Source organism: Ixodes scapularis, unplaced genomic scaffold (genome assembly GCF_016920785.2).
Source record: "Ixodes scapularis isolate PalLabHiFi unplaced genomic scaffold, ASM1692078v2 PGA_scaffold3__209_contigs__length_174095766, whole genome shotgun sequence".
NCBI lineage: Eukaryota > Metazoa > Arthropoda > Arachnida > Ixodida > Ixodidae > Ixodes > Ixodes scapularis.
In genome coordinates this window covers 7658825-7777478 of record NW_024609868.1, presented here as the reverse complement: position 1 = coordinate 7777478, position 118654 = coordinate 7658825, and the positions used below count along the sequence as shown (strand labels likewise).

At 45.6% G+C, this 118654-nt stretch overlaps 3 protein-coding genes across 3 annotated transcripts; all 3 read right to left on the bottom strand.

Annotated features, from left to right (window-relative positions):
* Window positions 1–2586: 2586 nt before the first annotated feature.
* On the bottom strand, window positions 2587–33279 carry LOC8031744 (arylsulfatase B-like). Its single transcript, XM_029982559.4, has 9 exons — window positions 33133–33279; window positions 30836–30995; window positions 28004–28116; window positions 27816–27935; window positions 26536–26661; window positions 22834–22960; window positions 16729–17025; window positions 9020–9462; window positions 2587–2724 (listed from the first exon to the last, which is right to left on the bottom strand). Exons 1-9 carry the CDS (start codon window positions 33277–33279, stop codon window positions 2587–2589), a joined length of 1671 nt encoding a protein of 556 aa, XP_029838419.4.
* A 1925-nt stretch (window positions 33280–35204) lies between these two features.
* LOC115322210 (arylsulfatase B) lies at window positions 35205–79579 on the bottom strand. Its single transcript, XM_042292535.1, has 10 exons — window positions 79433–79579; window positions 77136–77295; window positions 71259–71371; window positions 71067–71190; window positions 69318–69323; window positions 69033–69145; window positions 55685–55811; window positions 53113–53409; window positions 40044–40486; window positions 35205–35360 (listed from the first exon to the last, which is right to left on the bottom strand). The coding sequence occupies exons 1-10, from the start codon at window positions 79577–79579 to the stop codon at window positions 35205–35207; spliced, it is 1686 nt and encodes a 561-aa protein (XP_042148469.1).
* A 13891-nt stretch (window positions 79580–93470) lies between these two features.
* On the bottom strand, window positions 93471–117737 carry LOC8031743 (arylsulfatase B-like). The gene is made up of 9 exons (XM_042292520.1): window positions 117591–117737; window positions 116564–116723; window positions 112385–112497; window positions 112197–112316; window positions 110967–111092; window positions 106904–107030; window positions 104382–104678; window positions 100439–100881; window positions 93471–93608 (listed from the first exon to the last, which is right to left on the bottom strand). The coding sequence occupies exons 1-9, from the start codon at window positions 117735–117737 to the stop codon at window positions 93471–93473; spliced, it is 1671 nt and encodes a 556-aa protein (XP_042148454.1).
* Window positions 117738–118654: the final 917 nt, after the last annotated feature.

Below are 118654 nucleotides of genomic sequence, written 5' to 3'. Positions count from 1 at the left end.
GAAATTTTTGAGACTGTATTTTTACACAAAACTGTACATGGAACATTAAGTTGTACTCAACTTGTGTCTCTCCTTACTTTATCGGTTTCACGTGCGAGCAATCGCAACCCCAACACGTTTAATGTGCAAAACCTAAACTCGCTCCCCCCCCCCCCCCTTCTTGCGTGTCCAAAGTATATATATTTAGTGCACTTAGCGTGGAGGTCAATATCTTCGATAGCGAACGCTTATGTAAAAATGCCCTGACTATTCACTCCATTGAAGTCAGTGGGTATATCTGTTGTTGCGAGGTTCTTTGGGGTTAATAATTGACAAGATACAATGTCCTTCGTTTTTCATAAAAACTTGTATTTACAAAAAAAATCAAAGAGTTCATATGCTTATACAAAAAAAAAGAAAACTTAGTTAAAGAAATGAAAGAAAGGAAAACGCATCAGTCACCATGTCTTTGAGTCCCTGTGCAGCAGTGCGTCTTGTGCTGTCGTTGTCGGCCCACGGTTGTGGCTGGAAGTCAGGAGCGGGAGCGGTTGGCTTCCGTCGGCGGCCCCAGAGTTACCGCACCAAGCGCTCGCGCTGTAGGAAGCCGGGGGCAGCGTAGGTCTCTATTCGCTGCCCTCGCTGGAACAGGCTGCTGGTCAGACAGTAGGAGGCCGCCGATTGCCCTGGTCGATGGTGTCGTTCCACCCTCCGCACGTTCTCTTCGGTCAGTCCTTTTCACGCTCTCCGAGCACGCCCTCCAAAATCCCTCTTCTTCGTCATCTTCCTTTCTCCCTCTCGGCCAATCCATCGGTTGACTTGCACTTCTTTTCCACATTCAGCCACATCATCACATCTGTGTACCAGCATTTAGGCTTCGGCTCTTGCAGGACACATGAATGAAAGAATAAAAAATGAAAGACGTTTACAACACCCTGTAACGCGGAATTAGAGCGCAGCTCTTGAGGAGGAGGAGGGAAAAGTATCGAGAGGAAGATATGCCCCTCCTCCTTATACGTACCCTCCCGTCCTCCTATCCTGCTCCCCTCCCATTTTTAAAAGATTTGGGCTAAATTTCCCGCTAAATTTAACGGAATGAATTCCCCACAAAATTTAGCGAGAAATGTTTGCGTTATATATAGCGGGGAATTGTTTATGCTGAATTTAGCGGGAAAATTTTCCGCTAAAGTTTGCCGGAAATTTTTTCCGCCCATTTTAGCGGGGAAATTTTCCCGTTACAGCAAGGGAACATTTTTCCGCTAAATTTAGCGGGAAGTTTTTTTTGCTAAGATTAGCTGTGATTTCTTTCCGACAAATTTAGCCGGGAATTGTTTTCTCGCTAAATCTAACGGGGAAATTTTTCCGCTAAGTTTAGTGGGGAATTTTTTCAGCTCAATTTAGAGGGGAATTTTTTCCGCTAAATTTAGCAGCAAAATCTTTCTACTAAATTTTAGCGGGAAATTTTCCGCTAAATTTAGCGCGTAATTTTTTCCGCTCAATTTAGCGGGGAATTTTCCGCCTTAATTTAGCGGGAAAACTTTTCCGCTGAATTTAGGGGGGAATTCTTTTCGCTAGATACAGCGGGACAAATTTTTCCGCTAAATTTAGAGTGGAAATTTATTCATAATGCAACGCCCGGTGATGTCACCAGTGACGTCACTCGTGATCCTCGTGATGTGACACGTGTCGTAACCTGGAACGTCATTATGGAAACCGTCCCATAACGCAAATGGCGATTACGCCGACGCCGACGGCGACGCCGCTCAAGCTGGAAACGGGCGCCTATAAGAGCTATTGCTGCGCTCTAAAATGTTCCATTCAGCTGGGGACTCTATCCATTGGGAACAGATACGCTTTTCAGAGCGGCCGAAAAGCGTCGGAAGTTCGTGAAACTTCTCCTCTAGATTGATTATATTAACAATATGCAGAAGTAGGCGTAGCCGGTGTGTGGTGGCGACTCCCACGACAACGCACCTTGGGACCGCGATGTCGGCAAGAGAACGTTATCTTCGATGATCTCTGGATGTTGTTGACGATGAAGGAGTCGTTTCTGGGTGTCGCTCGTTGGAGGGCCTTCGGGCGTACAGCGATTCTACTCGAAGCTGCGACTTCACTGGCATTCTACCAAACTACTCAGACGTTCGTGAAAAATAGACAATTTAATAAAATAAAAATGAATGCTTTCAGTGATGGAGGTCACAGAGTAATAAATTTGACGGTATTGGAGCACTTGTTGCCGGAGCGTGCTTAGGAGAGTGTTATTGGGAAGTCCATTTCCCTCCTCTCCCAAATCCATACTGAAGAATTCACACATGTAGCATTCACAGCAGGAAAAAAAAAACCTCCAGGATTGCTCGTAAAAAGCCTCGGTCCGGTACGCTGAGGCTTTTTTTCTTTTTTATTGGATAGAAAACACCGGATTAAACGCAATCTGCCATTCAATGTTTTTTATATAAGAGTTTAATTCGACCAATAGTTTGTTGTTTTTGTTTCATGTGTGGCTACACACGTCATTCAACATAAAGCAATAAACTAAGAACAAAGACATGCGTTTTTTGCGTTATTTATTTCTGAAAGATATTAGCCATACTTTTATATATTTTTATATTGTCACGTAGAGACATCGCCCCATGTAGACCACGCGTTGTTGTGTAGCGCCGGGTCGGCCTGTGGATCTGAAGGCAGATTTCCAGGGGGCACTGAAGTTTCCCGGTATCCATCCAGTTTCCGTAGAAGCCTCTGCAGCACCTGTCAGGAAATATATTTTATTTTGACTGCGATTATTGGAGGATGTTCCTCCTCAACATGTAGGTAATGCGTGGACTAAGAGCCTGCTGGGACACGTCTCGAAGTTTTGGAGACTCTAAACTCTAAATAAAAATATATAGATTCGTTTTTTTTTTTTTTTTTTTCTTTCAGAGCATGCCGGAGGTATATTACTACGATCTGCAGAGCGCACCCGTTGATTGATAGACTAAAAACTGTTCTTGAAAACGATATCCGAACAAGGAAAGTGAGCAGGCGAAACGCGGTGTCTGTTACATCATAATCGAAACCCTAAATCCTGAGTAGCTGATATAAGACAAGTGTGGTGTTGTCCGCTACTTTATTTCTTCTTCTTGTTTCGGGGTTGAGATTAGCATTTCACCTAAATAACTCACTCTCTCATGTCCTTAATTATTTTCGTTAGTGCGCAACCTAAAATACCAGAGCAAATCTTTTTTTTTTTAGCTTATATTTTTTAACTTCTTTTTGATGATGACAATAATTCAAAGCTGTATGCTGGGCTAGTTGGTATTGGTCTTGGGTTGCCAAAGGCATTGTAGCGCTTTTTTGGGCGAGGACAAAAGAAAGAAAGACAAGACAGACACGAGCCCTGACTGCAACTATTTAATCAACATGGAAATGAGGCATATATACACGCTTCGATCCTATCAATCAACCAACTCCAGGCCTGGGGTTGGTTGATTGATAGGCAACCCAAGACAATAATTATTTTGCTTCGAAATGGACTATGGTCACTGCAAACCTAAAAAAAGGCAAAGAGTGGTGAGGCATCTCATCGTCGCCCCGGAGCCAATGAAGAGGCAGCATTAGCTAATAAGAACACCGAGGAACGAATCACGCAGCGAGAAGCGTCAACGTAATTAAAGTCACTGGATCCCGGGAAAGAGCGCCATTGCCTCGCTTGCCTGCTGCCGCATCCGTCGCCCTCCCGGCCTCCGAGCATTGCGGTGACGACTCGGACCCGTTCATCCGCCTGCGTACTATTCCACCTCCCCCTGTTCACTTGGACTCCGACGCTTCGTCGAACGCCGGAGTTTCCGACAGCCAAGCTTCAGGCGTTCCATTGAACGCGGACGCTTTCCCTGGCAAGGAAGTCTCCCACGTTCTATCGAACGCGGCCGCCCCTCCCGACGGCCAAACCTAGAATATTTTACAGAATTCGGCCGCCATTCCCGGCAGCGAAGCCTCGTTCGACCTAATTGGACGAGGCCGCTACTCCCGACAGCCAAACCTCGGACGCTTCGTCGAACGCGGCCCTCGGATCTCGCGGCGCTGACGACGACGAACTGAGTAATGATTCCGACCGCCTTTCCACCGTTGAGGAAGGCGACGTGATTCCAGGCCAGGGACATCCCCCCTCTACGCCAGACGCTTCGACGACAACGACGTCACCTGAGTCGTCCGCAGAGTGAGCGTCTCCTGAAGACGCCGAGATGCAAGACGACCGCCCAGACGCCAAGCGTGGTATCTCGCCTGCTGGCGGCGGCTCAAACGGTGCCGTCAGTCAAAAAGAAGCGTCTTGGCCCGGACAATTTTGAATATGCGGAGTCACTGGAATTCTAACCGACTGTCTCCCATGTTTTGCTTTTCTTTCTTTTTCGTGGGCCTAAACATATTGACGTTAAATGTGCAGGGTCTTCGGAACCCGAACAAACAACGTAAGGTGATTCATTTTGTCCAGTCTAATCACTGCGATCTGCTCTTTTTGCAAGAAACCAATATTTTTTGCTGCCCGGGACTTGACAGAATTCAAGGCCCAGTTTTCAATTCCTTGATATTTTTCTCTCTCAACGTCTTGCGCGCATGGTGTTGAAGTTTTAATATTCCGCACTTCGTTTCTGCAAGGTGCTTTTACCACTGTGCGACCCGGAGGGTAGCATCCTTGCGTACAATTTTTAATTTTTTTTTTTTTACTGGTAATGCCAAGTTTTGAGTGAAAATTGTCTACGCTCTAGTTCGTTGCGGCCACACGCCGGCTGGAGATTTTTTTAGAAGCCTTCTGCAGCAAGTGCCCGCGGACGGTTTTTTCTTCCTCTGCGAGTACATCAACTGTGTAACAGACTCCTCCCCTAGTGAAAAAGCCATTTGTACGAGAAATTTCTTGTGTCCAATAAACGCATATGAATCATACAAGATATATAAGCACAGATACTGAAAACTGAACAAACTGAAAAATCTAATTTTTATGAGAAACGTCTGTTTCCAATAAACACACATGAATCGTACAAGGTGTATAAGAACGCATAAGAACCATATCAGAACTATATAATATATATAAGCACATATAAGAACCATATAAGAAACTTATAAGAAACTTCTCACAAGTTTTAATATGGTTCTTATATGTTCTTATATATCTTATGTAGTTCTTTTATGGTTCTTATGCGTTCTTATACACCTTGTACGATTCATGTGTGTTTATTGGACACAGAAATTTCTTATACAAATGAGATTTTTCAGTATGTTGACGAGACGTTCGCGGACCTGGTTGTGGGCGGAATACTTCTGACGCCGAGAGGCTGGTTCGTCTTCTTGAACTTCAAGACCTACGAGACGTCTGGGTTGAACTACACGGAATTGCGTACGATTCCAAGTGGTCGCGGGGCGTGTCGTCGAGCCGGCTGGACCAGGTCTATGTCTAGCAATATTTTGCATCGCGTCTCATCAGCTGGTGGCTATGTTTCTGATCACCGCCTGGTTTCAGAGGTTTTTGATGTGCCGTCTTTTCTGTGACCCCGCGGTGACACATGGTGTCTAGACATTTCGATACTGCGGAATGAACTATCCCTTTCCATTTTACGACAATCGATTCGGGAGTCGGTGCCGGTCGTTTTTTTGGCCCCCACCCAGTGGGACGCGATAAAGTCTGATTCCCGGCTTTCCGCGACGGCGGCTTGGAAGTCACCTTGGCGTCGGGCAACGGAGGCCTGCAATGAGGTTGTCCGCCGCATTCATAATGTGCAACGTGGCGGTGTGCTCACCTATTTGATGTCTGAGTACCTCGCGGTTCTTCGGGATCGACACCAACGTCTGCAAGGCGTGTTCGCTCAAAGTGCTGTGGCGCAACAGCTGCCTGATTAGCCGGTGGACTACCCGGAAGTGCTCCGTTACATCCGTGCCACATCTGTCGTTGGGGACGGACCGTCTTACGTACCCAATGTATGTCTCGCGGACGGTATACTTTCGGAGGACCCCGTGAAATCGGCGCAGTGTTCCGAAATTTCTTTTCGTCTCTCTTTTGCTTGGACCCCACCGTGAACACCTTTTCTGCGGGGATCTCACGACCTGCTTTCTGTTTCGTCTTACAGCCGTTGAGGAACTCGAGGACGTCCTTCGGGCCATGAAGGTTGGGTCTGCCCCAGGGCCCGATGCCTTAGCAGCCGAAATATACGTCACTTCTTGGGATGCCCTTGTGAACACCTTACTCCAGCAAGTGAACGGCTTTCTGGAGACAACCGAAGTTCCACCATCCTTCAGACGGGTTCGCGTCATCCTCTTCCCGTAGGAGGTGGCTCTCCATTGGATCCTGCGACTTGGCGACTTATCACTTTGCTAAACACAGGCTATAAGATGGTAGCGTGACTGCTCGTCTCGCGCCTCCGTACGGTCATGCCCCATGGGGTGTGCTCGATTCAGACGTGTTCGGTGCCTGGAAGGAACATTCTTTCGTCCCTGTCTCTCACACGAGACCTCTTTTCCTAAGCGAATTTTACCCATATATCTGGGGCCTGTGTCACTCTCGATCAAGCGAAGGCGTTTTATAAGGTTGAGCATCGTTATCTGTTCGAGGTCTTGAGAGCCTTTCACTTCTCCGAGACTTCCATTTCGTTCCTTCTGTCCCAATACCGCGGATTGACTAGCCATTTGCAAGTCAACGGCTGTCTTTTTCCGCCTTTTCAGTAAGCAGGGGAATGCGACAGGGCTGCCCGTTGTCTACCTTACGCTACGTTCTTAGCCCCGATCCGCTTCTCCGACGTCTTGCATCCAGCTCCCGGATTTGTGGCTCTCCCCTGCCCGGCTGGGACACGGTGGGGGTTAGCGCCTACGCAGATGACGTCAGTTGTTTTTTTTGTCCATAACTTTGACAGGTTCGAGGCTGCTGGACAGGGGTTCTCACAGTATGGCGCTTTCTCTGGATCATGTTTAAACGCGGCTAAGAGTCAGGCTTTGGAGTTTGGAGGTTCCCCTCTCGCTCTACCTGCGGACATCCAGGTCGTGAACGAGCTCCGAGTTCTCGGTGTGCTTTCCGACTCTCGAGGAGTGGGACCCCGAACGTGGGAGTTTGTGACCTCCGTGCTTGAACGTCAGGTTGCTGTTCCGGGTACCTTTACGTTCTCCCTCCGCGACAGAGCTTACCTAGGGACGTTTTCTGTGGGCAACTTTTCTATGTTGCTCACGTTGCACTTCCCCCTCTTCGGTTCACCCGGCGAGTCACATCCGGTTTTACTGGAGGAGGGGCACTGAGCTAGTGACAAGGGTGGTGCTCCGCCTTCCCACGCCCCTGGACGGCATACCCTTCGTCGACAGGGTGTGGCACCTGCTCTCCCCCCGCACTCTCCAGGGGTGTGAAATGACACCCACCGCCCGTCGCGGTCTCTGGCTCTTTTTTTTTCCTAGGGCCCTTGTGCCGAGTGCTTGATCCTCGCGCGTCGGGCAACCATTACCCGAGCGCACAAGCAACGCCACCTTTTTACCAAGTGGTGGTGGCTTGCCATGAGGAGTTGAGACAGGCGTTTTACCAGACCTCGGAAGTGCGCGAAGTGTTACCAGGTCGTGTCGTCGAAGAGCTCTGCGTGACCCGGATCACCCTTAAGCAGAGGGATCGGGCGAACGCCTTTCTTTGTTCTTCGAACAAGACGACGACTCCAAAGCTGGAGAGTTGTACCCGACCCTTAGTCTCCCAACGGCAGGCAGGTGGAGACAAACGCACGTTTTTTAGAGCGCAGCTCTTAGGCGCCTGTTTCCGGCTTGAGCGGCGTCGCCTTCGGCGTCGGCGAAACCGCGCGTTGCATTGCGGGAAGCTTGCCATAATGACGTCACGAGGACTACCCTCGTCAGGGTCACGAGGGTTACGAGGGTTACTCTCACGAGGTTTACGAGGGTTACCCTCCCGAGGATCGCGAGGGTAACCTTTGCGAGGGTCACGAGCGTTACCCTCACGAGGGTTGCGAGGGTTAGTTACGCTTAAAAGGGTTACCCTCACGAGGGTCACGAGGTTTACCCTCACGAGGGTCACGAGGGTTATGAAAGTTACCCTCATGTCACCCCCCCTCCTTTCCCCGAGGAAACGTGACCTCAGGGAGTCACTTATCCCTCAATACCCTTCCATCCTCCTCCTCAAGAGCTGCGCTTTAATCCGGCGTTACAGGGAGTTGTAAACGGCTTTCAATTCTGTTTTTCAATTTTTCTGCTGCGCACTCATTTTGGCGCTTGGCGCACCGTGGCGTCCACGGTATGAGCATCTGTATTTTTGTGTCGGGCGGTGTACGCGCCCCCACGGCGACATCGACGAGAACCAGTCGGCCAACTGGTTCTCTGGCAGAATCGTTGTGCGGCAATTGGCCAGCAACGACGGTCTCGTACAATGTTGCCTGTGCTATCTCGATTGGTGGGATACACGGCTCCGCTACCTAGACTCCAAGCTATTTTGGTTGGGCGAGGAAGAGTTCCTCAGGCGCTAGTCTTGCCGCTACGTAAGGCTGGTCGGTGGTCGCATTTGCTACGTCTGGCGGCTCGATGGCCACATTCACGCGCCGCAATCTCTTTGGTTTTGGAGCGAGAATAAGATTATCTGGGCTCGCCACGCCCTGCGCTTCTTAAATTATCAGGATCGCAATGGTGGCTTTAACAACGGGAGGTCATTTGACCTGATATGCAACGTCTCATTGCCACGGTGGTGTAGAAACATTCAGCCATTTTGTTAAGAGCTGTTACACGTATCTTCTGTTCTTCCGAAGACTATTTCACATGTGCCTTTTTATAGTTGTGTTTGCAGATCTGCGTGAACGACGCGGCACACGCGTCTACTCTCAAAAATCGCTCTATTCGGGAACGTCCTCAACATGGTCAATTATAGGGGACCTACGCGCCTGAGTTTAAGACTACTGGGTTAAATTTTGCGAGCGGTTCCTTGCCTTATATAAATATTATTTCAGGTTGCATTTGTTTTGTTTGTTTGTTTGCTTTTCCCGTCCAGGACTTGTTATTACACTATACTAATGATTAAAAAAAAGGTCATTTTTGTCTTTAGACGTACCTCGTTGTGTTGCTCTGCAATGTTGTTGTACTCGCAGGGATCCTTGGACAGGTCGAACAGACAAGGCGCCACAGTTGGTGCACACGGCTTGCTCGGATCTCTCTTGCCACATTTAATCGGGGTCGGATAGGACCCGTCCCCGGACCCACAGGCAACATCGTGACCGGCGTTCCTCAGCACCCGAGCCACAAGGGATGTCTCGCACTCTTGGCGAGCTCTGTTGTAGTCCCACGTGATGTTCCCGGGAACCTGAAACCACTCGTCAAGCACGCCTCCTTTGACGACACCGCTCACAAGTTTGAAATGACCCTCAATGATAGCGGAGGCATTTTCGATGGGATCTATGTTGATGAGAAGTTCCTTCCTTGGCGTCTCCGACTGGCGACTTAGTGAATCTAGATGACTGATCCCGTCGATGTCGCCCAGATCCGACGGGTTACCGCCTGCAACAAATGCAATTGTATTATTAAATCTTCCATTTAACACAAGCCTATAAATCACTAAAATAATGCCATCTTCTAATCATTTAAATCAAACAATCAAGCGCACTCAAACAGATCATGGGGCGTACCTATACGACCTTAGCGCAACACACTGATCGCGAACGCGGCAATTAAATATTTTTCATGTTTTAATTTTTTGAAAAGTAAGTACTGAGGATTTCCGAGATGTACAGGTACAATTTCGGCACAAAAAGAATAGACTGCATGGCGCTAGTTGGTATAACCATAATTTGTCTAACATAAAACTTAAAAAGAGATCTAAACGACTCTATCCAAACTGCGCTAAACTCTGCAGTGTATGTGCTACACTTATACTTCATGCCCATGACTGCTATACTTCGCTCGATGCCTCCAGAAAACGATCCAATCAGTGTCTTGACAGTCGAAACTCGCCGCCACGTTGTGCTTTGAGTAAATATTCAATGGTGACAAAGTGTTCCTATAAAACACTATTCCGAAGCTTGTGCAAAGTTGTATAGCGTCAACATGGGGATACGCGATAAATTATTGCGCCCCCAAGGCACGGCCGGTCAATATTTGGTTTGCCTTCTTTCCGACGTTATACGAAGAAGCCTGAAAGCGCACTAAAAACAGCCCACATTATTGTTTTTATTGCAGCCGACGGAACGCAATGAGTCGTTGAGCTCGCCCAAATGTGAGGTGGAGTTTTTACTTCCTATGCCCAAAGTATATTTTTCTTTTTGCTGCGGACACTTTATTTTCACTGGAAGCGAAGTTGATATTACCTGTACTTTCCTCTCCTAACGTGCTGAGAGAAACGCAGAGTGAGTGAATATTAAAACAATATTCAGCTAGAAAAAAAAAAAGGAAAACGTATAGTGACGGACCCGTCACTATATGATTCAGTTCGTTCTTGTGGAGGTAGGTTCAAATTTGTGAGAATGCGGCTGGGTGCCCCCCCCCCCCTCCCCCCCCCCCCCCTGCCAATAATTTTTCAGTATAAAACATTTATCTCACAGGTGCTTTAATCTAATATCGAGTTCCAATGTACAGCGAAATAAAGACTAGACGAATGTCTTCGACTAGGGACGCTCTTCATTCGCGATACAGGGGACGGGTTCACCAGTCAACGCTGCACGTTTTCGTGCTTGTCATTCCCTTCACGTTACTGACAGTAAGCCAAAGATTTCTGTCCAAGCAGTACAAAGACAATAGACTTTTCGCCTCTGGCCCCAGTCGACTCTGTGAGCTTCAGTGAAATAGATGGATAACACAAATGTGGCCACAGGGTGGCACTTTTTTTGCAGTCGTCTTTAGAGCATAGAATACGTACATCACGGAGTTTCCAAGCGAAACATGGACCGCCAGTATGAACTTATTTGTGATAAAGTGTTACCTGCATTGGCTCTTATAAGCTATTCGCTCACTTGTTCAAGTCAACAGGTCAAGTTTGAATCATTTTTGTATGTACCGCTGAGTGTGTTACATGGCGGCATCTAGCAGTTTCCGCAACCGCGCTCCTGTTACAGAAGAGCATCACACGCGTTCCACGTCAATGTTTGGATTCAGCTCATGTCCCCGCAGATTAAGCATGAGTCCCAAAAGTATGCTGATGTTGCACTCGTGTCGCCACCTATCGAACACCAGTATTAGTTAAACGCTGACGCAACCCTGGTGTCCGATATGTGAGTTTGGTGGATGCTTGAACTCGCTGCATTCTTAAACCAATAACGTCAAAGTTGAGAGTCCGACGCAACTTCTATTTCCGTCCAATGAAGAAAAAAATAATCCCAATATCAGACTGCCAGCCTTGGAGCTGTTGGTGCAAAAAGGCGATGACTTCAAACTTCCACCCTGCTTTTTATACACAACATCGAACTTGCCGTTCGACGCTATGTTATTTTCACGTCGGAAAAGTGGGACACTCCATAGGTCTCAATGGACTGACGTCTCAGTGGGATTGGCAAACATTCGTGAGGCGGCGCACGTGACCTCGAACCGTGATGACCTCTGCTCCTTTCTGTGCAGCAAGCCTTTTATTATTTTTTTTTTTTGCGAATGTACCGTAATTTGTTGTTGTATGCTTAGGCAACGGAATATTAAGCGACCCCAACAGGTGCCTTGTGGTGCTTCTAATTTGGACAAGAAATTTAGCACACCGGTACGATGCTTATCCAGATCGAAATGGTCGGCGGTGTGATCCGAGTCGACGATGCCTGGTTTCTGCGGCGAAATTTGTCCCTCCGCGTTATCCTCCTCGCGTGTTTAGGTTTGAAGCCAAGTGCGCTAATGAACAAGCGCTTGCCTCGTTTAGCAGTTGGAAGAACCATGGCAGGGCTAGAGTGAACAAGCGCAGTCTCTTAGGGCTTTTGCACGGGGAGTAATTGCTCCCTGCGGCCGCAGCTCGAAGAGGTCGCTGTAACTGTATCCTTCCTATAGCTCTTTAATTCCATGTGAGAGGCACGTCTACCTCACCATGTTGGCCCCTTTGCTCCGGGGTTGCTTTCGAGAAGTTTCTGGAGTAATTAGACACGCAGGTTATGAGGCCGCCTGCCTGCAGGGACTTCTGCTGCACACCTCTTCCTCTTCATCTCCTTAAGAGACAAGTTTCTATAGACAAGATTTAATTATCTTAAGCTGCAACGTAATTCAATCGCCCCACTAAAGTACTTTACGGTACGCATATTGACGCACATTTTCAATTGCAGTGATCGGGGAACGGTTGTTCAAGATGGCTCAGGCAGTGTTGGGGAAGGTGGTGTGGTCGCGCCCAACGCAGCTAAAACTTTTCCGTTGCTACTAGGCGAAAAAGTCAGCAAGGAAAGCCGCTTTCTAACCCGGGCATAAAAAAAAAAAATTGGCAGGTGAGCACTGATCGTCTCACTTAATTTTATTTCGCAACACTAATTACTTACTTACTATTTGCTCTTTACTGGCGCAAGGGCTACCTATGGGCCAAAGAGCGCCAGTCTATGGTGAAGGCTGTGTTAAATCTCAAAGTTAGTCACTGCTACTATATTGGCTTTAAAGCAATGATGTCAGACCAGAGCAACACTAATTGTGGGCAGTTGCAAGAACGAAAGAGAAGAGCGAGGAAACCCCACGAGCTGTGATCCTGGCTGCTTATCATTAGTTGCCAAGGAAACGAGCCATGGTGGGTGTAAAAAGGACAATGGAAGCTTGGAGTCGTCGCATTATTAAACTAACACAGTCTAAGTTGATAGTCTGACATTATTCTCATTTAAATAAATGCAACGAAAATTAATCAAAAGAAAGGCCATTTAAGGAGGGTTTAGCCCATCGTGCCACGCTTTTGGACACGCACGTCACGAGTTAGAGTTTTATCATATCCTTTTCCAGGGCGTCATGTTTGAGTCGAAACAACTAGCTTTCGCTTAAGTGAGGTAACCGAAAATCAAATGTTGCGTTACATGAGGTAACAGAAAGGGAGATGCCCAGTCGCTAAAATCAGTAATAACGAATTAACCCTAAGATGACCTTTTGGACATAACGCTATTGTGTATCGAGCTGAATAACCTGTCTCGCGACCATAAGAATGAAGTGAAGAGTACCAAATGAGAGGTATAAAAAGTGCAGTTCAGTCATGGCCGCGCCCATGCACATCTGCTTAAAAGCGTCTATACCTCAAAGATAAAATCGGCGCCACTTAGAAATTCTCCTGAGCAAGTGTTGTTTCTTTTTTTCTTTTTTTTTCTCATTTTGGTCACAACTCAATGGATGACACAATGGTCCATAAGAACTCAAAAAAAACCTGCTATCATGTTTTTTTCTGAATTTAGACCAAATTTAGCAACGTTTACCGAAATCAGAAGCTGCCAAATTTATACGCGAGGAGAGTCTATCCCGTTTACGTTAACATTATATTTCAAGCAGTAAAACATATATTAGAATTATCGCTTTGTGTCAAAGGGAGGTGTATATTTCACTGCAGTTCAACTTTTTTTTTCAGAAACATTAAACGCAAAATTTGAAAAAGAGCCACGATATGCAAACGAGCCTATATTTAGGTTTGTCTGCCGGACGTTCGGATACCTTGAGTTGAAAACTAGCGGCGGTGAATTTGCCCTATGAAACAATGTTTGCCTTTTTTTTTACATTTTTATTTATTTTCTCGCGCGAGTCTTACAACAAACATTGGCTTTAACTTCTAAAGACATTTGGCACATATTTTGAGGCTACACCAATTTATAACTGTCACAAGTTTCAGACGTAAAAATGGACTCTGTTGTCGTGGAAATTGATCGCGAATTTACTCCCGTGAAACCTATCGTTAAAAAAAAAAACTAAATCTGAATATAAAATTAAAATAAAACTTGGGCCCCCACAATATGCAACGCAAGCACCCTTTATCTACACCTCTTAAACGTCTGAACCAATTCGCTTCGATTTTATCTCTGCCCATTTGATGTTCTCAGCAAGTAGAATTTTCAACATACTCAGATACTTTTTATATCAAGATAAACCCTCTTTCCTATGGTATAAATCCACATGTAAAAATGCACAGGGTCTCTCTCACATGTTGTCCCTAAGACGACTTGAAGGCGAAAGCCGAAGCGCCGATACACTAAAGATGATTTACTTAATTCACTTTGATCCTCTTAATTCGCTTTGTCGTCCTTCTTAATTTCGTTGCCTCTAATTCGCCTGAGTGGTGTCGTAAACGTGATAACAAACCTCCGAAGACAGCGCGCTCTCTGACCACGCACATGTGGCATTGTCAGAGAGCGGGGGGAAAGAGAGCAAGCACTTTCTCTGGAGGAAATAAATAGTCGGTCGAAAACTAGCAGGTCAAAGCTGCGGTCTACAGTCGCATGAAGCGCAAACTTTTTCTTAAGCCCCCACTGGAGCGCTAGATAGAGCAGGGATTGACTTCAAAGACTCTGACAATAGGAACTATTCACTGGCTGCCATAGCTGTGTGCGCGACTGCTGAGCGCGTGCTGACGGCGAGCCTCCACAGTTCTTTTGCAACGTGCATTCCGCACCATCAAGATTGCCGGTCTTAGCAACCTATTATTGTGAGCTCGTTCTGAGCATGCGCCCTAAACAGCACCCACAAATATGGCGTCCAATGAATACTCCTTATATAAGCGAACTATATACTGTAGGCAAAATAACTAAAAACAACACTCATATACACTTCACCCGTGACACCAGCGATTGCGGCCTTCGCGCGTAGAACCTGGTCAGCTTTTGGCTGAGGGCGCTTGACTGTGTTCGAAAAGGAAGAAGACGAGAAAAAAGAAAATTCTCGGCGGCGCGAAAAGCGAGAAAGAAAGAGAAGTGGAAGCTCGTGATCGTGAATGGAACGAGCGGAACGCGAGACGCGCAAGACAGGAGACAGCGAGACAGATCGAACGAGGAGCATCAAACGAGACGAACGCCATGAACTAACGGAGAATCTTCAACAGTTCATATTTATGCGTCTATTTTATCAGTGTAAATACAGTTCTTGTTTTCCTGAATGTGCGGGCGTAAGTTGAATCGCGAGCAACTTCTGCAACAATGGCAACACGCAAGACGACGTTCGCGTCATCGAGGCATTGCATTCGTATTAAGTCCCTTATACAACATTGCCGCCATGCGACAAACACTACATTCTAGGCTGCCATTGCCTTTGCCACGATAGTGTGGACAAGAGAATATATTCTTTTCATTTAGCAGCTCACTTTTTGCTCGTAGGCTGGCTATTTGCAGACATGTACAAATTACTCAAAAAAGGTAGTTAAGTTAAGTTACTGAGTATCGACGCCAAAAGTAATTGGAGTAGAGTAGAAATTACGCATTCGTAATAGTAATTGAGTAAACTACTAACTACTGTAAAAAGTAGCGAGTTACTTTGAAGTTACTTTCGAAGTTACTTTTTTATATTTTTGTGGTAGCAAAATGAACAGCAGTTTTGATCAATGAAAAACCCTGCGAGCCTAAAATAAATGCAGTCTATTTATGGCTTGCGTTTTCGCCAAAATAGTTTATTCGCTCGCAGAAGCAATTGACTTTCAAAGTTCTTGATAGGAGAGTTTTCCTCTTTTTCTTGTAAAGACGTCCCCAGCCAAGCTAAATAGACGTTCCACCGACGGGCTGGATGGAACGGCAGCGTTGAATTTGAGAAACAGGCTGTGCAGGGTCGGGTAAGCGAGTGTCGGCATCTTAGGTGTCCATGACAAAACATGTGAGGTTTGCCTCGGTAGAGGGTCTTTTATAACAAACTTTTTTTCTTTTTTCTTCGTCAAGTTGAGATTGTTATGACTGGCCCCTCTTTATTCCGACGTCGTTCTGAGAGTACGCTGAGTGAGTGCACCAGACCGTCAAGGGTTCAAGTCTCGCGCCACGACGATGATATCATCCGGACGACTGCGCGTCCCGTTGTAGTGCTAGTGCTACGCTACTGAAAAAAAAAAGTTTTGGTTTAACACAAGATGAACCGAAGTATACTTTGCCGCTGACGCCCGGTCCAACAAAAGGATCTCCCAAGGGTAACTCGCAATCCTCGCCGGCGACTACAATATTCTGACGCGCCTGAATCGTTTTTAACAAAGAGGCGGACTCCCAGGCATGGATAGTCGGAATGACTCGAAGGCTGGAAGCGGGAACGTGCTCCCATGAACGGATTATCCGTACCATGGTTTGTGCGCGGGGGAGTGCGGCTTTGCAAAGGCGTATGTGCTGACGACAAGGCGCCCAGCTGCGAGGTCATTCCAGTGGCGCCTCCAGTGGAACCTACCGCTTGAGTCAGAACTCACTAAAGACAGACAACACGAAAACAACAACTCTCAGAGTGTCCCCGTTGCAGCTGGAAACGCGGCGCCTGCGTGCATTACCGGATTAGTTCAATACCCGACCAAGGCTTGTTAAGCATCTCTTCCTGCGTTCGTGCGTGCTGGTGTTATGTTTTGGCTGCTCGTCGCCACCTTCGCCCAAGGACGCCTTCCCGAACAAGGGGGCCTCTTGTTCGGGAATGCCACTTCATCTGCCGGCGTCTTATTCATTTCTGCGCTCAAACTTTCGTGATGGGCAAAATTAGCACTATATAATTTCGAAAGCAGTTAGTAATTTGAGTAGAAGTTACCTGAGAAAAGTAGTTAAATTGAACTACTAATTACCCAAATCAAGTTGTAATTGAAAGTTACCAAGTTACTCGAAAAAGTAGTTAAACTACAGTAGTTTGAGTAGAGTAGTTGAACTACGTCCAAGTCTGGCTATTTGTTTCCGACGTACCACTCACCAGCAAGTTGGTATAAGGTGGGCAACCAGTCGCTGACGTGAAAAATATGAGTGTAGTCGATGCCCCGCATTCCGCTGAACAACGGGCTCCAGATGATGCCGGGAACATGGACACCTCCTTCCCAGGGCGTCATTTTCTGCCCCTTGAAGGGCCAGGAAGAGGCGTAGTTTGCATTTTCGCTGTTTGTGTCGGCACCGTTGTCCGACGAGAACACCAAAACAGTGTCGTTCAACATTCCTCGTTTCCCGAGGGCTTCAACAACGGCGCCTACTGACTCGTCGAGGGCGGACACCATGCCTGCACAACGTAGAAAAGAAGAAATGTGTTAGTCTAAGGTATTCGCAGCTTTCAAGACCTGTAGGGGGCGCACTGCTGCCTGTCGAAGTGGCTGTCATCTGGATGGTCGTCGTCGAACAGCAGTACGAGGCTGAGTCTGCGACGCGTACGTAATTATGAACATGATCGTAAACCTGAGAGTGGGGCAGAAAAGAGAACACAGCAGAAGGTAGAAAAAGAGGAAACAACGTCTCAATTGAGACGTTGCCTCCTTTTTTTCTGCCTCTGTTGTGTTCTCTTTTCTGCCCCAGTCTCAGGTTTACAATCATGTTCAACTTACACCAGCTTGCCTGCACTCTGACTATTTTTTCGTTACATAAGCATAGTTTTGCTATATGCGAGCAGTATTAGTGCCTTACTTTATTTTTTCACAAAAAAAAGGTGTAAGCGACCACTTTCGTTCTGAAGCTCATCATCCAGGAGCTAGGGTGCCCGATTCTCACACCGCGGTGCTACTATCGCTGAAAGTTGCGAACACAAAACTACACTGCTTTTTTTTTTTTTTTTTCAACCAGAGCACAGGTTGGAGTCGCTTATATTGTAGATATTTGATACGAACATCAACACCCCAATCGAAAGGAGATGCACCGAATTGCGCCTTATTCATAAGTTGGCGCCCTTCGGAACGAATGTATTCGATGGTAACCAAGAACCATTGAAATGGCATACCTGGTTTAATAAATGTTGTTTCAATAACTTAAAGGGTCATAACTCAATTCACCCTGTCTAAAATTTATCGTTTGGTCGCAGATTCGCCAAGTTTTATTTCTGATTATTTTTAAGTCTTTCGATCATTTTCAATTCACAACTTACAAACCTACATCCCAATTTCGTAATTTTTTTTTCTTATTTTTTTTTCTCTCTTTCTCTAACAATGCCTACTTTTTCGAAACACAAAAAGCTCCAGCCTGCACTCAGTACTGTGGGTTAACCGCCGAATTCAGAAACCTCCCTCAAACTACACTCAAACTGAAGGGCCCCTCCACTTCCTGGAGGATGGCGCGAGGGCCGGCGCCGGCCAATCGCGAGGACGGATCCGCCGTCGCGATTGGCCAGTGCCGGCCCTTGAGCCTTCCTCGAGGAAGTGGAGGGGCCCTTCAGTTGGAGTGTATTTTGAGTGAGGTTTCTGAATTCGGCGGTTAGAATGTATGTTCTAGACAAGCTCAACTGAGCCTTAAATAGCCCCTAAAAAGAAACAAAAAAAAAATTTTTTTTAACAGTTTTGTTGGGACACGCGTGTAAAAATAAAATACGTGAAAAAGAAAAAAAAAAAAGAAGAAGAAGCTTTAGAGCAATATCGACGGCGAGAGGTTTATTTGAGATCCTGCGCGCCAAGTCCATGATGTCACGGAATCTCTCCACCTCAACGTGAAGGCGAAGCCGATCCACCTCTCCTCCACGCTCCCGAAATGCCGAAAGGGAAAACCAGCGGATAGGAGATGACTACCAACTAAATCGCGTCTCGCGCCGTCAAAATTGCTCTAAAAAAAGAAAATAACATTTTCCGCGTAATATTAATTTTCTAACAGGCGAGCCCCGCCCAAACTGTAAAAAAAACCGCTTTCCGCTAAACAAATCAGCTGTTTTCTGATTTGTTTAGCGGAAAGTATTCTGTTTTGTGGTCGGCGCTATTTTTAGCGGTTTTCGAGTCACGTTAGCGTTTTCTCTGCAGGTCTAAAATGTTCTCCAGTTTACATTTATTAATCGTAAATGGCATAATTTTTGTGGTATGTGGAGACGCTATTTCTGCTTAGACTCAATAAAATTGCTGTCAATAAAAATAAATTTCGCGACGCCATTGAAGTATCGCCGAGGCAAACATTGAAACACGCCTTGAACTGATTTGCCGACAACAAGAACCCAGCGAACTATGCGCAATTAAAAAACATGGGTGCTATGGGCTTCTAAACCTTGCGACTGGTAACTAGAAGTTTTATGAGACGGCAAAGCCGTCAGATACCTCTACTGAAAATAGAAGTTCTTGAAATATGATCACTGAAGCTTTAAAGTGCCACAAGATATTGTAACATTTATGAGAACTATACGTATCAAGATCTACGTCGGCAAGTACGGCTAGACAACACATCTAACTCCCGGTGATAGCAATATCGTACAGGAACCGTCGTTCTGTGCATGAAAGCACTGTGGGGCAAAATGGGAGCTTCCTTTTAAGAATTATTTTATTTAATGTGCCGTTGTTAGCCAAACTAGAGGAGTAACGACAGTAAAAAGGCCACTCTTACACTTCGCCTTAAATTTAGCCGTTCTTCAAAAGTCCTCTAGCGATGCTTGGGAGAAGAGCGTGTTGCTTCAAGTCATGGATCAAGAAGAAAGAGCGTGTTGTGAAAGATGTGGTTGTGCTGTCTCAGTTTTAATTGTTTTATTTTTTCTTCATTCCTTACTCTAGCTACTTTTTTTAGTGTGTTTGAGGAATTTTTTTTCCCCTCTTAAAGGGGCCCTCCAACAGTATTTGAGCGTCGACTTTTTTTTGCGGTTTCTACACGCTAGTGGTCCCGGAAACCCAGTGGACAACGAAAGAGTTCGAAAATATTAGCGCATCATATTTTAATTTGACAACTCGGAAACACCTCCTCCGATGGTGGCGCCGCGAGGTGCCGAATGCGCGCGCATAACGGCGCTCCCTTTCACTATACGTCACATTCTCTGGGTTTCGTGATTGGCGAGAGCCGTCCCAGGAATTTTGAAGCGAAATAAAGTATATCACACGTTAACCGTCATTATTTCTCTAACAAGTCATTTTTATAGAGCTAATAAAGTTGCAAAGTAAAGTATAAAAAGGGCGAAAACAACACCTTGTCGCTCATGCGCGCCTCCCAGCGGCGTCCGCGACGTACCATCGCGAGCAGACGACAAGTGATCCGTGTAGTCAACGCGCATCGTATTTTCACATGTGCGCCCCCGGTCCCGGTCAACTAAAAGCAGTAAGAGGAGCCAGGGGAACCCTTATTTTCTTTTAATGCTGTGACAGACTTTTCAATGTTCGAGTGAAGGGCGGCGACGGGATCCAGCTTTTGCCCAACGGGACCGCTCACCAGCTTGTAGCTCCTACTCGCCGAGGTGGCTCCGGTGGCGCAGTTGCGGGAGTCTAGTCTTCCGAGGCAGTCGAAGCGGACTGAGGCAGAGACGCGTCGCGGCGCATGCGTGGAGTGTCCTCGTACGGCGCGACACCCAGCTCCGCACTCAAAATCCGATAAGCCCGGTAAATTCATCAATGATGGCAACCCGATCCCAAAGCTACGATGGTTGCAGCTAGGCCTCATGGCCGACGAGCCGACCGGGCCGGCGCTTTGCTCCAATCATAGAGTTATTATAATGTACGCTAGAGGTTCAACTGGCGCTAGTGTCTATGCGACTTCCGTGACGCAAATTGAAGCAGACAGCAACCAGTCTACTTTTGCGGTGCTCCTGTGCATTCCTACGGGAAAACGCGCGTGCATTTTGTCTCTTCGCCGGAAAATAACATGAAACACTTTGGTTATTTCGGTCGCACCAAATAGTATGTGTCTTAATTAACATTGTAAAAGTGTAATTGCTTTAGTTAGCGCATTTTTCTTCATCAGTGAGCGATGTTTAACTTCGCTGCATTTCAGTCCCAAACCTGTGTTCCGCAGCAGGTGTGTAAAAACAAGCGACGATTCAAAGCAAAATTACGATCGAAACAAATATAGAGTGTGTTCAAGGCTCGCCAGGATTACGGTGACGCTTGTATATTGATAATATGCCAGTCCTGTCACCATATGAAAATGATCCCATCGCGCATGAGCGGATAAAAACCTTCAACGTAGAGAATAAAGTCCGTGAGATATGAAAGGTGTCTCTTCGTATTGTTTTCTCTGCCGGGCAGCTTTTATCGCGCACTTGTTCTCAAAGATGTCTAGCGCGGGGGTGATATTTTGAACGTAGAACACGCAGCTTCGCTCAGGACAGAAAGGATAAAGCGGTGCTCACTTATTTAAAATCGGAATAGATTACGTGGCCTTCAATTTATTTTGATCGTACATGCACTGCGAGTTACTGATCCGGTGTTGCTGCGTAGTTCTTGCCGCCGCTCTTGATTTTCCAGATGTCCTTCGTTCGTTTGGCATGTATATCCCCCATGCTGGAAATCGCCGACGCCGCGTTCGCGGTAACAGTGAACAGTGTCCGACAGTGCACATAAATACACGTACGAAGCCGTTTTAGCACCGTTTTTAGTGCGATGAATTCGAGAGAAAGACGCCGTAACTGACCAATTCTTTCGTCGGTCTGACAGAGAAATATTCCAAACTACCTAGCACGTACGAATTATTCGGGATATTTGCTCTTATGATCAAGCGCAGGGAGAAAATGCACTCACTTTTTCCCATAGAAATGCATTACCGGAAGTCAATTTTCGACTGGTTGCTGTCTGCTTCAATTTGCGTCAGCACACTAGCGCCACTTGAACCTCTAGCGTACATTATAACTCTATGGCTCCAATCGCCCGGGCCAATGCTTTGCTCCCATTGGCCAACCGCTTTGCTCCAATCGCTAAACTGTTTCATTTTACGTCATGAAGCGCAATGTTTTGCTTATTTAAAGTTGTTTTCTGCAATATTTAGTTTTCTAATAACTCACAAAATATTGCGAATTTCTGTAATATTTTTTTTCCTCGGTGATCCTGCTTTCTTGGAGCTCCGTTTCAGCGTCAACTTCAAACCGGTCAAAAAAGTGTTGGTGGGCCCCTTTAATGCTTACGGTGAGAGTAGAATTCCTGTATAGGCTGCCTACGGGAGCGAGCTTTGCGCGCTCATCCTTGGTGGGTGGCCGTGGCGCCGGCTTTCCTGCACGCCTGTGGATTCTTTGCTCGTCACGTGACTGAATTCAGCGAATGGTAGCGCCGTGCGCCGCCGCGCATGGAAAACAGGAAAGGAGCAGAGGGAGGCAAAAGGCAGGGGAGCATATGCCGCGGCGCGTGCAACGTCGGCGAAGTGACCGTATCGGTGGCTTTCCTGCACTGCGCAGGATTCTTTGCTGTTTACATGAGCCTCTGGATCTTGTAGGAAGCCACAACTGTATGCGAGACAACAAACTAGCGCCATCTATCCTAGTTGGTTGCAAGATGTTTCCACCGAACGCGCTGCTCCGTTGAAAAACGCAGGTATTCATCTGGACATGACTAAGGGTACTGCGAAGGTTACGGACGTGTTGACGCAATAATAGGGCCTCTTAAATCATTCCCGCTTTAGAATGTCAATCCTCGTGCTGCTACGACTCCTTCAGTCACATAACAATAGTCTGGATCACCTTCTACGTAATGTGGGCCGAAACGTAGCGCACCATACAACTGTCGTAGAAAGTAGTGCATAGGCAAAAGTGCGTCAAGAACAGCGCATGTATTATCCGAGGTCAATACTGAGCAAGTTGAGTTAGCCTGCCGAAATGTCACTTCATATACCGCAAAAAATGGCAGTTGGTCAGTGGTCCACAACTGGTAGATTTCAACATTTAATGCGGACCCTGCGCTAATGATTGCATGAAAGTTGGCTGCAACTTCACTGGCTGACGTCATTACTGCTGAATGGTATATATATATATATATATATATATATATATATATATATATATATATATATATATATATATATATATATCAGTCGGCTTCACGACTTTAGCCGCCCATCATACTTGGTCCTACGGCGGGCTTAGTTCCGAATTGTTGGTGGTGTTAAAAAGGTTAGAAGCAAACGAGACACACAAGAGATAGGACGAATTACCCAAGAGACATACCCGCGTACATAGTTCTGTTCCAGTGGCCTATGTCGTGATACTTGTCGCTGTATTTCTTCGGGACCTGCAGAGGATCATGCCGGTTTGCACCATGTGGTGCTAGATGCGCCAGATACAAAAAGAGTGGCTACAAAAGAAAAAAACAAATGCATGTCATTCATAAAAAAAAAATTTAGAACTCGCAAATTATGGATTTGTAGAGGCGACATTATAACAAGAGCGCAAAACAACAACACACACACATAGGACACACACCAGAGAGACACGCAGCGCTGATTTACAGGTCAAATGTTTTTTTTTTTACTTTTTTATTTTTATTTTTTATGCGCGAGGAACGAGAAGGATAGCAAAACTGCTTCGTGTGCTTCGTCTTCGCTAGACGTTTAACGATATTCTAGCGAAGACGAAGAATACGAAGCAGTTTTACTATCCTTCATGTTCCTCGCGCATAAGAACCATGAAATACATTTGAGTTGTAAGTCAGCGCTGTGCGTCTCTTGGGTGTGTCTCCTGTGTGTCTGTTGTCGTCTCGCGCTGTTGTTGTTATGATGCTTTACCCACTCACTATAATCCTTACCAGCTTCATTTGGAGAGGCGAATTTTACCTACTTAAAAAAGACAAAGACAAGTAAAGTTGCACCGTTATAACTTTCAGAAATGGGTCACATAAGTTATTAAACGCACTCTGCAATAAAAATTTACTAGAGGTAAATATAAAAAAAAATTCATCCACCGTGATCAAGCTGTCTTTACTTAAAGGGGGCAATGCAACGATTTTTGTACTTTGCGCAAATACCACTCAGGACGAAGCCCTGACGAACTATGCGACACGCGATCGTTTTTCACCACGCGCAGTATCAGTCGCAGAAAAAATTATTGAAAAACGAGCAGCGTTCACCTCCTCAACTCGCAGCCAGAACGAGCGGCCACCTGATCTGGAGCCGATTATATGCCGCCAATGTTAATCGTAGCCACGCGCTGGGGTTGGCAAGCCTCAGCACACGCGCTGAGTTCCAGACATTGTATGCCTCGGCTATTGTCGTCAGCGCAGTGATTGAAAACGGGCCACTGCCCGAATGCTTCTCGAACTATCAATTATCACGAGCCCAAATCGAGTGCTCACGCAATGCATCGGGTCCAATATATGAGCCGCATTCAAATATCGTCCCTGGAGGATGCTGCTACCACCAGTGTACGTCATCAAAATTTGCGAAGGAGAGATTGAAAGAAAACGCTCGCTTTTCTCCTTGAAATTACACTGCAACAAAGAGGTTTCTTCGTCAGTGGCGTTGCGTGCGAGTGTACTTGGGTCCCACTAGTGCCAGTAAGCTCATACAAAAAGAAAAACGCTCAAAACGAATATCGTTGCACCGCCCCTTGAAAGGCCGACGACCAGACTCGAGATTCTGCGAGGCAGAAGATCCTCCTCGCCATGGGGGAGGAGGAAACAGGCAACGGTTGACAGGGTAGGAGGGGGGAGAGGAGGAAGCGGGGGAAAAGTGGAAAGCGCGAACTGGTCGTCGGTCGAGGCATATAGGCTTGCGTTTCCGGCATTACCCAGTCATGTACTGATTTTCATGTCGTACTTCAGCTCTAGTCAATTGTTTACATTGGCATCGTGTGCCCATATCAGTGATGTGTATATATTGTGTATTCTTATTTGCCTCTTTAGGCAGCTGCAGAGTGTTTCAGGCTCACATAATAGTTGAACTTAATGCATCATTTGTAAGTATAGGCGCCCTGGTTGGTGACTTTTAATAAAATTATGTGCAACTCCCACGTGCATATGTAACATAGACCCTAGCCTCCTCTATACTGACAAAGCCTGGCAGATCGTCACAAGACGCGGCCGCCGAAAGTGAAAAGGTAGACCAACAGACAAGAGTCATGTAACGGGCGCCCCGCCGCGGCGAGACGCCGAATCACACTTGTCCCGAGCGATAAAATGTCCGCTCGTGCTTCTCACGTTCCCCGGGCTACCGCTTCTTTTCTCGTCGAGTTTGAAAACCATGTTTCGGGTCCTCATTGCTGCAAAACTGTGCGCTGAATACCTGACTCTCCGAGAATTGCTCTGTGCTACCAGATTCTCACGCTCCAAATCTGCGACCGGGCACTCTACGGCTCCGTCATCGAACTGCCAGGCTTTGTGAGTATAGAGGAGGCAATCGCACGCGTTTGCCCACATAAGAGAGACAGCGCACGAGAGTAACACGCGGTTTACACTCTTGTATAAAACACACGAAGTGCAATAGGAACACCAACTCTGCATTATGCACCCAGCGAGGTTGATGAAAGCCAAGCGTCCATAGTCTGCTCCCTTTTCTTTGCCACACCCTACCGTACAGTTGCCGATAGTTTAAGAAACGCAGGGCATGGTGAGCACGGGCATTTTACTACCGCCTTCCAGCCAATAAGGTTGGGGTATTAGCCGATATGTGGGCCGTAGAACGAATTGTGAATTGCAAGATGGCAGAGAGTAATGAGCTACTCCCTTCTCTGTAAAGGCTCCCAGTGACTCTTCAAGTGTCAGTGCACCTACTTTTACACAGGGCAGAGAAATAACCAACCACTGCAATCTAAGGGCGCAGCTTGGAGATGGATGATTTGAACAAGGAAACGTTATGAATTCTGGAATACCTGACATCAGCATCTTAATTATTTTTTCTACCTTGTCGTTTGCGAAGCTCCTGCCCTGTGTCTAGGGTCCTTCGTTTTCGAGTTCTATATTTTTCAAAGATCGGGTAGTAACAATCAGGCGCTTGATTGCAAGCTGGTAATCAGGAAGAAATCTAGGTTTTCAATTCATTATTCTGGAATTCTAGTTGTGTTTATAAATATATAAGTATAATTATCAATAACAAACATTTACTGCTTTCAATAAGAGATTTTTTTTTCAATAATATTTTTATTGCGAAAAACACAGGACAAGAAGTATACAGGTAGCGCTTGTCCTGTATACTTCCTGTCCTCTTTTTTGCGCTATTTTATGTTTAATCCAAGCACACAATATAGCAGGGGGACGGCTGGCATGATATAAATATAGTACGAAAGCTGTCTGTTTTTCCTTTTAGTACAAAGAATTGGCAATAATTTCGCACCCTTCTTTCTTGTTTTCGTTTTCTTTTTTCTTTCTTTTCCGCTGGTTGAAACGGAAATAAAAGAAGGGCGAAAAAAACTAAAAGCGGCATTTCGGTACTCGGTCTATGTCACTGCAGTTCACTGAAGACAACAAAAAATCTAGGTTTGTTTCCGAGATCTGGAGCCAGCACACGTGTTCAGCAGTTACAAAATAGTTTCGAAGCTGAGTAATTAAAAAAAAAAACATATTTATTAAATTCAATTCCCGAACTTATGGGAAAATCAGGCTTAACTCAATTTCCGAGAAACATAATAGATGTTTCAAATAACGGGAAATGTCTCTTTTTGTCCGAAAACAAAGGTCCTTACGTAAATCGCTGTGACGGACTATTCGAGTACAATGTGGCAATGTAAACGCGGGGAACATATCACATTGTAGGGACAACTGTGTACCGAACAGACCTTGCAGTTCCGCATCACGGCTGCACGGAGGTTGGTCGCACATATTACGGTCATTGGGATTTTTCGAACTTTTGACCCGCACCACTTTCCGCTAAGTTTGCATTCAGTCATTTGAAAATAAGCAGGTCGAAAATAATGAAGCTACAAATCACGTTTAGACACCTTGTCCAGGGGGTGGTTTTCGATGACCCTGGTAGCCTCTTCTGCCATGAGCTCGGTGTAATACTTGCCATCAAATTCACGGGCCTCTGATAGACCTTGTCTGAAATCGTGTCCCGAGTGGCTACACTGCAAGAACAAGAAAATTCGAATGAAAAAACTATATCATGCGTTAATTATTTTTTATTTATACTTTTATTCCACTCCTCTTCTCATAATAATTTTTATAAAAGCCTATTGGCAGAACGGAAGCTTTATGAACAGATATAAAATATATAATCTAGCACTGCAGCCAAATAAAAAAGAAAAAAACACAAACTTCTCTTTGAGTTTGGATACCTTTGTAGTTAACAGGTCTTGACTTAAAAAAAATTTGAGCCATGAAACCAAATTGGTAGGCCTACCTCACTCAAGTTCTTAGGATCTCTTGAGCGTTCCAGGAATAATATTTATATCCGAGAGTCGACCTTGATTGCTTTGCATGCGCTCCTCAAGGTCCCCATGAGCATAATATTTGATTGCCGAAACATGAGGTTGCATATTTGTGCAAAGAATGCTTGCTATGAAGTTCGTAGCAGTTTGGCTAATTAAGGCCACAGTTGTCGTAAAATGCTTCCGAACTCGTTCTGTGCGAACAAACGATCAGTTTTTATAGGCCGCCATCTTCCTCAAAGTGGCAAACTCCGCAGGTAATACAACGGTCACACTGAGTATGTCATTGTTGGAATGCCTTCTGAGCGCCCTCTTTCAGGCTCTTCGGGACAATTCTGGACGCTTTTTTAACCTCTTCGACTGTGCTGCACCTCCACCCCTTGAGATTCATCTTCATTTTAAGGAATATTGAAAATTCATAACTGGTCAAATAGGAGGATAGGGCAGCGACAACCAGACTTCTCCGGACCAGAAACTGCTGCACTGTAATCTGGTTGTGACTGAAGCCTCGTCATAGTTAACAATCTGGTTGCCACCAACCCACACCTCTGGTTACTTGAGCCTCGCGCTATTCCGCAGACGTTTCTGCCCACACCTCTGGTTAGTCGAGTCTCACTCTATCCCGCAGACGTTCAGCACACCATTACATACAATGGTGTGCTGAAACGTCTGAAACGCCTTTATGAAATAAGCGCAAACTACCATAGTAGTCTGAGTTGATTTCATGAAGAACAAGCTCCTTGTGTCGCAATGCGGTACTGCGTTTTACTATCATATTCAGTGTCGCCAGTTCAGAAACGTTTTAAAGCCAGCTCGAAGGTAGCTGCTAGCAATCATACGGAAATACGTACCCCTATTTTAGTAATTCTTATGTGAGAATAGTAGTCTACAAAGCCGCCCCAGGAGCCAATGTGCTTCTGGAAGCCTCTCATTGTCGGGGTGTATTCCTTCTTGTAGAATCCCAGATGCCACTGCAAATATTCGATCATTGTGGCTAATGTCCAAAGGACTTCAGACATCGCAGATGAAAATCGCCTACCTTTCCTAGCATCTGAGAGACGTATCCCAGATCGCCAAGCCATTGAGGAAAAAGCTTAAACTTCAAGGGCAGCCCACGGGGTTCATTCTGAATGATGACCAAGTGTTGCATACCTGAATTCCATTCGGCAAAACAAATATTGATTAGTTTCATCAAATAAAATATAAGAACTAATAAAAACACAATGTTTCATATTAGTTCGAACATTGCTTTTACATATGTTTGCAGCAAACAATTTACTTCGCAAGAAGAAAAAAACATTGAATTGCTTCCAAAGTGTTGCGATTATTCATCAAGCAGATAAAATTGAATATAAACTCACACCAAAGAAGTTCAGGATACTAAGGAACGGCCTCCAAATTATTTAAAATTAATGTCTTCTTTTAAGATTAAAGCGCTATATTATAGTGGGTATTTATATTAACGGCGTTTTTATTAACTAGTCATCCCTGTAGCAGGAAATAAAAGTCCTGCTGGAGATACTAAAACCATTTTAGAGCTTAAGGCAGTATGGACACCAACGAAACAATATTCCAGATACAACATAATTATGAAGTATCTTGACGTCTAGTGTCATGAATTCCCGTTAGCTAAAATCCCCCCCCCCCCCCCCCCCCCCGGCAGCACAATCACAACCTCGCAATTGCAGAGCAATTGCGAAGTTGCAATTGAAAGACGCTCATTAACAAAATGAATGCCTTCGCAATTACGAAAGTTACAACTTGTGTGTCGGCTTGTTCACGTCAATCTAGCCCCTGAAGTGTAATATCTTGAAGTTCGAAGAATGTATCTGTAAGTCAAAAGCATTGGTATGCGGAGAGCAAATCGTCTGCTTCTTTCGCAGGTGTTGCGGTGACGTCCGAACGACGCTGAACACTTATTAACTGATGGGAAAAAAAATAGTGCGTAGTCTTTAAGGCATCTATCATTGAGTCTACCTACTGTCCTTTCAATCATAGCCAATCATAGCTCGGCGTCGTTCTTACGTCATGGCGACTCCTGCGCAAGAAGCAGATGACTTGCTCTCCGCGTAGGGCAAATCTTATTGGACATGGTCGCCAAAACAACCTCCCCTAATCCTGTTCGAATTGGACGTAAAGTCGCTTACTCCCTTTTCAGCGGCAATATATTTTTCCACACACGTATTGCACCGTTCAAAAATAATGGATGTTTCTAGGAAACGGACTTCATTTTCCAAATAAAAGCGCGTATTACTAGACATAAGGGTTCTTAAAGTGTGTAGCCATGGGTTTGCGCTCAAACGAGTCTAGAGGGCCTACTTTCCAGCAGACCACGTGAGAGGGTCAATAACTGCAACCTACGGATAGAGTTTGGCAAATGACGAGACGAGATATATATTTAGACCTAAAAATGACAGGAGCACACTTAAGACTGCTTACCTGTTGGAATGCGAAAGCAGCCCTGCACTACAGCGCATTCCTACAAGCAACGCGCCCCGCTGTCCTACACGGCGCGGAGGGCAGCGCGCAGGGCACATGTACTGCACAGGGAGAGGAAGCGGGAATTTCCCGCTCCCCCTTCCGGGTCTCCGGCCGCGCCTGAGCAACACCACCTGGACAGGAGGCCTCCACACGCGTCATCATAGTCAGATCGATCGAGGCGAGAGATTGGGCACGAGTGCAGTGTTAGTGTTCGGCTGCGTCTCGTGGCCAATCAGCGCGTCGAAAGTCGGGCTCGGGCCCAATAGCCGACCGAGCGCGATCCGACTGTGATGACGTTTCATAGAGGGAGAGAAGACCATGCGGAGGCCTTCTGTCTAGGTGGTGTTGGCCTGAGCCGTAACTCGAGAGAAAGGAGACAAGGGCGGCCGCGCGCGCGCCACACGCACCCTTGCATCGCAGCGCTATGGCGATGGCTTCTCTGTGGAGTGGCGTTTTTCGAAACTACGACGCGTCGCAGACACTGGCTATCTAGGTCGCGTTTCGCTCAGCCAATGGGAAAATGGAAATTTAGGTCGCGTTTTTCGCGGTTACGGACACCACCGGCTGCGCTCTATGGGACCAGTTAATGCTTTCGCATTAAAAAAATATAGTTTGATTTATGGCCTCGAGCAAGGTGAAACGTTATACGCTCAATGCCGCAGCACGGACTGCCTCCTTTTCTTAACTCTGGACATATAGCGTGTGTTTAATTTTGATTCAAACTAATTTATTAGAAACAAAATACGTGAAAGATACACTAATGCGGTTTCTACAGGTGAGTTATACGGCCAGGGGGAGAATATATAGAGTTCTAATCTTTGCGTTAATTCCGATAATTAACTAAAAGTAATTCACTTTTCAACTAGTGAAAATAAACGTGGCTTCAGTTAGAAACTTGTTGAGCATAATCGAAAACCACTAAATCAATTTTAAGAAACGCGTGCACCAAAATTACCACTCGTACAGCAGGCGTGAAGCTACAATGGCGGGGAAAGGCGTACGATAATCGTATCATCTGCGTTTCCGCTCCGCTAGCTTTGCGCCTGTTGCACGACTGCTGACTTGGACGCAGCTCCGCGTTTCTCACGTGCTTCTTGTCCTTCTAAAATTAGCTGATATGGTGTTTTAGGTTATGCTGAGCAAGTTTCTAACTGAAACTATATGTTTACATTCACTAATTAAAAGGATAATTAAAGAGGAGTTTGAACTCCTTTTTTTATTTTGTTCCCATTAAAAATCATACCCTGTATGTAAACTGGCCGTTCCCCGAGCTTACTCCTAGATAGCAGCCATAGGCTCTCCCAAATGTTCTGCGGTAAACTGGACACTGAAGCTTTCCTATGCAGTGTAATGTTGCGTTAATTTTTTTTGCCTAAACCTCCGCACCGACCTGTGTGAATCGGATATCGTCCGGTCATGAGAGCCGCCCGCGAAGGCGTGCACAAGGGCTGCGTGTAGTAGCGCTGTAGGCGGATGCCGTTCCAGGCCAGCGCGTCGATGTTCGGGGTCCTGATCTGCGGGCAGCCGTTGTAACTCACGTCGTTCCATCCCTAGGTGAAAACAAAGAAACTATTATTGAAGGCTGAACACAAAGGTCTGTTTTTATTGTTTAAGAAACACAATCGACAACAAAAAAAAATGTAGGAACGGAAACAGGGTTGTATCGCATGATTGTTCGGCCTGTTTTCCTCGTCGTCCCAATAACTGCTTAAAATTCACTTAGGTTCTTTTTGTGTGTTTTAGCCATTCGAAGGCCACCAAAAACCCAAGGTTGCGTGCGCCCGTCCTTTGCCGTTCGTTAAATAAATTTAAGTGGAAAATAATATTTGAAGCATAATTATATGCGCCACTTCAATCCCCACTCACTATAGCGGTAAAAACCTTAACTGGTGTATAATCCCACCCCACGTCAATTTAATTTGGAAAGAATTGGAGATGAAAACCTTTGTCACGCGAATACCACCTATAGAATACAAGGCCTCTGTTTTTCCTCCCCAAATGTCTTCTCAATGCGAAGCACAAGCTCGTCTGCTACTTTTGCACGAGTTGTGGTGACGTCGGAATGCCAAGTTCTGTTTGGGTCTGATGAAGAATAGTGGGTGGACCTCAAAGTAAGCTGCCTTGAGGTCTACCCACTATCCTACCATCAGACCAATCAGAGCTCAGCGTTCTGACGTCACCCAAATCCCTGCAAAAGTAGCAGACGAACTTTCGCTCCGCCTAGGGGGTCCACCCAGCGCCGCCTAGCTTGCGTCAGCGCCGCTGCCAGCGCGTCTCGCAGAGTATCGCGGCACGCGCGACGATATCAAGCGGCGTCGTAAAGACGGACACGTCTGCCGCTTTACTGTCGTCGACCTTAGGCGAGTTCGCCGCTTCGGATGGGTCGGAAAATCACGAAAATGACGTAATTTGTTGGCCTAGTCCTCTAGGTTGTAGAGGCCATGTTTGGGCAGACCGGGAGCGCTGAGCTCGACGGCCGTTTGAAAAATTTCAAAGGATCCCAAATGCTATCGAAATACATATCCATTAGCAGCAGCTAAAAAAAAAAAAAAAAAAAAATTCCTTTCTTACCAATTAGATTTTATGACTGCTTGGACCATTCAAAGATTTATGAGACAACCTGTGATTTCTGGTCCGGGGTTTCTCAGAGCCTGAGAAACACAGGCTATGGCGAGTCTTCAGCCTCTTATTGCACGTGGTGGGGGATGCGATAAACGGCGCACTATAAAATTTTGATTAAGAATCAAGCTCAATGGGTGGTTGAGAACAGTTCAAAGACACTCACACTTACAAGATATTACTTCAGCTGCGCGAGGCAAAGTGGTTCGTTGATATTCTCCGACAAAAGCGGCCCCCTTTCATTGTTCGCAATAGGCTCTCTTGCGCTAAACGGTCACTCGCATGACGTCCAAGTGGCCAGGATAACTTCCGCACTTCTCTGGAGTACAAATCTTGCCTCTGGAGTTTTACTTTAGGTTAACATTTCACTTAAAAATTGCCCTTCACACAGGTGCTCTCGTCCACGTCTGCGTGGTGAACGCGTTTGATTTTTACTTTCATTTGGTACATCAAAACTTTACAGATTCACCGGTAAAAAAAAAAAAAAATTAAGGGCATTTAAAGCATTAGTTGCTTAATCGGTGGGTTAATCGACTAATTGCCCAGTTCTGCTCATTACCGTTTCTCAGCCAATAAGATTGCTACATTAGTCGGAAAGAACCGCGAATAACGAATCACGAAGAGTGATTTACAAAGTACGAATGATTTCAGTGCCTAAAAACGCAGTAAAACCCTAAATACGTCAATATTTTGATAGAGCCCCTGTCCCTGCACGAAAAAACAAAACGAGCTCGGGCTCTTTCTAGTGCTAAATATGGCTACATATGCTAATACGTTACCAGTTCCTTGCCGAGTTTTGTAAATGAACGGCGCCGACAGCCGAGACGTTGAACACTGCTTCACTCAGTTACTCTGCCGTCTTTAAATTTAGCGAGCTTACATTTAGCTAAATTCAGCAGACGGTGTTCATACGACACTATGACGGCACGTGACGCTATGACGTGATCTGACAATCTGACGTCTCGTGGCATCATGACCCCACGTGACACAAAATTCCCGCTAAATTTAGCACGAACAGTTTCCCGTAAAACCAGCAAAGTTTCACACCAAATCGCCAAATCTTCTCACCATATCGTCAGCAAGTATGAACACGATGTGGGGCTGTCGGAGGGGTGAACGTCTGGATGCCAGGAGCATAGCAGCCAAGGCAAAGCACAGGAGGATCGCCACTCCAATCGCAGCGATGTTCACCAGGCTGAAGCGCTGCGGAACCATGCCGTCCTCCTTGTCCGGACCAGTGGCCGCTGCCAGCGGCTTGTGGGAAGTTCGACGCCTAACCATCGCTTCCGACATCGGAGTACCAGGCTTGTATCTTGTCAACTACCAAGTGGTGAAGTTTCTACTCCGTATTTCTATGGCTAGACTGTCGAGCCATGTAGGACTTGGTGATCTGTATCATGTTTTTACACCACGTCTGCACGCAGCTGTACGATCGCCAGGTTACAGGATAAATCCGCAAAATAAAACCAAACGGCACAAAAAAAGAAGCATTTGCTAATAGTACACATCCTGTTCGCAGTAGTTTCGACACCACTGGGGACCGCTTGCGTTGCTCGCATCCGTATATCCGCTCTTCGAAGAATTGGTATATACACGGAAGAGGTACAAGGAGCGGCAGCAGATCTAATGAAAGTAGTTGAAATACGTAAATATTATAGATCGAACATTTTGTATTCAATTTGTGGCATTGATTTTCAAGACCATGCACATCAAGCTGGTAGGACCACTCACAGCTTAAAATTATTGTATAAAATAATGATATCGGCAGACCTCTCTGAAGTCAGAACATTACCTGGGCCCACGGTGTTTCACATCGAGTGCTCTGCAGGAAACAAAGTTGCACCATTTTAGAGAAACGATTTGACATTTTACGCTGAATACGCAGTGCGCTACTCACCAAATCGTCAGGAAGTATGAACACGATGTAGGGCTGCCGTCGGGAGGATGAATACCTTAACGCCAGAAGTAAAACAGCCAAGGTAATCGAAAAAAAATACAATCGCCAGCCGTCTGTGAAACCTTAGACACTTTACCATTGCTCGTGACATTGGAGTATCAGCCGGATGTTTATGTGGTTAAGTATGGTAACGTTTCTGCGTCACATTCCTGTGGATAGACTGTCCACTCTAGTAGCACTCATTTTTCTGTATCCTCTTTCAACCCCGTGTCATTGTGCACCTGTACGATTGCCAGCTTTCGGGAGGAGCCGGGAACATAGAACTGAATATAGCCGAACCGAAAGATATTAGCCATACTTTTATATATTACTTTTGTGGTAACTTTTACTTTTACAGATAGCGCATGCTGACCCAGTAAACACCATACAACTCGTTACTGTGTATATATATGGCTTACAAATACGCTTTTCAGCGCGGCCGAAATGCGTCGGAAGTGTGTCTAGATTGATTATAATACCTTTATGAAAAAGAAAAGCCGGAGTAGGTGTGCAATGACAGCGCACACGACTGCGGCCACCGTCACCGCGATGTCGGCAAGTAAAGGTTCTCTTCGATGTTCTTTGGATGTTGTTGACGATGAAGGAGTCGTTGCTGGGCGTCGCTTGTTGGGGAGTCTTCGGACGTCCAGCAATTCTGCTTGAACCTGTGACCTAGCTGACAGACTACCAAACTACTCAGGCATTCGTGAAGAATAGACAATTTAATAAAATCAAAATTAATACTTTTGATTACAAGAGGTCACAAAGTAATAAATGTCTGGATATTGTCCCAATTGTTGACGGAGCGTGCTTAGTAGAGTCAAGGCGTTGCCGGGAAGTCCATCTCTCTCCGCTCCCAAATCCATACTGACGGACTCCCCGGTGTAATCTTGTAAATATGAAAAAAAAAAAAAAGAACCTTCCCGGAATGCAGAAAGAAAGCCTCGGTCCGAAACGCGGAATTTTCTTTTTATTGGCCAGAAAACATGGGATTTAACACCGTGTTATATTTTTTTTACTCAAGGTTGATGGTGTTGTAGATAAAAGTTTAATTCTGCCAACAGTTTTGTTGCTTTGTTGTTTTTCTTCTTTTTTTTTTTAGTGCCACACTCGTCTTTTAACATTAAGCAAAAACTCAAGAAGAAAGTCATTCTTTTTGTTTTTTTCTGGAAAATATTAGAAAATTAAATTATAAGCATACTTTTTATAGTTTTTCGTACTGCCACGTAGGAACGTCGCCCCATGAAGACCACACATTGTTGTGCAGTGCCGCGTCGGCTTGTTCATCTGAAGGTAAATTCCCAGGGGGCACTGATGTTTTCCGGTATCCTTCTAGTTTCCCTAGAAGCCTCTGCAGCACCTGCGAAGAAATATATTTTTATGACTTCCTTTATTAGAGGATGCCGGTTCTTCCTCAACATGTCGTTAATGTGTGGCCTAAGAGCTCGCTGTGTTACGCCTTGTAGTTTTGTAGATTCTAAACTCTAAACGGGAAGCGATCCAGTTTCGATTTCTTCGCAGAGCATGCAAAAGGTCGATCACTACGATCTGCAGAGCGCACCCTGTGATTGACAAAGTCTAAAAACTGTTGTATCACTTAAAATCAATATTCGAACATTGAAAGTGAGCAGGCGAAACGTCGTATCTGTTACGTCATAATCTACACCCTTATACAAGAAGAAATAAAGTAACGAATAAAAGACAAGTCTGGTCTTGTCCGCTACTTTATTTCTTATTCTTTTGCCAGGTTGAGATTATCCAGTTGCCAAAATAACTCGCTCCCTCATTTCCTCTCCTTGAAATGTAATTATCTTCGCCACTGCGCAGCCTGAAATGTCATTGCGAATCTATTTTATTATTTGTCTCGTAGTTCTGTAGGCCTATTTTGTAGATGACACTAATTTAGTCTTTTCCGAATGGACTATGGTCACTCAGTGACCATAGTCCATTCCGAAGCAAGAAAATTATTATCATCCACAAAAACGGCCTAGAGAACTATAAGACGAAAAATGAAAGAGCACTGCCAACTTAAGAAAGGCCAGGAGGGGGGAGTAATCTCATCGTCGCTCCGGAGTCGTTGAGGTTGCGGCACTAGCAGATAAGAACGCCGAGGAACGAATCCCCCACTCACTGGATCCTAGGAAAGAGCGCCATCGCCATCCCTGCCTGCTGGTCGGACACAAACAAATACCAACATACGGACGCCAAACTTCGCAATGTTATTAGCTCATCGGTCTCGATTATTTACAATGCCTTCAAGCACCGACGACGCCATCACATGTGGCGTCTGTGCTTGGAAGCAATGATAAGTGATTTCCCTTTCCTAAAATACGCAAAAAGAGCAATATTATTGCAAGAGGTAAGTGACCTGGGGAGATAAGCACAAATGATAAGTGTATTCCATGCACAGTGCTAATGACGCTTTATACTGGCGAGGAACGCTTTAGAACAATGATGCTTCATAGCGACCTTGGTGCGACTGGTGGAAGGACCCTTTGTAAGCTCCGAAGCTTTGAATGGCCCAAACTTGTTACCGTCATGGCAACCGAGACCGATCAGCCAATCAGCTTGCGAGGTTTGTCGCCTGTATGTTGGTGTTTCTTTGTGTCCGGCTGGCAGACAGGGAACGCAATGGTACTGCTTTCCCAAGATCAGTGACTTCAAACATTATCATTGACGTTCAGCGTTTCTTTAACTAGTAGGAACTAATTTTAGTTTCGCATAACATTCACTAAACAGCGCTGCCATGTTAACACAAATCAGCGCGTTGCAAGGAAAAGCAGGACATGCACATATAGGCACAAAATGCCGCCCATGTGTTACTTAGTCTTGTCTCGGCGTCAATTAATGCTAACTTAGCATTGCCACATTGTTGATTGAATATCATATCAATCCTCTTTCCGCGAGATCTGCGAAGAAGTCGCACGAGGGGTACTTTATTTTATATTGGAACATAGGTCGGTGACCGTCGCGATTTTTCGGAGAATTTAAGGACGATTATGTATTTGGTAACATTCTTCTTATGAGTGCTAGCAAAACGTCAACAAAATAGCATAAGTACTGTACATAATATAAGCGCCTGGTAGACAACAAACTACAGCTCTCTGTGGTTTTACGCAATGCAAAGCGTCATGCTTGCATTGCGTAATGCCACAGCGAAGACTTAATTTTGAGGTCCAAACAGATGTTCCGCCTTCTCATTCACTGAGCTGATTTCGTAGATCGCAGAGATTGGCTCTTGGAGCGCTTGGCAGGTAAGTAGACGCGGAGACATTTCGTAAAGTGTACTTTGTTCTTTACATGTTGTTTAATTAAGGCTTTAAATATATTTTTAAATATAATGAAAGCTACAGTAACGCGGTCTAAGCAGGTGCACCTTATTGCGAGAGTGACATAATATTAGGGGCAAATTGTCACGATAAGTTAACTAATTAATTAAAAGTTCTAAATTCACTTTTAATACAGAGAAAATAAACACATGGTTTCAATTATAAAATTTTTGAGCGTCATCTGAAACCACGAAATAAGCCATATTTAAAAAAATATATAAGGCGCATGAGAAGCGCGGTGGTGCTCTAAAGTTACCGCTCATGCAGCGGGTGCAATGCTGGAAGTACGAACACGCTAAGGATGATAAAAGAAAGAAAAATCGCGCGGTCGTATTTTTCGCTCCACTCTTTCCACCTGTTACACGATTGGTAACTTTGGCGCTCCACCGAGCTTCCCACGCGCTCCAAATCTTTCTAAGATATACTTAGTGGTTTTCGATGATGCTCAGGAAGTTTCTTATGTTGACCAAACCTTTATATTCAATCATTTAAAATTTCGTTACCAAACTTTAGCTAATGAACCGCGTTAACGCGACAAATATTTCGTTATGCTATTTCCCCCTGGGTGCGTAGTTCACCTGCACAAACCACATCAGTGTAGCTTTAACGGTTTCTTCTAAACAAATCTGTAAAGCCTTAAGAAAAAAAGGCTTGAGGTACACCTAAGCAGTTCTTATGAGTTGTGAATGCGAAAGCATGCACGTCACTCTTCCGCTCTCTTATTTCGTCTGCGGCGTATTTGCGTCGACGGCAGAACGAGCCCTCTCCTCCCGCTCTCACCATGGACCAACGTTACTAAAACACTCAGTTGGGAAACTCGCCGTCGAAACCTGGGCCGCTGGCGTCCACCGAGACCGAGCTAAATGCGACCACAGCGCCACTCTTTATCATTTGTCTGTACTGTGGTCACCTTGAGCTTTTTGAAAGCCTGTTTTCGCGTAAAAACAAACAAAAATGACTCTTTTTGTATGAAATTTGTTGGAGTTTAGTACAAAAAGAGGGGCGCGTTATGTTTTTATGTTTTTAAAATCTTTAGTTTGCAGGGTTTTGCGGCACAATTAGTATTGTTTTTATACAACCATGCCTCAGCGGGCCTTTCAGGTAGCGCGTCCCGCCCTAGGTGCATTTTAACTTCGGTAGTTGAACGCTGCGCGTCCGCCGGGGAGACAAGGGTGGCATTCCTGTAACCTCTACCGCTGTATCTGTTCTTAAAGCCAAAATAGAAGTCACGTGCAGTTCCTCGAGTGGCCGCTGCGGGAGAAATGGTGGCGTTGTGTTCGTCATTAGCTCGGTGATCAGAGACAGAATGGGGCCACTCTTTCAAAGCTGCCTCTATGGGAGTTTCCCAACTGAGTGTTTTAGTAACGTTGCCATGGACGCTTCGTGTTACCACCGCGCTGGCGGACACGTAGCGCCATGGGGTGGCGGTCGTTGAAACTGACGAGCAGCGGCCAAAATACAGTTAAAGACAGGAGCGCAGGGTGTGGCGTGTCACGCTGACGCTTCTTGCTTCGCCATTCTTCCATCGCTACTCTTATCTGCGAGCACAGCATTTTCATCATTGCAATAATAGGATAATCGGGGCTGGCCAAGCTTTTGCGATTCTTAAACTCTTAGTGTTGTTATGGTGGCTTCAACAACGGGGGGCCAGCTGACCTGATATGCAGCGTCTCATTGCCACGCTGGAGAAGTAACATTAAATCATTTTGTTGCGAGCTGTGACAGCATCTTCTGTTGTTCCGAAGACCAGTTCGCATTGCGCCGCTTTTTTTAATTTTTTTTTATAGTTGTTTTTGAAGAAGTGTTTGTTGGTCGCCGCAAACGCGTCTACTCTCAAGAATCGCTGTAGTCCGTAATATGGTCAATTATACAAGACCTACGCGCTTGATCTTAAGCCTACAGGGGTCAAATATTGAGAACGGTTCCTTGCATTGTTTAAATTTTATTTCAGTGTGAATGCGTTTTACTGTTTTCCTTCTCATGTAGCACTCGTCATTTCACTGTACTAATAATGAGAAATCAGCCTTTTCTTGGAGCCCAGCTCTTAGGCGCCCATTTCTGGCTTGAGCGGCGTCGGCATTGGCGTGATCGCGCATTGCATTATGGGACGTTTCTTAAGGACGTCAGACGTGACGTCACGAGTGACGTCACCATGCATTGCATTATGGGTAAATTTCCCCGCTAGATTTCGCGAAAAAATGCTCCGCTAAATTTAGCAGAAAAACTTCCCCGCTAGATATAGCGGAAAAAAGTCCCCGGTACATTTAGCGGAAAAATTTCCCCTGTAAATTTACCGGAAAAAAATTTCCCGCAAAATTTAGCAGAAAGAACTGCCCCCTAAATATAGAGGGAAAAATTTCCCGCTAGATTTAGAGGAAAAACTTTTCCGCTAAACTTAGCGGAAAATTTTTCTCCCTATATTTAGCGGAAAAAGTCCCCGCTACATTTAGCGGAAAGATTTCCCGCTAAACTGAGCGGAAAAATTTCCCCGCTACTTTTAGCAAAAATTCCCGCGAAATGTAGCGGGGAATTCGGCAAACATTTCCCGCTAAATGGGAGGGGGGCAGGAGAGGATAAGGAAAGCGTTCGGTCGAGGAGAAGGGCATACAATCCTCTCCGGGCCTTCCGCTCCTCCTCCTCAAGAGCTGCGCTCCAATTCGGCTTTACAGGGGATTGGAAACGCCTTTCATTTTTATTTCTGTCTTCAGACGTACCTCGTTGTGTTGCTCTGCAATGTTGTTATATTCGCAGGGGTCCTTGGACAGGTCGAACAGACAAGGCGCCACAGTTGGTACGCACGGTTTGCTCGGATCTCTCTTGCCACATTTAATCGGCGTCGGGTAGGAACCGTTCCCGGACCCACAGGCGACATCGTGACCGGCGTTCCTCAACACCCGAGCCACAAGGGATGTTTCGCACTCTTGGCGAGCTTTGTTGTAGTCCCATGTGATGTTCCCTGGAACCTGGAACCACTCGTCTAGCACGCCTCCTCTGACGACACCGCTCACAAGTTTGAAATGACCCTCAATGATAGCGGAGACATTTTCGATCGGATCTATGTTGATGAGAAGCTCCTTCCTCGGCGTCTCCGACCGGCGACTTAGTGAATCTAGATGACTGATCCCGTCGATGTCGCCCAGATCCGACGGGTCACCGCCTGCAACAAATGCAATTGTATTATTAAATCGCCCATTCAGCACACGCTTAAGATTCACTAAAATATGCAATCTTTGTATCGTTTGAAACAACAGTCAAGCGCACTTAAACATATTATCTAGTGGGCTTACACGACGTGAGCGCAACACATTTAGTGTGAACGTGACAATTATACACTTTTTATCGTTTTTTTAGTTTTTAAAAGTACGTACTCGGGGTCCCGAGATTTACCGATGCGGTTGCTTCCCAGAAAGAGTGTACTGTATGGCACGTTATTATAGCCTTGATTTTGATTATGTAGAACATAGAAAAAGACCAGGGTGTCGAACCGGAACCGAACCGAACCGAAAACCGGAACCGAACCGGTATTTTTTCTGGAACTGAACCCGAACCCGAACCGTTATATTGTTATCGCGATGAACCCGAACCGGAACTGAACCGGAAAAAAAATAACGGTTACCGGCTCATGCCAAAACGGTTCGGCCACGCGCTGTTGACAATGAATGTGCTATCAATGCCATTTGTTTTTTAAGTGCCGTCAACTGACACACACAACTCGCTTACATATTTTTCTTCTCCACTCAGTCTTAGGAATATAAACGCTGCATCCATGAATCTTGACAAACGCTGCATCCATGAATCTTGACATAGGAACCAGTATTGCGCTGGTCGCGGCTTGCACGGAAGAAAGAGAATTGGAAGGCAAATGACAGCCTTCCAAAATTGGAAGGCTGTCATTTTCCTACAATCTCGTAAATCCTAAATGCTGCTGTGTGCTCATTTCATAACACGTTTCTAGAACGCGCGAGTTCTTGAAGCTTGCTTCCATCGGATTGAGAAAATAAAAGGTTGTGGAGTTTGATAATAATGCATCCGGTTTCGTATAGGCACTTAGAAGCTAACATATTTGTGAGACAGCGAACTCTTCTATTTTAATATTTATCCTATTACGTCCTTCTGGCGTCGCGTTCGGTGAAGTGTTTTTCATATTCCGCATCTTGTTTAATGAAAACTTCTTTAAGGGTCTAATTTGAGTTACTGAAGGCTAGTTCAAATAAAGAAAGCTGTATTTTCTCCCCACTGTTCCTTCAATTGCCTACACGCCGAGGTGGCGGAATAGTTATCGAGTTCTACTTGTAAGTGGGTTTGTAAGGAGGTCGCGGATTTTACATCTACTGCGTCGGACCCAATTAGATGAAGTCCGAATGCGTAAACGTCGGTGAGGTAACCTTTGAGTGCACATAAAGAAACCATTCCTGGTAGAAATCCCTGAGCCTTACACTACGATGTATCCCGTTTCGTATGTGCTGATTTCAGATGTTTTATTTGTAATTTATTTTGATGTTGCAATTTGTCATTTATAATTTCCGAACCGGTTCGCGAACCGGTTCAGCGCCCCGAACCGGTTCGCTAATCGGTTCGCGGATTGAATTAATCGAACCGGAACTGAACCGGAGCCAAATAAATTTACCTGAACCTGAACCGTAACCGAACCCGTATTTTTTTCGGTTCGACACACTGAAAAAGATAAACCAAGTTCATGCAAACTGCATCCCGCTCTGTATGCGCTACATTTATATGTCATGCCATGTGACTGCTATACTTCGCTCGCTGCCTCCACGAAACGGTCAACTCATTGTCTTGACACTCAAAAGTTATCGTCGAGTTGTGCTTTGAGTAAACGTGCAATACTTACGAATTGTCCCTAGAAAACCTCATCCTGAAGCTGGTGTAACGTTGTTTTGCGTAAGGCTCATCTGTTGCTAGTTTAGAGATGTTGTTGTGTTGTCCCAGTTTGAATTGTTTTATTCTTTCTTCAATCGCCACTTGAACCAACACGCTCTTCTCCCAAGCATATGGTTATACGCGATAAACTATCGATCCCCCAAGGCACAGGGCGTATACAAATATATGACTTGTCTTCTTTCCGAAGGTGTACGAGGAAGCTGCACAACGCACTAAGAAACAACATGCATATATTTTTTTCTTTATTGCAGCCAGACATACTGAATGAACCTTTGAGTTGGCGCAAGTGTGTGGTGGAGTTTCTGCTTCCTATCGCCAAAACATTTGTTTTAAGATGCAGCAACTTTATTTTAATTGGAAGCGAAATCGACATTACTTGTGCCTTCCTCTCCTAACAAACTCAGAGGATGGCAGAGTGAAGGAAGATTAAGACAACATTGAGCTAAAAAGAGAGTTAATTGCAACTTGCGGGTTAATTGCAACATCATCTTCAAGGACCCTTCACTGTCCGCTTTAGTGCGCTAAACTGAAGGTAGGTGCAAATTCGTGAGTATACAGCTGGGTTATTTCTTAGCCAATAATCTTTCGGTATAGAATATTTATCTCACATGTGCTTCAATCTAATATAGAGTTTCAATGTGCAGAGCAACGAAGGCTAGACGACTGCCTTCCGCTACTAACCCCTTTCTGCCGCGCTACACAGGAAGGGTTCACCAATCAACGCTGCACGTTCTCTTCCTTATCATTCGCTTCACTGTACTGACGCAGGCCAAAGGTTCCCATCTAAGCAGTACAAAGACAAGACTCTTTCTGCCTGCAGCCCAAGTCGACTGCGTGAGCTTCAGTTTGATGTGTGAATAACACAGATGTGCCCACAGGACGGTACTCTTTTTGCAGTCGTCTTTGACGCATTTTTACGTACGTCACCAAATTGTCAAGCGAAACATTTGCCGCCAGTGTGAACTTGTTTGTGTCTAAGTGTTACGCGCACTGGTTATTATATGCCATGCCTTCGCCTGTTCGAGTCTACAAGTAAACCTTGCATCCTCTTTGGATATAACTCTGAATGTGTTATACGTTGACATCTAGCAGTTTCCAGTTCCGCACTCCTGTTACGGAAGACCGACACACGCGTTCTGTGTCAGCCTTTGAATTGAACTTGTGTCGCCATATATTAAGCGCGACTCCCAGATGCACGCTGACGTTGAACTCGTGTTCCCACTTATTGAACACCAGTCCAAGCCAAACTCTGATGCAGCACTGGTGTCCAATCTGTGCCTAGGAGTCAACAAAGGTAAGTGACCTAAAGAAAGTCCGACACATCGGCTTTAAAGCAGCGTTTTACTATTTTACGTCGATCGCATTTAAATGCTTAGTCCAGTAGATCTAGACTTCTCCTGCGGGTCATATCACCGGTTAACAAAAATAGAGCGACGCAGGACGCCAGTTGGGTTTCGAGCGTCAATGTACATAAAGGACATTTACACATGAGCGAGACCGAGTAAAATTTGAAAGACGACTCAAGTGATTCGTCATCGAACTTCCGGCACTAATGTGCTGCGCATGCTTCGTGCCAAGCTTCACTTTAAATTCGTCATTAAGCTTCACGCGAAGTACGGGTGGCCCAGTCCGAAAAAAAGAATAGTAAAAGTGAAACGGTACTGCATTAATGGGTTTTTAGTGAAAGGAAGTTTTGCGCATTACTCGTGCGCTACGTGAAGTGCTTCTTTCAAGAGTTGTGGATTGTCGAAAAAAGAAGCGAAGCTTTTGGGTGTTTGAAACGAGTACACCTCTTGAACACTCGGAAGTCCACCTAAAGTTCACACACATATATCTTCATTCACTGTAGAGATGATTAAATCAGTAATGCTTCTTCAGAAGCCCAACTGTTTTACTTAGGTTCTTGAGGTGAATTTTAGTATATATATAGTACGTTGTTATCTACACCCCGTTTCATGCATAGTATATAACGCTGTCAATGTTATTGGCACGCAAGTTACTGGCGCGAGCGTGCGGTTTCATTTATGGATTCGTTTGCGCGAGAACGCGTGCAAACGGTCTGCAAGATCAAACCGCATACTCGCGCCAGCAACTTTGACAGCATTGTGCACTATAGGGAGTATTCACTGGCGGCCATATCCGTGTGCGCTGCTGCTGAGCGCGTGCTGACGGCGAGATTCCGCAGTCCTTTCGGAGCGTGTATATAGCACCATCAAGTTGCCGGTCTTAGCAGGCTATTAATGTGAGCTCGTTCTGAGCATGCGCTCTAAACATCGCCCTCAAATATGGCGTCCAGTGAATACCTCCTATACTGTGTTCACCCTTAGGCTACGACTGCAGCCAAACCTACAAGAGCGAGCTAGGCCGCGCTCCTGGCCTTGAGACGTTCATTTCAAGCGCGAGTGCTCGGTTTCCGGAAGAATGCTTCAAGGTAACGACATCAAGCTCTCGTGCTTTCGACATTGGCTGTGGTCTCAGTTGTTGTATGTTTGTTTATTATGACCTTTCGGGGGAAGGGGGAAACCAGAATATGTGTGGGCCCCAATGGGCAAGTCGCTACGTGGTTGTTGGGGAAAAGGATATAAAGAGGAAATATAAAAATTAAATACAAAAAGAAAAATAACAGTCCCTCCGTTATCTCTGTGCCACTAAGAAAGCGCAGAAGAGCCCAGAAGGCTTTCTCCTTTGTACCTCTGGTTCCTCCAGGGTTCAAAAGTTCCGTAACAGTTCTATATGGCAGACCAGATTGTATGTAGAGATGCAAAAAGAGTTCTCCTGGCTTCTTGATTTGTGGAACAAACCAGAAGGGCATGTTCTGTGTCCTCTGGGTCGCCGCAGGTGGGCAGTTAGAATCCGCTTTGCGACGCATCATGTGGAGCCGCATGGCAGTGTACGGGCAACCAGCCTGAAGCCTCTGCAGAAAGCTTGCCTCAGCCTTAGGGAGCTTGCGGGGGACAACGGGGGTTGGCCCACCTGAGTGCGAACCCAGGATGTGGATGCCGTTTTGTAAGGATCTCATGGGCGAATCGATGATCCTCGTTTAAGCATTTCAGCAAGAATGTTGGAACTGGATCGTTATGTGCCTTAGCAGCTAGCAGGTCAGCCCGTTCCTTGCCAGGAATTCCGACATGAGACAGGATCTATTGCAAAATAAGTCACAATGCCATGTCTTCAATGGCCGCTGCCTCAAACGCAACTCTCGCCAGAAGAGGGGTTGCATTATGAAGTCTCTGAAGCTGCTGAAAAGAACCTCTTGAATCTGTGAGTACAACGGCTTTTGTTTGTGACGAGGTTAATAGACTTAAGAGCAGCCCAGGTAGCAACGAGCTCTCCCGTGGTTCACGATGATATGAAATTGAGTCTGCCCGATATATCATAGTCCATTTCAAGAATACTGATCTCTACCGGTGCAGTCCGCTTGGTAAGGTTAGTCGAGGCGTCTGTATAAACATAAGTCCAACCTTTACACAAGTCATCCAGGCACTCAGAAGTGATTGAGCGAGCGACAAACATAGAGAAATTCATTCGCCTTCCACTGTGGATTCGGGAACGTCTCGTATAGCTCCGAGGGAGGACGCGTGGAATGTGGTGGTAGACGAAGGATAAGTTCACTAGGAGCTTCAACCTCGAAGTCGAATCGTCTCGCTTGGCACCCTAGGTGAGCGTTCGACCTGCTCATATGAGCGATGTTGCACACCGCTCTCTCTTCATGTCTCAAAGACAGTGGCCATTCTTCCGCTGTAACAATTGTCGTCATATTTTCTGCTGAAGGAGGGAGCCCCAAGTAGCTTTGTAGCGCCGACCAGTGACAAGCATTGATGTCTAGGATTTGTGCTTGAAGTTGACGGCACCGTTCAAGCTTCATGCGTACTTCAGGTCTCCATGTCACCCGGTCATCAATAAGAACGCTGTGATACGTGTGGATTTTCACCCTTTTAACTGGCCGTCCAGCAAGGTTTGGACATAGCGAATTCTGTGGTCCTCGGCCTATGGGTAGGTAGAGGAGTGAGGCAGTCTTCTCCGCTGAGAGCGCAAGGCCTAGTTGCCCTATGGCTAGTGCGGTAGCGTTCTGTGCCACCTGGAGTAGATTACGGATTCCTATGGCGTTCCTTGGGAGCCCGACACACCACAACACAATATCATCCGCGTAGATTGCCATGCCTATCCGAAGAGCTCGATTTTTTGCTGGAAGGCATCGAGGGAGGACACTAATGGCGAGATTGAAAAGAAGAGGGCTTAATACACTTTGTTGGAGTACCTCTTGAGCAATATGTCTAGATGTGCTAGTAGCACCTGGAAATTTGACGCTCATTGACCGTTTAGAAAGAAAAGCCTCAATAAAAGATGAGACTCTACCACAGACCCCAAAATGTTTTAGTGGGTGGATGATGGTTGGAAGTGGCAATGGATCAAATGCACGACTGATGTCGAGGAACACTCAGTGTACCATTTTCCCTGTAGCTTTGGCTTCTTCTAGGATCGACGCGAGGTCCCATATTTTATCAGCAGTGCACCTTTTACCTCCTAGGCCAGCGAGTTCGGGCGAGAAGGCTCCCACTCTATCAAAATGCCAGGTAGGACGTCGGAAAACCATTCGTTGAAGAAACTTTCTCAAGCCATTTGTCAAGGAAACCGGTCTGTAGGATTAATATTAAAAAAATTCGAACACCAACCAAGCCCTTCTGTAGGGATCCAACGTTTCAAGGCCAATTCGGCCTCTTCTTCAGGGGCGACTACGGTTATGGCCGTTGAGGAGCAGTGTCCTTTCCTTTTTTTCTTCAGCGTGGGTCTGGTATTTTTCTCCAACGGCTCTGCCTTTTTCAATAATGTGACGAAGCCCGTTCACATAGGCGGATGTTAAAGCCCCTAGAGATCTATTGATGTTCTGTGGCGTTGTTTGAATATGCCATGATTCTAGGAACAGTCTTTTTCGAGGATTTGTCTCAGCGTCAACGATGCATGCGTTGTCGAAGTCAATGCGATGGTCCTTGACGTCGCAGTGCTCAGCGAACGCGCTACGCTCGTGATCGAACTTGCGCACGTCGTTTTTATGTTGACGGGTTCTCTCTGTAAAGGTCTTCGTTTTGCCGATGTATGAGGCCGCGCAAACCCCGCACAGAGTCTTATATATAACGCCTTGGGCCCTTTCTTTACCAGGGCGATCTTTTGGGTGTGGCATGAGTCGTCCAAGGGTAGACACAGGTTTGTGCGCTAGTTGGATACCCCCTTTCGCAAGCACACGTGCCAGTGCCTCGCTTGTTCCGTTGATGTAGGGAACGCTGATGCGGGAGGTTGGGCGGAAATTCGCACTTAACTGTTGCTGCATGTGTCGTTGGTTTCGGCCTACACGGCGGGCAACGCGATGGATGAAGCTGCTCGTGTAGCCGTTTTTTTTTAAGGTCAGCAATGACGGTTTGTTCCTCCTTTCTTTTGTCCTCTTCTGATGAGCAGATGGTCTTTGCCCTGGTTAAGAGTGTCCTGACCACCGACGCCTTAGGATTGGCTGGGTGTCTGGCTTGAAACTGGAGGTAGCGTTCAGAGTGCGTCGGTTTTCGGTATACAGAGAATTTTAGCTCTTCCTTTTGCCGTTTTACTAGCACGTCCAGGAAAGGTAAGGTGCCGTCCTTTTTGCGCTCCACAGTGAACTGGATGGCCGGCTCGATGGTGTTGAGATGCGCCAGGAATTTGTCCACTTCAGATTTTTCCAGGACGCAGAAGCACTCATCTACGCACCGCAAGAAAATCTTGGGTGGTGTGGATAATGACTGCAGTGCCTTCTCTTCGTTAGCTTCCATGCAGAGGTTTGCCGTCGTGACGGAGATGGAAGCACCCATCGCGGTTCCACTGGTCTGCTTGAAGAACTCCCCCCTAAAGCTGAAATATGTACTGTTGAGGCAGAGCTCAAGGAGGCGGCTCAGTTAATCCACGCTGAGGTTCGTTCTGTCGCTGAGATTTTGTCTTTTTCTAAAGCGTTCCTAGCCGTGGCGACTGCCGGGGGAACATGAACACTTGTAAAAAGCGAGATGACATCGAACGATACCATGGTGTCCTCAGCGCTCAGCTTTAATAGTGCAACCTTCTCTACGAAATCGCTGGAATTGCGCACATAGGTCGTCGTATTTCCCACAAGAGGAGAAAAGGTGCGATGAAGATAGTTGGAAAGAGCACGAAGTAGCGAGGTGGTAAAATCTACAATAGGCCGAAGAGGAACGCTAGGCTTGTGAATCTTCGGAAGGCCATATAAGCCTGAAGCAGATCCATTCCTACAGAGAAGTCGCAGGTGGAGGCTTCTTGAGTCAGGTTGCTTCTTGAAAATGTCCGCTAGAACTTTGTTCATTCTTGCCTGGACTTGTGATGTAGGGTCCTTTGGCAGCTTTTTATAAGCGGAAGTATTATGAAGATCGTTCACGATCTTCTTAACACTGTGTCGATCTTATGGAAACATGATCACTGCCTCCAGTGTCCTGCTGGGCTGTCCACAAGGCGACAGCATGCGACGGTACCCACGTTAGATCTATTGTGCTGGCGTTCGTTCCTCTTCTACAAAATGCCCTTGACCTGTCATTGAGAGCTCGCAGCTGAAGGGCTGCCGCAGTATCTTCAAGCTGTCGTCCACTGGCGTCCGTTCGAGTCCCGCCCCAGGATTCGTTGTGTGCGTTAAAATTTCCCAATATAAGAAACTGTCCTCAGCTACATTTGTGAAATTCTTCTAGCACCTTCGCGTCCAATACACCATGCGGGACAGTATATGCAGAAATAACCGTTGTGACGTGCCGGCCTAATGCGATCATCACCCCGGGGTGTTCTGCAATCTCTGAAGACAAGTATGAAAGGTCAAGGGGGGCACGGTGAACATTGGCATTGGACCCAGCACTGCCAATCGCAATCTTCCATTGGTGCTTAGGGTTGCTCTGTGATGGAAGACGTACGCAGACAGACGGACCTTCCCTGGTATCGCGTACGTTTCTCGTAGAGCCAGTGCATATATTCGTTCGGTTACAAGGGTTTGGCGGAGGATGGGAAAGCGAGTGCGTAAACCATTCATATTCCATTGAAGGAGAAAAGGAAACACTGGGCTACGTCTTTCTTTATGTTTCCGGGGGGTACTTTGTTGGCGGCGTTGGTCATTCGAGAGTCCTGCTAACATATCCCAAGAAGAGGAATCATAGTTTGCAGAATCGTCGTGACTGTGCAGGCCCATGAGGTCTGAATATTTCCCAATATAGCAAAGGCTATGTTCTCAGCGGCTATTATTATGGACGTCCATCCAGGGGCTTCGCCAGCAGATGCTCATTTGTACTCGGCGTCTCCCTCTTTTGTGGAAGAGCGCCGTCATGTTTGTGGCGGTTGTTTGGATATTTGTTTCGGGCGTTCCGACGTAGCCGCTGCCAGTGCACCGTTCCCAGCACTTCCATGGGCTGGTTGTGTGTTAGACGACAAAGAATGGGTACCTTCAGTTGCCAACGCGTCGGTAACAGCTCTTGACTTCGAAGGATGTTTTGCATGTTGCCTTAGCCTCTCTGGCTGGGCATCCGCTTCGCCATACCGGCATGCCTTCTGGTCCTCCAAGGCTGACCTGCCCACACGAAATCCAACCGAATAGGTACAGGAGTAAGTGATTATCTCCCGCCTTTTGGTCCACTTCGGGCAGGCATGTGATGTAGCATAGGGATCTCCCCTGCAGTTAACATATCTGAGTGTCGGTGACTGCCACATAGCATCTGATGCTTCCTGATGTTCTCTGCATCGTTTGCAAACCATGGCGCGCGTGCAGGAGACCTTCATGGGACCAAATATGCCGTAGTTGTTGCATTGGAGTGGTCTTTCCGTATAAGGCGACACAGGGTGGCGAACTCACCTCAGCAGAACATAGTTTGGCAGCTGACTACTTTGCAATGTGAGTTTCACGACTCGTGACTTTTCAAGGCGTCTGATGTCGGCGAAATTGCTCTCTGAGCGGAGATCCTCTCCCTTTTGTTCTTCGGTAGAGTCCACGTCGACGTCCCGGATGACGCCGACTGTCGTGGGCCCAGACAAGGCTGAGTGAAGATCGAACCGGTATACGACATAAGTCCGTTGTTTTCAGTAGCGCCTGTGCAGCATGTTTGTCCAGAACGTCGGTGGCGATCAGGTTGAGACGGTCGTTACACCGAACCGGACAAGCAGATTCCTGACATGTGCCTTTCAGTGCTTCTGTAAGCTTCAGGCTACTGACATATATTAAGGAAAAAACAGTGGGCGCGCAGGCGAGCTGGTGGATGTTGATCATGATGTAGAAAACCCGAGACTGTGGTAAAAGCCGGGAAACTTTTTTTCTTTTCTCTGTCTTCTTTTCTTCTGTCTTTCTTGTTCCCCTGTCTTTCTTCTTCTCCTTCTTTTCCCCTGTCTTTCTTCTTCGACCAAGGTTTCCTGCTTTTACCACAGTCTCTGGTTTTCTAATCTACATCATAATTGACATATGTTAATTTTGTTTCTAGATTAGCGGAACGATGAAGACAGTAAAATTATCGGTTTTTCGCTTTTCTGGACATACCCCTTCTGTGCTTGACAATGAACACGTCGTTTTTTAGTGTGAGTCGGCGGAAGTCACGTGGCTGTGATATTTTTTTTCCCCCCGTCAAAGTATTTGCAGCCTTTTCGAAGCCACAAAAATAGGGTATCATATCTCTTTTCTCTTTTTAATATTGTGCGTGTGCCTTCGATGACCCACAACTTTGACTACATTTGGTGGTTGTGTCTAAACTCTAAACCATAGAAAACGGCACGTGACCACGGAGAAAAAAGTGAGCGCGACTCAAACTGTCCCGTTCTCATTCGGCGTTTTTCGAGGGGAAAGAAAACGAATGTCGAGCCCCGAATCGCTTTCTGCATAGTTAGGCTCTCATATTTCATGTGCAATTGAAAACCTTGGCGAGCATAAATACCCTGTCAGTGTCCCTTTAACATACATGGCTCGTCTTGTGCTTTACTTCTTCTGCGTCCCGCCTTTTTTGCGCTATACCATTTACTACGTATGTTTATTAATGGGAGATTGTGGCCGACTGGGCTAGTGCACACTAGCGCACACCAGCTCGGAGCACGTAGAGCGAAAGCTCGCACTGCAGAACCCATGGATCCTGGGTTCAATTTCCAACCCTGCCCGTTTCGATCTGGATGAGCATCGTACCGGCGTGCGGTCGTGTATCACTACTGCGTGGTGCACGTTAAAGACCCCAGGTTAGCATTCGTACCGCACTGGCTAAATTGATTATCTACAGTGGGTAACAAAGACGCCATGTTCTGGCAGACTAAACTCCTGTTGTATAAACAACTAACGACTCATTTGTTTGTTTATTAATCTGACCTCCTATGAAGTTTATAATTTAAAATCCTGTAAGCTGTGCGGACAGTGGTAATGTCAGTATTAAAAATATCTATATATTGTGAGGCCACTTGTGTTTACTCAAATCTCAGTCCGAATCTATGTTGCTGATGCGTACAGCGTGCCTATTGTAGCGATAAAATAGTGGACGAAGTGAACAAAGGTTACGCACTACCCAGGCTAAAGAAAACGCCAGTTGCCGGCGCTTTCTGTTCGGGTGGAGAGGGTCACGTGGTACGCCGCTGGCGTGGTTTTCGTTGCCGGTGTCACCGGCAAGGGCTTGACAGCGATTGATCACGCGAAGTCGCCATCTGCGCCATTTATGTATGATGTTTTTCTTCTATCCCCTGTTTTAGTTTAAATTTAATCAAGTAAGGTTTTTTTTGGTATTTACGCTGCGCAGAAAACCATCAGAATGTCTAACCAACTAGACAATATCCAAGCATTACGTTTATAATTAGCATCCATGCTGTTACCAATTTTTATTTGTCCATTTACGATGTAAATCAAATCAAACCCTTCACTGCGGAGCACAGGGGCAAATTGGAGCTACGCTGGGGAACTCGCCGTCGCCGGAGGGGTCGGAAATGTAAGATGAGAAAGGAAAAACTCGCCGGGGCGGAGTCGAAAAAAGCTCCTCCCCTCCGCCCTTACGTCATATCCGAGAGATTCCCGCCAAAGTCGAGCTTACTTCAGATTACATGGTTCTGGCTGCGAGTTGAAGGGGTGAATGCTGCTTGTTTTTCTTTAATCTTTTTTCCCCGACTTCTATTCCCTGTGATAAAAAACGAACGGACGTTTCACAGGTCATTAACGTCAGGGATCCGTTCTAAGCGGTATTTGCGCAAAGGACAAAAGTCGTTGCATCGGCCCTTTAAGGGTGAATGGAGTATACGTACGCAGGAGCTCGTGCCGTCATTTTGAAGCATAGAATCAGCACGCGCCAAAATTGCAAGCATGCCACGCCAACTGGTGCCCATCAGTGAAAGTTTGCGCGTGAACATAGCTTTGGCAAACTTGAAATTGCACGGGTTTGTCCGCAAGATCAGAGACTCGGCGGCGGCTGGTGGTTTTGCTTGCAATCGCCTACGTAGTCTACTAAAACTCAATTTTATCTAGTAGGTGTTTAGTGAGCGCACTTGCACCTAAGCTGGAAGATTGTGCAGAAAGCTGAAGGAAAGAGAACGAGCACGTGTTTTGGAGAAAATAGAAAGTCGAAAAATAGCAGGTCAAAGATACGGTCTGCAATCGTATGAAGTGCAAACTTCTCGTTCCTCTCCCACTGGAGCGCAAGCTTTAGCAGGGATTTATTTCAGAGACAACACGCAAAATGGCGTTCGCGCCGTCAAGGCATTAAATCCGCATTGAATACCTCTCTGGAGCATGGCCACCAAGCGGCACATAGTACATTCTAGGCAGTAATTGCCCTTACCACGATAGCGTGGATAACGGGCAAATATTCATTTACCAGCATATTCTTCGCTCGTAGGTTGGCTATTTGTTCCCGATGTACTACTCACCAGCAAGTTGGTATAAGGTGGGCAACCAGTCGCTGATGTGAAAAATATTATTGTAGTCGAAGCCCCGCATTCCGCTGAACAACGGGCTCCAGATGAAGCCGGGGACGTGGATACCTCCTTCCCATAGTGTTCGTTTCTGCCCCTTGAAGGGCCAGGAAGATGCGTAGTTTGGATATTCGCCGTTCGTGTCGCCACCGTTGTCCGATGAGAACACCAAAACAGTGTCGCTCAACATTCCTCGTTTTCCAAGGGCTTCAACAACGGCGCCCACCGACTCGTCGAGTGCGGACACCATGCCTGCAAAACGCAGGGAAAATAAACTTATGCCTATGTGCGCGAAGCCACATTGCGTCTTTTTTTTTAAACCAGAGTACAGGTTTGAGCTGCTCGAATTATATATATTGGAGACTGAAATCTACACTGAACAATGCATAAGGTACGCCGAATTTCGCCTTGTTCATAAGTTGGCGCCCTTCGGAACGAATGTATACTGTCGAACCATGCAGTCGTAAAACTTGAATACCTTTTAAAACTATACCTGGTTCAATGAATGCTGTCGAATCACTTAGACAGTGATTACCTCAATTCACGCTGTATTAAAACTATGGTTCGGCTGAAGTTGCCAAGATTTATCTATGATTATTTTTAAGTATTTTGATAATTCTTTATTCCCTTCTTACCAAGCTATATCTTGTTTTCGTCATTTGTATTCTCCTTTATATATATATATATATATATATATATATATGTATATATATATATATATATATATATATATATATATATATATATATATATATATATATATATATATATATATATATATATATATATATATATATATATATATATATATATATGTGTGTATATCCATGTATCTTTAACAATGCCTACTTAAACTCACTGATTTCCGTTGTACTCAATTTCTGAATACCTAAATACCGGATAGTACAACTTCTTTTTTTTAAAGCAGCCATTGGAAGTTAAAAACAAATTGAACTGGTGACTTAAAGACAGATGCGAGGGACGTGAATACGTCTTCGTCTTTTGACCTAGTTCTGTGAGATAGGGTAGGCTGTACACCAACTCTACTGGACCATAAGGCTTTTTCAGACCAGTGTTGCTAGTTTAGCGGGTTTCCCACTAAAATTAGCGGTTTTCTTATTTGTCTAGCAAGAAAAATGGCCGTTTTGCAGTTTAGCGCTATTTTTAGCGGCTGTCTAGTCATCTTAGTGTTATTCCTTTCCCGCAGCTCTAAGATCTTCTCCAGTTTACAATTATCCCTAGTAAAAAGCATAATTTTTGTTCTAGGTAAGAGTCACGGGGTTTTTATTTTTGCCCACACTCAACAAAATTGATGTTAATAAAAATAACTCTCTCGACTCCATTAAGATACAACTTTTGAAAACACTGAAACATGCTTTGATCTGATTTGGGCGTCAGCATATGAATTCGTTTTTCAACTCTGCATGACGACATGGGCCCTGTGAACTATGAACAATTCAGAAATAATGCGTGTTATATATACGCCTCTAAACTTTGAGACTGGTAACTGCAAGTTTCGAGCGACGTCAGACAAGTCAGATATATCTCTGGGGAAGAACATAAGTTCTTGAAATTTAGTCACGGAAGCTTTAAACCGCCACCAGATAGTGCACTAAATACAGAAACTACGCATGAAGATGTACGTCGGCAGGTGTAGCTATAAAACATACCTGGTAACACTTCACAATTGTTAGATCACTTTTCTATGATGCCCTCTGGATCAAAAAGGGTCGGAACTTCCTTTTAAGGGTTATTTTATTTAATCTGTCGTTGTCAGACTAGTTATAGAAGTAAATTGTGTAAAAATGTCATCCTTACGCTTTGCCTTAAATTTGGCTGTTTTTCAAAACTTTTTTTAGTTTTTAGTTGTGTTTTTTTTTTCTTTCATTAGTTGTCTGCACTGGTTCACACATTTGCGTTTCCGTGTGCTCGAGAAAGTTGAGTCTCCTTATTAACGCTTAAGACGAGAGGACACACTGGCGATATCTGTCTGGGCTAGTTTGCTGCAATATTTGGCCACAAAGCGCGCTGCTCCGTTGAAAAGTGCGGCTATTCTTCTAAACTTGGCTAAGAGGTCTGCGAAGGCTACCGAGACGTGATGACAAAATAATCGGGCATGTTAATTCACCCCCGTTTCAGACTGTCAACGATCCCATTGCTACCACTGCTTCACTCACGTAACAATAGTTTGGATCCCCTTTTTACGAGACCTCATGTGAGCCCAAAAGTGGTGTACCCTTGAAAGTAGTGCATAGGCGAATGTACGTCCAGAAACCCGGATGTGTCCTTTGAGGGCAATATCGAGCAAGCTCATTTAGCCTTGTGAAATATCACTCCATAGATTGGGAAGAATGGCACTGGGGCGGTGGTCCACAAGCGGTAGATCTTGGCATTTAAAACGGATACTGCACTAATGATTGCATGGAAGCTAGCAGAAACTACACCGGTTAAATGTATTCCTGTTGAATAATGTTATATGACAAGAAAAGACACGCGAGGGTTAATACGAATTACCCGAGAGACATACCCGCGTACAGAGTTCTGTTCCAGTGGCCTATGTCGTGATACTTGTCGCTGTATTTCTTCGGGGCCTGCAGAGGATCATTCTGGTTTGCAACATGTGGTGCTAGATGCGCCAGATACAGAAAGAGTGGCTACAAAAGAAGGAACAAATGTCGCTATTTCAGAAAACTTCGAACCCGCATATTATCGAGTTGCAGAGGCACATTTGATCCACTTAAGAAACTACCTCACTTTATATTTATAGAACGCACCCCTGAATCACAATGTACTAGCTAGAACTGCAATAATACTTAAAAAACAAGCGAGCTGGTGATGATTCATGGTAATAAAACCCGAGACTCAGGAACACAGAAGGGGACGAACGAACTAGCTAGAAGTCAATAATAAACATTATCATCCACCGACATCAATCTCTCTTTACGTAAGGAAGGCATCTAGGCCTGAGTTCGTTAAATTAGCCAGTCAAATACTGATTTTCTTTCCGTATTTCAGCTTTTGTCACGTGTTTACATTGTCATTGTGTGTTCCAATCAGTGATGTGTAGATATGGTTTATTTTAATTTGTTTCTTTAGGCAGTTGGCGAATGTTTCAGGCTGACACAATACTTGAAGATAATGCATCATTTGCAAGTGAGGTTCCCTGGTTGGTGACCTTTTATGCAATTAGGTGGAGCTCACACGGGCATAAGCAAGGTAGTCAAGCTTGTAAAAGCTTGTGTGTGCCCACAAGGGGAGCCATAGCACACGGGCGGAACAAGGGGTTTAGACTCTTGTATAAAACACGCGAAGTGCTATAGGAACACAAACTCTGCATCCTGCACCTAGCGAGCTCGATCAAAGCCATCTGTGCACTCCATTTTTTTTGCTAGACCTACCTTGTAGTCGCCGACAGTTTAAGAAACGCACGGCGTGGACAGTGCCGATCATCTTACTACCGTTTTGCAGCCAATAAGATTTTCGAATTAGCCGATATGTGGGCCGTAAAAGGAACTGCGAATTGCAAGATGGTTCAAGGTAATGAGCTACACTCAACTCTCCTTAAGTTTTCTGTCACTCTAATGGTATATTCGGCTGGTCAATTTCCAGTTTCTTGGAGCACTCTGAAAAGCCGGTGCCCATTCGGCGGGTCGAAATCGGGCACTCTAAGTATATTCGGTGGGTTGTTTCAGAGAGCTGCCAGATTTTCTGATCGCGCCCTCCTCTGACTCGTAGCCCTGTGAGACGCTTTAGCTTCGAAGTGGGAGCGGTGGGGACGCGTGCTAGAGGACCAGCCACGTGACCCCCCGCCGCTTCCGCTGTTGAGTTGAAAGAAAAAGAACCCAATACGGCCGATGCTGAAAGAGGTACGGAAACGAAATACTGGAGCTCATCACTTTGGTCAAATATGAAGCGGGTTAAAGTCTAACTTCACCAACACCAATAATTGGTAGGATAACGCGAGAAAACGTATTTTAAACTAAATAAAGCGGTAACCAAAATTCACCTCGTGGATGTCTTCTATGGAATGTCGTGATGACAACATGTTAGTAAGAGCAGCGCCTCACTCATAGCGATTACTTAGGCTTGAACGTAGTACCGAGGCACTTTGGTGAAAAACGTGACATCAGAGTTAGCCACCATTCATTTCAGTATCGGGTGGTCTTTCCGGCAACGATTATTTGGGGTCGTTTGGGGATGGTGTACGTGCGATGTAATATCGACGTCACGAAATGTCTATTTAAACAGGCCCGAATGCCCACCTCTCCCGATGACGGGATAGCCACCTTGGTCGACTGCAACCAAGCGGATCGCTACGAAGTCACCACAACAGCCATTTTTTGCTGAAGGGAGACGGCCCGCACGGCTCTGCAAAGCGACGCGCACGTAAACATATCACTGCGGCGTTTTTCGTGGCTTCGGGGATGCGGGAGGGAGCCGACATTCCAGGAAGATACGTTTGAACTAAAAGACTGTCATCACAATCCAGGCAAATATCTGTTCACACAGTGAGCGGAACCACATTGGCACCGCGATCTTAGTAACCGCTTCGGGAGCGCTCTTTTACAACCGATTTTATGAACCGCTGGGCCATTAGACAGTCGCAACCCGCTGCTGGCGTGACGCTCGGCAGCAAAAAATTGGAGCGGCATTGAGTAGCTCCCAACAACTGCTCTAACTCGACATGTGTTGGCGTACCGTCATGTCGGAATAAAATTGACATACTAAAAAAGTGAAAGCCGTTTACAACTCCCTGTAACGCCGAATTGGAGCGCAGCTCTTGAGGAGGAAGAGTGAAGGGTACTGAGGGGAGGGTAGACCCCTCCTCCTTCTCCTCCTCCTCCCCTCATTCTTTAATATGCTCCGGGGGGGGGGGGGTCACGTGACCTCGGGGGGGGGGGGGGGTCACGTGACTTCGGGGAGGGGTGTCACGTGACCTCGGGGAGGCGTGACCTGGGGGGTCACGTGACCTTGGGGTGTCCCGTGGGGGTCACCTTGGGGATCACGTGACCTGGAGGGGTCACGTGATTTTGGGGAGGGGACCACGTGACCTCGGGGGTCACGTGACCTTGGGGTGACCTTGGGCGTCACGTGACCTTCAGGGGGTCACGTGGGCTCACCTTGGGGGTCACGTGACCTTGAGGTGACCTTGGGAGGGGTCACGCGACCTTGAGGTGAGCTTGGGAGGGTCACGTGACCTCGGGGGGTCACGTGACCTGGAGGGGTCACGTGACCTTGGGGTGGCCTTGCCGGTCACGTGACCTTGAGGTGACCTTGGGAGGGGTCACGTGACCTTGGGGTGACCTTGGGGCGCCTAAGAGCTGCGCTCTAAAAACGTGTACGTGCCCATGTTGTGAAGGCAATTCGTATTGCGTTTCTTTAAGCTTGATAACACAAAAAAGAAGATAGAATCGAGGAGAGTGTCCCTTTTAGAAGAGAGCGTTCGCCATCGCTACATCTGAAAACAATCTAGAGAACACGAGTGGAAAAACTGATCTTTGCCCGAAATAGAGGTCAGGGTTCAAACTATTCATACGAGAAGGGTCCATAAAGGCCGCGTGGGCATCTTCCAGTCAGCAAGCCTGCCGGTTTTGTGCAGATGGTCTCTTTCCGGGTCGTCGGAGCAACGTTGCGTCGGAGTGTCTTGATAAGCCTAGCGTTCCTAAAACTACTCCTTGGCGGTCGCTTGGTCAGTGAGATCGTTGTCGTTGTATAGCTTTTTCGGGTATCCGTGGTTCCAGCCTTTGTCTCCGCTGCGGCGTTCAGTTTCAGGTACTTTTAGAGCGTAGCTCTTAGGCGCCCGCTTCCGGCTTGAGCGGTGTCGCCGACGGTGTAACCGCGCCGTGCATATGAGAAATTTTCCATAATGCAACGCGCGAGACTCGTGACGTCACGAGGGCCCCGCGTGGTGCATTATGGGACATTTCCCATGATGCAACGCGCGGGGAGGAGGAGGAGGAGGGAGGAGCAGGGGGAGGAGGAGGGGAGAAGGAGAAGGGGGAGGAGAAAGGAGGAGGACGAGGGGGAGGGGAGGAGGAGGATGGGGATAACGGAAAAGGAGGAGGGATGAGGAGGAGGATAGGAAGAGGGAAGGAGGAGGAGGCGAGAAGCACGGGAGCAGTAGATTAGGAGGGAGGAGGAGAGGGTGCGGATGAGGAGGAGGGGTATACCGTACTTTCCGTACCTCCCATCCTCCTCCTCAAGAGCTGCGCTCTAATTCGGCATTACAGGCTTTCATTGTTTTTGTGTTTTTTTTTTTTCTTTTCTCTTGCTTGAGGATATTCCACGCATGGTTCAAGCCATGAAAACAGCTCTCATGGGGTCCAGGTCACGAGCACCGACTCGAGGACAGGTGGAAACAGCAACCCAACATCATTCCGGGCAAATACAACACCAAGCCACATACACGGCGACAAACATGTCCCAGGCGAGCTCGGATAGAGATCAAACATTGGTAACACGGGCGGAATTCAAGACCTCTATGGCGGGAATGATCGCCAGCATCAAGGCCGATCTCCAGAACGCCATCATGAGCATGATCAGAGAGATCGTGGAAAAGAAGCTTAAAGCCATTATAACACCCATTCTGCATGAGGCTGTCCGCTCATTGTTCCGAGGCCAAGAAAACAGTGGCAAACCAAACTCGTCAAGCGCCAACACGATGAGCCACGACAGTCCAGCTGGCTTCAACTAATAACGGGGTTTCAAATCGGGGCCAAGCCCCGAGGCCGCCATGTGTTGTTCAATGGAACTGTTACGGACTCGCGGGAAAGGTAAGTGAACTGACCAAACTTGTTTTAACTATAGAGAAACCAGTAGCCCTTCTGCTCCAGGAGGTAGAAGGTGTAGAAAAACAAATAGCGGGGTGTAACGTATATATGACTCCGACCTTGCACAAGAAGAGGGGACAACCGCGCAGAGGATCTAATACACCGAACGTGCCGGTAGCTAAAGGACAAGCAGCCGTGTTCGTAGATTATAACCCACCGCAAGATCAGATCGACATGTCGCAATGGTGTAACGAATATTACGAAATTGTGGCAGTGCTGGTGAAGACCGGTGCTTGTTGGTTGGTGGTGGTATCGGTTTATGAGCGCCCGGGATATAACGTGCGCAGCAACGCGACCACTTGGATTCCACACCTGAAACTCGCAGCGGGGAAGGTACCAATTATCGTGGGCGGAGACTTCAACGCGACGCACACCATGTGGGAATACTCCCGTGACTCACTCAAAGGCGAGGAAACAGCTGTAGCAAAAACTCTGAACTGCTTTAGACTCACGAACGACGTAGATATGCCGACGCGAATAGGTATGCACGCGAAGCAGAAGGACGTCCACACCCAACCTCATCTGGGCAACTCGAAACATCGGACGCGAGTAGAAACTTTCGAAAGACTGTATGGGCAATGACCATCTATCAATCACAGTAAGACTGACCCATTTCTCTACCGGTGTAAAGAAGCGGGTACAAAAACGAGTGAAATGGGACAAATTTAGGGAAGCTTTTACTCAAGGGCTGACCGAGAGCGGGTTCATAAAAAGACTACAGGCAGCCACACAAGTCATAAAGCTCAAGGAAGGCGACCCGACACCGGATTCACACCTTCTCAACCTATAAGCCTTCCAAATCGAAGCCCTGGAAAGATATAAGAGTGAGGGCAAACCACCAGCATTAAGGGCAAAGCTCAATCTGGCGACGGCGACAGCGAAGAGGTATGCCAACCAACTTGCTAGGCAGCAGTGGCAAGACCACTCTGTCTCATTCAACGGTAAGACGGGCCTTGACAAGATGTGGAAGACGTACGTCCCAAGCTATGCAAGGCCGAAAAACGAGCAGGACTGCAGCACAAAACATCGCGCTGGCTCTGCGAGTTTCAGAAGATCAAATGGCAGCAGAAGCCGGGCAACTCTTCTTCCCGCAACCCGCAACACCCACCCCACAGGAGACTTACAAGCATCAGGACTATGCACTAGGGGATCCTGCCAGCGCCCTCTTTACTATGGGGGAGCTGATCTCGGCCCTAAGGTGGTGCAAAACCAAGAGCACGCCAGACCCAGACGGCATTGCCTATGCTTTCCTTAGGAACCTGCCAGACGAACATTCAGAGGAGCTCTTAAGACGGATCAACCAAATCTGGACCACAGGTCAAGTTCCAGAAGAGTGGAAGACGTCCTGGGTCATCTCGATTCCCAAACTAGGTAAGCCCACATCATCGCTTGCTAACATGAGACCCATTTCACTAACCTCGAATTTATGCAAGCTCACAAAAAGAATGGCGTTATACAGGATTCAGCAAATTCTAGAGAACAAATGCACATTCCACTACACGCAACCAGGCTTCCGAAGACACCTCGGGACTCTGGAGTCTCTTGATGATCTCAACGGATGTGCTGGAAACACCTTCCCACGTTGATCTACGCATCGTTGTAGCAGAGGACGTCAAAAAAAGCGTTTGACTCTGTACCACACAAGTCAACTATCGACAGTGCAGTCGCCCATGGTGTCCAAGGAGTACCACTCAACTTCATCAAATCCTTCTTGGAGGGGCGGAAATTTACAGTCAAAATGGGAAACACCGCAGGCCCAGAAACACCTAATGAGGTCGGAGTCACTCAAGGCGCAGTCTTTTCACCTACGCTGTTCAACCTAGTCATGGCCGACCTCCCGCCTCGCCTACTCCGGATCCAAGACCTCTGCTTCATTATCTATGCAGATGATATTACAATCTGGACCAAAGGCGCAGCGGTCGGAAGACAAGAAGAGGTACTACAGGAGACACTGGACACCATCGTAGAGTTTCTGAATTCCGTAGGCATGTTTGCAGCACCAAATAAGACCTCCTACATAGTGGTGGGCAACCGACGTATTCAATCTCAGACATAAGCACAGAACATGCGCCTGACCATGAAGAGAGATGAGATACAGAGAGTTGAAAGTTTGAGGATTCTCGGACTATTCCTCGATCAAAACGGAAGGCCCCATACCTGGATGAAGAGGGTAGCGAAAACCTGGAACAGCACGCTGCACATGATCAGATGAGTGGCCACGAAGAAATGGGGTGCTAGAGGAAGGGTAACACGTACCCTAGCCCTGGCGCTTCTGACTTCGAAAGTACTCTATGCATACAATTACAATGGACTTACTCAAACAGAAGTCCTAAAACTTGAAAGGCTCAACAGGGAGGCTATGAGAGCATTTAGCGGACATCCACGATTCGCAAAAATCAAAGACATGGGCATACACTCTACGCTCAATACTCTCAGGGAACAGGCAGACGCACTTAACGGAACCGACTCAAGACAACAGAAGCGGGAAGAGCCATACTGCGACATATCGGTTACACAACGGATCACCTTCCGACGCTCCCAAACCGAAGTCTCGAACACACAACCATGCAGCTTACTACATTTGCCCCACTGGCTCGCAACATGGGGAAGGACAACGAAAAGCGGCGGTTCCAAAGATTCATGGATCACATCAACTTTGTTCGAGAGTAGAGCAGAGATTTGACCAACCTGTGCGTATACACAGATGCCGCACTGCGAGGAGACGGACAAGGAGCCATTGGATGGTTCATGGTAAACTCCCAGTCCCCATGCAGTCAAGTACTTAAGGGCGAATGTATAGCCTCAGGGAAGCTGAGCTAGAAGCTATACTCGCAGGAGTCAAACGAGTGGTCACACACTGCAGCAATTCAGCAGCCCTCTACAAACACGTGTGGGTATTCACTGGCAGTAGGAAGGCACACGCAAAATACGACAACGTTGACACTATAGCAACACCGTCCGACAGCTGCGTAAATTAGAACAAGTTGCAGATGAAGGACGCGTCCTTCGAAAAAATGACCAAGTTTAGGGCATAATTGCCCGTTGGGTATATGTTCGGACATTTTTTTTAAACTCATCTTGAATAACAATAATCACATCTTAAGACGACACTTGCCTAGGCTATACATAAATCATTCTTAAAAAAAAGTTTAACATCTCTACCATAAATAGCTTCGGCTATAGCGCGCTTCAAGTATGGCACAAACGACAATTTTCAAAAACCCGTCGTCCTTCCTCGCTTCTTCGGGAATTTATTTCTTTAAAACTAAGCATGCCAGAACATTGGAATAAACGGCATTGTCTATCGTAAGGAACGCGGCACTGTATGTAAAAATTCGAGAAAAAGAAACTACGAATGTATCTCACTACTTGAATTCAAATGAAACCGTCCCCCGGTCTTTCGAAGTTCGTCGAACTTTTGACTTTTCAGGATTCAAAAGTTCAAAACTTTTAGAATTCTCTAGATAAATAAATTGGAAAGTTCGAAAATTATCGAATTCCTTAGCTTGAGAAGTTCGAAAATTCGAAAAGCTTTGAACTTTTTAGTGCAAGACGATCGAAAGTTCGAAAATCATCGAATATTTTGGTCTATCAAGTTGAAAGTTCGACAAGCAACGAATTTCGCAGCGTAAGAAGTACGGAAGTTCGAAAAGAATCAATTTTTTAGCGCAATAAGTTCATAAAGTTGGAAAAACATTGCATTTTCAAAGTGCAAAGTTCGAAATTCAGAAACGCGTCGAACTTCTTAGTTCAACAGTTCGAAAATTCCACTACCGTCGAATTTTACGATATAGAAAGTTCAAAAATTCGAAACCTTTTGAACCTTTCGAACTTCTTGATTCGATCATCGAAACTTCGGTCGAAAAAAAGCTCCCGGCATCCCTAATTATAACCTCCTTGGTTCGGGCCGCTCGAAAAAGGGGCCGAGCATTCGGCTGACGCGCCGTTCTCTAGGTCGCATTTGGAGGCGCTCCCGTATTTCCCAGATGCAACTCAGACGAGTGAGCACTGAAGAACGACCAGTCGGATATACCATTAGTCTTAGTTCAGACATTTTTACACAAAGCACTGAGATAACCAGACACTGCAATCTAAGGATGCAGCTTAATGATGAATGATTTGAGCTCCGAAATGTTACGAATTCTAGTATACCTGACATCAGCATCTGAATCGTTTTTTCTACCTGGTCGTTTGCCAAGCTCCTACTGTGTAGTTAGGGTGCTTCGTTTTCGATTTTTATATTATTCAGATATCAAGCAGTAAAAATCGGGTGCTTTCTTCCAGTAGAGTAGATTGTCGAGCTAGTTGGTTTTGGAACTTGGAATAGCGCACTGTGCTGTCTGTTCCTCGTCTCTTTGTCCTTGTTTTTTGAGCGCTAAAATGTATTCCAAGATTTCTTCCAAGCTGGTAATCAGGACAAATCCAGGTTTTCAATCCATTATTCTGCAATTCGGCGTTTTCAAGTTGTGTTTATAGAAATATAATCATAATTAACAATAACGAGCAATAACTGGTTTCAATAAAGGATTTCTGTTTTACAATCAAGTATTTAAAGTCCACAACATTGCACTGGGAATAGTGGTATATTTTGATAATTCTATAGATATGTTGAAATACTTTTTTTTTAAATTTTAACCCGCATTTTTGTGCACCCGCTTTTATTAAAAATCTTGTATACCTTGTATCTCGTTTATATTTTAATTTTGTTGCGTGGACAATGCCAGATTGCTATTTTTATATGTGCCGGGAATTTAGGAAAGTATTCTAGCTTCTTCACTTTTATGGGTTTATACCGAAAGTGCTTTTCTTACTTTTATTTATTTATTTTTTGCTTGATGTCTTATATTACTTTTTAATCTTTGTTTTAATGACAATGTTAAACAACATTAATGTGTGCTAGTATTCATTCTTTACAATTTTATCTGTGCATCCATTTTCTCTTGGGTGTATGTATGTGTTGTGGGAACCGGGGGTGAAAGACGAGGCAGAGGGCACGTGACAGGCGATCGGCGGGGAAGACACGAGCTGGCGCGAGACATAGCGAGCGGAGCGAGGCTGGTAGCTGGACAAGGAACGTCGAAGCCAGGCTGCCTAGCCTGGGGTGCTATGTTGCGCCTTTTGCACTTCCAGGAGACTTGGAAGAGGGAAGTGACGTCAACGACACAGCAAATGCAGATTGGATGTTGACAGAAGAAAACGAAATCAACACCCAATCTGCGTTTGCTGTGTCGTTGACGTCACTTCCCTCTCCCTAGTCTCCTGGGAGTGCGAAAAGCGCAACATAGCCCCCCTGGCCCATAACGAACCCCGGAGCGGTCCACCAGCGAGGTCTGGAGCAAGACCGGTGGAAACGGCGAGCCCGGGCCATATGACCTGGGCTATGACGATCCCGGGGTGGTTCCGCAGCGAGACTCGGGCATTGATAGCCCGGGACAGCCAGCCTACGCAGCGCTGGCGTGGGAAAGGCGATCCGCAGGCCTGGGCATGGACCCCGACTGTGAGCTCTGATCGACGGGCGACAACAATGGTCGACGGGCCCGGACAACCGGCTCTCGACGACCGGCAACCGGGAGGTACAGTAAACCCATTCGCTGTCTTCTCGTTGCTGTATGTCACTCCCTGGGTGACGGGCGGAAGGTATACCGATCGGGCGGCGATTATTAGTATGGAGGGACCTCCCCCGTTAAGAAACCCACATTAAAATGGCGCATCCAACGTGGGGCCCGTTCGGTATGCCTCTGCTTCTAGTCGTCCCCAGAGAGTCCCATGGATTCGTTGAGCGGGTTGTTCACTAACGCTAACGATGCCCGTTGAGACAAAGTATTTCGGAATTTTGGTGACTTGTCTCACAGCAGAGCTCAGCAGGTGTCTCCTCGAATCGAGTACTTAAAGGTCTCGAAGGACGAGGTTGCGGACGTGCTTTCTCCGGTACCCCAGAACAGTGGTTGGCAGAAGGTGACCCAACCGGGGGGAACACGAGGAGCGCGGTTAAGATGTAAGAAAGTCGTCTTCGGAGGCAGAGGAGAGCCACGGCATGTTCGCTGGAAGGCAGGATAGCGACTGGCAGGAGGGAACACAGCCAGGACTTATTCCATATTTAGGATTTAGGCTTGGAGTGATGCGGTAGGCAAGCAAGCGCTTGTCGTGGCCCGGGGTGCAGATGGGTTTTTGTCAGTGGGTGTCGGAAAGATTGCGGGAATTGCAGTCGGCACCGGGAACACTGGCGGACGAGATTGTCAGCGGGTGCTGGATAAACTGGCGTCAATTCCAGTTGACACCGGGAACGCTGGCAGGCGAGTTAAGGAGCAGTATGATTTGTAACCGCTGGGCCAAGACGGCTAGTTGCTTCGCGTCACTCCAACAACCGACGGAAAGCAGAGGGACGACTCTCCCTTGAGGGGGTCGTTCCGAGAGAGCTACGAAATGTTTTATAAGATACTTTTTCGGCTTCACTCTGGCCGGTCGTGGCAGTGACAGCAAGACTTTTAATAAGTTATGTCTCGTCACGACCTGGCCGGGGATGAGGCGGTAGTCATTTTAGGTGGCTTGTAGTTGTCCAGCTTGCCTTGAGGCGTGAACGGTTTAAGCGGGCTTGCTCGCTGAGCTACCGCCCCCTCCGAGGACCGAGCAGTCCCTAGAGCTCGTATGCACGTGGACGGAATGGGACGCTGACGCTTACATCGAGTAGCACATGGTATATGTAGCCGTTGCGGAATTGCGGGTATGGTATTTGGTCATCCCGTTACAGGCTTTGGATCCCTTCGCTTGCGCAAAAGATGGACTAGGTTTACGCCATCGTTACCTGTTCTGAGGGAAACTCACGCTTTGAGCAACGCAGCTAGTGGTTTTGCCGTATAGCTTGCTCCGAGGTGAGAAGGGCACCCGAGGTAAAAAGACGCGAGCGTCGTGTCTTACGTCTAGGCTTACTCGGCGAGATACAAACGAGGAGGCTTGCCCGGTTCACATCGCTGACTTGAAAGGATACTACCGTTGTCGCGATGGGGAACACGTATAACATGAGGTTGCGATAGGACACAAGAAATCCCGTGTTCTTGGCGACCCAGGAGCGAGATCTGGGATGCAGACTTGCTGAGTTAGCCGCATGGTACACGAACCCGTCGGCAAGCTATGTGGCGGTAGAGGCTATGGCCACTGCCACAATCTGCGGCAGAGTACTTGTTCGCTGTGTGTTGTTTTTACAGTTTGTTCTGCGCAGAATAGCTTCTTGGAAAGACGGCCGTATACAGACGGCGTAACCCAGGAAGCCCACCGGGAGGCAAGACGGGACCATTCGTTTTCCCAAGTGCTCAGGGTGGCTGACAGTTGTTCGGCCTGGCGAACGGTTCAGGCGGGCGGTTCTAAGCCCGCTGTGACCTCTAAGCGGAACGGGGCAAGTCCGTCTGCGTCGGCCGGACCAGCTTAGAGCAAGCCCCCTGCTGCATCGCGGTGAGTGGGACAGCGAGCGACAGACAGGTCGGCATTGTCTGCCGGCTTCGCTAGCCACCACCACCTACGCCGCTTTCGGACGCTGCAACGTGGCCACTCCGGCAACAGCAACAGCGGCCGCCCATGAAGACCAGCGGCTCCCTGAAACCCATGAAGTCCCCCGAAGTCCGGGCCTTGAGGGGGGGAGAGTGTGGGAGCCGGGGGTGAAAGACGAGGCAGAGGGCACGTGACAGGCGGTCGGCGGGGAAGACACGAGCTGGCGCGAGACATTGCGAGCGGAGCGAGGCTGGTAGCTGGACAAGGAACGTCGAAGCCAGGCTGCCTAGCCTGGCCCATAACGAACCCCGGAGCGGTCCACCAGCGAGGTCTGGAGCAAGACCGGTGGAAACGGCGAGCCCGGGCCATATGACCTGGGCTATGACGATCCCGGGGTGGTTCCGCAGCGAGACTCGGGCATTGATAGCCCGGGACAGCCAGCCTACGCAGCGCTGGCGTGGGAAAGGCGATCCGCAGGCCTGGGCATGGACCCCGACTGTGAGCTCTGATCGACGGGCGACAACAATGGTCGACGGGCCCGGACTACCGGCTCTCGACGACCGGCAACCGGGAGGTACAGTAAACCCATTCGCTGTCTTCTCGTTGCTGTATGTCACTCCCTGGGTGACGGGCGGAAGGTATACCGATCGGGCGGCGATTATTAGTATAGAGGGACCTCCCCCGTTAAGAAACCCACAGTGTGTATCCGTTATATCTTGTATAAGTATTTTTCTCTTGTCGAAGTTAAACCTTTAATGCTGTTGCTGCTGGATTTTGCCCCCCCCCCCCTCCCCCATTGGACCTTGGTGCCCAGTCAGGCGACACGATCACCTTTTGCACCAAGGTACCATTTCGAGGTGTGTGTACCTCTTGAAAGAAAAAATAAACTGACTGATTGAATATAGTACGGAAACCAACAATCTAGTTTTCCTTCCAAAATAAAGTTGTGAGAATAATTTATCATCCTTCGCTCTTTGTTTTCTTTTTATTTGCGCTGGTTAAAACGGCAATTAAAGAAGTTCGAATAGATCTAAAAGCGACATTTATGGTACTCGATCTATGTCATTGCGGTTGACTGAAGTTAACAAAATCTAGATTTGTTTCCGAGATGTGGAGCTAGCACACGTGTTCAACACCTGCATTGCTAGAAAATAATTTCGAAGCTGAGTAATATAGAAAATTATTCAATTCAACCTCCGAATTCATGGAGAAACCGGACTTAACCCGGTTTCCAAGAAACGCGATCGGTGTGTAAATATCGGAAAATGTCTGTTTTTATCCGAAAACGAAGGACCCTACGTTTATCGCAGCCACAGGCTCTCCGAGTACATTGTGGCAATGCGAACGCAGGGGCACATCTCACATTGTAGAGACAACTGGACAACTGTGTAGAGAAGAGATCGAGCAGTTCTGCATGACGCCTGCACGCACGGTGGTCGCACATTACGGCCATTGGAATTTATGGAATTTTTGACTTGCACCAATTTCAGCTAAGTTTGTGTTCAGTGATATTAAAGTAAGCGGATCGAGAAAAAAAATACAGAAAAAAAAACATTACGACACCTTCTCCTGGGGGTGGTTTTCGATGACCTTGGTAGCCTCTTCTGCCATGAACTCGGTGTAATACTTGCCATCGAATTCCCGGCCCTCTGATAAACCCTGTCGGAAATCGAGTCCTGAGGCGATCCACTGTAAGAATAAGAATATTCTAATGAGAAAAAGGATCATGCGTTATTCATTGTTTGTTGCTAATTTTAGTTCACTCCTCTTTCCGTAATAATTCTTATTATGCCTATTGACTGAAAGGTAGCCTTATGAAGTGTTTACAGTAGATATAAAATACTTAACCTAGCACTGCAGTAAAATAAAAAGTACGAACACAAACACAATGCCTCGTCAAGTTGTGTGTGTGTTTGTGTTCCTTTGTAGTTTACAAATCTTGATCTAACATACTGAGCTATGAAACCAAAGTGATAGGTCTACCTCACCTACGTTCTTGGAATCTGTTCAGCATTCCAGAAATAATATTTATCTCCAACCGTCCACTTTTAATATTTTGCATGCGATTCTCAGGGCAACCATGAGCATTATGTTTCATATCGTAAATATGGGTTGCATAGTTGCATAAAGCATGATTGGTATCAAGTCTGTTGCATTATGCTAATTAAGAACACATTGGTATAAAAAAGGTTTCCAACTCGTTCTATGCAATCAAATGATGGGTTTTAAGACGAGAGTCTTACTTGTGTCATTTTGTGAAAGGGAGGCGGCGTTGTCCCCGAAAGATGGCCATAAAAATACGCCATCAAGCACTTCCCGCTCAAGGTCAAAGCGGACGCGCCTGAGCATAGCCTCCCTGACCGAGTCTGGCAGATAGCCACGAGAAGCGGCCGCCGAAATTGAAAAGGCAGAGCGGCAGACAACGCATGAGAGGAGAGCCACGTGACGGACGCCCCACCGTGGCGAGACGCCGAAACACACTGCTCCCGAGCGATGGAATATCCGCTCGTGCTCCACGCGTTCCTCGCGCTACCGCTTCCTTTCTCGTCGGATTTGAAAAACATGTTTCGGGTTCTCGCCTCTGCAAAAGCTGTGCGCTAAAAACCAAGTTCCCCGACAAATTTTGGGTGCAACCAGATTCTCGCGCTCCAAATCTGCGACAAGGCACTCTATAGCTCCGTCGTCGAACTGCCATGCGTTGTGAGTGTAGAGGACGCTATGCCCTGAGAAATAAAGCAAAAAGAAAAGTACACCAACGCAGATGTTTCGACACGAAAGCGGGCGAGGCCTCTCTATGTCAAAGCGAACGCGACTCAGAAATAAAATGCCAAGAAAAGCGCAACAACGCAGATGCGTCGTCGCGGACGCCGTGGAGCCGGCGGCGCCGCCGCTACAGCGCAGTTGGGGAGGGTGATGTCACTGCCGGAGCACCGTGTGAAAAACTACGACGTGGCGCGCAGCTCGTAGAAATGCTCTGAGTGTAGGAGTGCTTTCGCATTCCTACACATCAGCAGTCTTAAGTGTCTTCCTTGTAATTATTGTTTTATTGGCCGCAATATTTCTCAGAGTGGCCAACCCTGGAGGTCACACAAATTTGTCATCGTTGGAGCGCCTTCAGAACGCCCACCTTCAGGCCCTTCAGGACAATCCTCCATACCTCTTAACCTCCTCGACTGCCCCGCACCTGCACCCCTTGAGGTTCATCTTCATTTCAGGGAATGTTAAAAATTTACTGATGGTGAAATTAAGAGTAAATGGAGGGTGATAGCGGCAAGGAATGTTTCTCCGGACCAGAAACTGCTGCACTCTCATCGGCAAGTAGACTGAAGTATCGTCATAGATGACGATCTGGTTGCCACCAGCCACTAGATCTGGTAATTTGAGTCTCACTCTTTCCCACAGAAGTTTCAGCACGCCATTGTAGTAATCTGCACTGACAATTTTCTTTTTTTTTTTTTTTTGCTGTTGTTACAAAGAACAAGTTTTTGTCGTCGCAGTGCGTTAGCGCGTTTTATTAATATAATCAGAGTCGCCAGTTCGGGAACCTTTTGCTGCCACCTCGAAGGTAGCTAGCCGGCAGCAATCATATGTAGATACGCCACCCTATATTATTAAATCTTACGTGAGAGTAGTAGTCTACAAAGGTACCCCAGGAGCCAATATGCTTCTGGAAGCCTCTCATTGTCGGGGTGTATTCCTTCTTGTAGAATCCCAGATGCCACTGCAAATATTCGATCATTGTAGCTAATGTGCACAGTACTTCAGACATCATCGATGAAAATCGCCTACCTTTCCTAGCATCTGAGAGACGTATCCCAGATCGCCAAGCCATTGAGGAAGAAGCTTAAACTTCAAGGGCAGCCCACGGGGTTCCATCTGGAGGATGACGAAGTGCTGCATACCTGAATTCCATTCGGCAAAACAAATATTAGTCAGTTTTATCAGAGAAAATAAAATAACTAATAAAAACAAATTTGTATTATTGCTTCATTAATTCTTTTCACATATCTTTGCAGCAAAAATGTACATTGCTAGAAGTAAAAAATAATTCCTTGTTTTGAAAGTGTTACGCTTATTCATCAAATATATAAAATTTCATATAAGCTCGCAATAACCAAGTTCAAGATGCTAAGCAACGGCTCTCAAATTATTTAAAAGTATTTTCCTCTCTCAAAATTAAAGCGCAATGATATAGCCGGGTACTCATGTTAACGGGGTTTTCATGAATAATCCTTTACCAGGATTTAAAGGTCCTGCTGTAGATACTAAAATAATTTTAGAGTTTAGGTCAGTGGGAACACCAACAAAACAATGTTCGAGCAGCCACAGAATTGTGAAGTTTATTGACTTCCAGTGTCGTGAATTTTTGTTAGCTGGAATGCTGGAACGCAAACGCAACCCTGTTGACTACCTTCATCGTCTTATGTACTCGACAATTCAAAGACGCTCATTTGCAGATGACTTCTTTCACAGTTACGAAAGTTACAAGTATGTTGCTTTGTTTTCGTCAATATATTTCATAAACTGTAATATGTCTAAGTTCAAGGAATGTATATCCAAGTCAAGAGCATTGGTATAGGTAATAAATATTCGACATTGTCGCCAAGACAACGTTTCCTAAACCTGTTTGAAATGGGTCTAAGGTGGCTTACGGAATTTGCCGCCGCAGCATCCTTTTTCACACACGTGTTATTACACCAAACAAAAATGAAGGATGTTAATAGAAGAAGCATCCCATTTTCAAGTTAAAGGGGTGTATTACTGAACATCAGAGTGCCTAAAGGGTGTAGCCATGGGTGTGCACTCTGTGGGATTCGCCCTTTTGGGGGGTCCCACTTAGAAACACAAAGAAGGTTCCTCGGGTTCGGATAAAGACGTGTTTATTGACTGCAATGTCAGCACGCTTCGCTCTTAGACAATGAAAAGTCTGGGCGCTGGCTCAATTGCCAGTATCACCCGGTCGGTTTCCCGCGCTGCCGCATTAGACAGATTCACGGGAAGTCGGAGGCCCACAAAGAAAAACCGAGCTCCGTAGAGCCAGGGCCTCCGCCGACGAGAGCCCTGGCCCACCTTCGGGGCCAGCTTATGTAGCCTCGGAGAATGGACGCGCCCGGGGAGGCCACTAGCAGTCGCGTCCATCATAGCTCTCAAGGGTGTGCCGAAGGCGCGTTCACCCAAATGGGCAAGGGAGAACCGGCCCCTTCGGGGAATTCGGCCTCGTGGTTCCTTGTATCCGGGAGGCCGACGCCATTGGTGACGATGACTCCCACGGCCTGCTTGAAGCTAGGCCTGGATAGGGATAGAGGGAACCCAATGGTTCCCACACTCCCCCCTTCTCAAGGCTAAGGTAGGCCTAAAAATAAAATGGCCTACCGGCTCTCAAAAACAAAATAAAAAAAAACGAAACGCTAGAGCGAAAGAGCATGCCGCGAAGAAAAGCAAAGAAATAAAAAAAAACTATCAGCGCGGTACATGCTGAAAACTCTAGCTCGCTGCTTGACAGTGGACCTCGGGTGCAGCCGAACTCTGCAGCCCACGCTTCTTGGCAGGCTTACCGGGAGTATCGTTGCAAATGTCCGTGCAGTGGCATGGCTTGGGCAGGAAGGACGACCCGGACACTCCACGGCGAAATGTTCGGAGGATCACGGAAAGTACGGTGGCTGGTCGTCTCTCCCTGGGGACACACCATGTGGCACGGGCACTGTCACCGGGTCCGTGACGCGGATGCGAGCTGCTTGTCGGCACGGCCACAGCCTGGGTCCGCGACTGGATGCCACGTGTTGCTGGGCTGAGGACGAGTCCAGGCAGCGGGAGGATGGCTGCCGCCATCTTGGCCAGCAGCCGAGGAGCCGGATCTGGACACGCAGGCCGGCGACGCTGCGGCGACGATGACGCTCGCTGGCGTCGATGCTACCTCGATGTGGCCCCATGAGTCAGGAAACGCCGGCCACTGGAATGCGGCCTGCCTTCTGCCGCCCTCTCCCGTTTCTTTCCCCAAGAAGGAAGCTTCGGAAATTCCGAGCAAGGTGGAGCCGTCCAACTGAGGACACTCGACCAATCTCTGGGTGCACAAGGCCCCAGAGATAAAAACGAGGCAGAGACAAAGGTGTCTTTTTTGCCGTGAGTCACGTGCATCGCACTGGCTCGGCTCGCGAAGTTATTGTGAAAATAGTTCCACAACTCCGCTTAATGTGGACACGGATGCTCACATACCAAGCTGACTCGCGTCACCCCGGACAATAGATTTGTTGGTGACTGATCGACTAGGCAAAGTTCTTTGTAGCTGCTTTTGCTAACGATGCCTAATCGCTTCGATTTGCGGGTGCAATGAAATGTCAAATGCACCACCCTGTCCTTTCTTGTGATATTGAAACGATGCAGGGCTGCAATCGGGCAGGCTCGCCAACATTGTTATTTTTCAAACATGTTAGCTTTTTACCTTAGGCTAAAACACAAATGCCCGTGGCCAGGTATAGCACAGCGACCTAACTTCGAAAAGTCTTGGAGCCGCGTGCTGCCCTGGCCAACGCGAACAAAGGAGAGCACCGAATTCCCAGCCGCGCGGGACAGCCCCCTTGAACTGCAATGTTCGTAGAGGCCAAGCGTCGTAGCACGAGTTTATCCGCATCAGCAAGAACAGAAACCGATCCCAAATAAAAAAGAAACCCCGTGCCAATAGCAATACCAGACTATTTACGGCACCGATCGGCAACAACACGAGTTGCTCGACCCGGCGAGTACGCTGCCCGGCTGCCAAAGCCCGTCTGCAACAATACGAGTTGCTTAGCGACGTTAGTGGCGAGCGTACCGCCCGGCGGACGCACCGCCCGACTCCGCAGAGTCCGCGAAAGTATTTACAACTATTCACATATTTACACCCCGGATCGTTCTGCTGAGCGTCAAAAACTCATCGGTGCTACGGTCGATTCCCAACGAACACCCCGAGTGCCGTGGTTCACGATATCATTCAGTGACCACATGGCGGTCACCTCATGACCCGCAATTACGACGCGGTTTCTACCGCGTTCCCGGGATGCTATTCAACCTCTCGCGCTTGTCCGGTAGCGCTGGTTAAACGTCTCCCAAACTCCGCAACGTTTTCGACGTCGCTTTTTTTTTTTTTTTTTTTTTTCGTAGTCACAGGTTTTTAACGATGTCGGTACGTGCGACGCTCATTGACTCTTGCCGGAATCAATCGCGGGTGATCGGGAAATCTTTAAAGTTAGTTTACCGAAAACCGTTCTGACGCCAGTCCTGTTCCCTCGATGGGGACGGAAAGGCTTGGGAGAAAAATGAAAGGACTCACTCAGTAATTCTCCGTGAATGGTCGACCTCGCTTCTGGATCCGGGAAGGTCCCGCCGTCGACGTGTCGACTGCTGGTCCGTTGTCGCAGCGTAGAGGGGCACCACCGGCCGTCTACGCACCCGCGCTAGGCAGGGACCGGTGTTGTTCGAGAACGGGGTTGACCCTGAAAAGCGCATGGTGCGCTCTGCCCAGCGAAGTAGGCTGGCGTCGTCCCGAAGGGGAATGCCTCGGTCGCATTCCGGGCGTTGAGTCACCTCCGTCTGGGAGGGCGTTCGGCCGAGACACTTATCCAATGTGTCTTTGCGTGGCTGACGTGCCACTAAGCCGTTCAGTGGCATCGGGTGTCGGGCGTTCGCCTCTCCCTTTGTCCACCTGTTTGATCCTTGACCGGAAATCGGCGTGGTTCGCTGTCATTGCGAAAGTGCTGCTTTGTTTGCAGTCGCCGGACAGGCCCCACGTTGGGCGCCAAATGTGGGATTCGCCCTTTTGGGGGGTCCCACTTAGAAACACAAAGAAGGTTCCTCGGGTTCGGATAAAGACGTGTTTATTGACTGCAATGTCAGCACGCTTCGCTCTTAGACAATGAAAAGTCTGGGCGCTGGCTCAATTGCCAGTATCACCCGGTCGGTTTCCCGCGCTGCCGCATTAGACAGATTCACGGGAAGTCGGAGGCCCACAAAGAAAAACCGAGCTCCGTAGAGCCAGGGCCTCCGCCGACGAGAGCCCTGGCCCACCTTCGGGGCCAGCTTATGTAGCCTCGGAGAATGGACGCGCCCGGGGAGGCCACTAGCAGTCGCGTCCATCATAGCTCTCAAGGGTGTGCCGAAGGCGCGTTCACCCAAATGGGCAAGGGAGAACCGGCCCCTTCGGGGAATTCGGCCTCGTGGTTCCTTGTATCCGGGAGGCCGACGCCATTGGTGACGATGACTCCCACGGCCTGCTTGAAGCTAGGCCTGGATAGGGATAGAGGGAACCCAATGGTTCCCACAACTCTAACAAGTCTGGAGCGCCTTCTTTCCCACAGAGCACGTGGGTAAGTCAATCACTGCAACCTACGAGGAGAGTTCGGCGAATGGCGAGACTAGAGATATGTTTAGACCTAAAACAAATACTCTGAGCTATGAAACTGAGCAAGGTGAAACGTTATGCTCAATGCCGCAGAACGGACTGTTTGTTTTTTAAGGTCTAGACTTTGGGTACTTAAAATTGTAAGTTTTTTTTCTTTCTTTTTTTTACGGACAAGATTTAATAATACGGTTTGTATAGGTGAGCTATGAACTTTCAGAAAAAAAGGGTTATACTCTTACACCTTTTGTCCCATATAATGCACCCCAAAACTTCAGTTCGGCGTACAGCGCACTGACGTGTAACTGACGGTACCAACTTTCACGAACGGCTTGATATCTGAGTGGTCCAACTTATTAAAACTACTAATGTAATTTCTAATGAATACGAAAAACAAATCGTGGATACCTTGACCCAACTTTAAATCGTCGGCGGTTTGCCTCTTCTGTGGTCTTTGATACGAGCTTTAGCAGTTTAATATAAGTTATATCGCACAGTCATCAAGCCCCTCGTAATAGTTGGGGCCGTTAGTTCGACGTCAGCGTCAGATCGAAGTATTGGGGTGCATTATACGGGAGATAAGAGTATAAGACTGCACCCTTTTTTTTTAAGAGTGTTATACGGCCAGGGGGACATTATATTGGCTGTTCACTTTCGAAATCATTCAAAGAATTCACGAAACAAATTAGTTCAATCTTTAACTAGGAAAAATAAACGTACGCTCTCAATCAGAAACTTGCATAGCATAATTGAAAACCACTACATCAGTCAATTTTTGGAACGACTTGAAGCGTTTGGGAAACTAAGGAATACAGCGATGTTATTGGTGATGCGGCAGGCGCCAAGCTATCGCATGTGGTTTCAATTTTCTAATTGAAACCACATGTTTATTTTCAATATTTAAAAAGTTATTAAAAGAATTTCGGCAATTACTTAACACAATGTCGCGGTTATCCGCTCATATAATGTCCACCGAACTCGAGAAAGAAACACATGCGAAGACGGTATCTAGCTTGCAGTTTGCAGAGTTCTTTTTTTTTTTTTTTTAACTTTGCTTTCATTAAAAAAAATCACGCTTTGTTTACGCGGGCCATTTGCCGAGGTTCTTCCGTTGATAGCAGACATTGGCTCCTCAAGTGCTTTTTCGGGAAAGTAGACGCTCGAGGTTTTCCATAGAGTGTGCCTTTCGAAGACTCGTTTACGCCGTTAACGGTGGAAATTAATGTTTTATATGTGTTAGCGTATCGAGCGACACGTATGTTGTCAAACTATCTTCCTTAAACCTCCGCACCGACCTGTGTGAATCGGATATCGTCCGGTCATGAGTGCCGCCCGGGAAGGCGTGCACATGTGCTGTGTGTAGTAGCGCTGTAGGCGGATGCCGTTCCAGGCGAGCGCGTCGATGTTCGGTGTCCTTATCTGGGGGCAGCCGTTGTAACTCACGTCGTTCCATCCCTGGTTGAAAAAAAAGAGACTATTATTGCAAGCTGAACACAAGGTCTGTTTCCCTAGTTTAAGAAACACAATCGGCAAAACAGAAATGTAGGAACGGGAACACGCTTGTATCACATGATTGTTCGGCCTATTTGCCTTATCGTCCCAATAACTGCTTAAAGCCGCTTTTTCTTACTTTTTCTTTGTGTGTGTTAGTAATTCGAAGGCAGCAACCAAAAACGCAAGGTTGCGTGCGCCTGTCCTTCGCCGCTCGTTAAATGAATTCAGCGGGAAAATCTTAACTGAAGCATAATTACACGCACCAGTTCGATCCCCCGCTCATTATAACGGTAAACACCTGAGTTGGTGTATAATCTTACGTCAATTTAATTTAGGAAGAATTGGAACGAAAAACTGCGCCACGCCAATACCGCCTATAGAATACAAGGCCTCCGTCTTTCCTCCCCAAACATAGCCTCTATGCGGAGCGCTAGTTCGTCTGCTGCTTTTGCAGTAGTTCTGGTGAATTTAAACGCCAAGCTCTGATTGGCTCTGATCGAACAATAGTGGGTAGACCTCAAAGTAAGCTGCCTTGAGGTCTACCCACTATCCTTCCATCAGAGTCAATCAGAGCTCAGCGTTCTGACGTCACCTGCAAAACTAGCAGACGCAATTGCGCTCCGGAAAGTGGGTCCATCCAGCGCCGCCTAGACTACGTCAGCGCCGCTGCCAGCGCTTCTCGCAGTCTCAAGGGAATTGCACGACGTTATCAAGCGGCGTCGCCAAGACGGACGTGTTTGCCGGTTTGCGGCGACTCTCGTCTATTTTCGGCAAGCTTGCCGCTTCGGGTGGGTCAGGGATTCACGGACGATGACAGACCACGTCGCCAGGCCATGGGCAGTGTCGTCGACGTTTTCGTGCTTTTCGTATCGTCGACGTCGACGCTCAAAGACTTTGAACATCGACTGAACGATGAGACATAAAAGGCTTTCGCCTTAATTAATAGGAATAAGAGGGTTTCTTTTCTACAAATAGGATTTTATGACAGGTTTATTTGTGGTTCAATGCTATCATGACCATTCAAAGATTTGTGAGTGAACCTGTCATTTCTGGCCTGGGTTTTCTCGGAGCTTGAGAAACAAAGGCCATGGCGAGTCTCAGCATCTTATTACTGGCGGTAGGCGATGTGATAAACGGCGCAATTACAACTTGGATTATGAATTAAGCTCGATGGGTAGTTGAGAACAGTTCAGAGACACTCACACTCATAAATTCTTACTTCAGCTGTCTGAGGCAAATTGGATCGTTGATATTCTCCGGCGAAAGCGACATCCTTTGACTGTTCGCAATAGTCTTTGTTGCGCTAAAGGGACACTCGCACGGAGTCCAAGTGGCTGGGACACCTTTTGCAATTCTCTAGAGTTATACATTTTGCCACTTTAGTTTACTGTAGGTTAACATTTCACCTAAAGATTGCCCTTGACACAGGTGCTCTCGTCCACGTCTGCGTGGTGAAAGCGTTTAATTTTTACTTTCATTTGATACGTCGAAACTTTACCGATTTACCGGTAAAAAAATTTAATCGCAATTTAAGCATTCATTGCTTAATCGGTAGGTTAATCGACCGATCGCCTAGCCCTGCTTCTTATCGTTTCGCAGCCAATGAGGTTGCGGCATTAGTCGGAAAGAACCGCGGAGGACGAATCTCGAAGGGTGAATTACAAAGTACGAAGGATGTCAGTGCCTAAAAACCTAGTGACAGCCTCAAGTCATCAATATATTAAGAGAGCTCCTCGCTCTTAAAATAAAAAAAAACGAGCTCGGGCTGTTTCTAGGGCTAAATATGACTACATATTTCAAAACGTTACCGGTTCCTTGCCGTGTTTTTTTAAATGAATAGCGCCGACAGCCGAGTCGTTGAACACTGCTTCACACAGTTACTCTGCCGGCTTTAAATTTATTGGGCTTACGTTTCTCTAAATTCAGCGGACGGTTTTTATGCGACACTGGCACGCCACATGATGCCATGTTGTGACGTCACACTCTGACGTCCCGTGGCATCATGACTCCCCGTGACACTAAATTCCCGCTAAATTTTTTGAAAACAGTCTCCCGCCCAAACTAGCTAAATTTCATGCCAAAACGCCAAATCTTTTACCATGTCATCAGCGAGTATGAACACGATGTGGGGCTGTCGGACGGGTGAACGTCTGGATGCCAGGAGCATAGCAGCCAAGGCAAAGAACAGGAGGATCGCCACTCCCATCGCAGCGATGTTCACCAGGCTGAACCGCTGTGGAATCATGCCGTTTGCGTTGTCCGGACCAGTGGCCTCTGCCAGCGGCTTGTGGGAAGTTCGACGCCTAACCACCGCTTGCGACATCAGAGTACCAGGCTTGTATCTTGTCAACTACCAAGTGGTAAAGTTCCTACGCAGCATTCGTACGGATAGAGTGTCGAGCCCTGCAGTACTAGGTGATCTGTTGTCATGGTCTTAAGCCACGTCAGCGTGCAGCTGTACAATCGCGAGGTTACAGGATGAAACTACAAAACAGAACCAAAAGACAAAAAAAAAACATTTGCTCTTTGAGCACATCCTGTCGGCAGTAGCTTCGGCAAAACTGGGGACTGCTTGCATTGCACGCATACATATACCCCCTCTACAAACTATCTCTACACAAGAGAGGTTGAACAATCTGAGGTATATGCATGAAAGTAGTTGAAATTGTTGAAGCACATCAAGCTGTAGAACAACTGACAATTTAAACAGAGTCTATAACGTAAATATATTGACAGATCACTCTGGTGTCAAAACAAAACCTGGGCGCACTCTGATTAGCATCGCATGCTCTGCACGATAGCAAACGAATTTGGACCAATTTTAGAGAAACAATCTGACATTAAACGCTGAATACGCAATTCGCTACTCACGAAATTGTAATCAAAATGAACACAATGTAGGGAAGCCGTCGGGAGAATGAACGACTGAACGACAGGAGTAAAACAGTGAAGGTAATTGAAAAAAAAAATCGCCAGCCGTCTGCGAAAAATTAAACACATTAACATTGCTCGCGAAATTGGAGTATCAGGCGGGCGTGTTAAGTGGTAACGTTCCTACGCCCCCTTCCTGTGGATAGACTCTCGATTCTAGTAGCACTAATTTCTCTGTATCCTTTTCTACCACGCGCCATTGTGCAGCTTCACGATTCCGAGGTCTCGGGAGGAGCCGAGAAAATACAACCGAATATAACCGAACCGAAAGATATTAGCCATTCTTTTATAAATTAATTTTGTAGCTAGTTTTTTACTTTTACAAATATCGCATTCTATCGCAGTAAACACCGTAAAACTTGGGGTTGTATGGCTTACAGATATGCTTTTCAGAGCGGCCGAAATGCGTCGGAGGTTGGTGAAACTTCTCCTCTAGATTTATTATATTAACTTTATGAAGAAGTAGCCGGAGCAGGTGTGCAATGGCCAGGGTGTCGAACCGAAATTTTTTTCGGTTCGGTTCCGGTTCGGGTTCACGGCTTTCGGTTCGGTTCCGGTTCAGTTCCGGGGAGCAGAAAATAACGGTTCAAGCCGGTTCGAACCGGCTTGAACCGGTTTGAACCGCTAAATAGAGAATATATTTTCCGCGTTGTTCTGGCAATATACACTATTTAGGCCGTGAAACGATTAACTAAATAGTTTCTTCGATCGTCCGTGCAATTTACTCTTGTTTTAGGTGCCAAAAATATGAAATTCAGTTATTTATTTCGACGCAAGAGTAGAAGTAAATCTGCATCAACATACATAACGTCGTGTTCATACCACTCAACGTCCCTTTGTTTACCAGTAGCATATATTTTACCTGTGTCAAAATGTTTAAGTACTGGAGTAAAGAGTTGAGCTTATTGGTACATACCTGTAAATAGATCAGCTTCAAATTTAGAACTATACTGTATTTTCTTGTCCTTTCTTGGTGTTTAAGTAAAATTCTAAAGTTTAAGCTGATCTATTTACACGGTACAAAATGACGCGAAGTGTGGTAGGTCGTCTAAAATACCCGTGATTGGTACAACTTTGTGTCGCAGTATTAAAAGTGAAATCGTGTTCTTGAACTAAGGAATTATTACATCACATAAAATTATGAAATGAGCTCTTCGTGGCCATATACATCATGAAATAAGGTTCACGAAATACACTTCACATTATATATGTATATGATGACGACCCAACTGAGCTAAAAGCAATGACATTTTCGAAATGTAACAAAAGTTTTAGGATAATTCCTTTCAGTCTATTTTTATAGAAACACCGAGCGGTAATCCAAATGCCTGTTGTTCTAAATAAACATTGTTTACACTCAGCACCGCGCGCATGTGACTAATCATGCAGCAATTGTTCACTCTAATATATACGCACCTTTGCACTCAGATCGAATCTGGCCCAAAATAGCGCTTGCCCAAGTGAAATTTTTTTATAGAGAATAAGCTGGCATAGCCTGGTTGTTGAGGTTTGTTCTGGACAAGATGCCGAACAATTTAATTTTCAAATCAGCATCACCCTTACTAATTGATGATTTTAACACGATAGCGTTAAGGAGCTCATGTCGCAGAAAAGCCAATGTTGGTGGCGTGACTGGAAAATCCTGATTGGTCGATAGGTTCATGACGCCAGAGCTACATACCCTCGCGCAAGAATTTCAAACGACCCAAAATGCTTACGTGAAACGTGACATCACGCGTGGAATGAGAGTGATTAGAACATGACATGTAATGCGAGTTAAAGCTTGCCGTATGTCTCAAATGATTTCACTTTCGAAAGTAATTCCTTTGCGTTAAAGAAAAAAATTAAGAATTTTAGACGAGATTCGAAACCACGACCCTTTAGTTGCGAGTCGGACGCTTTTCAATAGGCCAGCCGAGGAACGCTTGCGCGGCAAATGAGAATGCGATGCAAACGAGGCCCGCTGACGCTCTCACGTTTCACTTTTAAAGGCTACTCAATTAGACACTTTCTGGCGGTTTGCGTACGTAATCGTCATAGTTCCGCCGTGCGCCCCTGTTTACTTAGTTTTTGTCCAGCCCACACACATAAAAGTAATGTTCATCACATAAAAGAGGCAATAACAAACTTCTATATGTTTGACAAGTTATATGTGTGAGAAACGCAGAACACATAGTTATTTAAATTAGCTTCAAAATCAGAAATGTATGTAAGGCCGCCCCATATCACTTACAACGTGCCTGTAGAGGATAAAAACGCCGGAAAATATAGGCGGAACACCTTTCAAATAATTTGGGGGTCATTGCTTTAGGGTGGTCGGCCCTCTATTTATATTGTCAAATATTCAGTTAGTAACTAAATATATATTTATAATTATCAATAAATTTTACTTTATAAAGTTCACATCACCGCTTGAGACCGACGCAGAAGGAAGATACTCGAAACTACGCGAGCTGTGGAGTATGCGTAAAATTGTTTTTCTGTTTTCTGATTGGCAGTGTGAAACATCGGGTTGCAGGGCACGCTAAAAAGGACTCTTTGCTCACATGATGAATTGGAAGTCAAATACACGAAATGTTCAAAAAGATGGAGATAATTAGTGTTATTTTCCCCAAAACATCCCGTGCAGAACGCTTTATTGCAAAAAGAAATACGTAAGGATGCACGCAATTGAAATCGTGATTTTACATAAATAGAGCGAAAGGCAGACAAAGATTCTTTAAATCTTAGTATAAATTACATTTCATCAGCTTGCATGAGCTCGAAACTTCGCCAAATACTGCCTCGGGAGGCTAATGTTATATTTGGGGGTCACTGCTTTAGGGTGGTCGGACCTGCACTTGATTGGGCCCTCACTTTACAACACGATGCTAGAATAGTCATGCGCTCTAACATTTCTCTAGGCTGCCATATCTCATCACGAGACTGCTATAAATACTGCACAACATTACAATTAGGACACCCATTGCTAGCGTTGTGAATATCACATTTCACCAGAAAGCTGAACTATTTAGCATGGTATGCACGTGATGTCATCACACTGTAGGCCGGTGGTCATTCTGATTTCTTCTTGCTGAGAAAATCGAATTCAAGGGTGCAAAAGGCACGCTGCAGGAGGTTCAAGCTCAGTGAAAGCCAAGTATTTGAAAGGCACGTATTATTATTCTTAGTGCATCGTTGCGAGGAACGGCGCGAGCGTCTGGCACGACAAAAACGTGCTTTTTGGCAAAAGCGCTTTTGCAAACAAAGTAGTTTCCGGGGTCACGCTCTTTGGTCTGCGCTAAAAATGCAGGGAAGAGGAACCTTTAGAACACCATATGTTTTTAAAACTCCCCCTTCCCCCCCCCCCCCCCAAACACACAGACACACTTCTTTAAACAGCGGTGCTGTTAAGGGCTAGTTTCCCCAGTGTCGTGTCCGTCAGCAAACAAATGATGACACTAAACTCTGGAGAGCTACCGCCATCTATAAACGACGACGGCAACCAGACAACCGGCTTGGCGGTTGTCTCGTTGCCGCCGTTGCGCATAGATGACGGCAACCCCTCCAGCCTTTCCACTCAGGCTTGCCCACTTGCGGCCGGCCATTACTTCATTCCCACCATAGTACAGCCTCGCTGGTATTCCTTCTTCACCAGAGTGGAAAGGCTGAAAGTATTCCAGAGGAATTGCCTCCTCCGTTTGTGTCTGTTGATTCGACAATTTTATTTGACACTTGTTAACCGCAACTCTTCATTGCTTTTATTTTGCACCCTGTGAAGTTTAAAGGGGTCATAAAACGATAAGGGGTTGGAATGATCATGACTTTTCCCGGGGCGTACTGGTCCTCTGGCCCAAGTGTACTCGCACAGGCCACCACTGATTCAGAAGCTTCTTTGTCGCGGTGAAATGGCGAGGATTAAACGAGACTATTTCTTTTAGTCTTGCCTTCCCAAAGATTGATGTCGTAATTGTGGGATCAAAACCACCCGCCTGTCGACAGTCAAGCGCGGCTCGTGGGTTGGACAGGAGAACTGCGTGAGCACCGTACATCGGCTCGTAACAATCAATGCCTCGGTGGACACTTGGGTAGTGGCCCGTGTCACAGTGTCCGTGTGCAACCACTCCGGTGATGAGAAGAGTCAAACTCTAAAAATGCCTGGAGTTCCCCCCCCCCCTCCCCCCCCCCCCCCCCCCCCCGCACGCGTTTTCTTCCTCTCCAACCCCAGCGCGGGGGTATGATTAACGTTGGCGCCATAACATAGGCACCAGGCCACGTGGCCGCTTCTGGCTCCGAGTTGAGGGGACGAACGATGCTCATATGGGCGGCTGCCATTGCCTCGAAAATTGAGCAAAGCCAAGTTCAATCAGTTATTAACGTGTGGGAGTGATCCTGAGCAGTACTTAGTAATGTATAGAAATATTTTTATAGCTCATCTAAGAAAAATACAGAGGGGGTCGAAACTTGGGCAATAACTTGAGAACGACGCGCTCCTGTGAGACTTACAGCGACTGCCAACGTTCGGCTGTTCCTCTGAAATCACTAAAATATATATATTTTTTTATTTCTAGGTATTCCTTTCGTACACACGTGTAGTTCTATGTAACGCCTCATTAATAAGTCGCATTTAGTCATTTCAGAACTTCTATTCTCAGGGACATCTTTCGGATGCAGTTCAGGAACAACGAAAAAAATGTTTCGGTGCCTCAATAATGTAAAATTGGTCTTGCAAGAGTTTTTTTTTTTGTATTTCAATTAATAGTTTTAAAAAATAACCCCTGACGTTGATAGCTTGCGGAAACATCCATTAGTTTTCCCCTAATAACAGAAGCAGAAAAAATAAAGGGCAGAGACAGCTGTCGATATCTCCTCAACTCGCAATTTGAACAAGCGGCCACGTGATCTGACGCTAATTATATACCGCCAGTGTTCATCACAGTCATGCCCTAAGCGGATAGGGTTAGGAAAGCAAAAGCTTGGGCTGAGCTTCAGATATTGTTAGAGTTGGGCTATTATCATATTTAATTGAACATGAGCCATTACCCGAATGTTTGGCGATGCTGATTGTCATGAACCCAAGCACTAGAGTAGGCGCTATGAAAATCGCTTACGTCACGGTGTCACGTGACTCTCAGAGCGAAATCGTAATATCATGTTACGTCATGCTGTCAACAATGTGAATACATCTAGTGACTTCCTCAAATTAAATCGAGTTGACGCAGTGAGTCGCGTGACGTCACGAGGTCACGTGACATTACTTGACAGCATGTATTGACACCATAACGTCACGTGACAACGTGACATATGGTTACACCTAGTGCCAATACAAAGGTGCCACGAAAACCCACAATTTATCTTACATTGCAATTCTGTGTATGACGATTTGATCAATAGACGGAAATACAGCCGCCAGTTTTTATTCCTATATGTTCATTTTGTGATACAAAAAAAAAAAAGGAACATTACCTTGAACCGTTTTGAACCGGTTACCGTTATATTTCTTTTCGGTTCGGTTCCGGTTCAGTTCCAAGATGGCGGCGAAGATTTCGGTTCGGTTCAGTTCCGGTTCGGCTAAAAATAACGGTTCTGTTCCGGTTTTCGGTTCGGTTCGGTTCCGGTTCGACACCCTGGCAATGGCTGCTCCCAGGACCGCGGCCACCATGAACGCGATGTCGGCAAGTAAAGGTTCTCTTCTATGTTCTTTGGATCTTGTGAACGATGAAGGAAGTCGTTGCTGGACGTCGCTCGTTGGGGAGCCTTTGGACGTCCAGGAATTCTGCTTGAAACTGTGTCCAAACTGACGGATTACCAAACCTCAGACATTCGTGAAGAATAGATAATATATTAAAATAAAACTTAATACTTTCAATAAACGACGGCGTAAAGGTATAAATGTCAGGGTATCTGCGCACTTGTTGCCGGAGCGTGGTTAGGAGGGTCAGGGGGTTGCTGAGAAGCTTATTTCTCTTATCTCCTGAATCCATACTGAAGAATTCCCGCGTCTAATAACCAGAACAGGAGAAAAAAAAAACACTTTCCAGGAACGCAAACAAGGCCTCGGTCCAACAAGCGGAGGCTTTTTTCCTTTTTATTGGCCAGAGAACATCGGATATAACACCATTTGCTATTTTTTACTGAGGTTTTATTGTTTTGTAGATAAACGTTTAATTAGACCAATACTTTGTTGCTTGGGTTTTATTGTGTGCCACACTCGTCCTTCAGCATAAAGCAATATCTTAAGAAGAGAGACATAGTTTTTTTTTAGCTTTTATTTCTCAAAGTTGATAGAAAAATAAATAATAACCATACTTTTTTATAGATTTTCATATTGTCCAGCAGAGACGTCACCCCATGGAGACCACGCATTGTTGTGCAGCGCAGGGTCGGCTTGTGGATCTAAAGGCAGATTTCCAGGGGGCACTGAGGTTTCCCGGTATCCTTCCAGTTTCCCTAGAAGCCTCTGCACAACCTGCCAAAATATATATTTTTATGACTTTATTTATTAGGGGACGCCAGTTCTTCCTCAACATATCGGTAATGTGTGGGCTAAGAGCCCTTTGTGTTACGCAGTTTTGTAGATTCTAAACTCCAAAAGAAGATATATAATTTCGATTTCTTCCCAGAGCAAGCAGAAGGTCGATCCCAACGATCTGCAGAACGCACTCCGTGACTGACAAAGACTAAAATCTGTCGTACAGATTGGAAAAAACTAATCGAATAAGGAAAATGAGCAGGCGAAACGTCCTGTATGGTAGGTCATAATCTAGACCCTGAGATAAGGAGGAATAAAATAACGGATATTAGACAAGTGTGGTATTGTCAGCTATTTTATTTCTTCTTCTTGTATCGGGGTTGAGATTATCATGTTACCAAAATAACTTGATCACTCGTTTCCTCTTCTTGAAATGTAAACCTTTTCGTCAGTGCGCAGCCTGAAACGTCACAGCAAATTACTCTCATTTCTTGTCTTGTAGTTCTCTGGGCCTTTTTTGTAGATTACAATAATTTACTTGCTTCGAAATGAGCTATGGTCACACTAGGTCTTCTTTTTAGCTGACAGTAATTTACATGCTTTGGAATTGACTGTGGTCACTGAGTGACCACAGTGCGTCCCTTCCGAAGCAAGTAAATTATTATCATTTACGAGATATGCGTAGAGAACTACAAGACAAAAAATTAAAAAAGCACTGCCAACTTAAGAAAGGGAAAGAGGAGTGAGTCATCTCATCGTCGCTCCCTAGCCCACGAGGTTAAAGCATTAGCCGATATGAACACCTACAAACGAATCATGAAACGAGAAGCGTTAACAGAATTAAGGTCATTGAATCATGGGAAAGAGCGCCATTGCCTTTTAATGTATTTAAGCACTGACGTTGCATGTGATGGCGCTGCGTACACCATAACATGAGGCATCAGTACTTGGAGCTATTGGAAAGTAATTTTCCTGCCTTGAAATATGCAGAAAGAGCAATATCATTGTAAGAGAAGTGGGGACTTAAGCATGAGTGATGATTGAATTGCATGCACAGTGCCGAAGACGCTTATATTGACGAGGAACGCTTACATTGCGATGATACTGCATAGCGATCTTGGTTCGACTGGTTGGAACGACCGCTTGGAAGCTTGGAAGATTTGAATGGCAGGTAATGGCGAGCGCCGTGGCAACCGACATCGATCAGCCAATCACCTACGAGGTTTGTCGTCTGTATGTTGGTATTTGTTTGTTTCCAGCTGGTAGGCAGCGAAGGCAATGGTACTAATTTCCCCGGCATTTAGTAACTTTAAACATGGTGTGTTTCCTATGCTATCAGGAACTATCTTTGGTTTCGCATAACACTCACTAAATAACGCTGTCATTGTAACAGAAATCGGCGTGAGGTCTGGTAAAAACGGGACATGCACATGTAGGCACAACATGCACATATCTGTGTGTCAATTAATGCTAGCTTAGCGGAGCCACATTGTTGATTGAATATCATAGTAATCCTCTCTCCGCGAGTTCAACGAAGAAGTCGCAAGAGTGGAAGTTTATTGTTTTATATTATAAAGTATGTCGGGAACCGGAGCAATTTTTTCAAGAATTTAAGAACGACGATTATTTATTTGGTAGCATTCATCTCATGAGTGTTAGCAAAACGTAATCAAAATGTGATAACTAGATAATATAAACTCCTTGCAGAGAACAAACTACAGTTCTGTAGATTTTTGCTTTATATTGCGTTTAATTAAGGCTCCAAATATTTGTTTTAAAAAGAACGTAAGAGCAACTCTACTGCGGCCTATGCAGGTGCGTCTTATGGCCAAAGCGACGTAACATAAGGGACTAATTGTCACGATAAGTTAGATAATTAATTAAAACTTTTTAATTGAGATTTGCTTTAGTGAAAATAAAAGCATGGTTTCAATTATAAATTCGCTGAAAGTCATCTAAAGCTACGAATTACGTCACCTAAAGCCAAGAATTAAGTAAAATTTAAAAAGATATAGGGTGTGTGAGAAGCGCGGTAGTGCGCTAAAGCATAACCTCCTCTATACTCACAAGCCTGGCAGTTCGACGACAGAACCATTGAGCGCCCAGTACAGATTTGGAGCGCGGGGATGTGGTAGCAGAAAGCCTTTCTCAAGGAGCCTGTAGTCTGCGCACAGCTTTTGAAGCATCGAGGTCCCGAAACGTGGTTCTCAAACCCGTCAAGAAAAGAATCGGTGGCTTTGTAGCGGCGAGGACCCGAAACATGGTCTTCAAACCCGATGAGGAAAGAAGCGGTAGCCCGAGGAACGCGAGGAGTACGAGCGGACATTCCATTGCTTGGGACAAGTGTGTTTCGGCGTCTCGCCGCAACGGGGCGCCCGTTACATGCCTCTCCTCTCATCCGTTGTCTGCCGCTCTACCTTTTTACTATCAGCGGCCGCGTCTCGTGGCGATCTGTCAGGCTTTGTCAGTATAGAGGAGGCTGTGGCTAAAGTTACACTCGTACACCGGGTGCGATGCTGGAAATACGAACACGCGGCCAATGATAAGAGAAGGAAAAAGCGCGCGGTCGTATTTTTCGCTCCATTAACTTTTCGCCTGTTGCACGGTTGATAACTTTGGCGCTCCACCGAGCTTCCCTCGCGCCCCTAATCTTTCTCAACTTTACAGTGGTTTTCGACGGCGCTCACCATTGTTTCTGACTGAAACCATATCCTTATATTTAATCATTTAAAATTTAGCTACCAACTTTAGCTAATGATTCGTCTTAACCCGACGAATATTTCCCCCTGACTGCATATCCCACCTGCAGAAACCGCAGTGGTGTAGCTTTAACTCCGTTTTTAGCTAGTCTGCAAAACCTTAAGAAAAAATACAGCACAAGAGAGAAGAGCAGGGTGTGGCCTCTCGTGTTGACGCTTCTTGCTTCGCGATTCTTCCATCGCCGCTCAAAGGGCCCTGCAATGACTTTTTTACTAAATTTTAATTTGCTCCGAACCTGAGCGCACTGAACGTAGTAACTTAGTGAAACTTTCCTTTTCTCGAAATTCCCTTTATTTTAAAAGTTATAGGCAAATTAAAATTACAAAAACAAGCAAAAAATAACCTCCCTCATGACGTCCTTGGTTGCTTGAGACTGAGAGTGGCCGTGAACTAGATGAGGGGTAGTGAGCTTATCAAGCGCTCACGGCTGCCGCACTCCGAGTCGACGGCGCGAGAGGGCGCCATTGAAGCGTGTTCTGGATAGACTGTATGCAGCGGGCAGCCACAGCGGCTCTCATTGCATTTGCTGCGCGATTAAATACTAATTCGGCATGACACTTCATTGGCCACAAACGACAGCAAACACGGGGTAAAGATCAGTTCAGAATGGGAGCTACTTTGCGCTGCTATACCGCGAAACGGCCAAACCGCAACACAAAGCTTCTCGTCGAAGGCCTTCGGAACGCTCGGAGCCGCTCGGATCCTCCTGCCCAAATGACCGCAGCGCCGCCGCGTACATCCGTGACCTTTCCGTGTCGGCGCCTGATCCCACTACTCCTTTCTAGTATGCGCCGCCTTTTCCACCGCTTGGTGGCGGGTATGCCGACTGGTCATTTTTTGTTTCCGAACTTTATGAACTGCATTTGTTTCTTTTTTTATCTAAACTACTGAACAGAAACTACTCTTATAAAAAATTGAAACAGTTCGCGCCACTTATATTTTGTATTTCAACTAAAAAGAAGCTTTTAGCGGCTCTGACCAGTAGTAAGCCCAGGACCAAAGACGTCACATTTTGCGCGCTTTCGGTACCGCGGGTCGCCCTCGTCGGTGGAGGAGGTTTCCGCGTCGTCCGGTTAAAATATGACGCACTGATATTTAGTTACTCTCTCCGTGCCCGCTGGATTGCCTGAACCCCAAGAGACGTGGAAACCGCAAAAAAGGTGGACGCTTAAATATGATTGCAGGGCCCCTTTAAGGCCCGTTAATACTCTTGCAACCGAGTGCGACCGAGAGAGACGAGACTTGTTAAATCCTCTTAAAATTTCTTAGGACGAGAAAACACACTGGCACGCTGGCGCCATCTATGCGGTGACCCTGGAACTGCATTTCAAAAGAGCGAAGGTTTTCCGGGATTTCCGAGGTCAAATGAGCGTAATACCTATAAGAAAGGCTCGTTTATGACGTTGACACAAGTTTTCCGAGCCGAGAAAGAAAGGATAATGCGCGAGAGAAATAGAAAATATTCCGGACCGCCAAGCTTACACTGCTACCCAATAGTTGGCACCAGTGTGTCCTCTCGTTCACTCTCGTTCAGAGCTCTCGTTGTAAGAGGTTTCAAGAAACCCAGTTTTAAGAGGTCGCAAGAGTATAAACGGGCCTTTATAGGCGAGTGAAGCAATTTCATCAGTTTCGAAGCAATAATAGGATAATCGGGGCTGGCCACGCCATGCGCTTCTTCAACTGTCTGTGTCGGTGGCTTCTACAAGGGGAGGTCAGCTGACTCGATATGCATCGTCTGATTGTCACGCTGGAGAAGGAATATTCGGCCATTTTGTTGCGAGCTGTTACTCGTATCCTCTGTTGTTCAGAAGACTATTTCGTTTTTTTTTTTATGTTTGTGAGTGAGCAACTGCGTGTTCGCCGCCACACTCGCGTCCACACTCAAGAAAGGCTCTATTTGGGAACGTCCTCAATATGGTCAATTATAGGGGACCTACGCTCTTGAGTTTAATACCCGTGCCACACGGGCAACTCGAATTTCATTTACAGCGAATGACATTTGAACGATCGACCAATCAGCGCGCGACACTTTAAGCGTGGGGCGTTCCACGAGCGACAGATCGCGAGCCGATTCGACGATCACACAAATGTCATTCGTTTTAAATGGCATTCGAGTTGCCTGTGTGGCACGGGTATAGGTCTACTGGAGTTAAACTTGCCGAGCGGTTCCTTGCGTTATTTAAATATTATTTCAATGTGAATTTTTTTTGTTTATTTGTTTTTTTGTTTGTTTGTTTTTCTCATCCAGAATTCGTTATTCCGCTGTAATAATGTTTAAAAAAGGACCATTCTTGTCTGCAGACGTACCTCCTCGTGTTGCTCTGCATAGTTGTTGTATTCGCAGGGATCCTTGCACAGGTCGAACAGACAAGGCGCCACAGTTGGTGCACACGGTTTGCTCGGATCTCTCTGGCCACATTTAATCGGGGTCGGATAGGACCCGTCCCCGGACCCACAGGCGACATCGTGACCGGCTTTCCTCAGCACCCGAGCCATAAGGGATGTCTCACACTCTTTGTGAGCACTGTTGTAGTCCCACGCGATGTTACCGGGAACCTGATTTCACTCGTCTTGCGCACCACCTCTGATGACACCGCTCACAAGTTTGAAATGGCCCTCAATAATAGCGGAGACATTTTCGATGGGATTTATGTTAATGAGCAGTTCCTTCCTCGGCGTCTCCGACCGATGACTTAATGAATCTAGTTGACTGATCCTGTCAATGTCACCCAGATCCGACTGGTCACCGGCCGCAACAAATGTAATTGTATTGTTAAGGCCTTATATGTCTCATCGTCCAGTCGACCATCAGAAATCACGTCGGCGACACGAAACATAGAGCGACACGACACAGAAATCACGCCGACCTTTTATGTCGTTAAATGGGACGTTATGTCAACGTTGAATAACGTTATCACTTGACTTCCCGTCCAATCTAGACGTGCACTCGACGTTTTAAGGTCGTTAAGTGGGACCTTATGTCGACGTAAAATAAACCCTCTTTTCCAGATATTAGTCTTTCCATATTACCTCGAAGGGAGCTGACGTTCAGACTTTTGACGTTCTTCCGACATGTGGTTCCTGACGTCATCGACGTTCTTTCGACGTCTTTTCAACGTGTCTGTGCTGCCTAGGTAGCCACACTTTTGTATCTTACTTTTGCAGGCGCTTCTACTTTTATAAATAGCACATGCTGTCGCTCTAAACACAGTGAAACTCGGGAACTATATAGATGGCTTAGATATGCTTCTCAGAGCGGGCGAAATGCGTCGGAAATCGGTGAAACTTCTCCTCAAGATTGATTATATTAACCCTATAAAGAAGTAGTCGGAGCAGGTTTGCAACGGCGGCTCCTACGACTTTGGCCACCGTGACCGCGATATCGGCGAGGAAAGGATCTCTTTTATGTTCTTTGGATGTTCTTAACGATGAAGGAGTCGCTGCTGGGCGTCGCTCGTTGGGGAGCCTTCGGACGTCCAGCATTTCTGCTTGAACACTTCACCACGCTGACAGACTACCAAACTACTCAGACATTCATAAATAATAGACAGTTTAATAAAATAAAAACTAATAATTTTAGTGAAACAAGTTCACAAAGTAATAAAAGTCAGGAAATTGGCGCACTTGTTCCAGAACCCAAATTTATACTGATGAATTCCCGCGTCTAATAATCAGAACAGAATAAAAAAAAAAAAAAGACGTTCCCGGACTGCGCAATTAAAGGCACTGTCTGACATGGAGAGGCCTTTTTTCTCTTTAATATAAAAAAAACACCGGATTTAACGCCTTGTGCAATTTTAATTCAAGTTTCTTTTCTAGACAAGAGTTTATTTGACCAGTAGTTTGTTGTTTCTGTCTTATTGTGTACCAGACACGTCCTTTAACATAAAGCAAGAACTTAATAAGTGAGACATACGTTTATTTGCATTCTTTAGGTCTGAAAGATATTATAAAAATAAAAAAATAACCATACTTTTTATAGATTTTCCTAATTTCACGTAGAAACGTCACCCCATGTAGACCACGCATTGTTGTGTAACGCCGGGTTAGCTTGTTGATCTGAAGGTAGATTTCCAGGGGGCACTGCAGCTTTCCGGTATCCTTCTAGTTTCTTTAGAAGCCTCTGCAGCACCTGCCAGGAAATATATTTCATTATTACTGCGTTTATTAGAAAACGCCAGTCCTTCCTCAACATGCCCTCAACTGGGATACGCCTTGAAGATTTGTAGACCCTAAACTCTAAAAGAAGATATCTAGTTTCCATTTCCTCGCAGAACATGCATACGGTCGATCGCAACAATCTGCAGAGCGTACCCAGTGATTGACAAAGACTAAAAACTGTTGTATAGCTCAAAAACAACATCCGAACAATGAAAGTGAGCAGGCGAAACGTCGTGTCTGTTCCATACTTTTCTAAATACTGAGACAAGAAGTAATAAAATAACGGATATAAAACAAGTGCTGTGTTATCCGCTTTTTTATTTCTTCTTCTAGTGTCAGGGTTTGAGATATAATGTTACCAAAGAAACTCGCTCGTTCACTTCCTCGTCTTGAAATGTAAAGGCTGGTTCACACATCGGCGTTGGTTGCGTTCCCGTCCAACTGAAACGATGGTAAAAACAAACTAACCGGGGGAAAGTGTTCGCCGTACACAGCAAAGCAAGCGATACCATACTGTGTACCAAGCACTCCATGAGGCAAGGTTGTTGCAGCGTTTTGGTCGTTACGGTCGTTTCGGTGGCATGCGAAAGCAACCGTTGCAAAGGTGCGAACCAGCCTGAGTTATTTTCGTGACTGCGTAACCTCGAATATCAAAGATAATATTTTGTCTTGATATGTAGTCCCCTATGCCTTTTTTGTAGATGACAGTAATTTACTTGCATCGCAATGCCAACTTAAGAAAGGCAAAGAGTGGTGAGTCATCTCATCGTCACTCCGGTGCCAATGAAGGAGCAGCATTAGCTGATAAGAACGCTGAGGAACGAAACACAAAGTGGGAAATGTCAACATATTCAGCCATGTCCTGCGTTCCTTATGTTATCAGGAACTATTCTTTAGCTTCGCATAACATTCACTAAAGAGCACTGCCATGCTAACACAAATCGGCGCGTGGACATGAAAAAGCAGGACATGCACGTGTAGGTGCAACATGGCCATGTCTTGCTCAGTCTTGCCTGCCTGCCGATGAAGGTTTATTCACTAAAGAGCACTGCCATGCTAACACAAATCGGCGCGTGGACATGAAAAGGCAGGACATGCACGTGTAGGTGCAACATGGCCATGTCTTGCTCAGTCTTGCCTGCCTGCCGATGAAGGTTTACTGAGCATCAGACTTGTGCATATCTCAAATACTGTACTCAAGATACTGTAATTTACATATCTTCTGAAGTATATTGGTATCTTGCAAATACCCTTGATCAAGAGTATTTGATACTGTATTTTACTTATATTTCTGAGCATCTTGTACTCATTACCTCAAATACATTTTTGACATTCTGCAATTTCCTGAGTTATTCGGTATGAAGTGGCGTGGGTGTGGCACGAGCAACCATGAACATTTTTTCGAGCAACCAAATCCGGTTGCTAGTTCCGATTAGCTACGGTGACTTTGGTATAGCTCGTGAAAACATCGTTTTTGTGCCGATTGTGACTCATATTTCACCGCAAACTTCATGCAAGGAAGGTTTTCCCTCGCCTTCCCAAAGGCGCCTTTTGTTTCCTAAAGTTTCCCTCAAAAAACCCTCAAACGAAAGGGTGCTTTTACGGAAGTAAAAATTGCCACACTGAAACGCAACGCAGAACGGAAAACGACCCACGCCAGTATTGCGGGCATCAGTGACAAAAATTCTCCAATAGAAGAATATGAGAAGTGAACACAAAAATAATACACCATTTTTTTTTTGTTTGCTTGCTGTATATTTAACCCCGCCACACAAAACGTCGTTTCTTTTTTTTTTTTTTTGTCGTTTGTTAGGCATTTATTGCTCTTGTGAACACTGTCTGTGAGCGAAAATTGATAAGCAGAGAACAGGACAGAAACCGACCTACGAGCAGAATGACCTCTCAAAATGCCAACAAAACGCCCCCCAACGTTGTTTTTTTTTTTTATTTATTTATTTCAAAATACTGCCAATCCCGGGAGGGATTATTGCAGGCATTGGTACATAATACAGTTGCAGGCATTGGTACATTTTCTACATGTGAGGCATTTAACAACGAATGAACAACACTTCTCGTCATTCAAAACATCCAATAATTACGAAAAAAGTTCGTCTTCGACTGCATTGATAAATGATTCAACAGTGCTCTGACTGAACACGTGTAGATCAAGGCTATTCCAGATTCTAATGGCAGAGGGAAAAAATGAGTGCTTGAAAGTGTTATTATGAAACGAATAGTCAACAAGTGTATGGCTGTGCTTGTGTCTAGTCGGTCTTGTGTTAGACAATTGAACGTACTTGGATGAGTCAATCTTAAAGGGGCACTGACACACCAAAATCATTTTTTTTTATTATCCGAAACGATTGAAAACGATGCCGGGACATTACCCTCAAAATTTGAAATTTGGGAATTCAGTATTTGTGAAGTAAAAAAACAATTTCCAAATGCCGAATTCGAAGTTCCCGCGCGATCGGCGCCGGTGCCTTGACGTCAAAAATCGCGGAGACCTGAGAGTCGACTTTCTTTCACCACTCCCTGCTGTTGCCATGGCGACCCAAAGCGAGGAGGAAAGGAGTGAGCGGCGGCGTTACGGCGGACCGGTTTTGAGCGGTGTCGCCTGTTTTCCGTTGGAGGATACAAATCCAGGAGACGGCACCACAACGAACTCCCGATTTTTGGTATTTCAAAAAGAAGGGCCGTAGTGCGTTCGCAATTGCGTTAAAAAACATGTTTTACGATTGCCGTAATTAAATGTTATAGAGATGTCGCCTACAAAGCTTCTAAATTTCCTGATTTTTGACGTCACCGATCAAAAGAAGCGAGGAGGCGAGAGGCGGGAAAATCAAACGCCAAAAATAAAAAGGCGCGCGCGCGCGCGGGAAAATTTTTTTTCGCGATGCGGTTTTTTTTGCGTGTCTATGACTGCAACTTGCATCGTTTTAGACAATAAAAATAAATACGACCTTTGGGGTGTCAGTGCCCCTTTAAAGGCGCCTTGTAGAAGAAGGTAGAGAAATTTTAGACGATTTAATGTTGCGCGGTCAGTAATGGTCTGTAAACCTGCTATTTTCAGAAGCTCTGTGGGGGAGTCAAAACGATCATACTTGTGATAAACAAACCTAATTGCCTTTCTCTGAGGGCTTTCAAGTGTGTTTATGTTTATATTCGTGTGAGGGAACCAAGCAATATTTGCGTATTCAAGTACTGGACGTATAAGGGTTTTATATGCTAGGAGTTTTGTTTCCCAAGACGAACATTTTGAGGTTCTCTTCAGAAGGAATAATTTCGTGAGAGCTTTATTAAATACATATTTAACGTGTGCGTTCCGGTTAAGATCAGATGTTATCAAGACTCCTAGGTACTTATACTCGGTGACTCTACGCAAGGGTTCATCTTTAAGGCTATATTGAAACTGGGAGACATTCTTTTTCTTTCTCGTGAAACTCATGGAGACTGTTTTTTCTTTGTTAATCACCATTTGCCAGTCATCGCACCAGTCGGAAATCTTTTTAAGAGATTTGTTTAGTAGGATGTGATCGTCTTGCTTCTTAATTTCTTGATATATGATACAATCGTCAGCGAATAATCTTATGTTAACATCAATGCCATCGGCTATGTCATTTATGAAAAGAAGAAATAAAAATGGAGCTAAAACGGAACCTTGTGGGACGCCGGATACTACAGCAACTGGTTGCGTACTTTGTCCCTCGTAATAAACAAATTGGAAACGATTTTTTAAGTAGCCTTCAATCCATGCAATTATCGGTCGTGGGAAACGCGATCAAACGCTTTCGAAAGATCCAAGAACACTGCATCTATCTGACTTCTGTTGTTTATGTCCATCGTGAAATCGTGAAGAATCTCAATTAGCTGTGTAACGGTCGATAGTCCACTTCTAAAACCATGCTGATGTGGGAATAAGATATTGCTATTTTCTACAAATGACGTAATGACTTTGAGAATAATATGCTCGAGAAGTTTGCAGCAGATGCAAGTAAGTGATATGGGCCTAAAATTTGAGGCTAGAGTCTTATCGCCAGATTTATGTATAGGGATTACTTTCGCAACTTTCCATTCGGCGGGTACCGAAGAAAGGAAGAGAGACTTGTTAAAAATTAACACTAAATACCTTTCTGTATACCTTTCTGAACGGAACCTATTTGAAAAAGGTGCGACCACTGCCGTGGCTATTACGTGGGCTTTCTTTGTTATTCATTCACTCATTCCCATATTCGAAGTTCGTTTATAGTGATCTCCCCATTAAGGGAATATGAATTGTAGTTAAACTATGTGCCTAAGGTGCACCACAGGTCGTGATATTCAGGGATGTCACTATAACTGAAGCAACTTTTTTTTTTCTTTTTCTTTTTCCAGAAATGTTTTGTAACACATATCAGTGATATCCTTCTCCTTGTAGTTGGTCTGTATAGAATAACCCAACGATGCGTTGTTGGTGTTCTTTTTTTTTCGCCGCTTTGTGCTGTTGCGTGCTGATAAACAATGCCGGTAAACCGGATTTGCGCAACTGTATAAAAGTGCTCGTCACTAACGTCGATACAAATTACGCAAGCGGATGTATATTCAAAAGTAATTGAATTACATTTTTAAGTGTTTATGCTCTAATCAAGATATTTTATAGTGAAAATAACCTGAGTAATATTTTGAATACTTGATGCGGCAGGTCTTTAGTAACGTAACTAAAATACTTTTATCGAGTATTTTGTCCAACACTGCTTAGCATAATCACATTGTTGAATTTCCTCTTTTCGAGATTTCTGCAAAGAACTCTCGAATAGAGGGACTTTATTGTTTCATATTAGAACGTACGGCCGAAGACCGTCCTGATTTCTTCAAGAAGGACGATTAGATGACAACGCGATGCATCCGAAGGTGCAAGCGAGCTGTACAAGAATGACGATAAGAATCCCTGGAGAAACGGAACAAGGAAGACAAAGGAAAAACACAAATCCAAAAATTTTTTAGTAGCATTCATCTGAGTTATGATAAATGCGTCATATAAACACTTCGTAGAAAACAAACTACAGCTCTGTAGTTTGGTCTTTATAGGGTGTCTAATTGAGGCTATAAAGATGTGTTTTAAAAAGACCTTGAAAGTTACACTAATGCGGTTTATGCAGGTACTATCGGGGAAAAATGAAATGCGAACAGAGGAGCGCGTGGCTCGCGGTACAGGCTGCGCCGCCTGGAAGTGAGCCTAGGGGCGAGGGTGCGTGGCCTACTCCGATGTGTTCACGCCCCTCGATTGGCGCTCCCCAAGCTTCAGCAGTGCGCCTCTTAGTGCGCTGAAAGCTATCACCGCTATCTTTGCTGGCTCAGCGCGTGCGGTGCAAAGAAGCTCGCCGCACTCGCCGAGCAGGCAAAGATAGCGGTGACAGCTTTCAGCGCACTGAGAGGCGCACTGCCGAAGCTGGGCGAGCGCCAATCGAGGAGCGTGAACACATCGAAGTAGGCCACGCACCCTCGCCCCTAGGCTCACTTCCAGGCGGCGCAGCCTGTACCGCGAGCCACGCGCTCCTCTGTTCGCATTTCATTTTTCCCCGATAGTACGTCTTATGGCGAGAATGACATACTATAGGGAACTGATGGTCACCATAAGTTAGATAATTAACTAAAAGGTCTGTATTGACTTTTAATTTAGTGAAATTAAACACGTGGTTTTAATTATAAACTTGCTGAGCGTCATCTCAAACCACGAAATAAGTAAAATTTGAGAACGATAGAGGGCGCGTGAGAAGTGCGGTGGTGTGGTTAGTAACTTTGGCACATCCCCGAGATTCCCTCGCGCCCCCAATTTTTCTAAATTGTACTTAGTGGTTATCGATGACACTCAGCAAGTTTCTTATTTGAACCGAACCCTTATATTCAATCATTTATAATTTACTTACAAAACTTTACCTAATGAACCGCCTTAACCCGACGAATATTTCCTTATGTCATTTCCCCCTGGTTGCATAACTCACCTGCACAACCCGCATTAATGTCTCTTTAACTTTTTTTTTCTTTTTCTAAACAAATCTGTAGAGCCTTCAGAAGAAAGGCAGTCAAAGACAAAAGCGCAGGGTGTGGCGTCTCATGCTGTCGCTTCTTGCTTCCCCGTTCTTCCGTCGCCGATATTATCGGCGAGCGCTGCAATCTCATCGGTTACGAAGCAATAATAGGATTATCGGGGCTGGCCAGGCACTGCAATTCTTAAACTTTCAGTGTCGCTATGGTGGCTTCAACAACGGGAGGTCAGCTGACCTGATATGCCGCGTCTCAGTGCCACGCTTGGGCCCTAAACTCGTCAAGCACAAAGCTGGACCCGGAAGTTCGCGGAGCACGCAAGGTTGGACGCCGGCGACAAAAGCGTGGAACCATCTTCGTGATAATCCAATAGCTGTGCTCCATGAACTTCAGCCCCAACGTTGTGTTCAAACAGTTTAGGGCCCCTAGAGAAAAAAACGTTCGGCCATTTTGTTGCGAGCTGTTACACGTATCTTCTGTTGTTCCGAAGACTATTTAAGATGTGTCTTTTTATTTTTATTTTTATAGTTGTGTTTGGAGAGCTGCGCGTTTTTCGGCGCACACGCGTCTACCCTCAAGTCTTCAATATGGTCAATTATAGAAGACCTACGCGCTTGAGTTTAAGACTACCGGGGTTGAATTCCGCGAGCGGTTCCTTGCCTTATATAAATATTATTTTAGCCTTTGTTTTGTTTGTTTGTTTGCTTTTCTCGTTCGGAACTCGTTATTCCACTCTACTAATGATCAAAAAAGGGTTGTTATTGTCTTTAGACGTACCTCGTTGTGTTGCTCTGCAATGTTGTTATATTCGCAGGGGTCCTTGGACAGGTCAAACAGACAAGGCGCCACAGTTGGTGCACACGGTTTGCTCGGATCTCTCTCGCCACATTTGATCGGGTTCGGATAGGACCCGTCCCCGGACCCACAGGCGACATCGTGACCAGCGTTCCTCAGCACCCGAGCCACAAGGGATGTCTCGCACTCTTGGCGAGCTCTGTTGTAGTCCCACGTGATGTTCCCCGGAACCTGGAACCACTCGTCAAGCACGCCTCCTCTCACCACACCACTCACAAGTTTGAAATGACCCTCAATGATAGCGGAAATATTGTCGATGGGATCTATGTTGATGAGCAGTTCCTTCCTCGGCGTCTCCGATCGGTGACTAAGTGCTTGTAGTTGACTGATCCCGTCGATGTCGCCCAGATCCGACGGGTCACCACCTGCAACAAATGCAACTGTATAATAAAACCGTCCATTCAACACACGGTTAAGATTCACTAAAACAATGCCATCTTCGTATCTCTTGAAACAAACAGTCAAGCGCACTTAGGCAGATCATCTGGCGGACTAATACGACATGAGCGCAACACATTTGGCGCGAACGCGGCAATTATACACTTTTTTAATGTTATAACTTTGAAAAGTGCGTGCTGAGGGGCCGCCAAACTTACCGATACAATCGCTGCACAAAAAGAGTGTACGGCATTGCACTTGTTATTATAACTTAAATTTTGCTTATGTGGAACATAAAAAAAAAAGACAAACCGACTTTATGCTTACCGCATCCACCTCTGTACGTGCCGCATTTGTACGTCATGCCATTTATCACTGCTATACTTCGCTCGCTGCCTCCGCAATACGGCCCATCCATTGTCTTGACAGTCAAAGTTGCGCTTTGAATAACTGTGCAATCCGGACGAAGTGTTCTCTCAAAACGTAATTTTGAAGCTCGTGCAACGTTGTATTCCGCAAATATGGTTATACGCGATAAATCATTGAGCCCCAAGGCACGGCACGTCCCAATATATGGCTTGTTTCCTTTCTGACGTTATACAAGGAAACTGCACAGCGTACTTAAAGCTCAGCTCTTATGCGCCCGTTTCCAGATAACGCGGCGTCGCCGTCGGCACGGGCGTAACCGCGCGCATTTCACTATGGGACGTTTCCCCACTAAATTTAGCGGGAAAATTTTCGCGCGAAGTTCAGCGGGTTAAGTTTCCCCGCTAAATTTGGCAGGGAGAACGACGCTACCACTTCGTCGTGACGACTGGTGCGGAAGTCTTGCGCTTAATGAAGTGATGCCAAGGTTAAACCTTCATTCACTGCATTAAATGATAAGAATTAATTTTATTACGAGTTCCGTGATAAATGAAGTGAGTGGCGAGGCAAAGATTCTGGGTCTGTGGATAGCTTTTGCAGAGAGTGTAAGTAATGTTCCAGTCTTAATTTGGTGATCTTTGCACGCAAGCAGTGGTGTGCAAAAATTATAAATATGCATAGGGTAGAGTGTGACGCTGTCTAAAATATGGTGTAAATGCGCACATCACACCTGATAAAGACTGAAACACCGCTACATTTTACACTAGCGTTGAGCGCATCGAAAGTTAAGGGTACATCGAAAGCTAAAGTTTGTACACATACAAACACGACGGCTCAGGCCGTCGTGTTTGAAAGATGATCTTTTTTACCTTTAGATTTGGTCCTCATTTTTCACAAGGAAAGAAGTAAATATTATATTTTTGGGTTAATCGAAAAACTACCCCTGCTGATAGCTACCGATCTTCTCGGCGTCGAATATGAGTATTCACTGCGTGACAAGGGTCGCGTGCTGACGAGACATTTTTCTACGCGTGAGTTCATACAATCACAGTTGTTCTTGACAGACAACATTGCTCACGCAAGTGACCACATGGGAAGTTTAGAATATTCTTTCTTTATTGTGGTACACAAAGCAAATAACATAGTGTTCTAGTTTTTTTTATTTTTTTTAACCCGCAAATTAGATTGGTTCTAGGTCACCTCGGTCTCTATTGCATGTCGCACTCAAAAGAGTACGAGCTGAATCGCAGTGGAAAACGAAAACAATTATGATAATCAATTGTTTGATCACGTGAAAGCTGAGGCATTGCACATGTGCAGAAGGTAAGCTTTGTTTCACCAAATACTTTACCAGTAAAGTATTTAGTTTTACCGTGCAAGCGAATCGGAACCTACAAGCGCCACTCAAAAGCGAAACTTAAAAGTCACCGAGGTGGTTGTGAAACAAAATATAGTCGAACGATTCCGACAAGCATAGTCGATTGTGAAACTGATTTCTGCAATTGATAAAAAAAAAAAAACATTCAATTATTTTTGCATACGTGGCGGAATCGTCTTCATGGTGCCCATTTTAATTGGATCGCGTCGTGCATCTGTACGGACAGAGGAGCAGCTGTGGTGCACCCGGAGCCTCGCGCTTGCTGTTCCGACATCTCTGGCTCGCTCACTGCGGGCATTCAGGCCCTTGACACCCTAACACTTGGTGCTTTTTCTGTCTTTCACGTGGCGTTCTGAGCGGCATACGACAGCAAATGCACATCAAGCTATTCTTGAACACGTGTCGCCATCTGTATCTTATATTAAAAATAGAAAATGTTTGAGGTGCAATAATATTCTTCACGTGTAATATTGATATGCGAGCTCTGGAAAGTCTTGGTGCCACTAAATAAGATACGCTTCAGAATAAGGACACTTGGCCATATGGTGTCCTAAAATTATGGTTGCCAGTTATCTGAAGCTTGATCTGAAATCACAAGAAGCGTTTTTCCACCCTCCACAAGTGTTTAAATAGTTCGCGACAGAGCAGAGCAATATAACATGACTTTCCTAAGACCAAATCGAATGGTGAGGAAGTCGAACTTTTGAATCCTGACGATCGGCAATTGCGTCTGCCCACAACAATGTCGGGGAGCGAAGTGCCCATTCCCTAAGCGCAGCTCATTTAGTGGCTCTAGAAACTCTAATATCGAAGGACGGTTCGAAATTTAATATATCGGAATTTGGATTAGTTCACGTGATTCCGTTTTATAACGTGATAAAATAATGGCACTTTAAAATTAATGTTTCTTATTTTAAAATATGCATTATCTGTACAGTTCATTGCTTACGTTTTTAATTCATTATATACAACCGACCGTTTACGTAAATTATTGCCGACGATGCGACGTTATAACTCGATAAATCATTTTTTTTAATACTAGAGACTTTGGTCTATTAAAAGCTGAATAGTAAACTAACTAAATTACTTGTAATATCGAGACATCAGAGTATAATTAAAAAACAATTCTTTGATTTGCATTATTTTTACGACTGTAGGATACAGTAAAAAAGTTATAAACAGTCAAGAAAAAACCAAAACGTCTTCCATGGAGGTGAATGGAGTATAAGTATGCGGGAGCTTGTGCCGGTCACTTTGAAGCATGAATTCAGCACGCGCCCCAATTGCAAGCATGGCACCCCAACTGGTGTCCATAAGTGCAAGCTTGCGCCTGGATATAGCTTTGGCACGCTTTTAAATTGCACAGGTTTGTCCGCACGATCAGAGACGTTGCGGTGGCCGGTGGTCTTGGCTGAAGTCGTCTATATAGTCTACTAAAACTCTATCTTATCTAGTAGGTGTTTAGTGAGCGCGAAGCGTAAACTTCTTGTACCTCTCCCGCTGGAGCGCTAGCTTCAGCAAGGATTTATTTCTAGGAGACAATACGCAAAACGACGTTCGCTCCATCGAGGTCTTAAATTCGTATTAAGTTCCTCTACGCAACATGACCGCGAAGCGGCATACATTCTAGGCTGTCATTGCTTTTGCCACGATAGTGTGAATGATGGGCGAATATTTTTGTTTTCATCTACCAGGCCATTCTTCGCTCGTAGGCCGGTTATTTGTTGCCGATGTACCACTCACCAGCAAGTTGGTATAAAGTGGGCAACCAGTCGCTGACGTGAAAAATGTTATTGTAGTCGAAGCCCCGCATTCCTCTGAACAACGGGCTCCAGATAAAGCCGGGAACGTGGACACCACCTTCCCAGGGCGTCATTTTCTGCCCCTTGAAGGGCCAGGAAGAGGCGTAGTTTGCATTTTCGCTGTTCGTGTCGGCACCGTTGTCCGATGAGAACACCACAACAGTGTCGCTTAACATTCCTCGTTTTCCAAGGGCTTCAACAACGGCACCCACTGACTCGTCGAGTGCGGACACCATGCCTGCAAAACGCAGAAAAGAAATGTGTTAATCCAAGGTATACAGAACTACATTGTTTTGTTGTTTTTTTAAACCAAAACACAGGTATGACTTGCTCAAATTATATATATTGGAGACTAAAGTCTACAATCAACGCTACCGAAGGTACACCGAATTGAGCCTTATCCGTAAGTTGGCGCCCTTCGGAGCCGACTGTATCTCGTAAAATCCTGGAATCGTTGAAATTGAATACATTTTTGACCTATACCTGGTTCAATTAATGCTCTTTAAATCACGTAAACAGGGATCAAATCACTTCACCTTGTATTAAAGTTTATTCGGCTGCAGTTGCCGAGCTTTATGCATGAATATTTATAAGTATTTTGATCATTTTCAATTCACTCCTTACAAAACTACGCCCCATTTCCGTAATGTCCTTTTTTATCTCTCTCTCTCTCTCTCTTTAACAATGCCTGCATTATTGAAACTCACTGCTCTCCGTCGTACTTTATTTGTTTTTCTTCAGGCAGGTGCGGGCTGGAGACTTAGGCACCGGATAATCCAACTTCTCCTTTTTTTTTTTAAGCAGCCATTGATAAATTAAGAACAAATTGAACGTTTGACTTAGACTGAATGTGAATGCGTTTTTTCTTTTTGTTTTGCCCAGCGCTGTGAGATAGGGATGTGTGCTGTACACCAGCTCTACTGAACCCAGTGTCACCAATTCAGCGGTTTTCCCACTCAGGTTTGCCGTTTTCTTATTTGCCTTGCAAAAGAAAGTGCCGTTTTTGCGGTTGGCGAAATTTTTAGCGTTTTTCAAATTATGTTAGCGTTTTTCCTCCATAGCAGGTCTAAAATATTCCTGTACCAAATTCATCGATCGTAAATAGCATAATTTCTGTTGTAGGCAAGATTTATGAGGCTGGTATTTATTTTTGCGTACGCTAAACACAATTGCTGTCCACAAAATAACTCTCGCGACCCCATTGAGGTATTACCGTGGCAAACATAGAAACATGCTTTTATCTGATTTGGGCGTCAACATATATTTTTTTCTTTCGAGTCTGCCTGACGACATAGGCCCAGTCAACCACGTACAATTCGGAAATAATGGGTGTTGCGGGCTTCTAAACTTTCATTCTGGTAACTGGAAGTTACAAGCGACGTCAGACGAGTAAGATACCTCTACTGAAGAATATACGTTCTTGAAAATCACGTGAATTTGGCTACTGAATCTTTAAACTATCACCAGATATTGCATTAAACACCGGAACTGCGCATAGAAGTGTACGTCGGCGGGTATGACTTGAAAACACACACCGTAACACCTGGTAACCGTTAAGTCGTCCTGCACATGGAAGCCCTCTTGGTCAAAAGAAGCCGGAGCTTCCTTTTAAATGGCATTTTATTTGATATGCCGTTGTTAGACTATTTATATGAAGTAAACTGTGTTAAAATGTCATCCTTACACTTTTCTTTAAATTTTGCGGTTTTTCAAAAATTATTTATTTTTGGCTTCTAGTCTTGGCTTCTAGTGGTTCACACGTTTTCGTTTGAGTATACTCTAGGAAGTTGGGTCCCCTTATGAAAACTTAAGAAAAGAGGACATAGTGGAACCATCTGTAAGTGCTAGTTGGCTCCAAGGTTTTTCCAAGTGCGCTGCTTCGTTGAAAAGCGCAGCTATTCTTTTAAACTTTGCTAAGGGTACTGCGAAGGCTACGAGGACGTGATGACAAAATAATCGGACAAGTTAATTCACACCCATTTTAGAATGTCAAAGGTCCAGTTGCTACCACTCCTTCAATCACATAACAATAGTTTCGATCCCCTTTTACGCCTTCTCAAGTAAGCCCAATTGTGGTGTACCCTTCAACTATCGTACGAAATAATGCATTGGACAAAGTAAGTCCAAAACACCGGAGGTGGCATCCGAGGGCAATATTGAGCGAGTTCAGTTAGCCTTCTGAAATGTCACTTCAAATACCGCGCTGGCAGTTGGTCGGTGTTGCACTACCGGCAGGTATGGGCATTTAAAGCGGATGCTGCACTAATGATTGCAGGAAAGTTGGTAGCAAGTACACTGGTTGAAGGCATTCCTGCTGAATGATATTATATGAATCGGCTTCATAACTTTAGCCACCCCTCATACTTGGTCCTACGACGGACGTGGTTCTGAATGATTGATGAAGTTAAAAGTGGTAGAAGGAAAGACACCCGAGAGTTATGACGAAGTACCCTAGAGACATACCCGCGTACATAGTTCTGTTCCAGTGGCCTATGTCGTGATACTTGTCGCTGTATTTCTTCGGGACCTGCAGAGGATCATGCCTGTTCGCACCATGTGGTGCTAGATGCGCCAGATACAGAAATAGTGGCTGCAAAAGAAAGAACAAATGTCGCTATTTTGGAAAGATTAGAACCCGCAAATTATCGAGTTGCAGAGACACCCTTCATCTACTTAAGAAACTACGTCGCTTTTAAGTTACAAAACGCATCCCTCAATCAAAATGTACTAAAAGTAAGTAATAAAAACGCTCATGCACCGACATCAATCTCTCTTTAGAAAGGCATATAGGCCTGAGTTCGTGGCATTAGTCAGTCAGATGGTGATTTCTATGCGCCTTGCGAGTGGGCGCATTTCTGTCTCCTGCGCATGGGAAAGGAGGCATGAAGGTGGGAGACGAGGCTATACTAAGCTCCGCCTACTCAGGGGGGTGGGGCATTGCACATTTAAACATCTTAGCGATCGCACATTTAAACATCTTGCCGTCGGCAATGACGAACGTGCTGTAGCAGCTGTGGCTGTAGCCGTGAGTCCTTCGTGTGGTTGCTGGTTAAAAAAAGAGAAAAGAACGTTCCCTTTCTGTCTTGTGTGATTTAGAGGTCGACTCCGTTCAGGCGTTGTCCAAGGGGCAGTGTTACCTGGGGAAATGAAAACGTGCTGCGTCTTCAGATGTGGTGTGAGCATTAACGACGGTGTGTCGCATTTTAAATTTCTGGGAGGATTGACAGATTGAGAGCTCTTTCTTGATTCGGTGGATGTTGGTGCATGTCCGTTCTTAGTTGGTGGAGCGATTTGTCTGGTTAATTCCTACAATGAACAAGACTCTGGGCTATTAGATAGGTACGTAGTTCTCTGGACCATGCACCCTTCTTAAAGGGACAAACGGCTCCTAGCCGCACGAAACAGAGAAATAACAGGTTTGAGGCGCACTTAGATGTCCGGAGCCGCACGCGCGCTGCACTGAAGGATGCAGTGTTTTTTTATTCCTGTCTGTTAAGACAGTAAGCTTAGAAAAACGTAGCTTCAGCAAATACAGAGGGCTAAATGAAGTACATCGGATTACCCCCGAGCAAGTGTTCGTCTGTTTGAATAACAGGGCATAGAAAAATAGGTTTCCCTAAAATTTCGCTAAAAATAAAGACTATAATTACTTCTTGGTGTCAACGAGTCTACGACATAACTTCCGCGATACGCTCGACGCCACTCGGGTAGCTCGATCGATCTTGCTACGATTCTCCTCCACGGATTAGCACAGCTCTTCAGACCTTTACCACTTAGGTTTATGCCACACATACATATCCGAATACGCTAATTAACAAACGCCTTTTAGTGGCGTGAGAAAATTGTGACAACAAGCAGCGATCAAGCACTTTTGGGCTGTGATGTGCTCACAGTAACGATCGCAAAGCCGCATTTGTTTATTTCCAGTCACTTCCTCGGCTGTCATCTGTCTTTAGCTGATTATCTTTGAACAATTCATCGAACGCGAGGTACCATTCTTCGCTCTCTCGCTCGCTCCTTGATACGTGTCTGCCAGTTGTTAGACAAAAACACATCTTACCGCTCGAGTTAGTTCGTCTGCCCTCTCTGAAAGGCGAAGTCGAGCTCGCTCGTAAAGCTGTTGGATAGCAGACGGCATTGCAAAGAAGCAGACGACGCTCAAATAGTGGGTCGCGGTGACCCATTATCTTTCCAATCGAGCCAATCAGAGCTAGACTCTCTGATGTCAACGCAACCCCTACGCAAGAAGTAGAACTTGCCCTCTGCATACTGTATTTCAGCTTTTGTCACGCGTCTACATTGGCATCGTGTGTTCATATCGGTAATGTATAGATAAAGATTTTTTTTTTCTTTAGGTAGTTGCAGGGTGTTTCAGGCTCACACAATACTTGAACTTAATACATCATTTGTAAGAATGGCGCCCTTGGTTGGGGACCCTTTATGCAGTTAGGTTCAGCTCAAACGTGCATGAGTAACTTAATCAAGCTTGTAATCGCATGCGTGTGGCCACACAAGGGGAGACATAGCACACGGGTGGAACAAGCGGTTTACACTCTTGTATAAAACACAGGAAATGCTATAGGTACACCAACTGTGCATTCTGCACGCAGCGAGGTTGATCAAAATCATGTGACCATAGTCTGCTCTCTTTATTACACCTTATCTTGTAGTCGCCCACTGTTTAAGAAACGCAGGGCGTGGGGAATACCGGTTTAAGAATTAAACGCAGTGCGCGGAGACTGCAACGGCTTGCGATGTCAATCATTTTGCGGGCTGCTGTTGCAACGGAGTTTTAAGCCGCTTCGAAGACGGCTGAAAACCCCGTTACCTTAGCAACCCATAAAAGAATTAACTTCACAAGCTGTTGCAGTCTCACTCGGTCAAACTCACGCAAGTGTGCGAACCACCCTTCAGCGCCGGACGCAGCCGCCTTTGGATACCGGACAGATTCTATTGTGCTGAGCAGTGAGTGCAGGACGTGTTTCACACTTGGTGGGGGACCGCAGGGAAAGTCAGCGTCCGCATTGAAGGCTACCATTTTTAGTGCGGGCAAAAGGTCATGTTGCGGGGCAGCTGGATGGATGAATGGTTTTGGCTAAACCCTTCATATTGGGTGGTAGCAAGCGCCATGGCAATGGAGCGGTTGCGGAAGTTTCCCTCCTATCCGGTTCCGTGTCAGCGCTCGGGCCGCTCGGAAGAGGGGCCAAGCATTCAGCTGTCGCGACGTTCCTCTACGCTCTCGTATCTCCCAGATACTCTTCAGAGGCCAAGTACACACTAACGACGGTGTGTATATAACGTCAGTGCGTACTTGTTCTTCGCCCCTATTTATTTCTAAAATGCATATCCAACTGTAGGTCACCTAAATATTTTAGTACTCTTCAGAGGATTGGAGCGTTCAAAAACGACCATCCGAATATACCATAAGTGTGAGTGCACCTACTTCTGTAGACAGCACTGAAATAACCAACCACTGCAATCTAAGGACGCACCTTGGTGATGAATTCGACCGCAGAAATGTTATGAATTATAGTAGAAATGGCATGAGCATCTAAATCGTTTTTTTCTACCGTCTCGTTTCCCATGCTCCTACCGTGAATATAGGGTCCTACGTCTTCCAGTCTTATATTTTTCAAAGATCGAGTAGTAAAAATCGGGCGCTTTGTTCCAAGCTGGTAATCGGGGAGACATCGAGGTTTTCATAAAATTATGTCGAAATTTGAGGTTTTTAAGTTGTGTCTTTAAAATATAAGTATATTTAACTATAACGAGCATTAATCAGCTTCAATACGGGAGTTCTTTTTTACACTCAAGTATTTTAAGCCCGCAGTATAGCACTGGTAACAGTGGTATATTGTGAATAAAATACGGAAACAAACTATCTTCTTTTCTTTTCAAAACAAAGTTGTGAAAATAATTTCTCATCCTCCTCGATGTTTTTTTTTTTTTTTTTTTTTGCGTTGGTTTAAACAGAAATAAAATAAGGTCATATAGACCTAAAAGCGACATTTTGGTACTCGATCTATAATACTGCAGGTCAGTGAAGCCAACTAGATCTAGGTTTGTTTCCGAGATCGGGAGCCAGCACACGTGTTCAACACTTGGATTTTTTAGAAAATAATTTCGAAGCTGGGTAATATGGAAAATGATTAAATTCAACTTCCCAATTCATAAAAAAAGAAAACATACTTAACCCGGTCTCCAAGAAACGTGATCGGTGTGTAAATATCGGGAAAATGTTTGTTTTTATCCGAAAACGAAGGGCACTACGTATATTGCAGTGACGGGCCCCCCGAGTACTTTTTGCCTATGAAACACAGGGCCACATCTTACATGGTAGAGATCAAAGTGTTCAGAAAATATTCTGCTATTCCGCATCACGGCTTCGCGCACGGTTGTCGCACATTACGGCCATTCGGAGTTTTCAAAATTTTCACCTGCACCAATTTCAGCTAAGTTTGCACTCAGTCGTTTTAAAGTAAGCAGATCGAAAACAATAAAGGGGAAAAAAAACACATTAAGACACCTTCTCCAGGGGGTGGTTTTCGATGACCCTGGTAGCCGCCTCTGTCATGAACTCGGTGTAATACTGGCCATCAAATTCACGGCCCTCTGATAGTCCTTGTCTAAAATCGAGTCCTGAGTGTGGGAACTGTAAGAACAAGAAGGATTCCAACCAGAAACAAAGATCATGTGTTAATAATTTTCATTGCTATTTTTTGTTCACTCCTCTTCCCATAATAATAGTCATAAAAGGCAATTGATTGAAAGGCAGCTTTATGAAGACTTTACAACAGATACAAAATATTTAACCTAGCACTGCAGCTTAATAAAAAAGGACAAACACATACACAACGCCTTGTCAAGTTGTCTGTGTGTTCGTATCCCTTTGTAGTTTACGGGTCTTGATCTAACATTTTAAGCCATGAAATCAAACAGGTAGGTCTACCTCACCCAAGTTCTTTGAGTGTTTAGCGTTCCAGAAATAATATTTTTCTTCGACCGTCCAATTTGACTGCTTTATATGCGCTTCTCAGGGCCACCATGAGCCTAATGTTTGATTTCGTAAACCAGGGGATGCATAGTTGCATAAAGCATAATTGGTATCAAGTTCGTTGCAACGCGCTAATTAAAAACACGTTGGTATCAAAAAGCTTCCGAACTCCATTTATGCTATCAAACGATGGGTTTTATTGTTTTATTGGCCGCCATCTCTTTCAGAGTTGCCAACTCTGAAGGTAATACGACGGTCCAGGTAGTTTATCATTGTCGGAACGGCTTCCGAATACCCTCTTTCAGGCTCCTCAGGACAATCCTCTACTCTTTTTTCACCTATACCACTGTGCCGCACCTCCACCCCTTGAGATTCATCCTCATTTTAGGGAATATTGAAAATTTACGAATGGTCAAATTAGGAGTATACGGAGTGATAGCGGCCACCATGTTTTTCCGGACCAGAAACTCCTGCACTCTAAACGGCATGTAGACTGAACCATCATCATAGTTAACTATCTGGTTGCCACCAGCCACCACCTTTGGTGGTGGCAACGTTTTCCTCACTTTTTCCCGCAGACGTTTTGGTACACCTTTGGAGTAATCTGCATTGGCTGATTTTTTTTTTTTTTTTTCGCAAGGAACAAGTTCCTTGCGTCGCAATGCGGTACTGCGTTTTATTATTTTAGTCAGATTCGCCAGTTCGGGAACCTTTTGATGCCACCTCGAAGGCAGCTGGTAGTAATAACATGGAGATACGCACCCCAATTTTATTAAATCTTATGTGAGAGTAGTAGTCAACAAAGCCACCCCAGGAGCCAATGTGCTTCTGGAAGCCTCTCATTGTCGGGGTGTATTCCTTCTTGTAGAATCCCAGATGCCACTGCAAATATTTGATCATTGTGGCTAATGTCCAAAGGACTTCAGACATCGCAGATGAAAATTGCCTACCTTTCCTAGCATCTGAGAGACGTATCCCAGATCACCAAGCCATTGAGGTAAAAGCTTAAACTGCAAGGGGAGCCCACGGGGTTCATTCTGAAGGAGGACGAAGTGCTGCATACCTGAATTCCATTCCGCAAAACAGATATTACAGTTTTACCGTAGAAAATAAAATAAATAATAAAAACAATTTTGTAATCGTCGTACAAATTTGGTTTTACATATCTGTGCAGCAGGAATTTACTTTCCAAAAGGGAAAAATATTTCCTTGTTTCCAAAGTGTTACGATTATGCATCAAAAAAGTAAAATCGCATATAAACTCGCACCAACCAAGTTCAGGATGCTAGGCAACGGCTCTCAAATTATTTAAAAGTAATTTTTTTTCTTCAAATGAAACAAAATAATATAGCGGGCATTCATATTAACGGAGTTTTCATTAAGTAGACACCACTGTACCAGGATTTAAATGTCCTGCTGTAGATACTAAAATAATTTTAGAGTGTGAGTCGGTGTGAACATCAACGAAACAATATTCTAGCTGTCAAAATCTTGTGAAGTATTTTGACTTCCAGTGTCGTGAATTCCTGTTACCTGGAATGCTGGAACACAATCACAGCTATGTTGATTACTTTATCGTCTTATATACTCAGCAATTGAAAGACGCTCATTTGCAGATGACTGCCTTCGCAGTTATGAAAGTTACAAGAATGTTGCTTTGTTCTCGTCACTATAGCTCATAAAATGTAATATCTCGAAGATCAAGCAATGTATATCCAAGTCAAAAGCACTGGTTTAGGCAATTATTATTCGACATGGTCGCCACAACAACCTTCCCTAAACCTGTTTCAATTAGGTGTAATATTGCTTAAAGGGGCACTGACACCCCAAAGGTCGTATTTATTTTTATTGTCTAAAACGATGCAAGTTGCAGTCATAGACACGCAAAAAAAACCGCATCGCGAAAAAAAATTTTCCCGCGCGCGCGCGCGCCTTTTTATTTTTGGCGTTTGATTTTCCCGCCTCTCGCCTCCTCGCTTCTTTTGATCGGTGACGTCAAAAATCAGGAAATTTAGAAGCTTTGTAGGCGACATCTCTATAACATTTAATTACGGCAATCCTAAAACATGTTTTTTAACGCAATTGCGAACGCACTACGGCCCATCTTTTTGAAATACCAAAAATCGGGAGTTCGTTGTGGTGCCGTCTCCTGGATTTGTATCCTCCAACGGAAAACAGGCGACACCGCTCAAAACCGGTCCGCCGCGACGCCGCCGCTCACTCCTTTCCTCCTCGCTTTGGGTCGCCATGGCAACAGCAGGGAGTGGTGAAAGAAAGTCGACTCTCAGGTCTCCGCGATTTTTGACGTCAAGGCACCGGCGCCGATCGCGCGGGAACTTCGAATTCGGCATTTGGAAATTGTTTTTTTACTTCACAAATACTGAATTCCCAAATTTCAAATTTTGAGGGTAATGTCCCGGCATCGTTTTCAATCGTTTCGGATAATAAAAAAAAATATGATTTTGATGTGTCAGTGCCCCTTTAAGCCCTTTTTCGCTGCTGTATCCTTTTCCACACACGTATTGCACCGTTCAAAAAAGCTTCCTAGGAAAACGCTCAACTTTTTCAATTAAAGGGTATTATTGGACATACGGGAGCTTAAAATGTTCAACCACGGGTGTGCATTCTAACAAATCTGGAGCGCCTACTTGCCCGCAGAGCCCTTGGGGGAGCCAATCGCTGCAACCCACGGAGAGAGTTCCGCAAATGGCGAGACTGAAAGGGGCACTGACACATCAAAATCATATTTTTTTTTTATTATCCGAAACGGTCGAAAACGATGCCGGGACATTACCCTCAAAATTTGAAATTTGGGAATTCAGTATTCGTGAAGTAAAAAAACAATTTCCAAATGCCGAATTCGAAGTTCCCGCGCGATCGGCGCCGGTGCCTTGACGTCAAAAATTGCGGAGACCTGAGAGTCTCCTTTCCTGTCACCACTCCCTGCTGTTGCCATGGCGACCCAAAGCGAGGAGGAAAGGAGCGAGCGCCGGCTAGCGCCGGCGTTGCGGCGGACCGGTTTTGAGCGGTGTCGCCTGTTTTCCGTTGGAGGATACAAATCCAGGAGACGGCACCACAACGAACTCCCGATTTTTGGTATTTCAAAAAGAAGGGCCGTAGTGCGTTCGCAATTGCGTTAAAAAACATGTTTTAGGATTGCCGTCATTAAATGTTATAAAGATGCCGCCTACAAAGCTTCTAAATTTCCTGATTTTTGACGTCACCGATCAAAAGAAGCGAGGAGGCGAGAGGCGGGAAAATCAAACGCCAAAAATAAAAAGGCGCGCGTGCGCGCGGGAAAATTTTTTTTCGCGATGCGGTTTTTTTTGCGTGTCTATGGCTGCAACTTGCATCGTTTTAGACAATAAAAATAAATACGACCTTTGGGGTGTCAGTGCCCCTTGAAGAAATGTTTAGTCCTAAACAAAAATCTGAGCTGCGGCTCTGAGCAGAGTGAAATGTTTAGCTCAATGCCTCAGCGCGGACTGCTTTTTTCTTATATCTAGAGATACACTGGATGTTTAAAATTCGAAGATTTGTTTTAAAAAATACGCAGAAGATTTGTTAATGAGGTTTTTTAGGTGGGTTATAAACTTTCAGGAAAAAAGGTATACTCTTAACCCCTTTGTTCATATAAAACACCTCAAAACTCTAGTTTGACTTACAACGTACTGACTTTGAACCGATGGTACCAACTTTCACGAACAGCTTGATATCCAAGTGGTAAAACTTATGAGAATAGCTAATGTAAGTGCGACTTTCTACAAAAAGAAAATAATCGGGATTTTATTAACCCTACTGCAAAACCTTGTTGTTGTTGTTGTTGTTATTGTTATTGTTATTGTTATTGTTGTTGTTGTTATTGTTGTTGTTATTGTTCTTCTTCTTCTTCTTCTTCTTCTTCTTCTTCTTCTTCTTCTTCTTCTTCTTCTTCTTCTTCTTCTTCTTCTTCTTCTTCTTCTTCTTCTTCTTCTTCTTGGTGTTGATGTTGTTGTTGTTGGTGTTGATGTTGTGGTTGCTGCTGATGTTGTTTTTGTTGTTGATGTTGATGTTGGTGTTGATGTTGTTGTTAGTGGTGGTGGTGTTGACGCTGTTTTTGTTGTTGCGTTTGCTGTTCTTGTGTTTGTTGCTGTTGTTGTTGTTGCTGTGTAGTATTTGATACGTTGTTTAGTTGTTCAATAAGTTATATGTCACCGCTATCGAGCCCCTCGTAAAAGTTGGGGCCGTCAGTTCGACGCCAGTGTGCTGTACGTCGGACTGAAGTTTTGGGGTGTCTTATATGGGCAATGGGTGTAAGAATACACACCTTTTTTCTGAATGTGTACGGGCAGGGGGACATTATATAGGCTGATAATCTTCGAGGTAAGTCAAATAAATATCTAAAAAAATAATTCACTTTTTAACTAGAGAAAATAAACATGTCGTTTCAATTAGAAACTTGCTGAGCGTAATCGAAAACCACTAGATCGGTCAATTTTAGGACAACGTGAAGCATTTGGGGAACGGAGGAATACACCGATGGTATCGCTGGTGCGGCGAGCGCAGAGCTATCGTTGGGGAAACACGGATGATTAGATTATCGTCCGCGTTTCCACACCGCTAGCTTTGCGCCTGTTACACGAGTGGTAACTTTGGAGCACCCGCCCGCGTTTCCCGCGTGCTTCAAGTCGTTCTAGAAATTTACTGATTTAGTGGTTTTCGATTATGCTCAACAAATTTCTAAATAAAATCATGTTTATTTTCAATCTTTATAAAGTTATTTAACGAATTTTAGTTAATTATTGAACACACTGTGGCGGTTATCCGCTCACATAACGTCCGCTGCACTCGAGAAACACCTAGCAAAGACGGCATTCAGCTAGCAGTTTTCACTCTTTTTTCAAAATTCTGTTTCTATTACGAAGTATTGCGCTGTGTTTATGCTGGCCATTTGCCGAGCTTCTTCCGAAGGTAGCAGCCATTTCTTCTCAAGTGCTTCGAAGGAAAGTAGACACTCGATGTTTCCTATAAAGTGTGCCTTTGGAAGACTCGTTTACGCCGTTAACGGCGTAAATTAATGTTTTATACATGCTAGTGTATCGAGCGACACGTATGCTGTCACAATATCGTCGTCAAACCTCCGCACCGACCTGTGTGAATAGGATATCGTCCGGTCATGAGTGCCGCTCGCGAAGGAGTACACATGGGCTGTGTGTAGTAGCGCTGTAGGCGGATGCCGTTCCAGGCAAGCGCGTCGATGTTCGGCGTCCTGATCTGGGGGCAGCCGTTGTAACTCACATCGTTCCAGCCCTAGGGAAAAAAAAAAAAGAAACTATTATTGCGGGCTGAACACAAGGTCTGTATTCTCTGTTTAAGAAACAAAATCGGCAAAAACAGGAAGAGACGGAAGCAGATTTCTCTCACAAGGTTATTCGCTCTGTTTTCCTCATCGTCCCAAGGACTGTATATCGCAGCTTTTTCCTCCATCCTTTTTTTCTTCTTTTTTTATGTGTTAGCATTTAGAAGGTAATCCAAATCTGAGGTACTGTGTGCCCATCCTTCGTTGTTCGTTAACTACATTCCGCGGCGAAAATGGGAATTGATGAATAATTACACACCAGGTTCGATTTCCCGCTAATTATAGCCTGGAAACCTAAACCGCCAAGAACGAATCACGAAGGGCGAGTAGCAAAGTTCGAATCACGAGCCGAGATACGTGAAAATAATATATCACGCCCTGCGTTTCCTTTAAGATGCCCAAGCCAATGAACTCACTCACAGCCTTAAAAGATCAATACTTTAATCAAGCTCCCACCTCTGCGGGAAATCAAACGAGCTCGGGAACTTTCTAGAGCTAAATATGGCTGCATTCGCCAAGAGGTTAGCGGTTCCTTGCGTGTTTTATAAATAAACGGCGGGGACAGCCGGAGACGCTGAACACTACTTCACACAGTTATGCTGCCGTATATAAATTTAAGGCACTTAAATATTTCGCCAAATTCAGCGATCGGTGTTCATGTGACACTGTCACGGCACGTGACGCCATTGCGTGACGTGAAACTGTGACGCCCCGTAGCATCAAGACGTCACGTGACACTAAATTCCGGCAAAGTTTTAGCGAAAACTGTTTCCCGCCAAACCAGAAAATCTTCCCGCCAAATCGCCAAAGGTTCTCACCAAGTCGTCCGCAAGTATGAACACGATGTGGGGCTGTCGGACGGGCGAACGTCTGGATGTCAGGAGCATAGCAGCCAAGGCAATGAAAAGGAGGATGACCGCTCCAATCGTCGCGATGTTCACCAGGCGGAAGCGCTTTGGAATCATGAAGTCCGCCTTTTCCGGACCAGAGGCCGGGGCCAGCGGCCTGTTGGAAGTTCGACGCCGAACGATCGCTTGCGACATCGGAGTATACCGGACTTGTGTCTCGTCAACTACGAAATGGTAAAATTTCTACACAGCATTCCTACGGACAGGCTGTCGAGTCGCGCAGTGCTAGGCTGTCTGTATCGCGGTTTTAACCCAACGTCAGTGTGCAGCTGCGCGATCGTGAGGTTACATGATGGAACTAAAAAATAGAACCAAAGTACACACACCAAAAAAAAACATGCACTCATTACGCACGTGTCGTTGGCAGTAGCCTCGACACAACTGGGGACTGCTTGCGTTGCTCGCATATGTATATCCGCTCTTCAAAGTAGCGGTACACGGGAGAGGCAGAAGGATCGGCGGTATATCTAATGAAAGTAGTTAAAATACGTATTGAATAGACGTCGAGTATTTCGTATTCAACTACGCATTAGGAGAAGTATTTGTTGATTTTGTTTAGGTCCTGAAATATGAGTATTCCTAACAAATACCCATAGCATAAAGCACGACGTTGCATCGTGCTCGATGCAGCAGCGCAGATTGTTTCTATATAGGTATTGTGAGTGTACTCCGAGCGTGTATCGAGCCAGTCTTTTGTGGCAGGTTTTGACGTGAGTGACCGTCATACAAAGGCGACACTCCCCTCAGAGGTTGTCTGTAGACTGTCTCTTTTACAGCGAGTTACAAGTGGATCCGCAGCTATAGAGTGTATACTCCCCAGAAGCATCGATGGCCTCGCTTGTTTTGTCCTTTTGTCGGCATGTGGAGCTGGTTAGCGGCGGCGAGGGGTCCGAGCAGACTAGGAAGTAATCCGTTACAAGTAACGGAATTACTTGTAATCAATTACTTTTCTAGTAATTTTGTAATTAATCCGT

Excerpts from the sequence above, each read along its gene's own strand:
- LOC8031744 (XM_029982559.4), bottom strand. The coding sequence starts at position 33,279 with ATGGTTCCGCAGCGCTTCAGCCTGGTGAACATCGCTGCGATTGGAGTG. Across the intron at positions 9,463-16,728 it reads CACCTTATACCAACTTGCTG|GCGGTAACCCGTCGGATCTG; the intron begins GTGAGTGGTACG and ends CATTTGTTGCAG. Across the intron at positions 2,725-9,019 it reads TTGCAGAGCAACACAACGAG|GTGCTGCAGAGGCTTCTACG; the intron begins GTACGTCTAAAG and ends ATTTCCTGACAG.
- LOC115322210 (XM_042292535.1), bottom strand. The coding sequence starts at position 79,579 with ATGATTCCACAGCGGTTCAGCCTGGTGAACATCGCTGCGATGGGAGTG. Across the intron at positions 53,410-55,684 it reads GAACAGAACTCTGTACGCGG|GCATGGTGTCCGCACTCGAC; the intron begins GTATGTCTCTCG and ends TGCGTTTTGCAG. Across the intron at positions 35,361-40,043 it reads TTGCAGAGCAACACAACGAG|GTGCTGCAGAGGCTTCTAGG; the intron begins GTACGTCTGAAG and ends ATTTCTTCGCAG.
- LOC8031743 (XM_042292520.1), bottom strand. The coding sequence starts at position 117,737 with ATGATTCCAAAGCGCTTCCGCCTGGTGAACATCGCGACGATTGGAGCG. Across the intron at positions 111,093-112,196 it reads TAAGATTTAATAAAATTGGG|TTCCCACACTCAGGACTCGA; the intron begins GTGCGTATCTCC and ends TTGTTCTTACAG. Across the intron at positions 107,031-110,966 it reads AAAACCACCCCCTGGAGAAG|CCACTATTTCTGTATCTGGC; the intron begins GTGTCTTAATGT and ends TTTCTTTTGCAG.